General features: G+C 39.4%; 1 protein-coding gene, 1 long non-coding RNA gene and 1 other non-coding gene across 3 annotated transcripts; 1 reads left to right on the plus strand and 2 right to left on the minus strand.

Annotated features, from left to right (window-relative positions):
- Positions 1–18,342: 18,342 nt before the first annotated feature.
- On the minus strand, positions 18,343–75,272 carry RGS5 (regulator of G protein signaling 5). The gene is made up of 5 exons (XM_086393836.1): positions 75,148–75,272; positions 46,135–46,245; positions 38,799–38,860; positions 27,387–27,553; positions 18,343–23,568 (listed from the first exon to the last, which is right to left on the minus strand). Exons 1-5 carry the CDS (start codon positions 75,189–75,191, stop codon positions 23,407–23,409), a joined length of 546 nt encoding a protein of 181 aa, XP_086249962.1. The 5' UTR covers positions 75,192–75,272; the 3' UTR covers positions 18,343–23,406.
- Positions 30,916–30,988, minus strand: TRNAY-AUA (transfer RNA tyrosine (anticodon AUA)). The gene has a single exon. It is a non-coding gene; the product is annotated as a tRNA-Tyr (tRNA).
- Positions 75,273–99,455: 24,183 nt separating the features above from the next.
- LOC147377064 (uncharacterized) lies at positions 99,456–110,937 on the plus strand. The gene is made up of 2 exons (XR_015161308.1): positions 99,456–99,559; positions 110,816–110,937. It is a non-coding gene; the product is annotated as an uncharacterized LOC147377064 (long non-coding RNA).
- Positions 110,938–144,179: the final 33,242 nt, after the last annotated feature.

Here is a 144,179-nt window from a genome sequence, read left to right on the forward strand (position 1 = left end):
AAAAGTGTTACAGATGGACCTATCTGCAGGGCAGGAACAGAGACTCAGATGTAGAGAATTAACATATGAACAATGCAGGGAGCAAAGAGGGTGGGATGAATTAGGAGATTGGGATTAACATATATACATTATCACATGTAAAATAGATAGCTAGTAGGAAGCTGTTGTATAGCACAGAGAGCTCAGCTTGGTGCTCTGTGATGACCTGGACAAGTGGTATGAGAGTTGGGAGGGAGGTCCAAGAAGGAAGGGATATATGTAATCACTGCAGATGGTGACAGCAGCCATGGAATTAAAAGACACTTACTCCTTAGAAGAAAAGTTATGACCAACCTAGATAGCATATTGAAAAGCAGAGATGTTACTTTTCCAACAAAAGTCCTTCTAGTCAAGGCTATGGTTTTCCCAGTGGTCATGTATGGATGTGAGAGTTGGACTGTAAAGAAAGCTGAGCGCTGAAGAATTGATGCTTTTGAACTATGGTGTTGGAAAAGACTCTTGAGAGTCCCTTGGACTGCAAGGAGATCCAACCAGTCCATTCTGAAGGAGATGAGCCCTGGGATTTCTTTGGAAGGAATGATGCTGAAGCTGAAACTCCAGTACTTTGGCCACCTCATGTGAAGAGTTGACTCATTGGAAAAGACTCTGATGCTGGGAGGGATTGGGGGCAGGAGGAGAAGGGGATGACAGAGGATGAGATGGCTGGATGGCATCACCGACTTGATGGACGTGAGTTTGAGTGAACTCTGGGAGATGGTGATGGACAGGGAGGCCTGGCGTGCTGCGATTCATGGGGTCGCAGAGTTGAACATGACTGAGCGACTGATCTGATCTGATCTGATACCTAATTCACCTTCTTGTACAGCAGAAACTAGCATATTATAAAGCAACTCTATCCCAACTAAAATATATACATAAATAAATAAAATAAATCTTTATTGAATTTTAAAAAAAAGGGAAAGTAAGAGAAAGAAAACAAAATGGAAACTTTAATCATAAGAAACCTGGAGTGGATATGATACAAAGTATACTATAAGACACCCACTCCCGAGTTCTTGCCTGGAGAATCCCAGGGACGGGGGAGCCTGGTGGGCTGCCATCTCTGGGGTCTCACAGAGTCAGACACGACTGAAGTGACTTAGCAGCAGCAGCAGCAGCATACTCTAAGGCAAAGAATAATACTGGATATAAATAGAAACATTTTACAATGATAAAAATGTCAATTTTTCTAGAAGACATAGCATTCCTAAATATATGTATACCTAATAATAAAGGTTTAAATCATGAAGCCAGCAATAACAGACTCAAAGTTAGTCTAATACTCATCACTCAATAATTAGAATAAGTATACAAAACAGTAAAGGTATAGAAAGTTTGGACAATATTATCAATAAAATGTCTTCTCAGAAAAATATATTGTCGGTGAAATAAAAGGGCAAGACTATATCCCAGGAGAAAATATTTGAAATAATTATAACTGACAAATAAGTTACATACAAAATATAAAAAGAACTCCTATATTTCAATAATAAAGAGCAAACAGCTCAATAAAAGCAAGCAAATGTTTTGGTACATGGTACCATGTCTGTCACCAAGGAAGATAAGCAAAAGGCTAATAATCATATGAAAAAAGTACCCATCACTATTAGTCATCAGCTAAATAGCTAAAATCACAATTCACCCATTAGAACGGCTAAAATTAAAAAATAGTGATACTAATTATTGATGAGAATCTGGAGCAATGGGATCTCTCATAGGTTGCTGATGCACATCTTGCAACATTTTAGTGAAAGTAAGTGTCATCCTGGGGTTAGATTTTTGCAAGTGGTGGTTTGGTGGCTTAGTCACTAACTTGTGTCCAACTCTTGTGATTCCATGGACTCTAGCCCATCAGGCTCCTCCACCCTCAGCATTTCCCAGGCAAGAATACTGGAGTGGTTTTCCATTTCCTTTTCCAGTCAATCTTCCTGACCCAGGGATTGAACTCAGGTCTCCTGCACTGCAGGCAGATTCTTTACTAACTGAGCTACCAGTGAAGGCCTTAACTGTGCAAAACAATCTGGGAAAAAAAAATGAGCTCAGAATTTTTAACTCCTAACTTAATATTCACATGCAAGATCTAAAAATTATATAACTTCTCAGACTGACTTTTACCTCCTATAATCATAGATCCTAAAATTCTGAAAATCAAACCATATCTAACACTGTAGATGGTTGAATTACAATGCAAACTGAATCTTCAACTTCACAAGTCTTAGCTGTTAAAGCTAAGGCATTTATTGGGAAGGAATGGAATTCTGAAAATTGAGATGGGGATATAAGGGCAGATCCAGATGAAGCCACAGCTCAGTTCAGTTCAGGTGCTCAGCTGTGTCTGAGCCTTTGCAACTGCATGGACCGCAGCACACCAGGCCTCCCTGTCCATCACCAAATTCTGGAGTTTACTCAAACTCATGTCCATTGAGTTGGTGATGCCATCCTCTGTTATCCCCTTCTTCTCCTGCCTACAATCTTTCCAAACATCAGGGTCTTTTCAAATGAGTCAGCTGCTTGCATCAGGTGGCCAAAGTACTAGAGTTTCAGCTTCAACATCAGTCCTTCCAATGAACAGTCAGGACTAATCTCCTTTAGGATGGACTTGTTGGATCTCCTTGCAGGCCAAGGGACTCACAAGAGTCTTCTCCAACACCACAGTTCAAAAGCATCAATTCTTTGGCACTCAGCTTTCTTTATAGTCCAACTCTCACATCCATACATGACTACTGAAAAAACCATAGCTTTGACTAGATGGACATTTGTTGGCAAAGTAATGTCTCTGCTTTTTAATATGCTGTCTAGATAGGTCATAACTTTCCTTCCAAGGAGTAAGCGTCTTTTAATTTCATGGCTGCAGTCACCATCTCCAGAGACTTTGGAACCCCAAAAAATAAAGTCTGCCACTGTTTCCACTGTTTCCCCATCTATTTGCCATGAAGTGATGGGACTGGGTGCCGTGATCTTTGTTTTCTGAACGTTGAGCTTTAAGCCAACTTTTTCACTCTCCTCTTTCACTTTCATCAAGAGGCTCTTTAATTCTTCTTCACTTTCTGAAATAATGGTGGTGTCAGCAGCATATCTGAAGTTATTGATATTTCTTCCAGCAATCTTGATTCTAGCTTCTGCTTCATCCAGCCCAGCGTCTCTCATGATGTACTCTGCATTTAAGTTAAATAAGCAGGGTGACAATACACAGCCTTGATGTACTCTTTTTCCTATTTGGAACCAGTCTATTGTCCCATGTCCAGTTCTAACTGTTGCTTCCTGACCTGCACACAAGTCTCTCAAAAAGCAGGTCAGGTGGTCTGGTATTCCCATCTCCTGAAGAATTATCCACAGTTTATTGTGATCCACACAGTCAAAGGCTTTGGCATAGTCAATAAAGCAGAAGTAAATGCTTTTCTGAAACTCTCTTGCTTTTTTAATGATCCAGCGGATGTTGGCAATTTGATCATTGGTTCTTCTGCCTTTTGTAAAACCAGCTTGAATATCTGGAAGTTCATGGTTTACGTACGGTTGAAGCCTGGCTTGGAGAATTTTGAGCATTACTTTACTAGTGTGTGCGATGAGTGCAATTGTGCAGTAGTTTGAGCATTCTTTTGCATTGCCTTTCTTTGGGATTGGAATGCAAACTGACCTTTTCCAGTCCTGTGTCCACTGCTGAATTTTCCAAATTTTCTGGCATATTGAGTGCAGCACTTTCACAGCATCATCTTTTAGGATTTGAAATAGCTCAGCTGGAATTCCATCATCTCCACTAGTTTTTTTTCTAGTTATGCTTCCGAAGCCCCACTTGACTTCATATTCCAGGATGTCTGGCTCTAAGTGAGTGATAACACCATTGTGATTATCTGGGTCATGAAGATATTTTTGTACAGTTCTTCTGTGTATTCTTACCATCTCTTCTTAATATCTTCTGTTTCTGTTAGGTCCATCCCATTTCTGTTCTTTATTGAGCCCATCTTTGCATGAAATGTTCCCTTGGTATCTCTAATTTTCTTGAAGAGATTGCTCATCTTTCCCATTCTATTGTTTTCCTCTATTTCTTTTTTTTTTTTTTAAGATTTATTTTATTTTATTGTTTAACTTTACAATATTGTATTGGTTTTGCCATATATCAAAATGAATCTGCCACAGGTATACATGTGTTCCCCATCCCGAACCCTCCTCCCTCCCCATACCATCCCTCTGGGTCGTCCCAGTGCACCAGCCCCAAGCATCCAGTATTGTGCATCAAACCTGGACTGGCGACTCGTTTCATATATGATATTATACATGATTCAACGCCATTCTCCCAAATCATCCCACCCTCTCTGAGGAAGGCTTTCTTATCTATCCTTGCTATTCTTTGGAATTCTGCATTCAAATGGGTATACCTTTCCTTTTCTCCTTTGCTTTTCACCTCTCTTTTTTTCTCAGCTATTTGTAAGGCCTCCTCAGACAGCCATTTTGCTTTTTTGCATTTCTTTTTCCTGGGGATGGTCTTGATCCCTGTCTCCTGTACAATGTCATGAACCTCTGTCCATAGTTCATCAGGCACTCTGTCTATCAGATCTAGTCCCTTAAATCACTTCCATTGTATAGTTGTTAGGAATTTGATTTAGGTCATACCTGAATGGTCTAGTGGTTTTCCCTACTTTCTTCAATTTAAGTGTGAATTTGGCAATAAGGAGTTCATGATCTGAGCCACAGTCAGCTCCCGGTCTTGTTTTTGCTGACTGTAAAGAGTTTCTCCATCTTTGGCTGCAAAGGATATAATCAATCTGATTTTGGTGTTGGCCATCTAGTGATGTCCATGGGTAGAGACTTCTTCGAGGCATGTAATTTCAAGTACTGTGTATCTTCCATTTTCTCTTCCTACCACACCCAATTTTTGTTAATATCCCACACCCCTGTAGAATCTTACTGACTTCTACTCCCCTCCAGTTTTCTTTATCAACCACAGACTATCACCTATGCGTCCCTGGGTAGTTTACATATTCTCTTTAAAAACACTTTTTTTTTTTTTTAAATTTGAGGGTAATTGCTTTACAGTGTTGTGTTGGTTTCTGCTGTAGAGCAATGTGAATCAGCTATACGTATACATATATCCCCTTCCTCTTGAACGTCCCTTGTACCCCCGTATCCCACCCCTCTAGGTCATCACAGAGCAGCAAGCCGAGCTCCCTAGTTTCATAAACACAAAGAAGTCATAGGCTATGCGTATTAGGCAACCAGAGGTTACAGAGATTTTCCAAGACAGTTGCCATTTCAAGTATCCTATTCTATTTCCCAAAGTACACTTGTCAGACTACGTGTTCTGGTTTAGGGGTTAGAAAGTACATTTAGTCCAGCTAAGATGTAATTCAGCCCAGACAGACCAGGTTTGTATAACCTTGGTAATGTTAACAAATCAGCAGCTGTAGAACCTTTCATTCCTAAGCTTCAGAGGACAAACTGCTGATCCGGAGGCATCATGGATCAAATCACACACTGCCTAAGAAAACTTCTCTGAAAATGGTGGCCTAGTAGGATAAAAACAAAAATCCTGGTCTGATCCTTATGGACATTTCAGCTTATGAAGCCTTTGACAGCACTCCCAGCAGTGACTGTGGTTCCCTGCCTCTCTGCACGTTAACATTGTTCTGAATGAGATTATAGCACTTACTGCAGATGTTTTAGCTCAGTTCAGTTGCTCAGTTGTGTCCAACTCTTTGCAGCCCCATGGACCATAACACACCAGGCTTCCCTGTCCATCACCAACTCCCAGAGCTGCAGTTGTTTAATATACACTTATTTACTGAATTCTACGTGCCAGGTCCTATGCTAGTTAGGAATACAGATATGGGTTAAACCTAGCCCCTGTTCTCCTAAGGGCCTGGGATCTAGACGGGGGGTATATGCATTAATAGAGTTCCCAAAGGTAACAAGTGACATGGTAGAGATCATGAATGTAGAATCCTAGAAGAAGGAGCCCCCAGCTTGGCATGGTAGAGCACAGTGGGTGAATTTGATCATATATCCATACCACATGGTCACTATCTTTTATCTTCTACGTGAATGAGCTCATCAAAGAGGTCTACACTGCACACAACCACATCCATCCTCTTCATTCCTAATGCCTTCTCCCCAGCTTTACCCAACTGAGCCATTTTTAAAAGACTCAGCTTGAGGGCCACTTACGAGTGGTGTTATTCTGACCACACCTTCTACAAAATAAGACTAATTCCCTTTGCTTAATATTTTCTCTCTAAAACAGTGATATTGATAATAAAATATTTTTTGATAGGCATTTTGCCTGGCTCTTTCTGTCCATTATCATAATAGCCTCAAGAAATAAACAAGAGATATCTGTTAGCATTCCAGTTTTGAAAATGAGACAAGAGACTTAGTAACTTGCCCAAGATTGTAGTGTTTCTTATATTCATATAAACTATGAACTCTATGACTTATTTAATTGTGTAACCCAAGGAACGTAGGACTGTGCCTATGATAAATTATAATCGTAACAGATTTTTGTGGAAAGAAATTAATGATTGGATGCTAGACAAAAGTGAAGCTCAATTCACCTTCATGGTAACTTTGTGAGGTGGGTGTGGGGAAATTGACAGGATGGTGCCAGTCAGGTTCTCTCACCCCATGCTCTCATGTCCTCTTGCCCCATGGTCTGTAAACAGTGATTCTGCACAGTGATGTAATGACTGAGATCATCTGGAGCCCTAGGCATGTGCATCACAAGGTACTCGCTTGGCCGTGGACTGCTGTGTGCAGTTCACCCTTGTGAGCTTCACCATGAAAGCCCTGGCTGCTGCTGCTTTGGGGCTACATTGAAGTGACATCATGTTTATGTTATATGAAGTTATGTTATGGCTCCATCATGATTATGTTGTGACTGCTGCTATGGTTGCTGAGTCAGCCAGGAGAGATACTGTGTTATGGCTGCCATGCCAGCCAGGAGAGAATAAATGTGTCTGCAGTTGCTATTGCTCCTTGAGTCTCCTTCCAGTCTCTTAGCTCATGCTTTGCTTACCCTGGGTTCAGGGAAGAGTGCGGACAGCAAGAACAGGGAGACAATTGGTCCTGTGAGCAGGATCAGCAGTGCAGTAGGGAAAGCACATGCCATTATCCCCACTTTACAGTTGAGGGAGATTAAGTAATCTGCCCAAGTCCCACAAGCAGAAAAGGCCAGACGTCCATCTCAGGACTCCTAGCCCAAGACCTGTATCCCACCATTCCTTCATCCTGTTAAAGCAGCAGATGCCTTTTCATTATGTCTTCACATGTCCAAAAGCAGAGTAAAGTTATGCCAACACTAAAAAATCAAGCTGAGTTCCAGGGTTTCATTATCTGTGATCTCCTACCCCCAGAATATTGAATGCTATATTAATTAATCACAAATATTCATCAGTCACTCACTGCTCTCAGTTTGGGCTGTTAAGAAATAGTCCTGGCTGAAAAAGATTTCCCTGGTGTAGAGCAAATGGCATCTGACCAAAACTCCTTTTGGTCCCTATATGTGTGAGTCTGCTTCTTTTTCGTTATATTCACTAGTTGTATTTTTTAGATTCTACATATAAATGATATCATACAGCATTTGTCTTTGTTTGACTTATTTCTCTTAATGCAAGGTCCATCAAGTCTGTTCATGTTGCTGAAAATGGCAAAGTTTCATTGATTTTTATGGCTGAATAGTATTCCATTGTCTATAACACATCTTTATTCCTTTACCTGTTGATAAACACTAAAAATACTGTAAACTAGTGAGTAACAAAAAAGAAGCAGAGTCACAGATATAGAGAGCAAACTAGTTGTCACCAGGGGGGAGGGGGGGAGGGGAAGAGAGGTAGGGGGAGGGGCAATATAAGAACAGAGGATTTAGAAGGTACAAGCTATTTGGTGTAAAATAAGCTACAAGGATATATTGTACACCATAGGGAATGTAACAAGTATTTTATAATAACTATAATTGGAGTATTTCCTTTAAAAATTGTGAATCACTGTATTGTACACCTGTAATATATTATACATCAACTCCATTTCAGTGTAAAAAAACTCATTTTGGGTTTTTCAGTTCTTGATAGGTCATCACTAAAGGATTCTTTAGAAAATAAGTTTTTACCACTTTTAATAGACTTTTAATAAGTAATAATTGATTACTGCTTCCTTAAGTTAGAGAGATCAAACTCTTCAAGCAGGGGTGGAAGAACATTTTTTACTAGCGAAAAAGATCAAGCAAATTTTGATATTCAAGGTCTGTGACTTCATCATTCGTGATGATGGGGAAACAGTGGAAACAGTGACAGACTTTATTTGGGGGGGCTCCAAAATCACTGGAGATGGTGACTGCAGCCATGAAATTAAAAGACGCTTACTCCATGGAAGAAAAGTTATGACCAACCTAGACAGCATATTAAAAAGCATAGAAATTATTTTGCCAACAAAAGTCCATCTAGTTAAGGCTATGGTTTTTCCAGTAGTCATGTAAGGATGCGAGAGTTGGACTATAAAGAAAGTTGAGCGCCGAAGAATTGATGCTTTTGAACTGTGGTGTTGGAGAAGACTTGAGAGTCTCTTGGCCTGCAAGGAGATCCAACCAGTCCATCCTAAAGGAAATCAGTCCTGACTGTTCATTGGAAGGACTGATGTTGAAGCTGAAACTCCAATAATTTGGCCACCTGATGCGAAGAGCTGACTCATTTGAAAAGACCCTTATGCTGAGAAAGATTGAAGTGGGGAGGAGAAGGGGACAACAGAGGGTGAGGTTGTTGGATGGCATCACCAACTCAATGGACAAGAGTTTGAGTAAACTCTGGGAGTTGGTGATGGACAGGGAGGCCTGGCATGCTGTAGTTCATGGGGTCGCAAAGAGTCGGACATGACTGAGCAACTAAACTGAAGAAGGCAAAGAGAAAATCTAGGCATTCTTCAGGATAAATCAACCTGATTTGAAGTTAAAAGGAGGGAGAATAAAACTAAAGAAGAAAGGAAAAGGGAAACACCAAGCTTGGTATTGACAGCTATCATCTATCCCAGTGTAGTCCCTTTCTAGCTGTGTGACCACAAACTTTTCACTGACTCGCCTTGAGTATTACTAGTTCCTCAGAGAAAAAAGTGGAGTAAAAGTTCTGATATCATAAAATCATATATATATTCACCAAGAATATAAGCAAATTAAATTTGAATTAAGATGAAAGTTGTATTCTATTGTATTTTTCAAACATTTTATTTAAATATAGTTTATTTACAAAGGTGTGTTAGTTTTAGGTGTATAGCAAAGTGATTTATTATATTCTTTTCCCTTATGGGATATTACAAAATATTGAGTATAGTTCCTTGTGCTATACAATAATTCCTGTTGGTGATCTACCTTATACATAGTAGCGTCAACCTTCTAATTTCTCCTTGCCCACCCCTTTCCCCTTTGGTAACCATAAGTTTGGTTTCTATGTCTATGGGTCTATTTATGCTTTGTAAATAAGTTCAGTTGTATCATTTTTTTTTTAACAATTCCACATATAAGTGATATCATATGATATTTGTCTTTCTCTGTCTGGCTTACTTCACATAGTATGATAATCTCTAGGTCCATCCATGTAGCTGCAAATGGCATTCTTTCATTTGTTTCATGGCTGAGTAATATTCCATTATGTGTGTGTATATATATATCACACACAATGAAATATGTATATTAACATATATATCATATGCTCTGTATACATTCATCTGTTGATGGACATTTAGTTTGGAAAGCTGCGTGATAGAAATTAAAAAGTAGAAAGGAGTCAAAGAAGAGGGAAAAAAGAGCAAGGTCAAAAAAGACAAGAAGAAATTAATCCCAAGAATGATGTAATCTGACCTCAAATGATATAATCTGACCTCAAAACAGAATTGCTCATGCCAGAGATACCTACAAAGACTCTAAGGAAGGAGAAATTGGAAGTAGGAAGCTATGTAATCTCATATGTAGAAATGATTTGAGAAGTTAAAGAATACATCCAGATGTGAGCAGTGACTACACACTAAAGCAATATAACCCATCACTCAATATCAGGTTTATGCAAATGGTCATAAAAGTATAATATCAGATATCAGTCTAGAGGTCCAGGTTTAGGGAAATTTGACAGATGGCCCAGCTGGCTGAAATCTAAGAACACCTTTTAAAAAAAAGGGACCAGGCAGAGGCATTATAAATAAACCTGACCACAGACTACAGAAAAATATTCACTCCTGTATCCTTCTCTTTTTCTTATCCACTTACACAAACTATGACTTTATTAATGTTAACCTCCAAAGAGGAAGATTGAAAACGAAAAATTGTATTTTTTACATGCATACACATTCACCCATGAATCTTCAATAAAGATCACAAAGACATTATTCAAGATTTTCATTCTATTACCAAACCCCAAAATATGCTTTAATGCTGAGTTTGTTAACTCCACCCTATGGAGTCTGGCATAAAAAATGAGCTCCAAAATAGAACCAGAAGATTCCTACTCTAGGCTCAGCTATGCTGATGCTAACTGTGTGACCTTGCTAAGCCCTTTAGATTTTATGAGCCTCAGATATCTCATATGTAATGTGACCATTTAAATTTTACCTACTTTAACCACTTCATAGAGTTATGATGACAATCCAGTGAAATAAGGTTGAGAAAATCTGTACAACAGCATTTATTATTAGGTCGTTGAGTAGAATATTGAGTAGAATATAGTACTGAAGAGGCTAAAGTATCTCATGTATTTGGTGGGCCTGATTAAATTATATTCTAGACTCTCAAGACACACAGATGCTAAGGAATAAGATATGGCCCCAGCCTTTATTCAGGTCACAGGAATTGGCTGGAAGAAGGGAGTAATGCGGCTGAGATAAGGACATATTCTTGATTTTTCTTCTGGCTATCCTACAGAACTGCTTACTTTCTCTGCTCATGCCTCTGATGATTGGCATTAGCGAGACATATCAAGGAGCCAACTAACCCGAATGAGACCAGGAGAAAAGAGCCTTAGTTTACAGATTTCAAAATCTTTTCATGCATAATATTTTATTTACTCCTCACCACCTCTTTGTGTTATAGAAAATCTAGGTAGTCCTGCTTTTGCACACAAGAGCCTCAGGGAGTTACTTCTGCTGCCCAAGATGGTGTAAAGGAAGAACCTAGCCTACAGCTCAAATTTCCTGATTCTAAACCATATATATTGAGCCAACAAGAAAGAAATGATGGTTGTAACTAGAAAAGCCATTTTTTTTCATTTCTAAAACCTAATACTATCTACACAAAATTTTCTGAAGTTTGCACTCATAGTTCAAAAAGGCATTGATTTAGTTTTTACCAAAATACGCCATCTGTATCTTTAAAAACCTCTTGAAGTCTATTGCCTATCTTGAGGAGCTAAGATCAGAGTAAACACTTTCATTTGAATTTCAGATGCCTTTATCTTCACCATGCAGACACTCAAGAGGTAGCCAATAAATAAAACAGAAGGTCCCTCACACAAGCTAAAAATATATACTCTTTTGCTTCTTCTACCTATTTTTGTTCATTCTCAAAGGACTCAGTTGAGAATATTTGTCAAGATAAGACACATGCAACCCTCAAATGCCAAAAGGGTGAAATTAGCCTGCTCTTCCAGTTTCTCTCTTAAAGTGAAATAGAAATGTTATTAGAATGAAAAGTCGCAATAGCTATCCACCATTAAAAACTCAATAATTACCCATTTCTTTTCTCTGTTTTTATTTTTTTAACTGTTAGCAAATTGTCTGGGATTGTGCAGGAATAAAGAACCTAAGAGATGTCTGACCTGCTTACATGGAAAATGAGCAAAGCCAGAGAGCCAAGGAAATTCAGTGCATAGCTGCCTTGAAAGAGATGAGTAGGTGGCCACCTATCTGGAAGGGTCTAAGGCAACAGGTCCCAGAGACTTCCTGTCTGTCTTGGTGCCAGCCTCCCTTCCTCTCAGACTTGGTGTTTATCACATTGGACACCAAATGTGATGGGTTGTGGGAGGAATACTGTTTCTGGAGGGCATAATTAAAAGCCAAATCATTTCCTTTCATGGATTGTCCAAGGAATTTGGGGAGAAAGGGGCATCAGAAGTTTTCATGTCCATACTTTTTCAGAAGTTAAAATACGAGACCTTTGCTTTTCCAACACTTGTCAAAGAAGAGAACCTCCTAACTGTTCCACATAATTATCCTATCCAGTCTTTAGGGACATGTCTTTGATGGGTGTAAAGGAAGTTTCCCAGGGAAGATGGTATCTCTACTCTAATTCTTTAAAAACATGTAGGAGTTAACTAGGTGATACAGAGAGAATCTGAGGAACGTACTGTCCCATAAGCCTACAGCATATGGAAGCATGATGAACTGGAGTTCTGCAAGATGTCACCCAAGAGTGACTAGTCTAGAGAATTTTGTGTATTAGGCTAAGGATTCAGGATACTCTTCTCTAAGGCAGTGGCAAGCCAAATTTTAGAGTTACAACACATTTTTAAGAGTAAAAGCAATGTGTAAGGCATCCATATGAGAGAGGATGTAATACCATTACCTATTAATTTAAAATATTTGAAATGACAAGTTAGGAAACTCAGGTGTGTTTCTAACTGAACTTGTATTTGCTTTTAAAACTTGAGTATTTGAAACAGCTCAGCAGATAAAGAATCTGACTATAATACAAGACACATAGGAAACATGGGTTCAATCCTTGGGTCAGGAAGATTCCCCTAGAAGAGGAAATAATAATCTACTCCAATATTCTTGCCTGAAAAATCTCATAGACAGAGGAGTCTGGCGGACTCCCTTAAGGGTAGTGTCATCTGCATTTCTGAGATTACTGGTATTTCTCTCCCAGCAATCTTGACTCCAGCTTGTGCTTCATTCAGCCTGGCATTTCACATGATGTGCTCTGCATATAAGTTAAATAAGCAGGTGACAACATATAGCCTTGATGCACTCCTTTCTCATTTTGGAACCAGTCTGTTGTTCCATGTCCAGTTCTAACTGTTGCTTCTTGACCTGCATGCAGGTTTCTCAGGAGGCAGGTCAGGTGGTCTGGTAGTCCCATCTCTTGAATAATTTTCCACAGTTTGTTGTGGTCCACACAGTCAAAGTCTTTAGTGTAGTCAGTGAAGCAGATGTAGATGTTTTTCTGGAACTCTCTTGCATTTTCTATGATCCAACAGATGTTGGCAATTTGATCTCTGGTTCTTCCCTCTTTTCTAAATCAAAATGAAACATCTGGAAGTTTTCAGTTCACATACTGTTGAAGCCTAACGTGGAGAATTTTGAGCATTACTTTGTTAGTGTGTGAAATGACTGCAATTGTGTGGTAGCTTGAACATTCTTTGGCATTGCTTTTCTTTGGGATTGGAATGAAAACTGACCTTTTCCAGTGCTGAGTTTTCCACATTTGCTGGCATATTGAGTACAGCAGTTTAACAGCATCATCTTTAGGATTTGAAATACCTCAGCTGTAATTCCACCACTTCCACTAGTTTTGTTCATAGTGATGTCTCCTAAGGCCCAGTTAACATCACACTACAGGATGTCTGTCTGTAGGTGAGTGATCACCCCATAGTGATTATCTGAATCATGAAGATCTTTTTTTGTATAGTTTTCTGTGTATTCTTGTGATCTCTTCTCAATATCTTCTGCTTCTCTTAGGTCCATACCATTTCTGTCCTTTATTGTGCCCATCTTTGCATGAAATGTTCCCTTTGTATCTCTCATTTTCTTGAAGAGTTCTTTAGTCTTTCCCATTCTGTTGTTTTCCTCTATTTTTTTGCATTGATCACTTAGGAAGGCTTTCTTATCTCTCCTTGCTATTCTTTGGAACTCTGCATTCAGATGCTAAAGGAGTAATTGTTAAGCATGAAGGATATCTGTTTGGGAAAATTATTATAGGGATAATGGAAAGGAGTATAGTGGCTCATATGATAAAGAATCCGCCTGCAATGCATGAGACCCAGGTTCAGTCCCTGGATTGGGAAGATCCCCTGGAGAAGGGAATGGCTGCCACTCCAGTATTCTTGTCTGGAGAATCCCATGGACAAAGGAGCCTTACAGTCTATAGGCCCATAGGGTCACAAGAGTCAGACATGATGGAGCAATTAACATTTTCACTCTTTATACTTTTGAGAAGTTTTTCTGGACTAACCCTACCCTACCATTTCTCTAGTATCTTGCAGTTCTTTGATAGTAACTTTAAGAACACCTATTATTATAGACATGTGAATAAGGCATAACATGAATATTGTTCCAAAGGAAAAACACCACAGGATGCGAACCAGATCCTCCGTAAGTAGTATGTCGTTATCCAGACACATAACTTTGGACTAATCATTTCAGCTTAATGGGCCTCAGTTTTCTCATCTTTAACACAAACATGGAGAAGAATAATTTCTGAGGACAGCAGAGTGGCTTTTAGTGTGTGTGACCTATGTTACTGGACTGGTTATCCCAGGCAGTTCATCGATCTGACTGACCAGGCAAGAGGATGCCCCCTCTGTTCCCAGAGCTTCAAGTGCTTTTGCTCCCAGCCCCCTAGCTGCTGGTATCTCTGCTGAAGAGAAGCTTTGTGGAGAGAGGAGGACTGGACATTTATAAATTAATTTATTTTAATTGGAGGATAATTGCCTTACAATATTATGATGGTGTTTGCCATGCATCAACATGAGTCAGCCATAGGTATAAGGTGTCCCCTCCATCCTGAACACCTCTCCCATCTCCCAGCCCACCTTATTCCTCCAGGTTGTCACAGAGCACCAGCTGTGTGTGCACTGCATCATACATGGAACTCACACTGGCTTTCTATTTTACATATGGTAATGCACATGTTTCAATGTTACTCTCTCAAATCATCCCACCCTCTTCTCCCACTGAGTCCAAAATCTGTTCTTTACATCTGTGTCTCCTTTGCTGCCCTGCACATAGGACTGTTGGCACTATCCTTCTAGATTCCATATATATACATTAATATATGGTATTTGTCTTCTTCTCTCTGACTTACTTCACTCTGGATAATAGGCTCTAGGTTCATCCACCTCCTTAGAACTGACTCAAATGTGTTCCTTTTTATGGGGACTGGACTTTCATCCTGAGCATAAGAGAAGATTTGTAATGTCTGTTCCAGTTCTGACATTTTCTGAACCTGAATTTTTCTTGTCACCCTGAAACCATGCCTCATAGACATGACAGAAGCTGATGGATAACAGGCATTCTTGAGCTGGTCTTGCAGAGCAACTGATACTTGTTAAAATTCCTCTGTGTGAGGTGGATGAATCTAGAGCCTGTTATACAGAGTGAAGTTAAGAAAGAAAAAGACAAATATTGTGTATTAATGTTTATATACCAGCTTCCCAAATGGCTCAGCAGGTAAAGAATTTGCCTGCCAGTTCAGGAGATACAAAAGAGGCGGATTTGCTCCCTACATCAGGAAGATCCCTAGAGTAGGAAATGGCAATCCGCTCCAGTTTTCTTACCTGGAAAATTCCAAGGACAGAGGAGCCTGGTGGTCTATAGTCCATGGGGTCAGAAAGAGTCCAAAACTCATATATAGAAATCTAGAAAAATAATACTGATGAATCTGCTTGCAGGGAAGGAATGAAAATGCAGAATGAATGTGTGGACCCAGTGGGGGAAGGAGAGGGAGTGATAAATGGAGAAAGTAGCACTGACGTATGTACACTATCGAGTGTAAAACAGGTGACTGGTGGGAAGTTGCTATAACACAGGGAGCCCAGCCTAGTGTTCTGTGATGACCTAGAGGGATGGGATTGGGAGAGGGGAGGGAGACCCATGAGGGAGGGATGTATGTATAATGATGACTGATTCACGGTGTTGTATTGCAGAAACCAACACAATATTGTAAACCAATTTTCCTCCAATTAAAAAATTAAAAAAAAATCCTTCTGCTTGTAAACTGCCTTTAAGCTCACCTTAGGTTATTTTTTCCTTCTTTTGCTTCCCCTGCACCCTGTCTTTTTTTTTTTTTAAGTTTATTTTTAGCCACACCAAGAAGCATGTGGGATCTTAGTTCCGCAACCAAGGATGGAACCCATGCCCCCTGCAGTGGAAGGGCCAAGACTTAACCATTGGACTACCAGGGAGTGGAAGTCCCACCATCCCACCCCAGTCACCACAGCCTTTAAATTGTATGCTTTCACAGCTTCATATAGCCTCAGGAATTTGGAGTCAGCTCTTGTCCAGTGCAACTCAGTTAGGGGTAGTTGGGGGCCACTGACCCTAAAACTGGGCCTGTGCAGTTGTCTGATGAATGTCACTGTGACATCAGAGGGCTGGAAAACTCCAGCCTCAGATCATGAGAAGCACCTCCATCTTGAACATGCAGAAGTACATAAATAAGATATGCTGTGCAGAACACTGATTACTTCATCTTTTCCCTAGGTCCAGCCACCTTTCCCCATGCCTAAGATCACCCTGCTTATCCCATAAATATCCCAACTCTCTCCCTTTCAAGGAGATAGATCTGCAACTTCTTTTCTCATTTCATCGCTTAGTTGCCTTGAGAATAAACTCCTTGGCCACAAACTTTGGAATCCAATGTTTGGCTTGCAGAGTGTTTGATAAAGAGAACTAGTTCGGTAACAACCCCTGTTCTTGTGGTCAGTAGAATTGTGAATGAAGCTCAAGTAGATACTATGGCTTTCACTGCTAAATTAAAAAGTAATAAAAATATATTCAGTTAAAAGAAATAAGTGAATATCAACCTCTGTTCATCTTTATTCATTGAATCCCCTAGGCTCTAATTCCTCTTTAAGTGTCTGTGATGTTTTCAATAGTACAATCTGAGGTAGGAATCTATTTCTCATAGGTCACAGACAGGTCCTTCCTGTGGCAGACAAGGCACCACTTCTTCAAAATATAATGAAGTCTTCCAAAGTCACCTGCAGGAGGTGACTGCCTGTCTCACCCCTGCCTATCTGTCTCACACCGAGGATTCTCTCAAGGTGAGAGTACTTTGAAAATGTGACCTCGTTAAATAAGAGACCTGGCAGCCTGGCCATGTGGGGCTGGCTGCCAAGAACTGAGCAAAGACTGCCTCCTCAGAAGCTTGATGTTTTAATACAATTTCAATCCATGTTTTTAATTGTTTCAATACATTTAAACACTTGAGAAAGTAGAAATTGACTGAAAAGTGGAAAAGCATGGAATTTGAACTAGGAATTTGCCAAATAAAAACTAATTTAAGTGTAGAATGCACTGAGGCACTGGGGAGCCATCTGAAGAGTTAAAGGTGTTTGGAAAGTGGTTTGTGAGCAAAATAATTTTCAAGATACTCCTGATTCAGAAAATGTAAACTTAGCAAAAGATTTTGGAGACCACATAGCTTGGGGAATATGGCTTACATCACTAATAGGTGATAGAATGGACTACCACTAGGGCAGGGGTGAATTTATCCAATTTTATTCAAATTAGAATCAGCGATCTTAATGTTCTGAGGGGTCACATGTGGGTCCTTTGGTCTAGTGAACTGACAGGTATCTGAGAGGCAATCTGACCTCTAAACTTTATTCTGCCACTGATTCACATACTGACCTGAGACATCACTTAATCTTTGTGGGGGAGACTAAAGTATTAGTGATCTTTGCTCTAATAATGCTTCTCAGAAAATCATCCAAGATAATGACAATAAAAAAAGGAGAATAGATGGTACTGAAATGATTCAGAGTGATAATATTTACATTCAAGCATCTACATTAAATATACCTGCTATATTGGAATTGTTAATGAGAACTTACCAAGCAGGCATTCTCTAACCTCTCAACTCCTCTCTCCCACTCTCCCTTCACATGAATTCTCATCAGTTTCTTTCTGTAAACTCATTTTATTTATGCCCCTTTTCTGCATACAAATTTCCCCTTTCACCCAGTCCAGTCCCACTAGTTGTATAATCTGAACCCATTACCTAAACTATCTGAGCACCAAATCTAAGGTCATAGAATTGAGCTGTTTGCAGTGGCTCATGGATTTTAGATCTTTCACAAGTTCAGGAAGAGAAAGGAATAAATATACTCACTATTTCAGGATCCAAATGATATAATGAGCTGAGTCAGTGCTAACAGAGAATACTTACATCAGTAAGTTGTTGCCATCTGAATCCAAGGGAATGTAGTGAACAGTTAATGAATATCAGACACTTTGCTATCTCTCTTTCTGAGTTTTGCATGTCAAGCTGTATTACAGTTGATGTTTATTAGGAGAGGGATATTCCCACCTGTTGTTGTAAGGAGCATAGTGAATAAAGCAGCCCATCTTAAGGGAGAGTTTCACATCCAGAATGTTCAGGAGTCAAGAAGGAATCAGAGATTGTTATATAGATACATATTTAATATAATAAATGTGATTGTGGTTACAGATACATATTTGGTGCTTTATCAAGTAGTATGAGTTACAGAGTACACAACACGTTGGATACAAAATTTGAAGATAAACACAATTGTTCCTAAATGAAAAACATGGGATACATGCTGATGAATGGATTTCCAAACTTTCATTTCCACTCTTTTCTCCAGGCTGGTCTCCTGAAGATGAGTTGCAAGTTGTAGCAGTCTTAAAAAAAAACTCAGTCCCCCAAATTCTAATAACATGTAATATGAAAAGAACTTTTGGCAAAAATTATCCAGATTACTCCTCTCCATTGGAAAAATTTGCAACATTTCCCACTGTTTTGTTTATGCCTTAGCTTATACATGTTTCTAGATAGGGAGTTAAATGCTTTAATTGTATTCGTTATTAGATAAATGTGGTTAGACTCAATTATTTTAAATGTATCCTCATGCCAGAGGAGAAGAGAAATGGAGACATAGGTGTGAAAGAGAAAGGAAAATTTTCTCAGGTGAGAAAACAAGAGACTTATCAAACTAGATATAAATGTTGAGTGAATTTTTATCTTCTCTACTAGAAGATAAAATTATTGTTAAACTGTGAGGTGAGGATAATATTCCAAAGTTTGGTTATCTGTCTTTTTCCCTTTACTGTCTGCTGTGAGTTTCCATTCAAAGCTAATAGTGTCTTAGTTGGAAGACTTGATCTTTTCCGTTACAGGATGTTGGGGGAAGCCTTTCTTTTAATATCTATTGCTCTGATCTGCCACATGACCTGTTTGGGTGAAAATACATTTAACACAGGGAGTGGTTGCTAAATTGTTAAGGAGCCTTGTCCAAAGCAACTATTAAACACACACTTGTCTAATAGAATGGAGAGACTGGAAAACCCATAAACCGAGATTTAATAAGACCTCATGTCCAGAACCTACAGAGAGCTGTCTGGCCCTTGGGTTTGGACATTCAGATATTAGAAACTGAGTTCTCCATGCTCTGTTCTCTGGCACATGCAAACCCACCGGGGAAAGGATGGCTTCCGTGTTTCTTCTTTTATCTAATCCAAACTCCCTAGGATTTTAAAATGGAGTTTCACATCTAGCTTCATTGTTACTCAAGAAATGCCTTCCTGCAAATCTTGGTGGTGACACCAAAAAGTTATTTGATTTTCAATCAAGTGGAGTTGCTCTTAAATGTTTCCTAGTGAATGGACTCACCTTGTAAGTAAGTCTAGGCACTTACTTCTTCACCACTTCTCACTCCTCCTTTCCCCCCTTTCTTTTCTCATGACCCTATTTGTACCAAACTTGCTAAATTACTGGGAAACAAAGAAAATGACTACAAGAAGGAATGATTTCAAGGGTAAAAATCATTTCCCTGAAATATAAATAGCCTTTGAAATGATTCTCAAATTATCAAATTTGTGATGGGACAGATAGATTGAAAAATCCCTGACAAAGAATGTTTATTAGTTTACCAATTGATTTGTTATACTTTGTGAAATAATAACAACTCCACTCTGTTGAAAGGGGGTGTATACAGAGAACAACAACCAAGCAAAATTGATAGCTCTATAGAAGGCAAAAATAAAAACAATTTCTTTAACAAATTCTTCTCTTTACGCACTAAAACCTGAAATATGCTTAAAGCGTAATTTGTACAGTAGAGAATGAGCACATGGGTGGTTTTGAGAGTGGGGCACAAAATGTGTTTATAAATTTGCTTCTACTGATTTGAAAGCAAAATTACTGAAACACATCAGTTCTACATTTCAGAAGGTGTCTGTGTGTATGTTGGTGGTTGCTCATATGAACAAGCACTGAGTTAGCAGATAAACATGGAACACAGTCTCCTAACTTATTCCAGAATAGATAGTCTTCCTCTTTGTTCTGGTCAAATTTGGATACTAATCTGATGCCAAGCTCAAACTATATCAAACACAAGCAGAGAGACAGGGCGTGGGGGTTACCCGGCCTCCCTAACCTTGGGTTTCTCTCAAAGATGAGAAGCATGTACTCCTGTTCCCATCGACCACCTCTCTACATCCCAGATCTACACAGGACTGTGTTACATTTTCTCCAGGGAGGAACATATCAGCACCAAGGGCTCCTCCACTGAGCTTCATACTTTACCGGGCAATTTACTATAGGGAGATTGCGGAGGAGGGAAAGGAAGTGATAAACAGACATTACACATTCTTTTCCTGGAAAGATCACCCCAGTTTTCCCAACTTCCCAAAATTTAAAAGAATGCTATTTTGTTTGTTTTACCATGGAAATTTTTGGTAGTTCAGTTTTTTCTCTTCTAAGTTTAAAAACACTCTCAAAATATGTCAAAGAACTTTCTAGGGCGACGTTTACATGCTTGCTCTTTCATTTGGGGCTGTGATATTTATATTCCTTTTAATTTTTTACTTAGAAGAGTGTCTGATGTGTGTGTTTATCCTGCTTTAAATTTAAAATCATGTTTACATTTATATTACATGTCACCAGTTGACTGCAAGGCATTCGTGCTTCTTGTAGCCTTCACAGCTCTGCCCTCCTGGTGCTTTTCCTGCTTTTTCTGCCTCCTGTGTTTTCAGCTTATGAAAAGGCAAGGCCCTTTTTATCCTCCACTGACAAGTCTACCCACTTACATAGGATGTGCAGTCAATTTGTGAATACGGTAAGCTTGAGTCTTTGTAACATCAACCATCTTGGTGAACTTTCTAGTCTCTAGTCAGTTCTCTGGGTGTTTGTAAACATTTGGTTACTTCAAATAATATGAATAAAAGATTTGAAATTTTAATGACATCAGAGTTTGATGCACGATACTGGATGCTTGGGGCTGGTGCACTGGGATGACCCAGAGGGATGGTATGGGGAGGGAGGAGGGAGGAGGGTTCAGGATGGGGAACACATGTATACCTGTAGCGGATTCATTTCAATATTTGGCAAAACTAACACAATACTGTCAAGTTTAAAAGTAAAATAAAATTAAAAAAAAATGTTTAAGCATTTCAGAAAAAACCTAGATTCTTTGGTTCTTACATTTTCTAGCTGCTTGAGCAAGTATAGGATTGGTGGTTTTATACCCCTTTGGGGCAGCATAGACAGATGCTGGAAAAGGTCGTGCTGGGAATTCTTGTGAATTGCTTGTCACTCACACAAATAGACATGGTGAGAACTTATCTTTCATGCTCTCAATGTTGACTGGGCCTGTCAACCTCTTGACAATGGAGTTTCTTTGAAGTGAGCAATATTGACACATATGAATGAACTCATACCAGACTAGCAATTATTGGCACTAGACCCAGTCACTCCAACCCATTTTCAGAGTTTGAAATGGCAAGTATTCAGAAAGGGCACATTAGTCTTTGAAATAACAAAAATAAGAAAAACCCAACAAATGTAGTCAGTGTTTACTCCAAGAATACAGTCATATAGTTGCTTTACTTTCAATATTCTTAGTGAATAACTGAATTAATAGGTTACAGATGTGTGAAACTAGGAGTTTTGTAAATGAAAGAAAGAAACGAAAGGAGGAAATACAAGACTAAACAATGTAATCTTCTACTTAAACATTTAAGATGTTTATTAATCCCTTAAAAATCACTTTTTTAATTAACTCACTATCCTCACTTAGTTACCCTCATACACAGTTGGTCTCTTTATTACTAGATTATGTATTGCTTAGTCAAATCTACTAAAGATAATAAAAAATGCTAGTAAGACTTATAATAATGAAATACAGCATTAAAAGTTTAAACCTACTAAAAATTGGCTATATGTAAGGCATGTACTGGTGATGGACAGGGAGGCCTGGCGTGCTGCAATTCATGGGGTTGCAAAGAGTCGGACATGACTGAGTGACTGAACTGAACTGAAGGCATGTTAGGGGTATAAATGTGTGTTTTGACTATAATACAATTCACTACTATGGTGAGCAAAATAAGGAGGGGAATGAGCAGTTGCTAGAAGATCAGATCATTTTGCAAAATGCAGGGTACTGTAAAACTCTATCTCACTTAGAAAGTCTCTGCATTTAGTCAAATTAAGTTTTCTGAAGATAATTAGCTATTTTGAAGATAATCATCATGTACTTAACAAACCGATGGCACCATCGGACAACTACCCCTTTTAGGTTTGACAAGATTTCTCCCTTTTAGTATACAGCCCTCTTGATATTGAGGAGGAAGACCACTGCAATGAGCAGCATGTTTGTGTTTTACATGATTGGAGTAAGCAATTTTGGAATTTTGCACTCACACAAATTTTAACTAATTTGAAAATGGAAACCTTGGGCCTACTTTTAGAGGCATAGATACGTTTATAAAGCAGTCCATTGGCAATCTCAGGTCACTGATTTAGTACAGAATTTGGTAACTTTATGTGTGGGAAGGTCTGAGGGAATTATAAGAAGCCCCATGGATTGTGTTCAGATTGATTTTATATAAACACAATATATTCTTGGCTGTATCTCTTGTTTATAATCTCTAGTTAACACAAAGATGGTCTCAAAGGAAGACCAATGTTTTGAACGATGTATTTGCTTAAAAAAATCAAATAGTGGTTGCCTCATAAAATGCCTACCACATTTTACTAACCAAATTCAGAAAATAATGAGTGGCCTTCCTGGATCAGAATTAAGACAACAAATGAGATCAATTAATCTCACTTGAAATTGGTTTTTCCATGTCCATATTCTTTTTCATCCCAATTTAGATGGCAATCCATTACCAAGTGGAACCACATTCAATGATATCATATTTCTGCTTTATGTTTCCCTAAGTAGAGTTTGTCTGTTGTTCTGACTGAGTTTCACAACAACCTACAAGAGTAGAGCTTAATTGAGAACAGGGGCAGGAAGGGGAAACTGGAAAAGGAAGACATTGGGGCAATAGATAATATCCAAAACAATGTGGGCAAAAGAGTAAGCAACCCTCCCTGGGGCTTTCCATCTAAGACTCTCTGAGCAAGCTGCTATAGAAAGATATGTGGGTTGCTGGAAAGTGCAGGGTGATTATGGATGAAATAACTCTCAGGATGATTCTCACAGCCTGACTGCATTGCTACTTGATGAACTCCTGATAAAATTCAGAGCGCACAAAGCGAGGCAGCGAATCCTTCTCCATCAGAGCATGGATTCTTTTCTGGGCCACGTCAAAGCTACTTGGGGAAGGCTCCACCAAATTCTTCACTGTGATTTCCTTCGTGAAGTGATCAATATTCACCTGTGAGCCAGAAAACAGGGATCACTGAGTCAGCCCAGGTTGTGGGATTTGAGGAGGGGTAGGGAGAAAAGTGTTTCTCACATAACACATGAGGGGAAGAGAGGCATAGGAAATTAGAATAGCTTATCACTTCTATTTTATATACAGTAGGGTAAGGCAGCTGGTGCTTCAACAAATGCATGACTCAGATTACGATCTAACCAGTATTAGGCACCCAGTGTTAGAAATAAACAACTCATTCAGGCAGACCTCGTATAAGCTTCTCAATAACCCTAAAAAATGAGTCTTTCCTTTTCTAGGAGAAAGACAGATAGATAGGGACTTCAAGATCACAGAGCTAATAAATGTATTTGAAGGCAGAGACTCAGAATTTGAATCTAGGTATCCTGCTGCCTAATCCCATAGTCTTCCTACCACAGCATTTGGTTTGACCCCTAATGGGGAGAATGAAGAGAGAGAAATCAGGGATCCAAGACTTTATGCGTGTCTCTAGAAGAATAAGGAAACTTGGTTTTTTCCTGAAACAAACAAAGACATGTGGTTTTAGCACAACATTCATAACAATAGCAACTGATATTTATTGAGTGCTGAGAACTTTACTTTCACCAGCACTGCACTGTGAACTCCTTGAGTCTTACAACTCTGAGAGGCAATACTGACATCCACATCTTACAACTGAGGAGCAGAAGAGTTAAAGCGATTTGCCCAAGATCATAAGGGGTAGTTAGAAGATTCAAAAGCCCAGCAATGTTGCTTTTGCCCAGGAGACTGGAGTGTTGGGAGGCATCATGGCTTATTTGGCCTGAATGCAGGGCCATTCTACACTGTGTCACTCCCAGGGACATCATTCATGCTAGGGTCCATGTGAATGGTCCCCTGGGCTTGTGCAATGTACAGCCTGCCTGGGCTTGCCTGAGTATGATTTGAGAGAAATCATTGTTTATCATGTTGTTATTCCAATGACTCTTTTACCTGAGTGTACAGAAGAAAGAAACAAAACCCAAATCAACCAATGGTTCTGAACTGAAACATTAGGAAGTGTTTGGGTCTCTCCTGGGCTGCTAAAGTTTCTTGATACTGAGAAAAGCTATCTGGGCTCAAAGAATTATGGAGTGTCTTTAGGTCAGAGTCAGGGACAAAGGTGTGACTGGAGACAGCCAGGCCAGAACAGACATGAGTGTCTGTGATCGAAGGTCCAGGACGAAGTGAGTTGAGGCTGTGACGTGCTTTCCACAGGTGAGAGCAACCTGTGTGTTTTATGCAGGAATGGCGGAAGACATCACAGACTGCGCTGGAAACGGCCTCCAAGGTGAGGTAGTCAGATGTCTGTCTTCAAAGGTGAAGACTCCGAGATCCAAAGAGGTCAATTTATATGCCTACAAACAGCTAATGAGGAACAGTCTGTTATTCTTCCTGCCACACTAAAGCAATGCTTCTTCCTTCTCTTTAATATATACTGAACTAGATGAGCAGCCAGACTGCTCATCAGCCAAAATAGTTGAAAATTTTAAAGCTAAAAATGATAAAATCTCTAACAATTATAAAGCTATCTGTTAATCCTATTTTTTAAAGAATTGATATGTTTTTTAAAGAAGTGATACATATTTTAACCTCTCTAACACATAAATGGGAGAAGACAATGGCACCCCACTCCAGTACTCTTGCCTGGAAAATCCCATGGATGGAGGAGCCTGGTGGGCTGCAGTCTATGGGGTCGCTAAGAGTCGGACACGACTGAGCGACTTCACTTTCACTTTTCCCTTTCATGCATTGGAGAAGGAAATGGCAACCCACTCCAGTGTTCTTGCCTGGAGAATCTCAGGGACAGCGGAGCCTGGTGGGCTGCCGTCTATGGGGTCGCACAGAGTCGGACACGACTGAAGCGACTTAGCAGCAGCAGCAGGTATTTATACACATACCACACACATACATGAAATTATTACAATTAAAGAGAATTGAGAATTAAAAAGCTTTAGTTAGAAACTTGCCCAAAGTCATACATCAAGATAGGTCTGGAGTTGGTATATCTGCATCCATTCATCTCATAAACATTCACAGAGTATTTATTATGTAACAGGAGTGGGATTTACATCCCTCTGATGCTCAACTCAGAGAATGGAGGCCAAAATTATTTTAATTAGAGCCCAACGTCCTTATAATGAAGGCCATCATTTGTGTGTTCTAGTAACTCAGCAAGGGTTTTATTTATTTTGAAACTCCATTCTTAATTTCTCATATTTTCATGATACCTATGAGTGTTCTAGTAAGGAACTTTGAGAACAATGTTTTCCTAGAGCTCAGAGCAGCTAGCAATAGCCTGGATGCATCTCCATCATTTGCATATACTCAAATCCTAGACTTCTGTGAAGAGGAATGAAGGTGGTAAGAAGATAGGTTGGAAATGGGAAATCAGTCAAAGTCAGGAAATTGTGTCAAATTTAATACTAACAGTACATTAATGTCCTTGGTAACATCACAAATAGAGGTTCCATGCTGACAGAACAGGCCAGCACAAAGGCCATCAGAAGTAGGGGAAAGCCAATACATACGCATGGGGTGTGAGACTGAGAGGTAGAAGAGGGGATCTAGGGAGGATTCCAAAATAATTCCCTAAGACTAAACCCAGATGCGTGCTAGGATTCTCATTTTCTCAACTTGACCAGTAGTACTCTATACCCTCTGCTCCTCACCTCCACCTCCTATGTCATGGAGGTGGCTCATTTGTTGGCATTAGGTATATAATCTAATTTGATTATTAGATTATAATAATCCATTCAGATAAAGTTGCCCTTTAAAAAGGATCAGTGATGAGTAATGCATTACCAAAGGAATAAGTCTCAAATGATAGAACCTCAAGAGTCTAGAACACCTGTGAGACAAAAAAGATATTAGGGTTTCCCTCTCTCAAATCATCTTAAGTTAATTACTACCTGCCTAAAGGGTTTGCTCAGATCATCTCTGTACCTGACCCCAAATTTTGATGAAATGTTTGATGTCCAGATTGGATTACAGTGTGCAATGTGAAATCAGTGACCTGACCAAAACACGATGAATGGGTCTTGCTGAGGCCATCCTGAATTCCACAAAAAATCTTTTCAATTCAGTTTTACAAATAGGAAAGGGCAGATAAACTGCCCTAAAGCCTCTTTGAAATCAACACACATCTTTAAGAGTTAATTAATATTGTATTGTCCTCCAACATCTGTAGCATTGTTACCGTGTGATTATTTGGTTTTCATGAGTAGAAACCTTGTCCAGATCAGAGAGTAAATGAAAAAGCCCTAGGGGAGACCAGAGGGTGGTGGAGAATGGGATGGAAAAGAGAGAATTTTCACCAAAAAAGAAAAGGAAGGAGGAAAGGAGAAAGGGGAAAAGGTGAAGTAATAGAAACATTCATCAGACATTAATTTGTTCAAATGCTGAGATATGTATTTTCACATCCACTGTTTAATTTCATCCTCACAACAATCCTGCAAAATAGTCTTCATTATCCTCACTCTCCCAAAGAAAGAAACTAAGTTCAGAGAGACTGAGTACTTCACCCAAGATCATACAACCTGTATTATCCTCATTTGTGATTACATGCTACTAAGAGAGACCCATACTGCTTAGAAAGTGGTCTAAACAGAGTTCAAGTTCACATCTGCTTGATTGTATTGCTCTCCCTTTGCGTTCAGTAGGTGTTTAAGAAAGGTGGCCCACTTTCAAATAGGAATTACCTTTAGCTGCACAATGTATTGTAGATGGAAATCCTTCCTGGGAAGTGGTTGAGCTGACCCCCATTGACCACTCTCACCCACCTTCCAGTCAGGACCAACCTCTTTAGGAGCCTCCACTTGGATGAATTCTTCATAAATTTTCTTTGCCGTCTCAGCCATCTTGACAGGGGACTTGATCTTCTTGTAATCTTCACAGGCCATCCAGAACTCAAGATTCTCCTCACTGAATTCAGACTTCAGGAAACTTTTGAAGCTGGCAAGTCCATCTAGCAAGGAAAAAGGTTATTTGAGGAAATGTATTCTATCTGATCTGTATCTATATCTGTATCTATCTGTATATCTGTATATATCTATATGTATATCTGTATCATTCTGTATATCTGTATATATCTATATGTATATCTGTATCAATCTGTATATCTGTATATATCTATATGTATATCTGTATCAATCTGTATATCTGTATATATCTATATGTATATCTGTATCTATCTGTATATCTGTATATATCTATATGTATATCTGTATCTATCATCTGTCTATCACTATATCCCATGTTATAGCCTAGGTTTATTTGTAACACATTTCTGTTATTTGCGTAAGAACTTTACTAAAGTTAACTCATTTGTTAACCATTACAAACCTAAGAGGCAGAGGCTGCTATATCCTATTTTACAAATGAGGTCAGACAGATCAAGTAACTTTCTATTAGTTAACCAGCTGGTAAGTGGCAGAGCTGGGATTCAAATACAGACAGTCCATATTTGGGTGATGAAAGTTTAACTGTACATAGCATTGAGGAACATTGTGAGCACTAACGCCATTCTGGATACTTACCAGTTACCAAAAAGAAAAAAATACACTGAAAACTTGATTTGGTAGTGTAAGGAATATTAATGTTTACTCTCATGTATCAACTACTCAGTTTTTTTCTTTCTAAAGTTGATTTTTGGAGCAAATACTATGTTCCAGGAATTATGGTAAGTAAAATAGACACGCTACTTGCCCCAGTGAAGATTCTGGGGAGGTAGAAAAGAAAATGATGAAACACATACAAAAATTGTGTACACAACAAAAGAAAGCAATATGAAAGATAGTAAGAGTAATAAAAGGGTCCTAACCTGATTTTACATTTAGAGAAGGCCTATATGAGAAAGTGAGACAGGAGACCTGAAGGAGGAGTGGTAGGGCCCTGATGAAGGGGGCCTACGTGTAGAGCAGTTACTACACCCATCAGTGAAACATCAGTCTTTAACACATATTAAATTAAGTGTGACTGTTGTGGTTCTGTTTTCAGAGTACTGTCGCTCATGTAGAATATATTGCAGCTTGTAAACCCAGGTCTCCTGCATTGAGGGCAGATTCTTTACTGTCTGAGCCACCAAGGAAGCCTATTTATATATATATATATATATATATATATATATATATATATAATACAAATATGTATATTAGAGATTCTTGGGTCTGATCCTTTTGTTTTCTTTTTCTTTCTTCTAATCTTGTTCTGCCGGAGGAGGCAATGGCACCCCACTCCAGTACTCTTGCCTGGAAAATCCTATGGATAGAGGAGCCTGGTAGGCTGTAGTCCATGGGGTCGCTAAGAGTCGGACACTACTGAGCAACTTCCTTTTCACTTTTCACTTTCATGCATTGGAGAAGGAAATGGCAACCCACTCCAGTGTTCTTGCCTGGAGAATCCTAGGGGTGGGGGAGGCTGGTGGGCTTCCATCTATGGGATCGCACAGAGTCGGACACAACTGAAGCGACTTAGCAGCAGCAACCTTGTTCTGCAGCTCTAAGCTCCAAAGTGGTAGATAAGTTGAAGGCAAGGTCAGGAATTAGGAAGGCAATGAAGAGGAACAAAGGAAAAATCATTTTATACCTTCAATATTTTCCTCCTTTTAAAGGTGACATATAGATAGATAGTTAGATATATATGTAGCTAGATAGAGAGATATAGATAGGTAATTCATAAATAGATAGATACTTTTTTTAACCCCAATTCTAACAAATCTGTATGTACTGAGAGAGAATCCACACACATTTATTATGTAAGGTAAGTGGACTTCTAAAGGAAGGAGAGAAAATTTTAGCTCCCCACAGACTATATCAGAGTTACAGGCATGCCTGGCCTGGCGTTTGCCTCCCAGGCTGAAGGCTGGACTGACTGGAACCTCAAGGTCTACATTTCCTCTAACTTGTCCCTCATCAGAAGACACTTCTACAATTCATTAGTTTTACTTGGAGAACATAGTCATGTACTGAATTCACTTCCTTTGACCTAATTTCTATTTCCATTCTTCTTGAATATTTCTCCCTACTTCTTTTTATAGATTCTAACTTTCATTCATTAGTCATTGCCCAATACATCAATTTCAAACAATATGCACAAAATATCATGATTAAGCCAGAAATATAGCATTGTCAGTTTTCAATTTTCCTTCTATACATTTTGTCTTTATATCCTTCACAGTTCCCAGCAATTGCACTCAGTTTTAAAGAAACAGAATTGCTGAATTATAAATAACTTGGATTAGGGTCACTGATAATTCTGGATCCAAACAAGAAACTTTGCATTTTAATCCCTTCTCCCTGTACTTAATATAAAAACATTTCTTTTTAAATTGGGCAACACCTAAAAATACATTGGGGAGTGATGGTAGGTATGATAAACAAATTTCTCTAATAACTGACCTAGAAGAATTGCTTTAAAACCACTTAATAACGTTCACCAGAATAAGATCAGATATATTTTCCCTCACTCCTGCCCATATTTCCAGGACTATGTGATTTCATAAGCCTTTCAGGTATGACCTAAATCAAATCCTTTATAATTATACAGTGGAAGTGACAAATAGATTCAAAGGACCAGATCTGATACACAGAGTGCCTGAAGAACTACGGACAGAGGTTCGTGACTTTGTACAGGAGGCAATGATCAAAACCATCTCCAAGAAAAGGAAATGCAAAAAGGCAAAATTGTTGTCCAAGGAGGCCTTACAAATAGCTGAGAAAAGACAAGATAGGAAAGGCAAAGGAGAAAAGGAAAGATATACCCATTTGAATGCAGAGTTCCAAAGAATAGCAAGGAGAGATAAGAAAGCTTTTCTCAGTGATCAGTGAAAAGAAATAGAGGAAAACAATAGAATGGGAAAGAGTAGAGATATCCTCAAGAAAATTAGAGATACCAAGGGAATATTTCATGCAAAGATGGGCTCAATAAAGTACAGAAATGGTATGGACCTAACAGAAGCAGAAGATACTGAGAAAAGGTAGCAAGAATACACAGAAAACCTATACAAAAAAGATCTTCATGACCCAGATAACCATGATGGTGTGATCACTCACCTAGAGCCAGACATCCAGGAATGTGAAGTCAAGTGGGCCCTAGGAAGCATCACTGTGAACAAAGCTAGTGGAGGTGCTGGATTCCAGTTGAGCTATTTCAAATCCTAAAAGATGATGCTGTGAAAGTGCTGCACTCAAAGTGGAAGTGAAAGTGATGTTGCTCAGTCGTGTCCAACTCTTTGCGACCCCATGGACTGTAGCCCACCAGTCTCCTCCATCCATTGGATTTTCCAGGCAAGAATACTGGAGTGGGTTGCCATTTCCTTCTCCAGGGGATCTTCCTGACCCAGGGATCGAACCTGGGTCTCCTGCATTATAGGCAGATGCTTTACCATTTGAGCCACCAGGGAAGTCCATATGCACTCAGTAATTTGCTGCACTCAATATGCCAGCAAATTTGGAAAACTCAGCAGTGGCCACAGGACTGGAAACAGTCAGTTTTCATTCCAATCCCAAAGAAAGGCAGTGCCAAAGAATGTTCAAACTACCACACAATTGCACTCATCTCACACACTAGAAAAGTAATGCTCAAAATTCTCCAAGCCAGGCTTCAACAGTACATGAACCATGAACTTCCAGATGTTCAGATTTAGAAAAGGCAGAGGAACCAGTGATCCAATTGCCAACATCCATTGGATCATCAAAAATGCAACACAGTTTCAGAAATATATCTACTTCTCCTTCATTGACTACATTAAAGCCTTTCACTGTGTGGATCATAACAAACTGTGGAAAATTCTGAAAGCGATGGGAATACCAGACCACCTGACCTGCCTCCTGAGAAATCTGTATGCAGGTCAAGAAGCAACAGTTAGAACTGGACATGGAACAACAGACTGGTTCCAAATCGGGAAAGGAGTATGTTTATTGCTTATTTAACTTATATGCAGAGCACATCATGAGAAACGTTGGGCTGGATGAAGCACAAGCTGGAATCAAGATTGCCGGGAGAAATATCAATAACCTCAGATATGCAGATGACACCAACCTTATGGCAGAAAGTGAAGAAGAACTAAAGAGCCTCTTGATGAAAGTGAAAGAGGAGAGTGAAAAAGTTGGCTTAAAACTCAACATCAGAAAACTAGATCATGGCTTCTGGTCCCATCACTTCATGGCAAATAGATGGGGAAGAAATGGAAATAGTGACAGACTTTATTTTGGCGGCTCCAAAATCACTGCAGATGGTGACTGCAGCCATGAAATTAAAAGACGTTTGCTCCTTGGAAGAAAAGTTATGACCAACCTAGACAGCATGTTAAAAAGCAGTGACATTACTTTTCCAGCAAAGGCCCGTCTAGTCAAGGCTATGGTTCTTCCAGCGGTCATGTATGGATGTGAGAGTTGGACCTTAAAGAAAGCTGAGCGCTGAAGAATTGATGCTCTTGAACTGTGGTGTTGGAGAAGAGTCTTGAGAGTCCCTTGGACTGCAAGGATATCCAACCAGTTCATACTAAAGGAGATCAGTCCTGAATATTCACTGGAAGAATTGATGCTGAAGCTGAAACTCCAATACTTTGCCCACCTGATACAAAGAACTAACTCATTGGAAAAGACCCTGATTCTGGGAAAGATTGAAGGCAGGACGAGGAGGGGACAACAGAGGATGAGATAGTTGGATGTCATCACCAACTCGATGGACATGAGTTTGAGTAAGCTCCAGGAGTTGGTGATGAGCAGGGAAGCCTGTTGTGCTGCAGTCTATGGGGTCACAAAGAGTCGGACACAACTGAGTGACTGAGCTGAATGAACTGAACTGATGTGTTATCATTTAGTGAGACATGAATCAATAGTACATGCTGAAAGAAGAAATAAAGACTGAGTTTTCTCTCTGTCATCCTTAAAGTTTTTATTGTTCCCTGAATAAAAGGTGTCAGTTAGTCTCTGCCTAAATGAGAAAATTCCCAGGCACTTTCCAGCTGCTGGGAAATGACAATATGAATGAAGTCTTATGAGCTCCCACACTATCAGGTCTAAGACTGCAGAGGAAGCAATAACTTCACAGAATAAGTGTAGGGCAAATTAACTCTCATTAGCCTCATGTCCCCATAACATAGTGATTCAGGCGTTCTGAATCACCCTTTCCACATCTTTGAAAAAGGTAGGGCTAAAATTCTAGTCCTCCAAAACATTGTTATTTATGACCTGAGGATACATTCCAGGATGCCACAACAGTAACATTTACCACATTACCAAGACATCCTAGACACGGAATGAGCTCAAAAAATAACATTTCCTGGATTCACGTAAGAGAAGTGATCACTTTTTTTTTGTTTTCCCATGGGATTATTTGCTACTATGACTCTTTCTCCCAGAATGCTGTTGATTATCTGAGTTCAAGATTCGAGTTTCACTTATCTTTGCCCCTCTTTCAAAAGTATCCCACCTCTTAGTGTAAATCTGTGGATCTAATATTTAATAAAGGTTCAAACTGAATAAAATAAGACTCACTGAGATAAAAATTTCCTCCTATGTCTCAAAACTGAAGAGAACAAACATTAAGGAAAAATAAATTTACTGATTTTGCTATTGCTGCAGTATTTTATTTCATGGGCAAGTTACCTAAACTCTCTCTGTCTTGGTTGCTTCTTCTGAAAAATACAAATTGTTTGCATATCTAAGTGCTAAAATTATTGAAATCATTAGATAACCTAGTATATGCAAAATGTATAGAACAGTGACTGAATAATGAATGTAAGCTATTGCTTTTTTATAACTATTGCTTTAAAGAAAGTTGTGACTACTAGTGAGTAAGATGATGATAAAGAACAGCCAGACAAAAGAAGGGAGAAAATTGGAAATCAAAGAAGAGAAGTAGAGGAGAATGCAAAGACAGAAACAAAAAGAGGAGCCAGATCCAGGCTATTCCATTCCCCATGCAAGAGTCCAAATCTCAAAGATGTTTCAAGAAAATGTTCTGACCTTTTGGAATTCCTGGGGCAAAGAGATTCACATAAAAGTTGTGTGGCTACTGGGCTATGTTTCATTCTTTCTCTGCTCTTAAAAATAGTCACATGGAAGAGTTTAATGTCACTGTCTCATTTAAACTCCCACATGCAATCTGTTTTTGTATTTAAAAAGCAGTGCATCAGTTATGTGCCCCATGGACCTTCAAAAAGAAAACAGATGGTTCTGTATATAAAACTGAAGACGAAAACATAAGAAATTGGTGTTTTCTCAGAACAGAGTCAAATATACTTGGCAATTAAAAAAGATTTTGAATAGGTTATTAGGTAAGGCCTATTAGGTTTTAATAGGCTTAATATAATCAGTAAAAAATAAATAATTATTCTGTACACAACACAGTATTGTAAGTCAATTATATATCAGTAAAGAATATTTTCTTAAATAAAAAAATAATCTTGTGGAACAGATTGAGTAGCAGCTTAACGGTCTTACTTTTTTTAAAGGTTTGGTACCAATTGATTTCATTTTCACTCAAAAAATTTTAGTAAAACATGGATTTAAGGAAGGCTTGAGGGACTGTATCAATGATGAGAATCAATATCCTATATCAGCACAAGAGAATGTCAAATGTTCCTCATAAGTCAACAAACATGACACTCTCTGAGGTTAAATGATTTAATTTATCAAACAAACATGCAAAAAGAATCATGTTTCTAGTGCATGTTTTTCAAATGTATCTTTCTTTATTACCTACTCTGAATCAATCATAGCTAATGTCAGAACCATAATAGTTCTGGTTATAGACCATTGGTTTTTGCAGATGCAAAGAATATCTCATAAGAACTGAATTGCCAAAGTTTGGCTTAGTTATTCACAATGCATGAAAGTTAGTGTCTGGGGAAATATGTCAAAAACTGTCTCTTTTAGGCTAATGGTGTTGGGGTAGAATTACTTGGGCATGCCTATCATTTCACTGGTCCTTCTTTAGAAATAGACAGAGAGAAGCAGAGACAAAGGAGCAAGAGAGATAGTGTCATAGAAGCAGAGATGGATGGGAAAAGGGAAAGACAGAAAGGAAGAGGGAGACAGAAATGTGTAACAGAGAAACAGAGGCGGGGAGGGAGAGGCTGTCCTGCGTGCCCAGGGCACCACCTCCTGTAGGGTCTGGCTCTTTTTCATTTCTCTGAGACCTCTGTATCCACACCAGAAACGCTTTTTATTATTTGTGCTGGTTTGAATGAATAAATACCCTTTCAAGGAAAGACTTTCGACTGGAACAGTTATCAAATGTTTTCCCAATTATTACTTGGGGAAATTATCCAAATCTTAAAAGTATTAATTACTTAAGAAGATAATGATGTGGAACTTAAGATTATACACACACACATATATACTCAAGACCCATACATAGTATATATAATTTTAAAATATTATATCAAATTAAAATGTGAATATTACATATATATTTGCACACACATATATATGCATATACATATTTCCCCTTTAGACGCAAAAAACATTACTGCAAGAATGTCGGATCTCAAGCTCACACCATGGAAATCAACTATTTGCAAGCTGAAAAACTTCAGTCCCAAAATGCTAGGTGTTAACACTAAGTGCCTCTGGCTTAACTTATTCTATTAATTCTCTATCTCCTAAAAGCCTGAAATATATAAACATGTGGCCCTAAGGATTAGTGTGGCTGAAAGGATTGTGAATGGGCATATAAATTTATATCTTTCTCCTTAATAGCTTTAAAAACATGACAACAGTTTTTCTAATTTTGTTTATTGATAGTAGCAATAAATACCTGTACCCAGGGTATGCATAATTCATTTGTCAGGTATTGGCCCTAAGCCACAGGTAACACAATTAATAAGTCAACTGATAAACATAAATATTTTTTTCCTAGTTGACTTCATGAAATTTCTGTGTGCCAGAAGGATAATGAAGTCAACATTAACCCAGTTACTCAATAAATGTTTGTTGAACACTTTATATGCACAAAGGAGAAAAGGAAAGATATAAGCATCTGAATGCAGATTCCAAAGAATAGCAAGAAGATGAGAAAGCCTTCCCCAGCAATCAATGCAAAGAAATAGAGGAAAACAACAGATTGGGAAAGACTAGAGACCTCTTCAATAAAATTAGAGATACCAAGGGAACATGTCATGCAAAGATGGGCTCGGTAAAGGACAGAAATGGTATGGACCTAACAGAAGCAGACGATATTAAGAAGAGGTGGCAAGAATACATAGAACTGTACAAAAAATAGCTTCATGACCCAGATAATCATGATGGTGTGATCACTCACCTAGAGCCAGACATCCTGGAATGTGAAGTCAAGTGGGCCTTAGAAAGCATCTCTACAAACAAATCTAGTGGAGGTGATAGAACTTCAGTTGAGCTATTTCAAATCCTGAAAGATAATGCTGTGAAAGTGCTGCACTCAATATGCCAGCAAATTTGGAAAACTCAGCAATGGCCATAGGACTGGAAAAGGTCAGTTTTCATTCCAACCCCAAAGAAAGGCAATGCCAAAGAATGCTCAAACTACCGCACAATTGCACTCATCTCACACGCTAGTAAAGTAATGCTCAAAATTCTCCAAGCCAGGCTTCAGCAGTACGGGAACCATGAACTTCCAGATGTTCAGGATGGTTTTAGAAAAGCCAGAGGAACCAGAGATCAAATAGCCAACATCTGCTGGATCATGGAAAAAGCAAGAGAGTTCCAGAAAAACATCGATTTCTGCTTTATTGACTATGCCAAAGCCTTTGACTGTGTGGATCACAATAAACTGCGGAAAATTCTGAAAGAGATGGGAATCCCAGACCACCTGACCTGCCTCTTGAGAAACCTATATGCAGGTCAGGAGGCAAAAGTTAGAACTGGACATGGAACAACAGACTGGTTCCAAATAGGAAAAGGAGTATGTCAAGACTGTATATTGTCACTCTGCTTATTTAACTCATATGCAGAGTACATCATGAGAAACGCTGGGCTGGAAGAAGCACAAGCTGGAATCAAGATTGCCAGGAGAAATGTCAATAACCTCAGATATGCAGATGATGCCACCCTTATGGCAGAAAGAGAAGAGGAACTCAAAAACCTCTTCATGAAAGTGAAAGAGGAGAGTGAAAAGTTGGCTTAAAGCTCAACATTCAGAAAACTAAGATCATGGCATCCCATCCTATCACTTCATGGGAAATAGATGGGGAAACAGTGGAAACAGTGTCAGACTTTATTTTTTTGGGCTCCAAAATCATCCAGTTGGTGACTGCAGCCATGAAATTAAAAGACACTTACTCCTTGGAAGAAAAGTTATGACCAACCTAGATAGCATATTGAAAAGCAGAGACAGTACTTTGCCAACAAAAGTCCGTCTAGTCAAGGCTATGGTTTTTCCTGTGGTCATGTATGGATGTGAGAGTTGGACTGTGAAGAAGGCTGAGCACCAAAGAATTGATGCTTTTGAACTGTGGTGTTGGAGAAGACTCCTGAGAGTCCCTTGGACTGCAAGGAGATACAACCAGTCCATTCTGAAGGAGATCACACCTAGGATTTCTTTGGAAGGAATGATGCTAAAGCTGAAACTCCAGTACTTTGGCCACCTCACGCGAAGAGTTGACTCATTGGAAAAGACTCTGATGCTGGGAGGGATTGGGGGCAGGAGGAGAAGGGGATGACAGAGGATTAGATGACTGGATGGCATCACTGACTCGATGGACATGAGTCTGAGTGAACTCCGGGAGTTGGTGACTGACAGGAAGGCCTGGCGTCCTGCAATTCATGGGGTCGCAAAGAGCTGGACACGACTGAGTGACTGAACTGAACTGAACTGAATCACTTTGTAGTACAGAAGTAACACAACATTATAAATGAACTATACTTCAATAATGTAAAATTTTTTAAAAGTCAGAAGTTGATAATATTGAGAAAGTTTCAAATTAATGACTTTGGTGCTCTGCCTCCAGATATTAGATATTGATTCTATCACAGGTAAGCAGAAGATGACCTCGCCAAAAACAAGACAAAAAATGTTGTTTGTATACATTTCCTCATACATTCTTTGCCACCTATTCTATGTCTATGAATCTTGATGGTCCTGTGGGAAATATTTTTTAAATCCTTATTTTCGCAAAGCATTGAACAAAGTTTCATATTCAATTTTTATAGTGAGAATGGAAAAATGTGAGTTAGATAATTTACATAAATACTAGTTTTAGGGAGAATGATTCAAGATTTTTGTATTACCGTGCACTTCCTGTTGTGAAATTATCCAGATGAAAAAGACTAACTCCTGGATGTCAATGAGTTTATAATCTGTTATAGGAGGAAGATGCTGTGATCAGAGCACGATGCAGTGAATAACAAGTAGCGGAAAAATGTGCAAACTAACTGTGCTGTAAACTCAGAGGGAGCATAAATCATTCTGGATGGTCAAGGAAAACTAGGCATTTAGTACTTAGATTCGCTCTAGTGGGAGAGGAGAATTTCAACTGATAGAGATATGAATACAAAATCTTCTCATCAAAGGGATGACACATAGAAATGGAGGGGAGAACAGAGCAGTTTGACTGCAGACCAGCAATAATAGTTACTATGGAGAATTCTAAGAACTAGAAATTTAAACTCGATACTTCCGACCTTGGGAGTCAGTAAGGATTTTGCATTGAGAAAAGGCAAATAGTGCTCAGGTGTATTGGTATTAACTTGGAGAGGAGATCTTGCTTTCGCTTTTGTCATGTCTTGAATGAAGATACAAAAGGCATGCTGCCAGAAGAGGAAAATAAGGTTCAGAGAGGTTAACAACCTGTGGCTGGTTCCAAAAGCAATTAATAGCAATTTGAAATACCACCCAACCCATGCCTCAGAGTTTAGTGATATGTACACTGATACACCCAATCCATATCAAGCCATTCTGAGCCCAAGCTGGAAGATGAAGTGTCTCTATTTTACTGATGAAAATTTTAAGACGAACAGAGGTCAAACTACTGGCTCTGCTCATTCAAGTAAGCAGGACAGATGGGAATACAACTTGTACTCAGGAGCCCTCCAGACAACTCATTTTCACATTCTCCCAAGGTGAGCTAGATAATCATACTCCCTTGGCATCCTTCCAAAGTTGAAGAAATATCATAATTTGAGAAGAAGGCAGTGGCAACCTAAAGCTGCCCATTTTTTTGGCCTCTTTCCCCTGACCTTTATAAAAATAATTCAAATTTACGGTTGTTCTTTTTTCCCCAAACTTACAATTGTTCTGCAGGAGCTTGTCCAGGGAATCACGCCACTGCAGGGCCTCGTCCAGCGAGGGTCTAAATTAAGCATTAGGAAAGAAAAAAGGAGACAGAAAAAGCTGCATTAGAAGAAAGTTAACCACATACACCAACAATGACTTGGACCTGCTTTTCTTTGAAATGTTATAGTTAATGACATTCTCAGAAAAAGAGAGTTACAGTTGTTTTATTCTGATCAAGTGAGTTTGATGAGCTGGGTTTGATTTCCTACATCTATCTTGCATATTTTCATCTTTGTTGAACAATGTGGTTAGGGCTGTCCCTTTTCAGAATCAGAGTGTATTTGTCATGAAGCTGTGTCTTGATATTCTTGGGTATCCCATGACAGGGTCTCCAATTGTGGTCTTTTCTTTCCAAATGTAGCTGAATAAAATCCAATTTTCCTACTATGGGTCTTGAACTCATGTTCCCTGCTTCATCAGGGCTACACTTTAAACGCCAATTTAATCCACATAGAGCATTTTTTTTCTGATCTTTGCAGGATTTATTCATTTTAAACATGCCTTTTCTCCCTAGCTTACAAGGAAATCTGCTTATTAAAGCTACAGAACTCCCAGTGGGAGATTATATGCTGACAACCAAGATTTTAGAATCCAATAAAAAATAGATAAAACTGAATCTCAAATAATACAAACAAATCATCGGTACAAACTAAAGCATGCATTTAGGAAGAAGTTTGTACTGCACATTTATAACCAGGGGCCCATGAGGCTCAGCCCTAGCCTGAGGTCACTCAAAGAGCATTTCTTTCACATTGACAGCCAATTGCCATCTCACTGGGGCTGACGGAAGATGCAAGGTGTGAAGCTGCCTCCTGGTGGAAATATTACCATAGCACGTCTACATTGAAAAAAATCTGGAATCAAAAAAAATGTGGGGGGTACTTCTCTGGTGGTCCAGTGGTTAAGACTCCGTGCTTCCAGTGCAGGGAATGCGGTTCGATCCCTAGCCCGGGGATGTGGTTCGATCCCTACTAAGGTCTCATATGCTGCATATCATGGCCAAAAAGTTTTTTTTTAATGCAGGTGCATTTTCCTGCCCAAACAGAACAGGATAATTTTTTTTTTTTTTTTAAGATTTACTCTTTCTGAAAAGAAAAGTGAGACTGTGAATCAGTTCAGTTCAGTTGCTCAGTCATGTCCGACTCTTTGTGACCCCATGAACCACAGCACACCAGGCTTCCCTGTCCATCATAACTCCCAGAGTCCACCCAAACTCATGTCCATTGAATCGGTGGTGCCATCCAGCCATCTCATCCTCTGTCGTCCCCTTCTCCTCCTGCCCTCAATCCCTCCCAGCATCAGAGTCTTTTCCAATGAGTCAACTCTTCGCATCAGGTGGCCAAAGTACTGGAGTTTCAGCTTCAGTATCAGTCCTTCCAGTGAATGTTGAGGATTGATTTCCTTTAGGATTGACTGGTTGGATCTCCTTGCAGTCCAAGGGACTCTCAAGAGTCTTCTCCAACACCACAGTTCAAAAGCATCAATTCTTTGGTGCTCAGCTTTCTTCACAGTCCAAATCTCACATCCATACATGACCACAGGAAAAACCATAGCCTTGACTAGACGGACCTTTGTTGGCAAAGTAATGTCTCTGCTTTTCAATATGCTATCTAGGTTGGTCATAACTTTCCTTCCAAGGAGTAAGCGTCATTTAATTTCATGGGTTCAGTCACCATCTGCAGTGATTTTGGAGCCCCAAAAAATAAAGTCTGACACTGTTTCCACTGTTTCCCCATCTATTTCCCCAAAAGTGATGGGACCAGATGCCATGATCTTTGTTTTCTGAATGTTGAGCTTTAAGCCAACTTTTTCACTCTCCTCTTTCACTTTCATCAAGAGGCTTTTTAGTTCCTCTTCACTTTTTGCCATAAGGCTGGTGTAATCTGCATATCTGAGGTTATTGATATTTCTCCTGGCAATCTTGATTCCAGCTTGTGCTTCTTCCAGCCCAGCGTTTCTCAAGATGTCCTCTGCATATAAGTTAAATAAGCAAGGTGACAATATACAGCCTTGATGTACTCCTTTTCCTATTTGGAACCAGTCTGTTGTTTCATGTCCAGTTCTAACTGTTGCTTCCTGACCTGCATATAGGTTTCTCAAGAGGTCGGTTAAAATAAGCCAAAAATGGGAGTAACAGATCTGATTAAGTAATCTTTAGTGGTTTAATTTTCCTGACTAGAAACACAGATGTAATGAATCAAAAACTCAACAAGAATTCCTTGGAAATTTATATTTAACAAGAAACTACCTTCTCACCTCCCTTTTTCTTCTGATTAGTATAAAGGAACACAGGGAGGAGAGAGGAGAAATGACATGAGGAAGGAATTACAAGCATGCCCCTATATTTTTCTGCCTCATTTTATTTCTAACCAGAAAAGGAGCTATTTTCTACAAGTCAATAACTCCTCTGGGCTCTTCTATATTACCTCATACTGAGAATTTTTCCTTTGCATATACTAGTTTGTACCTACATCTTTTTCACAAATGGCCTTATCCATCTTAATTTTTTCACTACAGTGGGTTTAGTATTATGCATATGACACCCACCAAGTGTTTATTGATTGCTGACAGAAACAAGAAGACATTAAATAATTGAACAAAAGAAACAGAGCAAAGGAAAGACTGAATTGGCTTCTGATTTTATAAATACCTTTGTAAAATGAAGTCGCCTTCCTGTCCTCCATCTCCTCAGGCTAGTGTGGAGGGGCACAGGGAGAAGAAATGGCAAGAGCAGGCGCACCAAACTCAGGCACATTACCACATCCAATTTGTCTCAAATGGTCTTGCTAGAATGAGGCTAATGGTCACTATCAACAGCACATCACAGCCAAGATTAAATTCCTGAAAACGATGTGTGCAGAACTTGCTTGGGGGTAATATTAGTCCAAATTGATTCAAGAACACAGTCAAGCAGAACACATCCCCCACAGCATGAAGCCCAGTACTCTGATTATCAGCCTAGGAGGTGCCACAGGTTCATCCTGTCCTGATTCTTAGAATTTGCCATTAAGTCTGACTTCTTTGAAACGAGATAGGTGCAGATCTAAATGACCAGTAAGTATCCTGGTTTACAAGGTCATTGCTGACCACAGAGAGTGGGCACAGAGTTTCTGTCTGTGGATTTGGAGGAGAGGAGGAAACCAGTCCAAATGAAAGGCAAGATAAACATTTATAGAGATGCTTAACTGTTTTATAATAGCCAGTGTAAATACCACTTGGTCCAGGAAGTGATGATCTCAACTGGAAGAGCTCTCTTCCTCTACTGAACTCTTATCACGTTTACTTTTTGAATCTTCTACAAGGCAATGATACTCACTGCCTAGATGAGCATACTCACTGCCTAGATGCCATAGCTTGTCAGTCACAGAGAGATTTTTCCATTCTACTTGCTGATGGTGCATTCCCTGCAGTATTAATCTACCCTGCAATATGCATGTCAGATTAATGCATAAATTAATAATGGTTCAGTTTGCCCAAGTTTAGTCTAATTGATGAAAGCTACAAATTACCCAAAAACTTAGAGTACAAATATTTTAGCCCCATGAACTGTGACTATAGTTATAAGCAACTCTGGCACTTCCTTAACTAGAACCATGGGAGAATATTTTATTCTCTCTAAGCACTGGTGGTTTTCTTTTTTATTTTCTTCATTAAAAAAAAAAAAAAAACTACATAGTCTCTGGCACATATTTAAAGTTGCTTTATGGTGTTCTCGCTCTTGACAAGAAAAATGAAATCCAGGTTATTTATTGGCATTTAAGTGCCTGTTCAGCTCTCCCTTCTTTCCTGCAATATGTCTGCTCATGTCCAGCCTCAAGTTCATAGACATTTATTGAGGTTTCACCCCAAGACCAACAGTGACCTGAGCACCGTGGATGGGGATACATATAAACACACCTGCCACTTTTTGATGTCTATTCACTTGTCAGACATTGTGCATCCATCTTTAATCCTCACAACAGAGCTCACTCTGCAGTTTACCAGGCTGGAGTATGTGTAGGACACCACTTTCTAATTGTTCTCTCCTATGCAATCAGTCCATTCTGAAGAAGATCAGCCCTGGGATTTCTTTGGAAGGAATGATGCTAGAGCTGAAACTCCAGTACTTTGGCTACCTCATGCGAAGGTGAGGTGACTCATTGACTCATTGGAAAAGACTCTGGTGCTGGGAGGGATCGGGAGCAGGAGGAGAAGGGGACAACAGAGGATGAGATGGCTGGATGGCATCACTGACTCAATGGACGTGAGTCTGAGTGAACTCCGGGAGTTGGTGATGGACAGGGAGGCCTGGTGTGCTGTGATTCATGGGGTTGCAAAGAGTCGGACACGAATGAGCCACTGAACTGAACTGGACTGATGCACAGGCTAGGGACTTTTACATGTACAGGTCATTCTAGAGTTATAAAGTGGTAAAACAATAACAAAAACGCAGGTAAAAATTAGTGACCTTGACAGAGAGAAAAGGAACATCTAGAATATAAAATAAACTATAAAAATATCTACATCATCTCCTGAGCATTTTGCAATTGATTATTTCATGAGCCATGATAACAGTTATTGTAAGCTATATATTCATGGTTTCATGACACGTTTATTGTTCATTATGAGGACCTGTAGTGGAGTCTTAGGGAATGCTCACATATAGAGGGAGGGCAAAAGTGGGAGCCCTTAGAGAGAGAGAGGGCAGGGGGAGAATTTAAAGTTAGAAGTTAAGGAGGAGAGATTTAAGACGGCCAACTGGTGAGCAGAGTCAAATTCGGCCCACAAGTCAGGAGTTAGCCCTTAATGATAACAGTTTCAGTGAAGTAGTAAGGTTTCGACCTGATAAAGGGAGTTAAAGAAGAAATGGAAAGCAGTGATTTTCCATTCCTAGAGTTACCCAATGAAAGCAAAAGGAATGGATAGGAATAGAAGAGATGACGTGCTTGTGGCTGGGGGTGGCAGGGTGCACGTTTTTCAGACTGGAGCATGGTACTTGTTTGCTTTATTGGAAAACAGTCCAGAGGGGGGAAAAAGCAGTCAAGAGCACTAAAATGGTAACAGAAGCTGGCCTTGGGCAGGAGGGATATAGGCAACTTTTTTCTATTTTTTCCAATGGTTCAATTTTTTTTTTCTAATGAGAGGAATGAAATTATATTTAAAATAGAGAAAATGCTTTTTTAAAAGGGATTGCTTTTTTTAAAAGATGAGAGGAGTTAAAAATACCTTCCATCCGGAGAAAGTCTATTTTTTCCTCTGAGGTTTATTTTCTTCTCCTTGAGAACAACGTGGGTAAAAGGAAAAAAATACAGAGAATCTTGAAAGTGAGGGGAACAGAGATCAGTTGAGCTCATGCAGAACACAGTCTTCTCCTGCTAGTAAAAAGGCATGGAAATGTGCCAAATATAAGGTGGTGAAAGGGGTTTAGGAGTTTGGCAGAAGATGGGAAAGCTTTGTAGTGGTCACTGTTAAAAATGCAGTAAGAGACACACAAATATTCTCTAAGGATAAGAAGGATTTTTCCAAAACAATTCAAACTTCTGGAAGAAAAAGGGGGCTGGAAGACAAGAGAAGAAAATAATCCAGTAAACGTGAGCCTCAGGTTTTCTTCCAAAACTGCTTCTCCCTGAATCCCTGTTCAGCCAAATATTTCAAGTATCTATGTGGGATATTAAAGCCGAGAATCAAAGCAGGAAATGTAGCACTATATTTATTTTTTAAAAGTTAATTCCAACAGATCAATAACCTCCACATTGTTTATTTCGAAACAGACTTTTTGATCTTCTGCTATAATGAAATATGGTTCTTATTCTCTCCCAGTGCTTGGTTCCTGCTCTCTACATTAAATTAACTTCCCTTTTTCTAAATGCAGAAAACTCAATTATGCCTCACTTCCGGTTTGGGATCACTTTGAAGTAATAAAAGGAGGAGAGTGGAAATATCCACTTAGACTGATGAAAAAAAAAAATTTGAAAGGAATAACCCATCTCTCTAGCTCCCAACCAATCCAGCTACATTAGTGGAAAGGTCATTTGGAGAAAAGATTGTCCAATTTATACAAATGTTAAATTTTAAAAGAAATGGAGGTTCAAAGGCATTCCTCTATTTTTACCACACTTCTGTGATCTCTGCAAAGCTTTTAGGTAGTAGAGTGAATGGTCTTGAATACATTTAGCTCTTCTTCTCACTTTCCTTTCTTGATTTTAGGGGTGTCATTGTTTTAAAGAGAAGATGGAGTGCATTTGTCTAGTCGGTCATCGGCCGTGTATTTAGTGGACCAACAGTAAACACCGAGAATTCTGTGAGTAGTGATGTTGCTGCTGCTGCTGCTAAGTCACTTCAGTCGTGTCCGACTCTGTGCGACCCCATAGACAGCAGCCCACCAGGCTCCCCCGTCCCTGGGATTCTCCAGGCAAGAACACTGGAGTGGGTTGCCATTTCCTTCTCCAATGCATGAAAGGGAAAAGTGAAAGTGAATTCGCTCAGTTGTGCCCGACTCTTAGCGACCCCATGGACTGCAGCCTACCAGGCTCCTCTCTCCATGGGATTTTCCAGGCAAGAGTGCTGGAGTGGGTTGCCATTGCCTTCTCCGGAGTAGTGATGTTAAGTTACAGTAATATCAATGAAATTGTGGATTAGGTTCACTGCTGTAACATCTTGAATCTTTGGAATTATAGTTTCCCTCCATGCCTAAATATGTGGGGTGGTGGCGGAGGACTGCAGAAGTCCTATAGAAATATTAATTTATGGACTAGGGAAGAGCTGTTTGATGTGCTTTAAATAGAAGCATCTGGTCAAGTATTCATTCCTGCACCAAGCAACAGTCTTCGTTTCCTCTGTGGGACCTTGAAGGGACAATGGGTTGGAGAAGAAACTATTAGACTTGTTTCTCTTGATGCCAGCCTCTTCTTGAGTGAACTGTTCCCACTTATATCTCCCTGCTGAGGAAGCAGTCTTGCATATTTCCTGAGCAGGTGAGCATCCGGTCATCGTAATTAATTGGATCAAGAATGCTCACCTCACCCAAGGACAGCAAGTGAACAGGTATTTTAAAACATACTTACGATGTCCCAAGATGAGGTCTTATCGTTTTTGTTTAAGCATCCTGCCAGTAAGCAATATTATGCTCCATATACAGGAGAGTGTAAAAAAAAAAAAAATCCTGCTTATCAATACAAACCAACTCTCTGAGGACTCTTATAATTCTTGATGAGTCACTGAAGGGAGTAGTTCTACAGAGGGATGGTTCTCTCCACTTGAAGAATAGCCATCCTCCAGAAGTAGAGAGTGGAATCCATAATCATGACTCACTTCTGGGTCTTGGCTGGCTTCTCCGGCTTCTCATTGTATGGAATGACAAGGTCAATGGCAGATTCCGGCTTTTGGAGGAGAATTCCCAACTTGATCTTAATCTCCTTGGCCCTGAAAAATGAGACATATGAGGGGAAAAGAACACTGCATCAGCATAGAGATCTAAAAAAGATTTCTTTGCATGTCAGAGAAACAAAAATGAAGAAAAAACCATTTCACTGTGGTGGTGGAAAGAATACTAAAATAGAAATTGGGTTACATAAATTCTAATAACATTTATCAAGCTCTTAATACATCCCTGGATAATACGTGTTATCTCATTTTAATCTCAATTGTTTCATATGTATTTTTTCACATTATATGTAGCAGATAGTATAGTATTCCCACTTTACAGATGAAGAAACTAATGACAGAGAATTCAAATAACTTAAGATAACCCAGCCAGTATGTGATAGAAATGGACCTCACCCCAAGCTGTCTGATTTTAAATTCACAAGTGCAACTCACTGTATTGCCTACCAGGGCTCTGGTCCTAGCTCTGCCACTAATTAAACACGTAACATTTGGGAAAAGGTAATCATTTTTTTTTTTTATTGCCAGACCTCAGTTCCCTCATCTGTAAAATAACAGTTAACCTAGATGTTTCCTTTAGCCATTTCCAGCTATAAAGTTAAATTATTCTGCTTTATGATTAATTCTCTATAAAATGTTCTTTTATATGCATTTGATTTTCTGCACCCCCTTGCCCATTGTTCCACAGTGGCTCTTGTAGCAGCATCGTCTATGCAGAAAGCCTTCAGTAGATGAGTATTAATTATCAATGGACTGACTGTAACAGCATTATACTACTCCTTTCTGTCTTCAACATTTTAGTGAATACATGTGGTCCGAAGTCTGGGTACTTCTCCATCCTAGGATACAACTCTTTTTATGCCCAGTTTCAAAACTAACTTCCTAAATTACTCATTATTTTCTCACAAGTCTGAATTTATAAAGCACCAAGCAGATCTTAAAAATGAATCCATATGACAAGCCATTGTATATTGAGAGAGACCCAAAAAGCTGTCCTCTCACTGCCACCTTAGCACTTCACTCATGCTTTTAAGATATGGTTTATCATATTGCAGGACTTCCTGGTGGCTCATCGGTGAAGAATCTACCTGCGGGCATAGGAAATGCAGACTTGATCTCTGTCTGGGAAGATCCCCTGGAGAAGGAAATGGCAAGCCACTTCAGTATTCTTGTCTGGGAAAATCCTATGGACAAGAGGAGCATGGCAGGCTACAGTACACGAGATTGCAAAGAGATAGGCGTGACTTAGCGACTGAACAATTATCATATTGCATTATGGTTACTGACTTATGTGTCTGTTTCCCAAGCTGGATATAAGACCTCTTTGCAGGAGGGAATTGAGTCTTAAATACCTTTTAACTCCAGTGTATAGCATGAAGCTTGGCAGCATAGTCAACTTTCAAAAATATTTGCCAAAGTGAACTAAACATATCTTGATTTTTGTTCCTTACAAATCTGCTAACATTTATCTCCCAGTCAATGCTGATCATAATCAAAGTCTCAGAGGGCTGTAATGGGATTGTGAAGTCATGTTGTGGTCTGATAGAATTGTGTTACTATAAACACACTTTCTTCATCCATTCACGTGAAGATGGTACTGAGGCAATTAAAAAATATAAAATACATGAGATTAGCAATTATGGCCACTAGGGAGAAAAAGGAAATATACTGTATAACTTTATAAAATCATAGATAATCAATCATATCATAGGTTCCTTTAGTACAGTAAATGTGATTTTGGAATTATTGGTCACTCTCACAGTGTCTTTTCCTTTTCAGTTCTTCCTGCTTCTCTTCTTTCCCTGGGACCCACTGTCTGACATAAACCAACTCAGGTACCACACTATAGCAGCCTGAACTCAGCTGTGTACAACATTATGGCTGAACTGAGAATGTTCTGCTAAGCGAGCTTATATAAAACATGAGAAGAAGAATAAGCATCAGTTTGATTCCAGACTTTATAAGTTGCTTAAATTATCTAATGTTTAGTTTTTTGCCTAGAAACTGGGACTAATAAAATAGTACATACTCATAGAATTTTGTGATGATTTAATACACTAATGCATGTGAATCCCTTAGAGCAGCATTTGGCATGTAATACTGCTGCTTCAAAGTTAGTCCTAACTACACAATCATTCTTTTCCAGCCAAATTCAAGCCATGTTCCCTAGCTTTGAGTACCAAAGTAAAATATTCAAAAACTTCCCACATGTTACTAAGAATTAATACATCCACTTCCTCCCATATTCTACCTCTAGAGACAAGAACTGCCAATTTTATATTTATCTGAAGGAAGAAAACAGTATTTGGCTGTGAAAATGCTGGCCGTGTGTGTGGCTGCCCTCTGCTGGCCAGTGTGTAGAACTACAACCAGAAACACTAGGCTCACCTTTTCATCAAAACAGGATAATCTACTTAGACCTTGAAGAGTTCCATCCAGGATACCTCTCCTCCTGGTCCCATAAGCCCCTCACTTCCTGACCATAGGAGAAGGCATGAAGCAATTGTTTCACTTGACCCAATAGTTCACTCACCAATATTTAGATAAAGATTATCTGTGCTGTGCTTATTTGTGTCCGACTCTCTGCGACCTCATGGACTACAGCCCAACCAGGCTTCTCTGTCCATGGGAATTCTCCAGGCAAGAATGCTGGAGTGGGTTGCCATGCCCTCCTCCAGGGGATCTTCCCAATCGAACCAAGGTCTCCTGCATTGCAGGCAGCTTCGTTGCCATCTGAACCACCAGGGAATGGTTCTCATGTTTTGCTTTTTCCCCCTCTCAACTTCTATATCTTTTCCTCTTTTGCTCCACTTGCCTTTGTAAAAAGGCAGAGAGATATTTGTGTTTGATTGCCTAGTGAAAGAGTAAGCTGGACACAAAGAGGTTATTAGAATGAAGGTGTTGAACATTTTCAGATTTCGTTTATTCATTCCTACTTTGCTCCTTGATCGTGTTTACTGTGGCATCAGTATGCAGAAAACAAACACTCAGAGAGTTTTGCCTTTACCTGCAAGGTGCTGACAGCCTATTGACGTCTCAAGCTTGTGAACAAGAACAGTGGTTGTTCAAGAAGAAGGCAGCAGAGCATGGTGGAGGAGCCCAGCGCTCACGAGGAGGAGCCAGGAGGGCTTCTCAGAAAAGGCAAGGGTGGAATAGCAGTCAGCAAGGTCGGCGAGAAAAGGCTGGGACCTCCGGGGTAAGAAGAGAATGTTCATATCATTTGAAAGCATTAGTCGCTCAGTCGTGTTCGACTCTTTGTGACCCCATGAACTGTAGCCCTCCAGGCTCCTCTGTCCATGGAATTCTCCAGGCAAGAATACTGGAGTGGGTTGCCATTCCCTTCTCCAGGGGATCTTCCTGACCCAGGGACTGAGCCTGACTCTCCCACGCTGCAGGCCGATTCTTTACCGAGCCACTAGGGAAGTCCATTTGAAGGTATGCAAAAAGTGCTTCTCCATTGCCTGAGTGTAAAGTAATTGGAGAGAGCAGAAAGCAATATTGATGAAGTCTGTTCACTCTGTCTCCCCTTCCTGATAGAAGGATGGATGAGAGAGGAACCTCTGTATAGTATGCAGCCTTCAGCAAATTCTGTATGAGAGACCGAAAAGAGGTAAAATTATTGAAAGTTGCCTTCAAAGAGGTGGCATCCTATCTTATAAACCTGTTTCAAATTTTTGTTTGCTAACTCTTTCAGATGCATTTACTCATTTAAAAATACTGTCTATAAACAGTGGTTAAATTCTCCAAGACATCCTACAAAAGCCTTTTAAAACCAGAGTGAATCAGAACCCTTGTACAATTTTATCTATATCATTATTTAAACTTGTCTTTTTGAAAGATAGTCTGGAAATCAACTGCAATTTATAATATTGCCTATAGAAAATCATATTTCACTTCCTCAAAGTAGAGAAACACACGAGAACATACGATTCCTCTTTTCCTCATACTTGCCCTGGGGGTGTAAGGGAGAAAGGAGATGCAGTGCTTCAGAAAATACTTCTTTCTATGTTTAGTGTAGGTTCCAATGTATGATGTTAAAATGTCAGCGCACTTGAGAAGTCTGTTTGATTGAATTAGGGTTTTGAGAGAATACAGAGAGTGAATAATATTACTGTTTTTCTTATAAAACAATAAAAGTTTAAAAGCTGAACAGTTCGACTGATGCTGAGGTATAAACCACTTGAAATACCTTACTCTTTTTGGAAGAATAAACAGCGTTACTACATTTGTTTTTCTCAAGATTCCTGGATTACTTTCCCTCCACTTTCACCCCTTCCTCCCCACCATAGTGACACACACAGATATGGGAATGAAACAACAACAACTGGAAAATCAAGCAGAACAAAAGCTCAAACCTTTCTATTTATTTTCCCCTTTAAAACACAAGGCTTCCCTGTGGCTCAGCTGAATCTGCCTGCAATGTGGGAGACCTGGGTTGGATCCCTGGGTTGAGAAGATCCCCTAGAGAAGGGAAAGGCTACCCACTCCAGTATTCTGGCCTGGAGAATTCATAGACTGGATAGTTCATGGGTTTGCAAAGATTCAGACACGACTGAGCAACTTTCACTTCACTTTAAAGGCAAGCTTGAATGTATCTGACATTCATTTAATGTCAAAACAACTCCATCCAGAGGAGGAAACTTTCTAATGTGACTTCACCTCAGTCCTTGGCTCTATTTGACCGCCCACCAGGCAGTTTTCCTAGCTTTATTACATTAAGGCTTGTTAACAGGAATCGAATCATATCGCCTCTTGTCTCACCCCCAACCTTGCTATCTTTGGTTTTACAAAGAAAAACTTGTTTTGAAATAAAATCATTGGAAATGCCTGGGTGAAAATTTTAATTAAGGGTTCAGAGGAAGATAATCTTTTCCCTAGATTACTCACATTACTGATTTCAAACTGAAAAGAGTTTGAATAATTGTATGGTTGTGAAATTTTAAATCCGTCCCTTGTGTGGGTATGTTTTCAGAAGGCCCTGGGCTGCTTCAGTCCTTCCGACTAATTGGTGAATTGAGGGAAAGCTGTTACCTTAAAAGGTGAGTAAGTGTGGAAAACAGTACAAGCAATCACTAAAACAAAAATGTAGCAGAATAAAAATGCATATTTTAATTATGTTCAAATAAACTTTGTCAATAACCAACTATATATAAAGTCCTGTGCTGGGTGTTTCAAGGGTTACAAAGACGTCCCTTGTCTAAGAGATACGTGGGACAGGTGAGTGTAAGACACATACGTGTAAATTATTTGCTACATACTTTGCTAATCATGGATAAAAGTGGAGGGGATATATTAAAAAAAAAAAAAAAAAGTAGGCCCTAGCCTCAAGGAGCTCCAATGTGATAACATGAAAACCATATAATGGCAGGCACGTGCTCCAACAGCTGCTCCTACTGTATTCTCTAGAGCCCTCTGTATTGTTCATTTGTGGTCTTTGTCAATTTACATTATATCTCTGCATATTTATTTGAGTACCATCTGTCCCTCTCCCACTAGAATGTCAGGTCCCAAGAGGGTTAATATCTGTTTTGTTCACAACTTCAGGTTCAGTACTTAGCCCAGGGCCAGGCACTTAACAGGCATGTAATAAGGATTTACTATGTAAAGCGATGAATCAGTAAATGAATGAATAAATTGCTAGGTTATAGTAAAACTGCATTTTGGAGTGGGTGGGTGAAATCCTGGGATGAAGCACAGAAGAAGTCATCAAGGACTAAGCTGTCTCTGCTTTGGTTAACTGGGGAGAGGTTAGAGTCATTAAATGACTAGAAGGACTCTCACTGAATTCAATTTCTGTCTGAGAAGTTGGAAACAGACAAGTGAGGGCTCAAACTGAGTCTGCTCTTCAGTCCCTCACACCAGGTAGAAAAGGCAGGCAGAGTAATTACAGTCATTAACAGTCTGACTAGAATCCATTATGAGGCCACAGTTTATCAGGTTTTACTTAAACAGAAGTAGCCGCGAGGCACAGACTAGTTCTGAGGTTGGATGTATGTTTTAAACAGCCAGGAAAGAAGACAGGATGGAAGAAAACCAGGAAGTATAGGACAGGATTTTACAATACATTTCCAAAAGAAGTGTTCTAACCTGTCCCCTATCAAGGACAATCCAATTTTAAGCCAATCCAATTTAGATCTGTGTTGCAGACTTAAATCTGTGTTGCCGGACACAGGAAGGTGAGCTCATCAGTGAAGCACGTCTGTTCCCTGCTGCTGCCTCCTGAAGAAACACTACAAACCTTGTTTCTACAGGGGCAAAAAGGACATGACCTTTCTTGGCTCCAAAAAGAAATGTAATAAATACCCATGAAAGATAAATAAAAGTTCCTAAAGCACTGATTTGCAATAAGACCACAGCTGGAGAGTACTGGCAACCGGATCTGAAAGCAGAGGAATAAAGGAGCTCTCTGAGTTCTTGCTGCCGAGATCCGAGTCATGTAGACAGAACCCCCGCAGAGGCTGATGGAGAGAAGGGGGCCCAGGGTGTGTGTTCACTGTGCTGAACCCACCCAGAGAGATTCATTTGGTTCAAGACTGGACAAGCCCTTGTTTCAATGAACAAGCTGTTCATTGAAAACTTGTTATCAGTAGAGTTTGTCTCTCATGAGAGACAAGGGTGATCTTGAAAAACCTCAGAAGAACATAAGGAAATATCACTGGAAAATCAGGTCAATTCTCAAACTCCACAGGATCCCCCTTAAAATCAAGATTGATTCTCACGTCCAGGGAGAAGGCCCTCCAGGGTCATTTTGGTGGAAAGAGAATGTATAATTTTGGCATCTACCATTTTCCTGAAATAACCTTCTTCTATCTGAACTAAAGAAAATCCACTCGTTGCTCATCAGAAAGTGGAAGAGTAATTTACTAATGCACTGAGATACCATGTTAAAATATGCATTTTTTTTTTTACCTGACATATATTATTAATATGATACATTGTGGAAAATGACTCTGGGTTACTCAATATGAAATACCCCTTAGTGGTCCAAATGATAGAATGATGAAGAAAATGCTAAAGCATACACAGTATTATTATTACTTATGCATTAGGATATAACTCCAAAGTGACAGCTCCGTTTCCAGACACAATTGAATCATCCTTGGTAGCGCTTTAAGTTCTCACTTATATTAAATCAGTTAAATAGCCAGCACTGTCACACTATAAGATGGCTAAAAAAAATTGAATTGACGTCAGTTGTGCTCAATGGATGCATAATACATTTGTCTATTGTAACCTCTCAACATTTAATGTTTTCTGATCTCTTCATTGGGCTTCCCAAGTGGCTCAAGCGGTAAAGAATCCACCTGCTAATGCAGGGGACCCAAGACATTGGTTTGATCCCTGGGTGGGGAAGATCCCCTGGAGAAGGAAATAGCAATCCACTCCAGTAACTGTTGCCTGGAAAATCCCAGGGACAGAGGAGCCTGGTGGGCTACAGTCCATGGGGTCACAAAGAGTCGGACATGACTGAGCACACACACATGCACACATGCACACACGCACATACTTTCAGTAAGTTCTCGTAATAACAGCTACTTTCATTCTAATGCTCAAGTTCTTAACTGCTCCAGATTAACTCAGCATCAGGGCCCTAGACAGGCAACTGCAGTAACCGACTATGGACCTCGTCTACAAGCTGACTGACTTTATTTCATAGATTCACATTGAGATAGAAAAGACTGGCCTTAGTAGCTTCTCCTTTTGCTCACTTATTTATTCAACAAATTAAAAGTATGTTTATTAAATGCTTGCCATGTGCCATAGACTATTACAGGTTTTGAAATTCTTGTGAAACATAAAGACAAGATCTTCTCACAGAGTTTACGTTTCGGTGGGGTGAGACAAACACAAAATCAGGAATCCAAACAGTGAAATGAAAACTTTCAGCTGCTTGTAATTGCTACCGTGTGACACTGTGTAAGCATTAGCTTCAACTATTTGTCCTAATCACAGTGGTCAGCAGGCTTTTGAAAAAGCCCACGGGGTGGCTGCTGTAGGTGCCTTAGTTGTCCTTACAGAGGGCAGACCCCATCAGATGCCTTGTCAATTACCAGAGCACGTTAGAAGTGAGTTTTTACTCGTAGATTTGTTCATTAGAGAATGGGCTCTCTACAGTCACAATGATAGTCAAGTCATTTGTACTGGTGATACTATTGTGGAAACTCACATCCACCCCACAGAAAGGTTGCTGCTGCTGCTGCTAAGTCGCTTCAGTCGTGTCCGACTCTGTACGACCCCATAGACGGCAGCTCACCAGGCTCCCCCGTCCCTGGGATTCTCCAGGCAAGAGCACTGGAGTGGGTTGCCATTTCCTTCTCCAATGCATGAAAGTGAAAGTGAAGTTGCTCAGTCGTGGCCGACTCTTAGCAACCCCATGGACTGCAGCCTACCAGGCTCCTCCATCCATGGGATTTTCCGGGCAAGAGTACTGGAGTTGGGTGCCATTGCCTTCTCCCATAGAAAGGTTATAAGGATGTAAATAGCTCTTCCCTCTTATAGATGGCAGCTGTGACTTCATTCCTAAATAGTTCTATATCCCCTTGATTCAGAGGTTTCTTGTTGACTGATACCAGCTACAAAGGTATTAGAATCCCACCTCAGGGGCCTCCCTGGTAGCTCAGGGATAAAGAATACACCAGCCAATGCAGGAGACAGAGGTTCTATCCCTGGTCTGGGAGATCCCATATGCTGAGGAGCAACTAAGCCCATGTGCTACAAATACTGAGCCTGTGCTCTAGAGACGTGGAGCCCCTGTGCCACAAGTACTGAAGCCTGCGCACCCCAGAGCCCATGCTCCACCGTAGGAGAAACCACTGCGATGAGAAGCCTACGTGCCAAACTAAAGAAAAGCCTGCAGCAATGAAGGCCCAGCACAGCCAAAAAAAAAAAAAAAGGATCCCAGCTCAGAATTTTATTGTCAGGGTGAAATTTTCCTGCAAGTTATAGTCAGAGCACAAAGAAGAAGCCTTTATTAAAAGTACAGAACAAGTTGTGTACATATTTTGCACCAATGTTAACAATTATATGCCTAAGTAAGTATGGAACGTTGGGTTTCATTATACATATGGTGATCTTGCTTTTATAAGCTGGTAGTGAAGCTGTGCAGAAAGAACTAAGCATCATCCACCACTAACCAGTAATAGCTAGCTACAGTTATCTACAAGAAGAACCTAAGAGTGACAGGAATAAGTTGATTTAGGCTAGTTTTCAACAGCCACTTAGAATCTATGGCACCTTAGACAAGTTATATAATGTCTCTTGGCCTCAGTTACATCATCTGTAAAATGAGGAAAACATTACTACGTATGTGCTGTGAAAAGTTTCCATGTGGTATGTATGAGATGATGCATGCAAAAGTTAGCTCAGTGCCTAGCACATACATGGCATGCAATGCATGGCAACCATCATCATTATCTCTACTTATTTAACACCCATCTTGTTTCGCCTAGTATTACAGTTTATAGCAGTTACTTTTAACTTCTGGGATATTAGTATTTGATTTCATTAAGCTCCTTTTCTCTTCATGGGATGAGTGAATTATATGCCCTAAACACTACTTTCCTGGTGAAATCACAAAGATACTAAAGCCTGAGAACTGGGAAAAGTCAGAAGCAATTTCTGGTGACTCTATACTGGGGAAGATAGAGGGAAAGCTCCACATTGAAAGCCAGGAAGATATTTGGGCTGCAAAGCAATGATGAAAACAGAAAGTGAGGCCCTCACTCACTTAGAGGCAGTTGGGGAAAGTCTTCGTTTGTTTGTTCCCTGTCGGTCAAATGCAGGCTGGGCATGGGAAGATCCATAGAGCCTGATGATGCGTTCTCTTCCTCGGTCACTTGAGGGAGAAACACATTCTGTCTCTCCACACCCCTGATATTTCCACGTGTCACTGGACTTTCATTCTAATCACATGATCCCTGAATCTAGGTGCAAGGACTCTAGCTGTGGGCAAGAGTTCCCTCCTCACGGTACGCAGGCAGAGAACAAGTGGTCTGCAGCAACTCTTAAAGATAATCATGATAACATATAAAATGTTAATGAACTGAGGTGTCAGTTCATGCTTTTCTATACTAATAGTTTTTCTTCTGACCTTCAAGAATGTAGGTGCTTCTTGAAAGGATTTGTGCTTTCTTACTTCTGAAGGAATTGTGCTGTAAGGCCCAAAGCAGATATTGATTGAAGATAATATCTCATTTCTAGCTTTTGTTTTCCAAGACCCTAAACTCGCTGGGGAGATACACAGGCTTGATCCTCAAGAGAAATGTTGCTTTTGATGAGTGATAAAGAAAGAGGCAGAGAAACAGAGGGGAAAAGACGGAATCTTTGAGACAAGTTTACAGGACTCTGGTTTAGGGTTCTTTAGCTGATCAACACCCCCACTCTCCCCTGCCACACACACACATTTGTGGGACTCCAGGGAAATGCCAGGATCACAGACAGGGACAGCTATATGGTGCTCATAATGAGACGACCTTTTTAGTCCTGGAGCTCCCGGCTTCACTCAAGCTAATACCCAGACACAAACAAGGTTCTTGGAATGACTTCAAGGCATTATGATGCTTCAAAAAAGAACATTGAAACATGTAAAATATCATGTAAGAAACGAGTTGCCAGCCCAGGTTCGATGCACGATACTGGATGCTTGGGGCTAGTGCACTGGGACGACCCAGAGGGATGGTATGGGGAGGGAGGAGGGAGGAGGGTTCAGGATGGGGAACACATGTATACCTGTGGCAGATTCATTTTGATATTTGGCAAAACTAATACAATTATGTAAAGTTTAAAAATAAAATAAAATTTAAAAAAAAAGATAAATAACGATGTTGTTGTTGTTCAGCCACTAAATTGTGTCTGACTCTTTTCAACCCTATGGACTGTAGCATGCCAGACAGACTCCTCTGTCCTCCACTGTCTCCTGGAGTTTGCTCAAATTCATGTCCATTGAGTCATAAATAATGATATCTGCCTTTTGAAAATTGTTCAAAAGTCATCCTTCTATAAGTGTGAAAAAAAAACCCCTTAAAAAAAACAGGAAGCATTCAAGAGAACTTACTAACCATATGGTTGATGAAACCATGGAAACTGAGCTAAATGTGGCCAACTTTCCATTGCTGAAGAAAATTCACCAAGAAAAGACAAAACCAGCTGTTGTGGATAAGCTCTAAGTCATATGACATCTGGATCAGTCCAGATGATTTCATAAGATACTTTCCAGATCTCGAGTTCCTTATTGCAGTCACAAGCAACATGTTGGATTGTGTTCAATCTTTCCCCTGCCCTTGGCAGAGAAAATACCCAACTCCTAACTGTGGCAAAACTCCCATCTCAAGTTATATAACTGAAAGAATTTGCCAAGCAAGTAGGCTACAGGTCAAAGAGGCTGTTATGAGAGAGAAAGTGAAGTGGAACTCTTCCCAGTAGAATCTGGCTAATGCCAAAATTAAGCAATTTTTTTCCTAAAAGGCATTAGCCAGTATAGCACAGTGGTTAAGGGAATGAAGGCTGAAGTCAAACTGACCAGATTTATCTTACTATGTGTATGACTTTTGGCAGATTTCTAAACCTTACCTTGCTTCAGTTTTCTCATCTATAAACTAGAGATACTAATGACACCTACCTCAAAAGTTTTTCATGGTGAAGAAATTAGTTCTTTTATATGAGATGCTTATAGTATTGCCTAGCACAGACAATGGAATCCATAAATGACAGGGACTATTATTATTATTTACTAACTCCTGTGCTAATGAAGGAACATGTCTAGCTTATTTACACACAAAAAAGACAACTGTCAACATACAACAGTAGGAAGGAAACTTAGGAAAGAGTGAACAGTAACATTTGCCATTGACTAAACCCTGTTTTCAACTCTGTCACTAATTTGCTGGGTGAGCTTAAGAAATTTGGGTTCTCTTGTCTTCAGTCAAAAATAAGGAGAGAGGAAGGAAACAAGTTTAGTGAGAAAACCTGTAATATCTTCTTTAGCTATTATAAATTAAGACTTCAAGATTATCATACTCAACATCTTGAGAATATAAATGAGAAAGCCAGGACTTGAGATGTGAAATGACTTGTGAATGGTACCATGGATTCCTTTTCTCTTCCATCCTCCTTCCCAACATCTCATCAGTTCAGTTCAGTTCAGTCACTCAGTCGTGTCCGACTCTTTGACACCCCACAGACTGCAGCGCACCAGGCCTCCCTGTCCATCACCAGCTCCCAGAGTTTACTCAGACTCATGTCCACCAAGTCACTGATGCCATCCAACCATCTGATCCTCTGTCATCCCCTTCTCCTCCTGCCTTCAATCTTTCCCAGCATCAAAGTCTTTTCAAATGAGTCAGTTCTTTGCGTGGCCAAAGTATTGGAGTTTCAGCTTCAGCATAAGTCCTTCCAATGAATATTATCCCAACATCCCATGTTTATCTATAATTAGAATGTTCTCCTTCTCATAATTTACAAAATCTGTGATTCACATTTGACTGTCTTCTTCATTTCCAATAGCTAATCTGTCACAAATGTTGTTCAATCTTCCTAGAAAATTCTTTTACGTGTGCTTTTTCTTCTCCATATCTAAATTTAGCACCTTTCTCCAGGCCTGAACTAGGATTCCCACCTCACCATTTCCATCTTTCTACTTGAATGTATCCTACACTCACTACCAGAGTACAATTTTCTCCTTGTTTGTAATGGCTTTCTAGTATTTACGATGATTCTCAAACTTGAATATGCACCCCAGTCACCAGCATGTCTGGTTAAAACACAGATTTCTCAGACTCATCCCAGAATTTCTCATTCAAGAGGTCTGAAGTGGGGCCAAATATATAAATTCTCTGCTCCCAGGACCACACTTTGGAGTATCTCTGATCAACTGTATCAATTTCAAACATCACTTTCTAAGCTTCTTTCCCTTAGTTCCCCAAAACTATTTGTGCACCTAATCCCAATGGCCAACTGTTTAACCCCCAAGCACACAATCTCTGCCTTCTTCCACTCATGTGATGATTAAAACTCTTCTAATGCTCGAAGACCAAAACGATCTCATTTTTTAAATCCTGAAACCTCCGTAACTACTCCAGTCTGTAATGATTTATCTCTTCTCTAACATCAGATCACAAAACAGAGGCATATTTGATGGAGCTTACAGAGCTTTTAATTTGCTCCTCCCTTGTTTTAAAAGTAAAAAACTAAGGTTTGTATAAGATCTTATCCTTAGATCTCCAGTAAGTTATGGAGCAAAGGATAGAATGCTTTTCTTCGGCTGAACTTATGGACAGAACATTTTCACCCAATTACTCTAGTTTCTCATCAATGCATATCTAAGAGTTCCATGTATATGTACTCCCAGTGAGATAATAAGCTCATTGATGGTGGGGGCCATTTTTTACTTCCTTGGTTTCCCAAAGCATCTTGAAAATAATTAAGTACTTTAAAGTTGCTTTAACTCCTAGGATGGTGTAAAGGATAAAAGTACAAGTATATACTAGTTTGTTTATATTATCTTACTTACTAGCTAAGTGACTTTGGGCAAGTTACTTAAATTCTAAGCTTCCAATTTTCTACATAAAATTGATAATATAGTTGATAATATAGTTGATTAATATATTGATAATATAATATAGTGATAATATAGTTCCTACCTCATTTATGTGTATATACGTATGTCTATATATGTTGATCATTTGCTCAGTCGTGTCCTATTCCTTGCAACCCCATAGACTCCAGCATGCCAGGCTTGTATTTTACACTATCTCCTGAAGTTTGTTCAAAGTCCTCTTGGTTGAGTCGGTGATGCCATCCAACCATGTCATCCTCTGTCCCCCCCTTCTCCTCTAGCCCTCAATCATATATATCATTCCCAAGCATCATATATATATATATATAGAAAGAGAGAGAGAGACACACACACACACACACACACACACAGACATATATATATATATATGTGTGTGTGTGTGTATATATAATGGAGCTAAATATGTCAAGGCATTAACATGTTTAGGAAAGAAATTTGTGTGCTAAGTTGCTTCAGTCATGTCTGACTCTTTGTGACTCTATGGACATGTAGGCCACCAGCCTCCTCTGTCCGTGGAATGCCCCAGGCAAGAGTAGGTTGCCATGCCCTCCCCTAGGGGATCTTCCCGACGTCTCCTGCATCAGCAGGAGGGTTCTTTACCATTAGGGCCAACTGGGGAGCACCTAGGGGAGCTCTTACCACATATTAAATATTCCTTAAATATTTCTTATTACTATTACTGTTCTACCATGTTTGTTCTACTATCCTATCACAGAAACTTGCACCTGGCTTTTGGAAAACAAATGCTTATTAAATAAATAGACTAGAATAGAATTCAACAAAGATCCTTCTGACTGACATACAAGATATGCTCCTTTCAGAAGGTTTCCACCTTGAAATAATGCAACTCATTCTGAAAGCACAGAGAATATACATTTCTGGGCAACGATCCCACAGAAAGACAAAGAAAGCAAATTGGAAGACCTTTGCTGCTGCCTCCCACAGCTCAGAGTTATATTAGAATATCACCAGCCTTGTGCTGCTATTTTAAAATGAAAAAAATAATAGTATTGTTTTTCCCAAGAACTGGTTACACCCTACCCAAGGATTCCCATGGAAATTGAGGAAATTCCCATGGTTTTATGGCCTGTCTCTGACATAGTCATCGCTCAGAGTAGGTTATTAAGGGTAATGAGATAGTGGAGAGACAAGACAGACAGAGTAGAGGGCTTTTTTTCCCTCTTTGACCTTCAATTTTCTGTCTTATTCGAAATATTGTTGGCAGGATTTCTGGACTTTTTGTAATTCATTTTGGAAGCCAGATAATAAACAGTGGGAAAATGGTCTTCAAGTTGAGGAAGACAGAAATTTGTGGTTTATTTTGAGTTCCAAAGGTGGAGGGGTCAGAAGCCATTCCCACGAGAGCCTCTCTGAACACTGGTGTGACCGTGGCTTTTGAACATCTCCATCTCATTCTGCTTTAAATTATAAAGAAGGACTTTCTAGAATGAAATTTTCTAGCTGTCCATGGACTCTAGTGGTTTTATATCTTACAAAAGCAGGAAATAAAGGTGGCAAAAAGGGGTACTGGAAAAGAAGGGAAAGAAAGAGGAGTAAGTAAAATTTACTTAAAACTTAATGAACATAAACATATAAATAACATCACTTAGTAAAACTATGATTCTCAGAATTAATGTGTCTGGTAATGAATTTATACAATAGACACAAATTCATTAGCTCAGATGATAAGAACACTTGGTCATTTGTCTTTGCCAAATTATTATGTGTGCAGTATAGCAATGACATAACCATGAGGAGTAAGAGGACTGTTACTTGTCTGAAGTATAGAAGTACATTTCAGACCATTTCTTCTCTCCTTCCCTCAATATATTGTAATAATACCCTATTATCTCAAGATTTCTATTTTTAAGAGTTATCTATTTATTGCTTCACAAATTCATTTATCCATTCACTTATCATACTCTAATAGAGTAACTACTGTGTGTCAGGCACCATACCAGACAGTAAGGAGAACGCTTTACAAAATTAATAAGAGATTGTTCCAGACCTTAAGCAGTTCCCATTTTACAAAGAAGATGTGTGTACGGTTGCCCCTGGTATGCATGGAAGACTGGTTCCAGGGCCATCCCCACTTCCCATGGATATCAAAATCTGCAAATGCTCAAGTTTCATATAAAATGGTGTGGTACTCACATATAACCTATACATAATCTCCTATATACTTTAAATCATCTCTAGATTACTTATATTACCCAATACAAAATACATGTCATGTAAATAGTTGTGAATACAATGCAAATGCTATGAAAACAGTTTGCCAGCATGCAGTAGATCCAAGTTTTGCTTTTTAGAGCTTCCTGGATTTTTTTCAAATACTTAAAAAAAAATTATTGGAGTACAGTTGATTTAAAATGTTGGGTTAGTTTCAGCTGTACAGCAAAGTGAATCAGTGATATGTATACACATATCCACTCTTTTTAATATTCTTTTCCCATATAGGCCATTAGAAAGTATTGAGTAGAATTCCCTGTGCTATACAGTAGGTCCTTACTAGTTATCTCTTTTATATATATAACTGTGTCTATGTCAATCTCAATCTCCCAATTTATCCCTCGCCATAGTAACCATGACTTTGTTTCTTACATCTGCAACTCTATTTCTGTTTTGTAGATAGGTTCATCTGTACTTTTTTTTTTTGATTCCACATATAAGTGATACCAAATGATATTTATCCTTCTTTGTCTGACTTACTTATTACTTTCTCTGTCTGACTTACTTTCTCTGTCTGATTCCCTGATTGGTTGAATCTGTAGAAGCTCCAGGGACTATGGGCCAGCTATATACATAGATTTATTTGGGTGCAGCTATGACATGGTGTGGAGAAGGTAATGGCAAGCCACTCCAGTACTCTTGCTTGGAAAATCCCATGGATGGAGGAGCCTGGTGGGCTGCAGTCCATGGGGTCGCTACTAGTCGGACATGACTGAGCGACTTCACTTTCACTTTTCACTTTCATGCATTGGAGAAGGAAATGGCAACCCACTCCAGTGTTCTTGCCTGGAGAATCCCAGGGACGGGGGAGCCTGGTGGGCTGCTGTCTCTGGGGTCGCACAGAGTCGGACATGACTGAAGCGACTTAGCAGTAGCAGCATGACATGGTGGAATGGTCCCAGGTTTGAAACTGGCACACCAGAACTCAGTGTATCAGTGTATGGAGTGTATCATCTGACCTTGGGCCAAACATTTAATTCATCTGTGTTTCTTTGTTGGCAAAATAGTGGTGTTGATAATATCTACCTTGCAGGGTTCGAATAAGAATTAATTTAGGTCACTTCAAATACCCAACCAAATTTGAATCTGAGGAAAGCTGCTTAGGAAGTGATATAAAATACAAGGAAGATGAAAAAGCTCTGAGAGTTCAGTGGATGGAGAATCAGTTTCTCTTTGAGGGAGAAAAGAGAAGGCTTCTCAGAGGGTTGAGGTTTGAGGACATATGATTTAGCTGGACTCCTGTGTGACCAGGGAGGAGAGGTTATTTGTTTGGATCCCAAAAGCAGGTGCTCTTCCCCTGTCCTTCTCCCAGGTCCCCCAGAGATCCTTCCCAAAGTTTAATATGGAAGTCTCCATCTTCCTCATATATTTTCTAAATGTTCCAAAGAAACTTTTGAGGTCCATGCATATATCACAGGGGCATAATCTTGGAAACTTCTTTCCAGCATCCTTAGAGCATTCCCTCATTTTTCTCCCAATGAGCAATGAATTCTGATCTGAGGTATTCATGCATCGTGACTTGGTGAATAGGGATTCCTCCAACTGTGTGTTTATTGAGTTAGGAGTTACTAAGTTAGAAGTCTATATGTCAACATTTAGTTATCTAAATTTCCTCCCTGGACAAGTTATTCTTCTCTAATCTTGCTCCTTCTCTCCTAGACCCCAAAGCTCAAACTAGACATAGTGTCCTGTTGGCTTCATTATTATGGTGTAACTCTCTAGGAGTTATTATCTAGGGTCTTTTTTTTTTTCCTCTAGAGTCTTGCATATAGCATTTACAGTTAGTTTTTTTTTTTAATCAAATTAACTTGGTAACTATAAAACTATCAGGAAAGTCAGGATAAGGTGTTCTGACTTGACATCATCTGAGATTTCCCAAAGGAGAAGACCAGGTAAGACCAGATAAAGAGGAATAACCTCATTACCTACCCTAGGCAAACATATTCTGTCCGTAGTCCATTTGCTCCATCAACCCCAGGCTCAGAGGTGTTACCCGTGATCCTCCTTCTCTCCTGCTCCCTCTTACCTGCTGTCTCATTTGCTGTCATTTTTTTTTTTTTTTTTTGCAATGTGTCTTTCCATTTGTGTCCCTTTTCCATACTTCTTGTTTAACTCTGTAGGGAGATGAAGGTAGTTTGTGGATGCAGACTCTTCTGATTTGGCTGCAAGGGTCTCTCAACATAAAAATAACTAAGAGAAATCACACACTTAGAGAAAGCACATGTTCCCCAGGTAACTAAATGTTTTACTGAATCCATATAATATATAACCCTATTTAGTGTTTATAACAATCCTGAGGGAAGTATAAATATTGTTTCCATCTTGCACTGACAAAACGGAGTCACAGAGAGATTAAATGATCTGCCCCAAAATCGCCCAGTAAATGAATCAAACCCATCTCACTTCAACTCCTGAGCTCTTAATTACTATGCAATATCACCTCTCTTGTGAGTTCAGATGTTGTCATTGGCAGCTATAGGCATAGTTTTGTTAAATCATTTTTTTCTTAAAGACTACAGTTTGTTTCCTAATCAACACCCTTTTGAAAGATGATGATGGCTTGTGTAAGAATAGATATTTTAAAAGTGTAGAAACAAAATTCATAAATTAAAGTTCATCAGACCAAATGAAATGAAGATGATAGGTAAATCCAGAGACCTTGAAGTATCTGCAACTGTAACTAGCTATGTGGTCTTGGACAAGTCACCAAAAAGTCTGGTAACATCGCATCGCATCTCAAGGGGCAGAATCTATGAATCTGGATCACTCAGACTTTATTATGCGTATACACATAATCAAAATTGTGCTAGATTCTCAATTCTACAACTGTCACAATTGTTGGTTGTCTTTGCTCATCTTGTCTTTTTCATTCTCTTAAGCTGGTATCCATCTGACAAAATATATTCCTTAAGTAGCTAATGAAAGCTACATATTCCTTTCCTTCAGCTGCAGTCCAGCCATCTGCACTCACGTGTCAGCATAATTGCAAACAACAAGACCCTGTCTGAACCAGGAAGGGAGGCAAAGGTTAAGCTATTCTTAGAGGATCTGGAAGATAAAAACTAGAAGGCAATTGGAAAAAAAGTAATTTAAGGCTTTTCAAATGGTCAAATTTGAATTTTAAGACAATCCCAAGTTACAGAAAGTGTTTTTCTTCACTGTTGCCAGCTAAAGGAAAAAGTGTAAAATTCAACCTGTGAAGAGAAGAAAAAATCCCCATTGATCTACAATGAATCCATATGAAAGAAAAAATTGCTTCCTCCTAGACAATACAGACACTTTCAAGCTGTCTACATGGATCTCTGATTTCAACCAAGTTATCTTTTCTCCAAGTCATAAAAAAATCAGGTGTGTGTGGGTGTGCACATGTGCACAAGCATGCGTGTGTGTGTCCAAGTGATATACTATTTGGTCTTGGGGGATTCAGAAACAAAGTCCAAGACTCTGGAAACTTGTAATCAGAAAGCACCAGACCTTAGACAGTGGGCTCTTCTGGGAAAGTCTGCAAGTCTTGGGACGCATTGTTGACCTTGTCCCAAAGTGCACAGGTCATTCAGTCCCATGCTCCTGTCGACCCAGATATCTCTTGAAAACTATTACTTAAAATAAGTTGCCAAATATAACAAACTACTTTGTTAATGAAACATCTTGATTCTTTCTAAACTTCCTGAATTCTCACAGACAAGTGCCTCATCAAGAAATATATGGTCTTCACAAAATTTGTCAAACAGTAGTAGCTTGACGAAACAACTCCACTCAGTTCACTAGCAATGCTGAGCACTTACGCAGTTTATCACGTCACGTTTTTCAAGTATCATATTTTGTCTCTTCTCTTCTTCTGAGTCTAATATGATAGTTCTAACATCTTTCTAGAATGTAGAGTTTAAGAATCTGAACACTATTTTATCTAAAGGGTTAGGTATTGTTTTAAGAAGTGTCTGGAGGAGCAGTTGGAAAAGAGAAAGGAAAGCATGCAGAATATAGAATAATGGTCTTAGCCTTATTTGCTGTTTATAAAGCCTGCTGATTATCAGGTATCTATGACCAAAGCATTAGCTGAATCTTTTCAATCTTGCAATATTTCCTTTTTGAAAGAGAAGAAATGTCCGGACAAGGTATTTTATCTCAGCATGCCAACTGAATAGTATGCTTTGCAAGGAAATACTTCATCTGGACTTTCCAAGAGAACGATGGTCAGGGTGATTAAGCCCAAAGTCACATGTGCCTTAGCTGTGTTGGTGATGCATGCATGCTATGATTCAGCTGGCCTCATCTATATATTTTCCAAGAAAGGCCCACTTTCTAATGCCTGGCCTACAGGCAAGGTATATGTCCTCATTCTAGTCAGAAATTGCAGTCCCTGTGCATTCACGTGCCTGACCTGGATTCATGCCGTCAGAAGCAGTATTCATGCCACTTTGAGAACTGCCTGTACTCCATGATCTACTCAACTGGTAGATGAGAACTGGCTCGTTATATAAAAGCCAAGAAACCCCGATTCACCCTTCTGATTGCAGCCTTCCTAGTGGCTCAGATGCTAAAGAATCTACATACAATGCAGAAGACCCAGGTTCGATTCCCTGGTCAGGAAGTTCCCCTGGAGAAGAGAATGGCTACCCACACCAGTATTCTTGCCTGGAAAATCCCATGGACAGAGGAACCTGTTGGACTACAGTCCACGAGTTTGCAAAGAGTAGGACACAACTGAGCAACTAACACTTGATTAACACTTGAATTTCACTTGATGGCAGCCTCAGGATGGAAACTCACTGTTAAGTCAAAGGATGAGTATCTTTCTGGGCAGCTTTCAGAAGAGCCTGAGTGGGCCACCAATTCCACTCCCTGGAGAAACACGTGACACAGTGTGAAGGCAGTCAGGAGCACCGTGCACCAAAGGTGAGGTGTGTTTGTGTCTTTATTTCACTTTCCTCCCCGATCTTGAGGAACTTGTACTCCAGAGATAAGAGAGAACTAAATTAACTGTAAGCAAAATACCTTTGAACGACAAGGATTTGAACTGCACAGGTCCACTTAGACGTGGATTTTTTTCAGTAGTAAATACTACAGAACCGCACCATCAGCACTTGGTTGAGTCAGCAAAGAGGCAGAACCATGGATCCAGAGGAGCCAGTGGATTTTTCATTCCAAGGAGGTTGGTACCCATAACCCTCGAGTGGTTCAGGGGTCAACTGCACAAGAATTTTAGATTGTTAGAATCCATGATCTCTGATCCTAATTCACCCTTGAATTGTGTAAGAAACCAAAACCATTTGTTTCTTTAGTGGAATTCACCAAAATAAAGACCAAGTCACTTTTCACTACTTATATGTTTTTCATAAACTAGGAGTTTATTCTGAATTTGGTACAAATATTTTTTAAGAAACATAGGGTACTGAACTTAGCCATTGAGATCCAAGTGACTAGAACAAAAATGCATACTTTTAATTGGTGCTTTCAAGCTATAATACATTGAGAAGTTAGTTCCCAGGCCTTTCTGTAGGACCTGAGAAGTGTAGAAAATTAGAATAAAAATACAATCTTTCTTCAGAATATACAGTGTCCAAATCAAGAACAATGAAGTAGTGGAGCTGGAAGGAGTGCGGAGGACTATATAATTGGATTTCTCAGTCTTTTACAAATACAGTAATGAGGAGGAGGAAGGGAGGGACTGATTCATGACTTGCCCTCTGCTATTTAGTAGAACCTAAGGTTACAGCTCAGAATCCCTGGATTCCCCACCCAGTATCATTTCCACATGCTACATAGCCTTTTATATTTAATTGAAAGTAAAAAGAGAAATAAAAGCAGGAAACCAGTTGATCAGGAGAGATTGAAGAGGCTCTGAATCAATCTCGGTGTGTGACCCTGGGGTCTCTGTGGTATTGGTGCCTGGGTGGTGACTTGGGGTTGCTCATTCAGTCTTGAGGGGAGGGTGACTTGTGTCTGAACCTCAGGATTCAACCTCAGTTCAACAGTACCTCAGGGAAGATGGGCTAGTTTCCTCACTGTTCAGGAGTAGAATGGAGAAAGGATTTGTGCCCCAGCAGGCTTGCAGCCCTGGGTGTGGTGTGCTACACACAGTAGGAGCTTAATAAACATGATTTGATGTAGAAGAGTCAATGGGGAGCCCAGGGAGAAGCTTCCTGCAATGACTAATGGAATGTGAGAGGTGGGTGTAAGGGCACCTGAGACAAACCCCTCAGGTCGGCTTGCTTAAGAACCGTGGGTGCCTCACTGCACGCCACTCTATCAAACCACTCCAAACTAAGACAGCTAATGTGTCCCTGACTTCCAGGTGCTGCTAGTGGTCAAGAACCCACCTGCCAATGCAGGAGACATAAGAAATGTGAATTTAATCCCTGGGTCAGGAAGATCCCTGGAGGAGGAAATGGCAACCCACACCCATCAGGTAGAAGACATTTGTCTCGCAGTTTCTAGAGGTCCTTAAAGGACATTTGCAAGAACTGCCTTTCTGCAGTTAGAGCCCAATTAATTGTAGAAAGAACACTAGCCTGAGACTTCCCTGGCAGTCCTGTGGTTAAGACTCCATTCTGTCAGTGAATGAAATTGATTACTAGTGTTTATCAGTCTAATAATAAAATTTAATAGCAGCCCTCCAAAATGTGTGACCCTCATTTAGACTCTGAGGGGTCAAACAATCCAACTACCAAAAGATCATTGAGGATATTGGGATACTTACTGAATATGTAAGGATATTAAAGAATTGTTAATTTGTCAGTATAATCATGGTTTTTAATGCTTTGTTAAGAGCTCTGCAAAGGGATACCTGCTGAAAGAATTATGGGTGAAATGGTAAAAATAGTATACTATTATGCAAACTCATTGTTATTGTTTTTAAAAATGAGATTATGATTTTTTTTCTGACTACACATAAAGAAGGAAGGGCTTCCCTGGTGGCTCAGACCATAAAGAATCTGCCTGCAATGCAGAAAACCAGGGTTTGATCCCTGGGTAAGGAAGATCCCCTGGAGGAGGGCATGACAACCTATTCCAATATTCTTGCCAAGAGAACTCCATAGACAGAGGAGCCCGGCAGCTAAAGTCCATAGGATCTCAAAGAGATGAACACGACTGAGAGACTAATACACATACATATACACACACACAGAGAGCAAGGAGAATGGAAGGAAATTTGATAGTTAATAGTCATCCACCTACAAAAACCTAGTTACCTTGTATTATTTCATTTATTATTTATGGCATCTCTCCTTAACAAGATAAATATCCTCGTTTATGGATAAGGATATGAAGCTCAGAGAGGCTTAGATTTTCAAGTTTATACAACTAAGGAAGTAATAGAGGTGGAGTTACCATGTCCATTTTTTGTACTCCACTACATTGCTGATGTTAAGGCAGGGAATATAGACTGTGAATTTACATCCTTTCTTATGCTGGATTTTCTTTAATATCCCTGAAATGTGTAAACTTAGGAGCTATTTTCTCAGTCAAAAACAATTAGGCTTTCATGGTCTTTATCCTCTGGGTGACTCAGCCTTTAAAACGGAGTGCAGGTTTAATGTTATCTAATGAACTTAAAGGAAGAAAGATATAGGAACCTGTTATCTTCTGGCCTCCAACCACATCCTGTTACTAATGATTGATCCTGACTGAACTAAGTAAAGTTCAGTTCCTTTCCTTTCCGGCCAGCAGGACAGACAAAAGCTATTAACACTGGCCCCAGAAATATAAACTCATTCCCTAGATATCATCTATCCCATAACAGTCTTTGCTAAAGAAGGAGAAACAAATTAGATTATCTTTCAGGGATCCTTCTAAATTTAAGATTCTGGAGTCTAAAAGTGTTGTGTATTGGTGTTTCAACATAGCCCAGGCCAAATGAAAGAAATACTAAGAAGAGGTAACAGTTGGAATACAGATTATAATTCCTTAAAGAAGCTGGGACAGGAACTGCATGAGAAACAACAGTGATACAATTTCATGAGGTTTACCAGTAGCTAAAAGCTATCAATAGAAGCAAAAAAAAAAAAAAAAGATTCATCTCTTTAACAAGGTTTTTCCTGATGAAATTATAGAAAAGCTTTCCCCCCACCACATCCAATCTCATCCAGTGCCCCTTAGCAGGAATCCCTCTTTATTTTACAAGATACTCTCTTTATCCTATTTCAGCCTAAAAGTCACTGCTACTGTCCTCCTCAATCCTTTTGGAAAGAGAGAAAGCACCAAGACGGCCTGCAAGCAGGTTTTTCTCTACTTGCTGTACATTTATATGTGGATTCTTTTGACAAAATATTTGTTAAGTGCCTACTACTTTCCAAATACAGATTATCTTTTTAGTAATTGAAGTCTTTAGGCAAAGGAAGGGAAAATCTTTTTCATGAACAGATCTTTTCAATCTTCAGATTCAGAGTGGATGGGCACTAGGTGAGTCCCAAGGAGACAGTATGAAGGACAAGATGCTCAGGAGGTTAACTGTGATTGGAAATTCATAATTGTCTCCTTACTTGCCTGGGAGAGACAGTACGGATTGCACAAAGATGTTACAACATTAGTAAGACTCTCTGGACCTTCTCACCCCCTGCCTTCGCACATGCAGACCTGTTCCTTAGCCTGGAATGTCTTTCTTCTCTCTCTTCTTCCTTTCTGGACCTAACCAACTCCTTGGTCCTTTCAGGCTTAGCTCTTAAACCTTAGGCATCAGTCCCCTGAGACTTCTTACAGTTTTGCATGACTACCCAAAGCTCTATTAGCTCCCTGCCCACTTTCTCCACTTTTATGCTTCTTGGCACTCAATTCATTTGTTCCTCCATAGTTGGTCTTAGCAGAGAGTTACTTTATTCTTATTCATTTCCCTTGTTATTATTTTGTCACTAAGTTGTGTCTGACTCTTCTGTGATCCCATGGACTGTAGCCTGCCAGGCTGTTCCATACATGGGATTTCCCAGGCAAGAATACTGGAGTGGATTGCCATTTCCTTCTCCAAAGGATCTTTCTGAATCAGGATCAAACCCACATCTGCAGTGGCAGACAGATTCTTTACCCCTGAGCCACTAGAGAAGCCCAGATTTATCTCCCTACCTGAATTGCAATTTCCCAGAGAGATATTTTATCCTTATGCCTATGGCAAGTATGGAGGTTTGAAAAGCAATCCAGAGAAACAGTCAAAATCAGTAAGAATTGAAACAAAGTTTTTCTTAGGGACACCTCCTCCTTATTTTATTATACACTTTATTCACTTCCTTAAGATTACAGAGTTTCTCTGAAATATTTGCCAGTAAGTCACACAACTCTCTATCAGCAACAGCAAGCTTCAAATTCACACTTGTTTCCAAAGAGCATGATCTCAAACTCTACTATCTCTTTAGGCTTCCTTGATGATCCTGTGTCCATTCTGACTCATTTATCATTTATTCAAGTTCATTGCTATGGTGTTTCAATTCTTTATGTACTTATCTTTTCTCTATAATTTGCCCAAGGATTTGCTCATGCCTTTGGAAAAAGCTGTATTTACTTAATTCTGTGAACCCAGGAGTCTTGATCCATTCTATTTGTTGCTTCTGTGTGGCTTGAAAACCTTAAAAGTTACTTGATTAGGCACCTTTCTCCTCTAAATTGTCAATACTTAGATCCACATAATTAAAGAAGATGGGGGAAAACTGGATGTTTAGCAAAATGATAATAAACAACTAGATGAAGCATCACTTCCCCCATTTACTTTCTATAGTGCTGAAATTCCCAGCATTGTCATATACTTGAGATGACCAGAAGCACCTGTGTGAGCCATGGATTAAACACACTCGTCATTAGCAACCCACAAAAATCAGATGTATGTCAAATACGTCAAACTCTTCTATAGAGGAGAGTTTGTGACACTTTATTAACAGTTCGGGAAAATTCTTGGTCAGTAGTTGCTGTCTTCATTACTCTTTTACTCCCCTTTATTTAGTAGAGATTGTAGATTTGGTATCAGGGGTAATCAACACCACCAGACAAAAATAATAATAACCACATTGGTTGCTTTATATAATGGTAATAACTTCTGGGAATCATAATAATACTTTTTATTTCAGAAGACTTTCATTGTTTTCCGAAGAGCAATATTTAAAAATTAAACTTGTTCAGAGACATTCAAGAGACTTAAAATGAATGAATTTTTAAAAGAAGCCTAAAAGTCATAGTTGAATATCACTGGTAAAAATAAATCTTTCAATTGATTCAGCTCTTTCCTTTTCCATTGACTTTCTAATATTCCCACACATACAGCATTAGGTTTCAGTATAACAGAAGGTAAAAGTTGTGGGGTGGTGGTCATTCATTTCTCAAATGTTTATTGTAGGTCTTTTTAAATATATAAAAATATCTGAGGCCAACTTTGAGTTTTAATGAGTAATAGTCTTAAAAATCTAAATAAATAGTAGAAGAATAGTTTCTACAAATACATCAAAGTTGACTCTGGCTTAATGCTTTCTTAAACATTGAGAAAGAACTGTTTTCTAAAGCTTCCCTTACATTAAGTCAATGTTGCTTTTTTTGTAAGTCAGAGTCTCACTGAGTAGATTACTTCTGCCACAGCCATGATTTCAACACAGGGTTGAATTCTTGATGATTTTCACTAATTGACTTCTAAGCTTTCAGAAAGAAATAAATTAAGAAAACCTTCCCTTTAATTGCAACTCTCATTATTCACTGAAATCAGGTGTATCTCACTTTATTTAAGTTATAGAACACCTAATCCAAAGTTCATTTACTAAGAAAGAAAATAGAAATTCCAGGAAAGTGAAATAAATTGCTCATGGACACAAATTAGTTAATGACAAAACTAAGTCTGTTCCTTACTCCCTAACCTTTCCACCATGAGTACAGCCAAGGAAAGCAGATTTGGAAGGATTTATTCAAGTATCATTTTCCCCTTAGAATAAACAATCTTTCCATAAATATTTCCTAACAGCTCCAAATCATGGCTGTGGCAGAAGTGATCTACTCAGCGAGACTCTGACTTACAAGAAAGTAACATTTACTTCATGTAAGGGAAGCTTTAGAAAATAGTTCTTTCTCAATGTTTAGGAAAGCATTAAGCCAGAGTCCACTTTGATGTATTTGTAGAAATATCTCCACAATTCCACTTCTCCAAATCACTCATTACAGGTAGCACTTAATTGGAAATATGACTGCAATGGTAACAGATCATGAAAAAATATACATAATATGACACCATAATTGCAGGATTCTACCATATACCTTAAAAGTTTCAGGTAATCTATGCAAAAAAAGCTTGCTCCTTGGTTGCTCTTTAATATTCAATGTGAACATTAGTTATATCCTGAAGCATGAGAATTTACTTTGACTTACAAAAATTGTAAAGTGAATCAATAACAATTTAGGTAGTAAATTAATGAATCAGATATGAAACAGTTATAGGAATCAATTTAAAAAATGTTGAATCCATGTGTCTCAGTAAACATTATGCATATGTATAAGAACAAATAGGGAAATATTAGTAACACTGCCAAACTTTCAATACAATTTATTGAGTATTCACTAAATGCCAAGCAGTAGATCATACAATCACACAATGACCAGCAGATCAATGATTTAATCCTTCTGAGTACAGAGTCCATCAATTAATAAGGTAAGATTTATCCATTACAGGAAAGTACATGATTTCAAACAATAAATGGGCTAAAGATATATATTAAAATTGTGGTAAAAGTCAGATATGCAATCTCAGAGTTGAAAAAATGGAAAAAGAAAGAATTATGCATCATGTCATGTTCCAGAAAGAGTCTTTCACCCCGGTGTTGTGTTTTGGGCTTTCTATAGAGGGAGAGGTAGTCTGAGATCAGTAAATGGTATCCAGCAATGAAACCTGTCTTCCTCCCCAGGTTTGGTCCAAAGGCCAATATCACCCACCTACTTACCATCTCACTACTAATTACTGAAGTCCTACTTCTCTTTATATGTATATATATATACATACATACATACATCTTAAAAAAAAAAAAATCTGTGCTTTTGACAGTACAAAGTGAGAGTAGGCTTTATTCCCAGTCACTTATCAGTATTGTTGGAGACAAATTACTTTGTTAGGATGTTACCTCTTTAAAATCATTTTGAGATTATTTCTAAGGTTGAAGTCGTCAAAAAGAAAACCTGAGCTCATTAGAGACAGAGTATAGATCTACTGAACAGCACAACCTTCTTAGGCAAACATTGCCACTGCCTTTAGGAATGAAGTTAGGCTGTACAAGGATCATCTTTATTTCCTTTAAATAATGTAGGATCAAACAAAATGTAATCAAATTCATTCTTAAGAAAGGAGAACCCTACTTCTTTACATCAGGTAGGACTGTTGGGTTAAATTCTCTAACAAGTCAGATGCTTCTTCTCCTTAAGTTTACTTAGTCTAGATACTTAGGATTCCCTCTAGAATATTGTCCAGTCTAAGGATAATCACAGAGCCTCAAAGGCATTCCTCTATGTCTAAAAAAAAAAAAAAGGCACAATGTTAGCTGATAAATAATCTCTACATCCCAAGGACTGTCTTCTGTCCAGCAACCCAGCTTCTTCTGATGGTATCCAGCCAGAAGAAAAAGAGCAGTGAGAAGTCCTCTCTGCTTCATTGCAAAGCTGAGTGTTCCTCTCTGAGTTCATGTACATTAATAAAGGTTAACATTTATGCAGTTCTGATATGTGCCAGACAGTGTTCTGAGAGTTTCACACACAGTAATTCATTCAGCCCTCGTAACCAGCTAGTAAGATAGACACACAGACCCATTTTACCAGTAGGGACCCTGAGATACAGAGAGTTCAAATAAGTTGCCCAAGACCACACAAATAGTAAGTAATGGAACCAGGATTCAAACTCAAGCAGTTTGATGTTGGAATCCATGCTCTTAACCATACACTTTTGAGTCTGCACAAGCACCTATAAAATAGGAGGAAATCCTTGGAGGAAGTGATGTTCTGGATACAAACGATGTATGCTATATCTCATATTGCATCAGTCTCCTAGCTCAGATCTTTCAAAACTTTGTCATTTAACAGAGGAGACAATTCCCAGTCTACAATCAACCACCTGTTTTGCCACAAACCACAGTGACCCCTGAGTGAAGATTCTCCTTATCTCCATCTCTTAAACCAAAATAACTCATTCTCACCTTTCCAGGCATGAGTGGGGCAAGGCTGCAAGTCCTTTGCACATTTTGGCAAGTGGCTTAGCTCCTCAGCTTTGAACACAGGTCCTTATCAGCAGAGCAAGTCTTTGAAAACTTCAAAACCGTCTGAGACTGCCTTTTTCTCCGGGGAATATATAGAGGCTCTCTTCCAGCCCTCTGTCACTCTGTGGACCAATCCAGAGCCTTAGAAGAAATTGCAAGCTGGAGAGCAACAGCGCTGTGTGGGAGGTGGAGGCTGGAATCTTTCCTCTGCGGCAGGCACTGCCACATTAGGTTTTCAACTGCTCTTATCAGAACACTGCTTCTGCCAGAGCAGGGGTAGGCCCTAAACTGTGCACAGGTTGTTCATGCTTTAACTCATAAATTTGAACCCATCACAGCAAAGATGTGGTTTTTGTTATGAAGCAGAGTGCTTTGGGCTACTTCGGATGTGTCAGTCACAAGATTGTTAGGACTACAAGGGCCCTCGCAGATCATGTAGCCCAGCTTTGTTCCACAGTACAGGAAACAGTTTTAGAGAACTCTGGGGGACATATATGTGAATCCCTATGACGTGCCAGGCACTGAGCTGGATGCTGGAAATTCAAGTGAAAAGGTACTCTATGCTCTCAAGATCCCAAACGTCATATAAATATGGTATAAGTGAGTGATGGAGGCAGGCCCAGAATGCTGTGAGCTTTTAAGCACCAGAAAAGAAGACTTTTTTGGAGGAAATAACACCTGAGCTGAGTGATGAAAAAGATAAAATACCTTACATGATTCTATGTACTATATTTTATCCTCTGTTCTAATTCTGTAAATGATCTTCTGATTGTCCTTTTACTTTGATGACTAGGTTAGGTTATTCTCTGGAGTAACACCCCCATGGACCCACTCATCCTTGGTTGGGTTTATCATGCTTTCCCCTTCAACATTTTCCTGTTTCCTATCATTCAAGGATTATTTTCACCAAAATTTACCTTCTTTGTGTTTCATCCTGTTAGGATTCAAGGGGCTAATACATTAATAAGTGCATGCCTGCTAAGTTGCTTCAGTTGTGTCCCACTCTTTGCTACCCTGTGGATTGTTGCCTGCCAGGCTCCTCTGTTCCTGGGATTTTCCAGGCAAGAATACTGGAGTGGGTTATCATGCCCTCCTCCAGGGGATCTTCTGGACCCAGGGATTGAACCTGTGTCTTTTATGTCTCCTGCATTTGCAGGCAATTTTTTTTTTTTTTTTGCTACTAACACCACCTGGGAAGCCCTGAATTTATCATTAGTATGTAATGATATTTATTATATCATATTATATCAATAGTGTAATGATATTTATCATTAGCATGTAAATGCAGATGGCTAAGGGATTAGCAAGAGTCTAAGGTAAAAATAAGCAGCATCATATAATCTGTAAGAAAAGCTCTAAACTTGGAATTAAAGGTGATTCTCATAACATTCCACATTATCTGAAATTGTTTTAAACTGTTTTAACTATTGATCAGAACCTGTAAAGTCAATATAGTATATTATAACCTGGTGCTTTAAAGCAAATAAATAGAATATAATACACAAATATTCAACTGCATTGTGTGAAGAAAAGACACTGTTTTCTGAAATTTTTGCTTTAATTAACCATATGTGTGAATAGGATCATTAGTTAAACTGTATCTCTGACTATAAGTAATGATCATAAAGGTTTGAAAGCTATTACTCTATACCGTACATTATTTTAGATTTTTTAAATGTGGACCATTTTTAAAAAAGCCTTTATTGAATTTATTACAATATTGCTTCTTCTTTTTTTTTTCTTTAATGATTTGGTTTTTAGGCCAGGATCCAACCCATACCTCCTGCATTGGAAGGAAAAGTCTTAACCACTGGGCCACCAGGGAAGTCCCTACCATACATTTTTAAAAATAGGGAACCCTATTGTAGTCAATTCTGACTTTGCACAACATCAGGCACATAGACATTTACAAAGATTGCTTCAACTAAATACAGCTGTCCAAGTTCTGCCATTACTGGCCACGCAAACATCAACAAATCAATTAATCTGAGTGATTCAGTGTTCATAGAAATATAAACACTGTTATTGATGACTGAGTCTCGTAATAGGAATATGTGTAAAGCTAGCAGAAGAAACTCCTTAGAGCCAAAGCCTAAATTACTGTTTGATACACAAATGGCCTAGAGGAGAAAATAATATGAAAAAAATTAATGTAGAACATTGGAGAGTGATGCTTTGGCTAGGGCTGAAGTTCAAAGCAGGTTTCTGACTATCCCAGAAGAGTGATGAGTGGAGTTATTCAAAACTAAAAATTATATCTATCATTGTAAATCATGAACTAGAACACAAAATGAAAAAAGCAAACTCAAATAGAAATAAATATTAATCAGCACATATTTGTTTTAAAAACTTCATAAGGAGGGCATGTAAAAGAGTTTGCTCATTGTATTAGGGTTCTGAGGAGATATCCACAGAGATGTGTTATAAGGAATTGACTCACTTGATTCTGGACATTGAGAAGTCCCAAGATCTGCAGTCAGAAAGCTGAAGACCCAGGAGAGCCCAGGTATGTGCTCCTAGTCCAGAGGCCTGAGAAGCAGAAGCAATGGTATAAGTTCCAATCTGAGTCCAAGTCCTAGACTGAAGGCAGGAGATGATCCATGTTCCAACGAAGACAGGAAGAAAGGATGAAATGTCCCTTCCTCTGCTTTATGTTCTATTCAGGCTATCATTGGATTGGATGAGACTCACCCACATTGGGGAAGACGATCAGATTTACTCCATCTTCAGATTCAAATGTTCGTCTCATTCAGAAACACCCTCACAGACACACTCAGGATAACATTTGACCAACTATTTGGGATCCTGGTGGTCCAGTCACCTTGACATATAAATAGAGTCATCAGTTCAGTTCAGTTCAGTCGCTCAGTCATGTCCGACTCTTTGTGACCCCATGTATCGAAGCACGCTAGGCCTCCCAGTCCATCACCAACTCCTGGAGTTCACTCAGACTCACGTCCATCGAGTCAGTGATGCCATCTCATCCTCTGTCATCCCCTTCTTCTCCTGCCCCCAATTCCTCCCAGCATCAGAGTCTTGTCCAATGAGTCAACTCTTTGCATGAGGTGGCCAAAATACTGGAGTTTCACCTTCAGCATCATTCCCTTCAAAGAAATCCCAGGGCTGATATCCTTCAGAATGGACTGGTTGGATCTCCTTGCAGTCCAAGGGACTCTCAAGAGTCTTCTCCAACACCACAGTTCAAAAGCATCAATTCTTTGGCGCTCAGCTTTCTTCACAGTCCAACTCTCACATCCATACATGACAACTGGAAAAACCATAGCCTTGACTAGACAGACCTTTGTTGGCAAAGTAATGTCTCTGCTTTTGAATATGCTATCTAGGTTGGTCATAACTTTCCTTCCAAGGAGTAAACATCTTTTAATTTCATGGCTGCAATCACCATCTGCAGTGATTTTGGAGCCCCAAAAAATAAAGTTTGACACTGTTTCCACTGTTTCCCCATCTATTTCCCATGAAGTGATGGGACCAGATGCCATGATCTTCGTTTTCTGAATATTGAGCTTTAAGCCAACTTTTTCACTCTCCTCTTTCACTTTCATCAAGAGGGTTTTTAGTTCCTCTTCACTTTCTGCCATAAGGGTGGCGTCATCTGCATATCTGAAGTTATTGATATTTCTCACAGCAATCTTGATTCCAGCTTGTGCTACTTCCAGCCCAGCGTTTCTCATGATGTACTCTGCATAGAAGTTAAATAAGCAGGGTGACAGTATACAGCCTTGACATACTCTTTTTCCTATTTGGAACCAGTCTGTTGTTCCATGTCCAATTCTAACTGTTGCTTCCTGACCTGCATATAGGTTTCTCAAGAGGCAGGTCAGGTGGTCTGGGATTCCCATCTCTTTCAGAATTTTCTACAGTTTATTGTGATCCACACACTCAAAGGCTTTGGCATAGTCAATAAAGCAGAAATCAATGTTTTTCTGGAACTCTCTTGCTTTTTCCATGATCCAGTGGATGTTGGCAATTTGATCTCTGGTTCCTCTGTCTTTTCTAAAACCAGCTTGAACATCTGGAAGTTGATGGTTGATGTATTGCTGAAGCCTGGCTTGGAGAATTTTGAGCATTATTTTACTAGCGTGTGAGATGAGTGCAATTGGGAGGTAGTTTGAGCATTCTTTGGCATTGCCTTTCTTTGGGATTAGAATTAAAACTGACCTTTTCCAGTCCTGTGGCCACTGCTGAGTTTTCCAAATTTGCTGGCATATTAAGTGCAGCATTTTCACAGCATCATCTTTCAGGATTTGAAACAGCTCAACTGGAGTTCCATCACCTCCACTAGCCTTGTTCATAGTGATGCTTTCTAAGGCGCACTTGACTTCACATTCCAGGATGCCTGGCTCTAGGTGAGTGATTACACCATCGTGATTATCGTGGTCATGAAGATCTTTTTTGTACAGTTCCTCTGTGTATACTTGGAGAAGGAAATGGCAACCCACTCCAGTGTTCTTGCTTGGAGAATCCTGTGTATTCTTGCCACCTGTTCTTAATATCTTCTGCTTCTGTTAGGTCCATACCATTTCTGTCCTTTATCGAACCCATCTTTGCATGAAATGTTCCCTTGGTATCTCTAATTTTCTTGAAGAGATCTTTAGTTTTTCTCATTCTGTTGTTTTACTCTATTTCTTTGCATTGATCACTGAGGAAGGCTTTCTTATCTCTCCTTGCTATTCTTTGGAACTTTGCATTCAGATGCTTTTATCTTTCCTTTTCTCCTTTGCTTTTCGCTTCTCTTCTTTTCACAGCTATTTGTAAGGCCTCCCCAGACAGCCATTTCGCTTTTTTGCATTTCTATTCCATGGGGATGGTCTTGATCCCTGTCTCCTGTACAATGTCACAAACCTCCATCCATAGTTCATCAGGCACTCTATCTATCTGATCTAGTCCCTTAAATCTATTTCTCACTTCCACTGTATAATCATAAGTGATTTGATTTAGGTCATACCTGAATGGTCTAGTGGTTTTCCCTACTTTCTTCAATTTCAGTCTGAATTTGGCAATAAGGAGTTTATGATCTGAGCCACAGTCAGCTCCTGGTCTTGTTTTTGATGACTGTATAGAGCTTCTCCACCTTTGGCTGCAAAGAATATAATCAATCCGATTTTGGTATTGACCATCTGGTGATGTCCATGTGTAGAGTCTTCTCTTGTGTTGTTGGAAGATGGTGTTTGCTATATCCAGTGCATTTATGGGGCAAAACTCTATTAGTCTTTGCCCTGCTTTATTCCGTATTCCAAGGCCAAATTTGCCTGTTACTCCAGATGTTTCTTGACTTCCTATTTTTGCATTCCAGTCCCCTATAATGAAAAGGACATCTTTTTTGGGTGTTAGTTCTAAAAGGTCTTGCAGGTCTTCATAGAACTGTTCAACTTCAGCTTCTTCAGCATTACTGGTTGGGGCATAGACTTGGATTACTGTGATACTGAATGGTTTGCCTTGGAAACAAACAAAGATCATTCTGTCGTTTTTGAGATTGTATCCAAGTACTGTATTTTGGACTCTTTTGTTGACCATGATGGCCACTCCATTTCTTCTAAGGGATTCCTGCCCACAGTAGTAGATATAATGGTCATGTGAGTTAAATTCACCCATTCCAGTCCATTTTAGTTCGCTGATTCCTAGAATGTCGATGTTCACTCTTGCCATCTCCCATTTGACCACTTCCAATTTGCCTTGATTCATGGACCTGGCATTCCAGGTTCCTATGCAATATTGCTCTTTGCAGCATCAGACCTTGCTTCCATCACCAGTCACATCCACAACTGGGTGGTGTTTCTGCTTTGGCTCCATTCCTTCATTCTTTCTGGAGTTATTTCTCCACTGATCTCCAGGAGCATATTGGGCACCTACTGACCTGGGGAGTTCCTCTTTCAGTATCCTATCATTTTGCCTTTTCATACTGTTCATGGGGTTCTCAAGGCAAGAATACTGAAGTGGTTTGCCATTCCCTTCTCCAGTGGACCACATTCTGTCAGCCCTCTTCACCACGCCCGCCCATCTTGGGTGGCCCCAAGGGCATTGCTTAGTTTCATTGAGTTAGACAAGGCTGTGGTCCTAGTGTGATTAGATTGACTAGTTTTCTGTGATTATGGTTTAAGTGTGTCTGCCCTCTGATGCCCTCTTGCAACACCCACCATCTTACTTGGGTTTCTCTTACCTTGGACATGGGGTATCTCTTCATGGCTGCTCCAGAAAGCACAGCCGCTGCTCCTTACCTTGGACGAGGGAGGGCAATCATTAGTCCTTGCCAAATCAAGGGGGAGATATAATAAAAACCATCCCACTAATCAGATTAATGTTAGACAAAGTAGATTGTAAGAAACAGAGCAGATGAATGGATAAGAAAGCCATGGTACATATACACCATGGAGTATTACTCAGCCATTAAAAAAAATGCATTTGAATCAGTTCTAATGAGGTGGATGAAACTGGAGCCTATTATACAGAGTGAAGTAAGCCAGAAAGAAAAACACCAATACAGTATACTAACACACATATATGGAATTTAGAAAGATGGTAACAATAACCCTGTATACAAGACAGCAAAAGAGACACTGATGTATAGAATAGTCTTTTGGACTCCGTGGGAGAGGGAGAGGGTGGGATAATTTGGGAGAATGGCATTGAAACATGTAAAATATCATATATGAAATGAGTCACCAGTCCAGGTTTGATGCACGATACTGGATGCTTGGGGCTGGTGCACTGGGACGACCCAGAGGGATGGTATGGGGAGGGAGGAGGGAGGAGGGTTCAGGATGGGGAACACAGGTATACCTGTGGCGGATTCATGTTGATATATGGAAAAACCAATACAATAATGTAAAGTTAAAAAATTAAATTAAAAAAAAAAAAAAGAAACAGGGCACTGATGGAGGCAAAGACAGTCAAGTTTGAATAATCATGCCTTTTGATATTAAATTTGACACAAGTGGACGAAAGTTACTGAGCTTTATTTGCACACAGGTGTTAACTTGCTCAGTGATGAATTCATATGCTGAAACGACGACATTCAACATATTCAGCTCTCTCTCTCCTCTCTCCCTCTATATCTGTCTCTGTCTGTCTCTTTCTCCCTCTCTTCTCTAAAACCACTCCTTGCCACAAACCATATACAAAAATAAAACAGATAAAAAAATCCACATGTAACTGCTAGAAGTATAAGACTTCGAGAGAAAAACAAAATAGAGTCATAGATGTAGGAAAAAAAAAAAAAGACAGCTATTGGGGATGAGGGGAAAAGGGAGGGGAGGGATAAATTGGAAGACTAGGATTCATACACACACATAGTAAAATATATAACTGTGCTATAGAGTAGGTCCTTATTGGCTATCCGTTCTAAATACAGCAGTATGTACCTGTCCATCCCAAACTCCCTAACTATTCCTCCCCCAACCCTCCTCCATTACCATAAATTTGCTCTCTTTGTTACTCTGTTTCTGTTTTGTAAATAAGTTCATTTGTATCTTTTTTGTTTGTTTGTTTAGATTCCACATACAAAGGATATCATACAATATTTCTTTTTCTCTGATGTATCTCATTCAGTGTGACAATATCTAGGTCCATCCATGTTTCAGCAAATGGCTCAGTATTACGTAACAATCTAAATGGGAAAAGAATTTGAAAAAGAGTAGGTACATGTATGTTTGCATGCTAAGTCATTTCAGTCCTGTCCAACTCTTTGTACCCCAAAGGCCTGTAGCCCACCAGGCTCCTCTGCGCATGGGATTCTGCAGGCAAGAATGCTGGAGTGGGTTGTCATGCCCTCTAATACTCAATCTTCCTGACCCAGGGAACAAACACATTCTCATATATCTCAAGCATTGGCAGGCAGATTCTTTACCTGTGTTACTTCAGTTCAGTTCAGTTACTCAGTTGTGTCCGACTCTGCAAAATCATGGACCACAGCACGCCAGGCTTCCCAGTCCATCACCAACTCCTGGAGCTTCCTCAAACTCATGTCCATTGAGTCGGTGATGCCATCCAACCATCTCATCCTCTGTTGTCCCTTTCTCCTCCTGCTTTCTATCTTTCCCAGCATCAGGGTCTTCTCAGTGAGTCAGTTCTTCGCATCACGTGGCCAACGTATTGGAGTTTCAGCTTCAGCATCAGTCCTTCCAATGACTATTCAGGACTGATTTCCTTTAGGATTGACTCGTTGGATCTCATTGCAGTCCAGGGAACTCTCAAGAGTCTTCTGCAACACCACAGTTAAAAAACATCAATTCTTTGGCACTCAGCCTTCTTTATAGTCCAACTCTCACATCCATACATGACTACTGGAAAAATGATAGCTTTGACTAGATGGCCCTTTGTTGGCAAAGAAATGTCTCTGCCTTTTAACATGCTGTCTAGGTTGGTCATAGCTTTTCTTTCAAGGAGCAAGCGTCTTTTAATTTCATGTCTGCAGTCACCATCTGCAGTGATTTTGGAGCCCCAAAAAATAAAGTCTGACACTGTTCTATTGTTTCCCCATTATTTGCCATGAAGTGATGGGGCCAGATGCCATTTTCTTAGTTTTCTTAATGTTGAGTTTTAAGCCAACTTTTTCATTCTCCTCTTTCACTTGCATCAAGAGGCTCTTTAGTTCTTCACATTCTGCCATAAGGGTGGTGTCATCTGCATATCTGAGGTTATTGATACTTCTCGCAGCAATCTTGATTCCAGCTTGTGTTTCTTCCAGCCCAGAGATTCTCATGATGTACTCTGCATATAAGTTAAATAAGCAGGGTGACAATATACAGCCTTGATGTACTCCTTTCCCAATTTGGAACCAGTCTGTTGTTCCATGTCCAGTTCTAACTGTTGCTTCTTGACCTGCATACAGATTTCTCAGGAGGCAGGTCAGATGGTCTGGTATTCCCATCTCTTGAAGAATTTTCCACAGTTTGTTGTGATCCACACAGTCAAAGGCTTTGGGATAGTCAATAAAGCAGAAATAGATGTTTTTCTGGAACTCTCTTGCTTTTTCAATGATCCAATGGATTTTGGCAATTTGCTCTCTGGGTCCTCTGCCTTTTCTAAATCCAGCTTGAACATCTGTAACTTCACAGTTCATGTACTGTTGAAGCCTGTCTTGGAGAGTTTTAAGCATTACTTTAGTAGCATGTGAGATGAGTGCAATTGCGCAGTAGTTTGAGCATTCTTTGGCATTGCCTTTCTTTGGGATTGGGATGAAAACTGACCTTTTCCAGTCCTGTGGCCACTGCTGAGTTTTCCAAATTTGCTGGCATATTGAGTGCAGCACTTTCACAGCATCATCTTTTAAGGTTTGAAATAGCTCTGCTGGAATTCCATCACCTCCACTAGCCTTGTTCATTGTGATGCTTCCTAAGGCCCACTTGACCCCACATTCCTGGATGTCTGGCTCTAGGTTGGTGAAGAACTATGGACAGAGGTTCGTGACATTGTACAGGAGGCAGGGATCAAGACCATCCCCAAGGAAAAGAAAAGCAAAAAAGCAAAATGATTGTCTGAGGAGGCCTTGCAAATAACTGTAGATAAAAGAGAAGTGAAAAGCAAAGGAGAAAAGGAAAGTTATACCCATTTGAATGCAGAACTCCCAAGAATAGCAAGGAGAAATAAGAAAGCCTTCCTCAGCAACCAATGCAAAGAAATAGAGGAAAGGAACAGTAAAGGAAGCAAAACACCCAAAAAGAAATAATAAAGATAAAAGTTGAAGAAGAGGTGGTGAAAGAAAAATAGTAAATCCAATCTGTAAACAAATCCTTGCTTGAAAAAAAAAATGAACAAAAAGGAGAAATAACTAGCAAAATCTTAAACAGGAAAAAGGAAGCAATCAGAACAATTAAAAATTGACAAAAAGGAAAGAACTAATGAAAAAGAAGAAAAAATTTTAATAAGATTTTTAGACTGTACAAATATAATCTAGATGAAATGGATAATTTTCAATGGAACACTGATTATTAAAATGGATCTCATGTAAATTAGAAATCCTAAACAGTCCAATTTCCATTAAAAAAAGTGTCATAAGTTTTTAAGCAAAGGGTCCAAGTAATTTCACATGGCAATTCAACTAAATCTTCAAAAACCAGGTAGCCCCAATGCTCTATAAATTGTTCTAGCACATTGAAAATGAAGGAAAACTTTCTACTTCCTTATATGAGGTATGTTTAATATTAATATCTAAATGTGATAAAGACAAAAAATATATAGACATGTATCACTCAAAAATATTAGATAAAATACTTACAAACAGAATCAACATGAGAAAATAATATGCTGTATCAAAGCACAACTTATTCTAGGATGCAAGGTTGGTTCAATATTAGTAAACCCAGTAATATCATATGTCATGTTAATAAATCTGAGTGACAAAATTCATAATTATCTCCATAGATGCTGAGGTGTCATTTGCAAAATTGGAACACTCAATAAAAACTGAGCAATAAATGACATTTCCTTGCAAGAATAATTGTATATTTACATATTTTATATATTTATATTATCTAAATATATATACATATTTAATAAATACATATTCCCCAAAGTACATTACCAATCTGATTAATTGGAAATTGAGGATTTACTCAATGAGGAAACAACGGGAAATTTTCACTAATATCACAAATAAAGCAAAAGATGCCCTTCTTAATATTGTACAGGTATACTACATAAAATAATCAAGGGAACTCATTTGGAGGCATAAAAGTTGTTAAAGAAAAAGTGAAAAGCATCTCTTTTGTGGAAGACATGGTAGTAGCCCTCAAATACCCTGAAGAATCAATGACAAAATTAACTCAAACAGTAAAGAATTCAGTAAGTTATCATAATATACAATTAACAAAAAATTGATTAGAAGGCACAGTGTTACAGAGGAAATCCACTTATAAACTAAGAAAATTAAATACTTAGGAACAAACTTAAGAAACATATAAAACTAACACAAGGAAAATTTTAAATATTTCTAGCAGACACGAAAGTTAAGTCAATCAAATGAAAAGATATTCTTCTTTTTGATCAGCATGACTCAACATTATAAAGGTGTCAGTTCTCCCTAAATTAACTTCTAAATTTAACACAATCCTCATAACAATTCCAGAAGGTTTTTTTTTTTTTTTTAATGGAGTTAGCCAACTAGATACTAAAGTTCAACTTGGAAAAAATAAATATGTATAAATATCAGGACATTAACATACTATGTAGAGCCTCTATAATTAAAACAGTGTAGCATGGGTATATGAATAGACAAATATACAGGAAAAACAAAATAGCTCAGAAATAGATCCAAGTATGCTTGAAAATTAAGTATGAAACAAAGATATATCAAAACACTGGGACCAAAATAGACATAATAAATGGTGCCAGACAGTTGGTTTGCCATTTGGAAAAAGATGAAATTAGATCCATACCTCATATTCAAGAGTATAGGTCAAATGGATTAAAGATCTAAAGGTACAAAATGAAGCCCTGAACACTAGAGGAAAACATGGGTGGATTGTTCTTTAACCTCAGTATAGGGAATGGCTTTACTAGTCAGTCAGTCAGTTCAGTCGCTCAGTCGTGTCCTACTCCTTGCGACCCCATGAATTGCAGCACGCCAGGCCTCCCTGTCCATCACCAACTCCCAGAGTTCACTCAGACTCACGTCCATTGAGTCGGTGATGCTATCCAGCCATCTTGTCCTCTGTCGTCCCCTTCTCCTCCTGCCCCCAATCCCTCCCAGCATCACAGTCTTTTCCAATGAGTCAACTCTTCGCATGAGGTGGCCAAAGTATTGGAGTTTCAGCTTTAGCATCATTCCTTCCAAAGAAATCCCAGGGCTGATCTCCTTCAGAATGGACTGGTTGGATCTCCTTCTAACCAGTGTTCAAAATTCAAAGACAATAAAGAAACAAAATTGGTAAATTTTATACACTAAATAATAATAATGCTGCTGCTGCTGCTAAGTCACTTCAGTTGTGTCCAACTCTGTGCAACCCCATAGACGGCAGCCCACCAGGCACTCCTGTCCCTGGGATTCTCCAGGCAAGAACCTAGAGTGGGTTGCCATTTCCTTCTCCAATGCATGAAAGTGAAAAGCAAAAGTGAAGTGGCTCAGTCATGTCCAACTCTTCGAGACCCCATGGACTGCAGCCTACCAGGCTCCTCCGTCCATGGGATTTTCCAGGCAAGAGTACTGGAGTGGGGTGCCATGGCCTTCTCCGAAATAAAAATAATAAGTCAAGATAAAAATCTCAAAACTAAAATCAAAAGAAAGTACAAACTGGGAGAAAATTTGTAGCACAATTCCCAAAGGGCTGATATTCCTAACCCCTATCATAAACTTTAAAATTGAGGACCAAAGAACCAAAACAAAATAGAAAAAAGAGGAAAAGACATATTGGCCTTTATTTTTCAAAAGTATTAAAGTCATGAAAAGAAAGAAAACTGACTACCATCACATACTAAAAGAGACAGGCCATGTGGGGTCCTGGCTTAGATCCTAGATAAGAAAAACAGCATTAGTAGGACAACTGGGAAAACTCAAATAAGCTAATAGTATTTTTTCAATGTTTAAGTCCTGGTTTTGAACATTTTACTTGGGTTATGTAAGTTTTAACATTAAGAAAAGTTGGGTGGAATGTATATAGGAATACCACAATTTTGCAACTTTTTCATAAGACTGAGAGTATTTCAAAATTTAAAAAGTAGGTTATTACGTATATATTCTAATCTTAATCCATTGCTTTACAAATATATTTTCCTCTTTTGTAGCTTATCATTTTGTCTGTAGTATATTTTGATTTTGTTGTTTACCTAATTTTTTCTCTACTTACAAGATTTTTAGTCATGTAAAAAGGCTTTCACTACAAAAAGTTCATAAAGATAATCTCCTATATTTTTGCTTATTTTTATTTTTGTTGTTTACAAATTTACTCCCTTATTAGCCTTATCAGAGAACTAATTTTAGTTAGTGGTGACCGTCTCTTTTGCTTTGTATTCTATTACTTTGTTTTTGTATTTTATTGCTTTGTATTTTCTATATTTTAAAGTTTGTTTTCTTGTGTGTATTTTTAAAACTGGTTTATAATTTAAATACTTGGATAATTCATATTTAATTTTTCTTTTGTTTGAAGCCATAAATTATTTTCTAAATACTTGCATTATTTTCATTATATGTGTTAGTATGTTATTTGTCTAAATATAGTTTTCATTATAGTATCCTTTTAATCCATGATTACGGAGAAATGTGAGTTTTAGTTTTAGTATTTTACTTTCTAGAAGCATAATTTTGAAAGAAAAACTATTTTGGGCTTTAATTTAACTCCATTATCAGTTCAGTTCAGTCGCTCAGTCATGTCCGACTCTTTGCGACCCCATGAATCGCAGCACGCCAGGCCTCCCTGTCCATCACCAACTCCCAGAGTTCACTCAGACTCCCATCCATCGAGTCAGTGATGCCATCCAGCCGTCTCATCCTCTGTCGTCCCCTTCTCCTCCTGCCCCCAATCCCTCCCAGCATCAGAGTCTTTTCCAATGAGTCACCTCTTCGCATGAGGTGGCCAAAGTATTGGAGTTTCAGCTTTAGCATCAGTCCTTCCAAAGAAATCCCAGGGCTGATCTCCTTCAGAATGGACTGGTTGGATCTCCTTGCAATCCAAGGGACTCTCAAGAGTCTTCTTTAATGCCACAGTTCAAAAGCATCAATTCTTCGGCGCTCAGCCTTCTTCACAGTCCAACTCTCACATCCATACATTATAGTCAAGATAAATTCCTTATCTGTTTGGAAAAATGTTTATTTTCTTTTTGTTGGGTATAGGCAAGGTTCAGTACCTCTCAATTTATTGTAATTATTCATTGTATTAATTCTTTGCTCTGTTTACTTATTATGTCTATCAGTTCCTCGGGGGAGATATTTTAATACTTCCCAGTATAACAAGGATTTTTCAGTTTCGTCTAGTAACTGAGACAGTATTTGCTTTGTATATTATGAAACTATATTTTCAGAAGCCTGAAAAGTCATGATTGCTATACCTTTTGAGTGGTTTAAAAAAAATCTGTATGTAATATCTGTCACTGTTTCTTTTAATAAATTTTGCTCCAAAATCTATGTTATATAGTATTAACATTTCTATGTCACCTTTGCTTTGGTAAGTATTTGCCTATGCTCATAATTTTTGAGTATTTCTTTTAAATTAAAAAAAAAGCATATCTCTGAGTTTCAAATTCAATAGTCTATGTTCCTTAATAATTGGCAGGTATAGTTTTTTTCCTATTGTGCTCAACAGTATATTTGAATGCATTTTTGCAATCCTATTTTATATTAACATTTCCTTCCCTTTTTAATCTTCTCTTTGAGACACAATTTCTTTTGTTTTTCATTTCTATTATACTTTACCTATTTAACATTTGTAGATTCCATTATTTTAATGGTCACTAACAGATGTTTAATATATATATTAAATAAATTTTAACAGTCTAAACATTACTTAGTATTTCTCTCTTCCCCCTCAAAGAAAATTCTTAGCTTCTATACACTATCTCCTTCTCTCATGTTATTATTTTATTGCTGAAAGAAGACAAAAAACCCACAAAACAGTAAGCTATTGTTTCCCTTAAAAGTATTTCATCTTCCCTATATATGAAAGTTTATTCTCAGGTCATGCTGATTTTTTTGGTCTATTGCTTTTCATCTCCTATTTTTTTTTCTTTATAATTCATTTTTCTCCTTTTTGTAGTTGTTTCAGCAAGGATCTGTGAGAGTATATGTTGAGATCCTCGTATTTCTAGGGAAAAAATGTTAGGCTGCTTGCAGAATTTTAGTTCACAATCTTTTGTACTGAGCACTTTGAAGATATTTACTGAAGTGTTTTCCAGATTCTATTTGGTGCTGATGCAAATTATCCTGTCAATGTGCTTACTCTGTTGTGAGCAGTCTCTGAGAGCCTTTAGGATTTTCTTCCATTTCAGTACAAAGGGTGTACTGTAGCTTTATTTATTTTTTTAAACTTTTTTTATTATTTATTTTTTACTTTACAATATTGTATTGGTTTTGCCATACATCAACATGCATCCACCACGGGTGTACACGTGTTCCCCATCCTGAACCCCCCTCCCACCTCCCTGCCCGTACCATCCCTCTTTCTGCTTGATAGCAAGGACTTTTTAAACTGACGTTCCATCTCAGTTCTAGAAATTCTCAGCCATTCTCTACATATTACTTCTTTTCTCAGTAGTCTCTATTCTTTCTTGAAGCTTCCTACAAACAGTGTTGAGCATCACATTCTATCATCCCTTTCTTTACTTCACTTTTATATTCTCCATCACTTTAAATTTCTGAGTAACTTTCTGAAGTACTTTCTCAAATTTATCTTCCTAGTTCACTAAATCTGAATTTAGCTGTGATAATTCTACTACTTAACCTTAAAATGAGATGTTTTCTTTCTTAAAGTTGTAACAGTCATAAATTTAATTTCTATGATTTCTATTTGATCCATTTCAGTAACTATCTTAGTTCTAGTTTTATAGATACAATGTCCTATTCTATTGCCTTGCAATTTTAAAAACATCTTATTTTAAAGTATTTCAGTGGCCTTTCAGGGAAGCAGTATAACATAATGATTAAGAGCATACCTCCATGGAGGAGGAAATGGCAACCCACTCCAGTATTCTTGCCTGGAAAATTCCATGGACAGAGGAGCCTGGTGAGCTACAGTCCACAGGGTCGCACAGAGTTGGACACGACCGAATGCACACAGTAAGAGCATGTACTGCAGAGACAGAAGTGAAGTCAAAGTGAAAGTCGCTCAGTCGTGTCCGACTCTGTGCGACCCCATGGACTATACAGTCCATGGAATTCTCCAGGCCAGAATACTGCAGTGGGTAGCCTTTTCCCCAAGAGTTTCCTGGGGTTCAGATACTGCATTATGGTCAGGGTTTTATGTTGTCTGCCATGTTATGCTAGATGGACTGGTTTTATTTTTCCTTTATTTTTTACATGTGTCTATTTTTTAAAAATTGGAGTATAATTGCTTTACCATGCTGTGTTACTTTCTGATATACAAGGAAGTGAACCAGCTATATGTATACACAGATACCCCCTCTCTCAGAACCCCCGTCTTACCCACCTAGGTCAGCAGAGGGCACCAAGCTGAGCTCCTGTGCTATATGCCACAGTCCCTTATCTATTTCACACAGGATAGTGTGTTTATATCAAACCTAATCACCCAGTTTAAACCAGGTCTTGTCTTAATTTGGTAAGCCTGGAGGATGGAGTGGGGAGATGAACACTTTCTATCTGTATCACATTTATGAAAGATCTACACTAAAACGGCAGTGTTCCTGAACTCAGCCAGCAGCAAACAGAAGTGAGAGCTGTGTCTGCTTGTTTCAGGTTTTAGTTTAGTTGGTTGACTGAGAAAATAAATTGAAGCTCACCATTTCTGAGAAGTTGTGGGTGCAGAATGTTAAGAAATTTTCTAGTGAATAGGAGTTGAAGGGGTTTCCCAGGTGGCTCAAACAGTGAAGAATCTGCCTGCAATGCAGGAGACCTGAATTCGATCCCTGGGTCGGAAAGATCCCCTGGAGAAGATAATTGCTACCCACTCCAGTATTCTTCCCTGGAGAATTCCTTGAGCAGAGGAGTCTAGCAGGCTACAGTCAATGGGGTCTCAAAGAATCAGACACAAATGAGTGACTCACACACACACACACACACACACACACGCACACAGGAGTTGAAGATGTTGAAGCAATTAGTAGACTATTCTTTCAATATGTTGAGGGTGATTGGAAGGGAGACAAATGATATGGTAACCTGAGCAACAATCAGTAAGAATTACTTTTCAAAGTATGAATGAGATATGAGCATGTCTACAAGGCGGCTAGTGGACAAGTTGAGGTTTGGAAAGAAAGTAGATCCATCTGAGATTAAATAGAAGGAAAATGAAAGAATGGTACTTCTGAGGATACTGATGGCAAAGGGAACAGAAGATAGTGAGCCTTCTTTGTTAACCCCAATCTATCCACTGAGGAAGAAGCGAAGGCATAGAAGCTGTGAAAAGATTCTCACTCACACTTTCCATTAGGTTCATGGAAGAATTAGAAGCAGAAATGCAGTATTTTGTTAAATTATTAAATATTTTTGTAAATTGAATTGTCTTTTAAGGATGGCCTCACTGTATCTAAACACAAGATAATTCACATGGAAACCCTACGAAGCTCTTATTATGTATGTTGAATCAGAGGTAGAATGGAGTTGGGTGCAGACTCCAAACTTTTTTGCCTCTAGAAGGCATTAAAAACAAGGAGTCCTACTTTGCTTCTAAAGGGAACAAACAGCATAGTTCTGTGAAAGCTGATCTTCTGATATTAAACTTATGTAGTATTTTTCTTCAAGGTCAGTAGTGGCTGTTAAAATGGTTGTCCCTTTCCCTGGAGAACAGCATCTTCCCCTGACATATAATTTCTGTTGGAAGAACATTCTGTAAGTCCATGTTCTCACTACAAATATTATCCAACTTAGCAATGAAGGACATTAAAAAAAAAAAAGCCTTTCCTGACCTTTCTGAGACAAAACAGACCTAATTCTCTTTACACGAAATAAGCAGCATCTTCTAGATGGAGCACTAATCTTTCAATCCTTAATCTCTTCTTCTATACAAGTGGGTGTGTTTTGTATTTTGCCTTTGGTTACCACATCTGAATGAGGGATTTGGATAGATGACTTCTAAGTTCCCTTCCATTTCTAACATGCTCAGTTCAGTTCAGTTCAGTTCAATTGCTCAGTCGTGTCTGACTCTTTGCGACCCCATGAATTGCAGCACGCCAGGCCTCCCTGTCCATCACCAACTCCCGGGGTTCACTCAAACTCACATCCATCAAGTCAGTGATGCCATCCAGACATCTCATCCTCTGTCATCCCCTTCTCCTCCTGCCTCCAATCCCTCCCAGAATCAGAGTCTTTTCCAATGAGTCAGCTCTTCACATGAGGTGCCCAAAGTATTGGAGTTTCAGCTTTAGCATCATTCCTTCCAAACACCCAGGACTGATCTCCTTCAGAATGGACTGGTTGGATCTCCTTGCAGTCCAAGGGACTCTCAAGAGTCTTCTCCAACACCACAGTTCAAAAGCATCAATTCTTCGGCACTCAGCTTTCTTCACAGTACAACTCTCACATCCATACATGACCACTGGAAAAACCATAGCCTTGACTAGATGGACCTTTGTTGGCAAAGTAATGTCTCTGCTTTTGAATATGTTATCTAGGTTGGTCATAACTTTCCTTCCAAGGAGTAAGCATCTTTTAATTTCATGGCTGCAATCACCATCCAAGTGATTTTGGAGCCCCAAAAAATAAAGTCTGACACTGTTTCCACTGTTTCCCCATCTACTTCCCATGAAGTGATGGGACCAGATGCCATGATATTCGTTTTCTGAATGTTGAGCTTTAAGCCAATGTTTTCACTCTCCTCTTTCACTTTCATTAAGAGGCTTTTTAGTTCCTCTTCACTTTCTGCCATAAGGGTGGTGTCATCTGCATATCTGAGGTTATTGATGTTTCTCCCGGCAATCTTGATTCCAGCTTGGGCTTCTTCCAGCCCAGCTTTTCTCATGATATACTCTGCATAGAAGTTAAATAAGCAGGGTGACAATATACAGCCTTGATGTACTCCTTTTCCTATTTGGAACCAGTCTGTTGTTTCATGTCCAGTTCTAACTGTTGCTTCCTGACCTGCATATAGGTTTCTCAAGAGGCAGGTCAGGTGGTCTGGGATTCCCATCTCTTTCAGAATTTTCCACAGTTTATTGTGATCCACACAGTCAAAGGCTTTGGCATAGTCAATAAAGCAGAAATAGATGCTAGAGCTCTTTGAAAGTGAAGTGAAGTCGCTCAGTCGTGTCTGACTCTTTGTGATCCCATGGACTGTAGCCCAGCAGGCTCCTCCGTCCATGGGATTCTCCAGGCAAGAATACAGGAGTGGGTTGCCATTTCCTTCTCCAGAGCTCTGGGCAATTACAGCAATCTGTGTCTCATATCCATACTACAGTCAAGGATACTTGAGGCTCAATAGGGAACACACTTTGTCTTTGGGTTCCCCAAAACACATAGGATGGAGTGCTTCTATCAGTAAATCTGTTACTGAAAATATAAATGAATTAATTAAATAATGATAATACTTCTAAATAGCACAGCTTTGACCAAGGATAGCCTACATAGAATTAGAGAAAGAAAGGCCATTCTGGGTGGACAAAACACCTAACCACATGGCTTCATTGATGGAGCATGAGTTGGGGCTCATCTCAGCCTCCTTTATTGGTCATGTGCTCTTGGGCAGAATACAAGCTCTATGACTGCATTGGGTGGCCCCGCTGCTCCCTACATCATCTTACCTCTCATGAAGCCAGAGGCGCAGGCCCCCTCATAACTCCTTTGTAGGCCTGCATGTAACCGAGGGGACAACTGTCCTGGGAACCATCATGCCACTAACATAAGTATCTAATCCACAACCGAAAGGAAATACACAACCTTGTCTGAGTTGCTGCTAGGGATCAATATCATCATGCCTCCTATCCCTCTGTACCTCAAGAACCTCCAGAAATAAAACCTTGCCCTTCATCACTATTAACTTCATACTTTTCTGAACCAACCCCTTTTTCCCTTACAGTCACATCACTGGAACTTCCATAGCTCTGAATTTATAAATTGGCTTATTTTCCTTAAGCTTCTCTTACCATTAACTGTAATTTAACTTCTCAAAATCGAGGATTTTTATTTTTGCTATTGTAGTTTTATTGTGTATCTTGTAGTTTTGTTTTGTATCTTCATATCCTTCATATCCATGTTTCATTTCCTATTTCTGACTTCAGGATCAGGAGATATCTACATTTTCTCCCTTACCATGTGTTGTTATTTCAAGATTCATATGCTTATGTGCTCTCACAATATCATCTGTCCTTTAAGACTCACATCTCCTGCATATAATACATTGCAGATGCTGCAAGTTGCCTATATATTACCTGTTCTTTATTTTTTTTCTCCAAAGCAGAAAACTGATTTCATATGGAGTATACCCAGATTTTTAAAAAATAATTTAAAAATTCCCTTGAAGCTAGATTAGCCAAGTCACATGGTTTTATCTAATGTGGTGAAAACAGAAATCAATGGATAGAATTTGCAGGAACTCACTCAAGAAGGAAGCAGACTCAGCTAGATCTCTACTTTTGTGCCCCTTCTTTCCCTTCTTGCTGACTGTTGTGACAACTTCTGTCTACATGTAGCATTTAGTTGGCATTTCATCCTGATAACCATGAGGCAGCAGGCATGAGGGCAATAGTCAGAAGCTAAAAATTGCTTAAAGAGAAAAAAAAAATCCTGTTGGTATCAGCTTAGAGAGCCTATATCCAGACTTCTTGTTATGAAACCAAAAAAAGCTCTTCATTTATTTGACCCACGTCTGAAGTTAAATAAACATCTAACTTCTCTGGCTACTCATTCTCCGAGGACTTTGACAGAGGGATCACAGTCTTTCTCTAACATTCTGTGCCTTAATTCTAACCATCATTCATTGTGGTATCAATATCCAAGTGGTGGTGGTGGTGGTAGTGGGGCAATCAACATTTACACCTAAAGATTTTTTTAAACACATTTCTTATTAGCTGTCTCACTCCACCAAGTACTCACTCAGGATTTTGTCATGAGCCAAAACAGCACCACCCAAAAATCTAAAATCCCAAACTTCTTGTAGAACATTCCTATCCTATAAGATTAATTGATCAAGCCATCCCATTAAAATAATCTTCTGACTTTGTCAGATCACCAAGCCATTGAACTCGTCACTGTATCACCAACCGTAAAATCCTTCCTCTCTTTACTTCCTTACTTTCCCAGGTTAGACTCTGTGAACCTGAAGTGTGACCACTCTTTGCAAACATTCTCAACACTATTGACTCCTGCTCCCTCCAGTGAATTCACAGGGTGAAACCTACATCAAGTGTTACCATGCACTTCAACATTCTTGAAGAGAATTCACAGATTTTCAAACAACGGAGGTAGGTTCCACGCTAATTTTGTGATCAACTTCAAATGGGTCCTCAGCTGTCCCCAGCAATTCCAGTAGGTTGTTCATTTCCCTACTTGCTGAAATAATTAAAGAATTGTCTTATATCTTCTCTTCAGGGTCTTGCATCTTATTTCATTATGGGGGGAGAGGAAGAACTTCAAGACTCCAGAAACTAACACCTTCATATTTCCCTCACCATAAGATGGTATGAAAAAATCCAAATAAGCTTATGGCCAACCCGATTCTTCCTCCTCATTTAAAGCTCCCAGGGACCTTCCTCCTTCAAATAATCCCCCTTTGTCCTCCTCACCATCAGCCTCTCCCTTCCTACTGGTTCTGTCGCCTTTATCATATAACCAAGCTTCAGTCTCTCTCTCATCTTCACAAACCTTAAGTGAAGTGACAGTCGCTCAAACATGTTCAACTCTGCAATCCCATGGACTGGAGCCCACCAGACTTCTCTGTCCATGGAATTCTCCAGGCAAGTGGAGTGGGTTGCCATTCCCTTCTCCAGGGGATCTTCCTGACCGAGGGATGAAACCTGGGTCTCCCATGATGCAGGAAGATTCTTTACCATCTGAGCCATAGGGGAACCTATCCTTGATCTCAACTCCTGCCCACAGCTGCCTCTAACTCTCTCCTTCCCTTTTGGGTCAAAGTCCTTTAAAACAATTTTCTCCACACCCAATCTTCATACTTTCACCTCCTATTTTCTATTCACATGTACAGTTCTTTTAATGCTTTGTCATTGTTTTTTTTTTTTTTTTTTGAAAATGGGCTTAAATTTTTTAAAGGCAACATAATATAGCAAACACTCATGATCTAGAATCAACAATTGCTAACACTTTTGTCTTTTTTCCTTTTTTCCAGAGTATTTCAAGTTTTGTTTTGTTTTGTTTTGTTTGCTTTGTTCTTTACTTTTTATTGATATACAATTGACATATAATATTCTATTGGTTTCAAATGTAGAACATAAGTATCTGATAAATATATATTGTGTGTGTGTGTGTGTGTATATATGTATATATATATATATATATATATATATATATATATATAAAATATCCTCTAAAGAAGGAAATGGCTACCAATCCAGTAGTCTTGCCCAGAGAATTCCATGGACAGAGGATACATACACAAACCGGAATATTATTCAGTCATAAAAAAGAAGGGAATCTTGTTATTTTGTGACAGCAAAGATGGACCTTGAGCACATTATGTTAAGTAAATAAGTCAGAAAAAGAAAGACAAAGACCATATGATCTCCATTATGCATAAAATCTAAAACAAAAATCAAACCAAAATAAAACAAAATCAGGAACTTATAGATACAGAGAAGAAATTAGTGCTTGTCAGAGACAAGGGATGTGGGTAGGCAAATGGGTAAAAGTACAAATTTCCAGTCATAAAATAAGTAAGACCTGGGAATATAATGTAATGTACTATAGCTAATAACACTGTATTGTATATTTGAAAGTAGTTAGGAGAGTGGATTGTAAGGGTTCTTTCTCATCATAGAAACAGAAAGGATAACTGCATAGTGATGGATGTTAATTAGATTTTATTGCATGTTTTGTTGTTTTAAGTGAATAAACCATCACAGGTAAAGTGGAAATCCCCTTTACTCTCTTCCCTAGACATTTTTTATTACCTAAAAGGTCATTATGATGTATTTAGTTTACACCCAAATCATTTTTTACTATGTATAAATATGTGTGTGCTAAGTGACTTCAGTCCTGTCTGAATCTTTATGACTCCATAGATTATGCTCCACCTTTGTTCACAGGATTCTCCAGGCAAAAATACTAGAGTGGGTTGTCATGCCCTCCTCCAGGGATCTTCCTGACCCAGGAATCAAACTCACTTCTCTTAAGTCTCCTGCATTGGCAGGTGGATTCTTTGCCACTAGCGCCACCTGGAAAGCCTACTACATATATATATATATCTTTTAATTTTTATTTTATATACTATAAAAATAAATATCTCTATCTATACAAATATACAGAGAAGGCAATGGCACCCCACTCCAGTACTCTTGCCTGGAAAATCCCATGGACGGAGGAGCCTGGAAGGCTGCAGTCCATGGGGTCGCTAAGGGTCGGGCACGACTGAGTGACTTCACTTTCACTTTTCAACTTTCATGCATTGGAGAAGGAAATGGCAACCCACTCCAGTGTTCTTGCCTGGAGAATCTCAGGGACGGCGGAGCCTGGTGGGCGGCCCTCTATGGTGTTGCACAGAGCCGGACACGACTGAAGTGACTTAGCAGCAGTAGCATACAAATATATATCCATAAATAATCTAAATCTAGTTTTATGTATTTATTTTAAAATATACATAAAATGGAATGATTCTGAAACTTTTTTTTATCAGATTTAGACTTTTGAGGTTTCTCATGTTGATTCATATTTATTTACATCATTCACTGTAAATATTCCATCATGTGTGTTCAAAATTCACTTATTTGAGAGGCTGCATTGTATGGTAATTAGGATCAGGGGCTCTGGAACTAGGCTGCCTGGGTTTATTCCATGCACCTGTCAAATCCTAAGTGTGTGACTTTAGGCAAGTTACTTTAACTCTCTGACATCAGTCACTCCATCTCTAAGATGTTGGCAGTACACACAGCTGCATTCTTTAATCAGATGAGGGTTAAATGAGTTACCTATGTGAAGCGCCTAGATCCTCCATGGCTTACGACAAGCACGCAATGCTGGTGTGACTGTAGGAAAGCAGATGGCACTCTCAAATTAGGATAATTGGACAAGGGCTCCCTTATGCAAGGGCTAATTATAGAAGTGTAGGCAGAGAAGGGAAGGGGTAAGGAACAGGACAGTCAGCCACTGGCAGCAGGAGGGCCTGTTAGTACTGCTAGGCCAGAACAAAAATAAATGTATCGTTAAGAAACAGATTGTTACAAATGAATTGAAATCTGGCTCTGCTCCCTTCTCAGTCTTCTTCCTTCCCCTGTTTCAAGGGAACTGCTGATAGACCTTTGGTTTGTATCCAAACAATATTTAAAAACTTTTATATAGACATATACGCAGATACCTAAACCTGCTCAAAGAAAGAGGTCCCCAGAACCCAGGGTAGAGTTGTGTGATAGAGGTTTCCTTCTAAGAGGAGCCGGGTCCTTCCATTGGAGGACACAGCTTGGACTGCCTTCAAAGGGAGGGAACCGCAGAACTGTTTACTCTGACGTCTTTCTTGTCTCTTCCATCAGTCTCTTTCCAGGGTTCTCTATTGGCCAAACCCAACCAGGAGCCAAAGGGCAAGGAAGTCTCTTCTTTAAGGGCCAGTCTCCCAGGGCAGATTACATTTGGAAGGTGAGTAGAGTAAGCAAACGGCTTACTGGATTTGTCCTTCCTTCCCTTCCTCCTGTTTGTAAGGACAACCTGATACTGGAAGCAGAGCAACCATCATGCAACCTTGAAACAACCAAGGTGAGAACAGAAAAGAAAGTGAAAGTGAAGTCGCTCAGTCGTGTCCAACCCCTTGCGACCCCACGGACTGTAGCCTACCAGGCTCCTCCATTCATGGGATTTTCCAGGCAAGAGTACTGGAGTGGGGTGCCATTTAGTGAAAAGGAAAAGAGTCTGTGTCACTGTTGACATCGCATGGTCATTATATCAGCCTGGATAGCCTACACCAAACTTTCTGCTATTTAAGAAAAACAAAACCCTTAATTAATTAATTGTAGAACTGGGATATTTATTTCTTTTCTCCAAAATTTAAATTCACAGTCTGTTCAACAGGGTTTTTTGTTTTTTTTTTTAATTTTTGTGCTTTTTAAAGATAGTATGTTATTGAAGTATAGTTGATTTACAGTGTTAAATTCTGCTATACAGCAGAGTGATTCAGTGATACCTATATACACATTCTTTTAAAATCCTTAATTTATTTAAGTTACTGTTTGAGGTTAAATGGAACAACTACCCTTAACCCTGCTTCCTTGGTGGATCAGTGGTAAAGAATCCATCTGCTGTGCAAGAGACACAGGAGACACCAGTTCCATCTCTGGGTCAGGAAGATCCCTTGGAGGAGAGCATAGCAACCCACTCCAGTATTCTTGCCTGGAAAATCCCATTGACAGAGGAGATTGGCTGACTATAGCCCATGGAGTCACAAAGAGTCAGACACAATTTAGCAATTAAAAAATAACACTTACCCTCGCCTTCCTGGTGCGGTGCTGTGCTTAGTTGCTCAGGCATGTCCAACTCTTTGTGACCTCATGGATGGTAGCCCACCAGGCTTCTTTGCCCATGGGATTCTCCAGGCAAGAATATTGGAGTGGGTTGCCGTGACCTCCTCCAGGGGATTTCCCCAATCCAGGGATAGAACTCAGGTCTCCTGCATTTCAGGTGGATTCTTTACAGTCTGAGCCACCCAGGAAGCCCAAGAATACTGGAGTGGGTAGCCTATCTCTTCTTCAGGGGATCTTCTCAACCCAGGAATCAAACCCAGGTCTCCTGCATTGCAGGCAGATTCTTTACCAGCTGAGCTACCATGGAAGTCCCACCCTTCTGGCATCTCCTTCTTAATCTCAGTGTCTTTTAACTCTTAGCTCACAATTTCCTTAACAACACTGTAATTGGTTCTTGTTATCATTCATTATGACCTCAATATTCATGTGACATTTCCAGACAACATTCTGTATTTTTTGAGAAGGGTGGAAAGAGGTTCTGGAGGGAAGGATCTAAGATATCAAGCACTGTCCACCCTTCTTACTCGTCTACATTCACTCTTGTCCTTAATCTAGGAGAAAAGTTTGTGAGCTGAACACAGGGTACAAAGTCATATCAGCTGCCATATTATCATGGGAAGAGGTCAATTCGTTATACTCTGACATAAGACATAAAATGTTATTTGGCATTTACATGTTTTTACATTAGAAACCAGTGTATTGCATGAATATGCACCATTATCACACACCACCTTTGATATACAAGGTAATCTTGGATGAACGGGCAATGCCGTATGGCATGTTACAGTGATTAATAGGGCATTTTGTAAGACTTTCAGTGACAGTGCTGGAAGAAATGCTGCAGCAGTAAAGGTAAACCCATACCGGAATATTGGTCTGTCTCTGTGAATCAAAATGCCGCCCTCTCTCCCTTCTACTAGTTACAGTAAATGATCATTTCAGAGGATCAGCGCTGGCCTCTAACTTTGACAAACTGAATATTTTCCCTCTGGGTTTGGAGAAGATAGTATGCTTCAACGTGCATATTCAAAAATGCCATCTTTACCACCTATATTCATTTGAACTGTAAACTTACTGTAGACACATTTTTAAAAAGAAACCTGTGGGATTATGCCATTTGCATTATCTGACTGAAGAAAGCATAAATAATCTTTGAAAAGGTCTTAGGTTCCCTTCTTTCTACCTGGAGGTTCATCTTTTTCCTTTTTTTTCCCATTAGCTTATTCATCAGTGGAGCAGTGGATACAAATCTGATTGGCTAGATTCCTAGGCACAGATCAGACCCATAAGGGCAAGAGATCTCATATGTGGTCCCTGCCTCCACGTGATAAGCCAACCTAAGCAAGACATGATCTTTTAGTGTATGCCGGCCTTCACCTTTCATCTCTCTTTTTGATCCCAGGCTTGTTTGCAGGGTCTATTGAGTTAGGACATCTCTTGGGGCTGAGGTTTCTTCACATCCTTATTCTCCATTTTGTTCTTTTCTCTTTCTTCTCATCTCTTCTTTCTACTATCCTGTCTCCTCTCTCATACTTTCCTCCTGTTATCTCTCATATTTCCTTCTCTTGATGGGATTCAGGACATGATAACACAAAATATGGCTCCTTGGCATACTGAATAAGCTGAAGGTGTTTGAGAAACTGGCAGAAGGAAGACAGTCTCTTTGACTTTCCTTCTCCCTTTCTCCCCTGAAGTAGGTCATAGGACCCTCATATGAAAAGTGCCCTGCCTGTTCATGAGGAAAGGAGTTTCCTATTTCTAAGATGGAGGGACACCAATCAGAACCCAAAGGAATGGGCCTTGCGAATTTCTCCCAATTTACAACACTTGGCTCATGCTATTTGACCTATCATATTTCCCTGTGCCTTTCCACTCTTCATCAAGTCTAACATAAAAATACTCAAGTTTAGTCGATTCTTCAGATCTTCATTTCCTTAGGAAGGATCCCTTGTCACATAAACATGTGTTAAATAAATTTGTAGGTTTTCCCCCATTAATCTGTTTTTGTTTAAAATCAGTTCAATTTTCAGACCTAGTCAGAGACTCTAAGGGAGTCAAGGAAAACTTCTTCTTCCTCTACACTAGTCATTCTTGCCTCTGCCTTTCCTCTTTCTAGCTCCATTTGACCTCATGATAAGATGGTGTTACCCTCAAAAATCAAGTCCACAGGATACCTTACCAGCTTCTTCTCTTCCTGTTCTTTCCTCTCTGGTGTATATCTGTGTGGATAGGAGTTTTAAAAATCCAACTCTTTCTTCTTAACTTACTTTCTTTATATGGCCAGCCAAAGAATGGTAAAATCCAATATTTAAAATGTTCTTAACCAGGTCTTTAACAAAGTTTTTATTGATGAATCAGAGCTCGTTAAGTTATGTTGATGTATGGCAAAACCAATACAATATTATAATTAGCCTCCAATTAAAATAAATAAATTTTAATAAATAAATAAATAAATAAATAATAAAGTTATTAACAGAATAGTAATCCTGGTGTCCTTTCTGCTAATGATTTTGAAAAGGCTAGCAAATACAATACTATTTGCCAGAGTATTTTTTTGACAACCCTCAGTCTTTTGCTCATAATAGTCCTAAATCTCCATTCTGCTGCTGCTGCTAAGTCGCTTCAGTCGTGTCCAACTCTCCGCGACCCCATAGACGGCAGCCCACCAGGCTCCCCTATCCCTGGGATTCTCCAGGCAAGAACACTGGAGTGGGTTGCCATTTCCTCCTCCAATGCATGAAAGTGAAAAGTGAAAGTGAAGTCGCTCAGTCGTGTCTGACTCTTAGCGACCCCATGAACTGCAGCCTACCAGGCTCCTCCATCCATGGGATTTTCCAGGCAAGAGTACTGGAGTAGGGTGCCATTGCCTTCTCTGAAATCTCCATTCTAATCAAACACAATTTTGACATGAATAAATACCAATAATTTATACCTTAAAAAGGTATAAGTACAGGTTTCCTGTTTCATAGTGTCTATATTTTAAACCCATTCTCTAATTGCTTTCTGAAAGAATTTTTTTTTCTAATAGTTCATGCATTAGTGAACAATCAGGAAAATTTCTGGTGATGATATTATAAGAAAATTAAGTAGGGTCACCCATTTCATCACTGATGGATGTCAGGCAAATTCTTCACTGTCATCACCTGTACTAAAACAGAAGGGAAAATCTCTCTCTAACAAAAACCTCCCCCTGCATTTCTTCAGCAATACTACCACCTCATACACAACCCACTGAACTCAGAATATACTACAGTTTTGAGGAAACAAATTTGTTTTTACTATAACGTAAGAGCATTTCAAAATCCAAACTGAATACGGGTGAGGTAAATCATGTATGTGGATTTACCTGGTTTAGTTCTATTAGGTCAGTTGGGAGCACTGTACTCTCATCAGATGACCCTGAAATCATGCCAGGTGAGTCACTGTCCAGAGGTCTCTGTGAAGCTAATCAGTTCTTCAAATGGCCAGACACAATTCAGGTAAGAAAGGACAGATAATTCAAGCCCTAAAGGAAGATTCACTCTCAGAAAGGCAGGAAGTTTACATCCAATTCAGGGCTGTTCCTGAAATAACTGTGTTCTTCATAAAAGCGAGACATCACAGTTGGTTAAGGCATATAGGCTCTACTGCTGGTTCCCGAATGAAAAGTTTAGGATATTTACAGTTCCCATTTCACAAAGTTATTCTAAGGCTTTGTTGTTTTTCAGTGACTCAATCGTGTATGACTCTTTGTGACCCCATGGACTGCAGCACTCCAGGCTTCCCTGTCCAACACTATCTCCCAAAGCTTGCTCAGACTCATGTCCACTGAGTTGGTGATGCCATCTAACCTTTTCATTGCCCTCTTGTCCTCCTGCCCTCATTCTTTGCAGCATCAGGATCTTTTCCAATGATTCTGTTGTTCCCACCAGGTGGCCAAAGTGTTGGAGTTTCAGCTTCAGCATCAGTCCTTCTAATGAATATTCAGGGATGATTTCCTTTAGGATTGACTGATTTGATCTCCTTGCAATCCATGAGACTCTTAAAAAGTCTTCTCCAGTACCATGGCTCAAAAGCATCAATTCTTTGGTGCTCAGCTTCCTTATGAACCAACTCTCACATCCACACATGACTACTGAAAAAACCATAGCTTCGACTATATGGACCTTTGTAGACAAAGTGATGTCTCTGCTTCTTAATATACTCTCTAGGTTCATCACAGCTTTTCTTTCAAGGGTCAAGCATCTTTTAATTTCATGGCTGCAGTCACTATCTGCAGTGATTTTGGAACCCAAGTAAATAAAGTATGTCACTGTTTCCATTTTTTCCCTATCTATTGCTGTGAAGTGATGGGACCAGATGCCATGATCTTGGTTTTTTGAATGTTGAGTTTTAAACCAAAATTTTTACTCTCCTCTTTCACTTTCATCGAAAGGCTCTTTAATTTCTCTTCATTTTCTGCCATAAGGATGGTGTCATCTGCATATCTGAGGGTATTGATATTTCTCCCAGCAATCTTGGTGCCAGTTTGTGCTTCATCCCACCCAACATTTCTCATGATGTTCTTCGCCTTGTTGTTGTTGTTCGGTCTCTCTGTAATGTCTAGCTCTTTGTGACCCCATGGACTGCAGCACGCCAGGCTTCCCTGCCCTTTACCATCACCCAGAGCTTGCTCAAACTAATGGCCATTGAGTCGGTGATGCCATCCAACCATCTCATCCTCTGACATCCCCTTTTCCTCCTGCCTTCAATCTTTCCCAGCTTCAGGGTCTTTTCCAATGAATTGGCTCTTCGCATCAGGTAGCCAAAGTATTGAAGCTTCAGCTGTAGCATCAGTCCTTCTAATGAATATTTAGGATTGATTTCCTTTAGGAATGACTGATTTGATCCCTTTGCTGTCCAAGGGACTCTCAAGAGTCTTCTCAAGCACCACAGTTCAAAGGCATCAGTTCTTCAGCACACAGCCTTTTTTTATTGTCCAGCTTTCACATCCATACATGACTACTGGAAAAACCATAGCTTTGGCTATAGGGATCTTTGTTGGCAAAGTAATGTCTCTGCTTTTAATTTTTTTTCAAAAACTGAATAAGTAGTTATTGTCCCAGAAGGTACATTGCTTTTTATACATATTTTATAAATAATACAGGATTTTTACACATCTTCAATATTTTGCTATTTGTTTAAAGGACATTTCTTCTAGGTTTGTCATTACTTTTCCTCCGAGGAGCAAGCATCTTTTAATTTCATGGCTGCAGTCACCATCCACAGTGATTTTGGAGTCCAAGAAAATAAAGTCTCACTTTTCCAATGTTTCTCCCATCTATTTGCCATGAAGTGATGGGATCAGATTTCATGATCTTAGTTTTTTGAATGCTGAGTTTTAAGCCAGCTTTTTCACTCTCCTCTTCACTTTCATTAAGTGGCTCTTTAAGTCCTCTTCACTTTCTGCCTTATGGGTTGTGACATCTGCGTGTCTGAGGTTGTTGATATTTCTCCCAGCAGCAGAGAATGATTCCAGCTTGTGCTTCATCCAGCCTGGCATTTCTCGTGATGTTCTCTGTAGAAAAGTTAAATAAACAAGGTGACAGTACATACTTGACCTACTCCTCTACCAATTTTGAAACAGTTCATTGTTCCATGTCCAGTTCTAACTTTTGCTTCTTGACCTGCATACAGATTTCTCAGGAGGCAGGAAAGGTGATCTGATATCCCCATTTCTTGAGGAATTTTCCACAGCTTGTTGTGATCCACATGGTCAAAGTCTTTGGGGGTAGTCAATGAAGCAGAATTAGATGTTTTTCTGGAAAACCCTTCTTTTTTCTATGATCCAATGGATGTTGGCAATTTGATCTCGGGTTCCTCTGCCTTTTCTAAATCCAGTTTGTACATCTGGAATTTCTCAACTCGCACAGTATTGAAGCCCAGCTTAAAGGATTTTGAGCATTACCTTGCTAGCATGTGAAATGAGGGCAATTGTGCAGTAGTTTGAACATTGTTTGGCATTTCCCTTTTTTGGGACTGGAATGAAAACTGATCTTTCCAGTCCTGTGGCCACTGTTTTCCAAATTTGCTGGCATATTGAAAAGAAGCACTTTCACAGCATCATCCTTTAAGATTTGAAATAGCTCAGCTGAAATTCCATAGTCTCCATTAGCCATGTTCGTAGTAATGTTCCCCAAGGCCCACTTAACTTCACACCCTAAGATGTCTGGCTCTAGGTGAGTGATCACACCATCATGGTTATCAGGGTCATTAAGTTCTTTTGTGTATAGCTCTTCTGTGTAGAATTAATTACAGTAATACAAGTTAAATATAACATCATGCCTGGCACAAAATAATGGCTTATTAAACGTTAGTGATTGTTATTCACAACTTTGTGAAAACAGAAGTAAGTGCATTAGTTGCCAATAAAACCAAAATATTATAGAAAAGCCTTGTTTCAATATCTTATAGGCATCTGTACACACTTATACGTACACTGAAAAATTTTGGAAATATACAAAGTATTGAACCCTAACAAGCATTTGGCTCTTTATTTTCCTCTGTCTCATTTAGCAAACAATTTAATAAAATGAGAGAAACATTAAGACAGAAATGCCATGCTGTTTACCTTTTTCTGCTTTGGCAGTTCATCCTGTGTTTTTTTTTTTTTTTTTCCCCACTTACTTTTTCCACTCCCAAATCTCTTACTCCAGATTCTGCTAATATATTTTGATTCTCTAGATTTTCTGAGAACATTTTAAAGATTTATTTATATGTCTTACATTCTTTGTCGGATAAAATCAGTCACAATTTCAGTTCAGTTCAGTTGCTCAGTCATGTCCGACTCTTTGCAACCCCATGGACTGCAGCACACCAAGTCTCTCTGTCCATCACCAACTCCTGGAGCTTGCTCAAACTCATGTCCATCGAGTTGGTGATGCCATCCAACCATCTCTCCTCTGTCATCCCCTTCTCTTCCTGCCTTCAATCTTTCCCAGCATCAGGGTCTTTTCCAATGAGTCAGTTCTTCGCATCAGGTGGCCAAGATATTGAAGCATTAGCTTCAGCATCAGTCCTTTCAATGAATATTCAGGACTGATTTCCTTTAGGATGGACTGGTTGGCTCTCCTTGCAGTCCAAGGGACTATCAAGAGTCTTCTCCACAGTTCAAAAGCATCAATTCTTTGGCACTCAGCTGTCTTTATAGTCCAACTCACATCCATACATGACCACGGGAAAAACCATAGCTTTGACTAGACAGACCTTTGTTGGCAAAGTAATGTCTCTGCTTTTTATTATGCTGTCTAGGTTGGTCATAGCTTTTAGTCAAATTTATGATCCAATAAATGCCAAGATTGTTATGGGAATGACAGAACAACAACATTTATGACAGAGCCAACTAACACAAAAGAAGACATCTCCTCTTTTTCTCCTGAAAAGACCAAGAATACAGTGGTCAGGTGATCTTTTCTCTTTCTTTGATTCTATAAAGATTTAATGAGTCTTTATTGCATGCCTACCCATTCTCTTGGTTGCTTAAAATTTTATGTGTTAAAAAAATTTGAAAAAAATTTGGGTGACAAAACAAACTTTACTTAACACTTCATGAAGCAGGCAGTCTGTGTTCTCAAGAGTCCAGACAACTCTGAGGCAGGGGAAAATTGGCACATTTTTAGAGAAAATGGAAAAGAGAAAGATGAAAAATGAGCAGGGAACAAGGAAAACTTTGGAAGTAGTAGGTGATTAGGGATTGGTTACCTGAATGGGGTGACTTCCAGGAAGATGGAATCTCTACAAGAATATGGAACATTAAATGTTAGGTTTTGGTTTGCTGATGTAATCTCACAGTTTACTGAGGAAAGGCCACTCACTGTTAGGTTGATTAAATATTTCAACATAAGGCATAAAATGCTTGCAAAGCAAACAGAAGGCAGAATTTAATGTCTGCTTTCCACCAGTGTTTCCCAGAGTTTGTTCAGTGGAGCCCTAGCATGTCAGTGGGCTTATTCTCAAACAATTTTAAAAACAGTTACACAATTCTTTACACAGAGATGTCTTAGAATGTTAGTTGTGTTAGAGTGGGAGTCAAGGACAAGTCCAAAAATTCACATGGGGATAGATGGACTGGTTAGATGAAGTACTAGAATTAGAGACAGTGTTTTCAGATGGAACATGGCCCAGGATTTCATACCAGTTCTTGAAACTACTTTGACCACTGTACCCATTATCAACTACATGGACATAGTTTGCTTGGCCTAGAGATGTCTGAATTCCACATCAAAGACCAACTCCTTGAAGAGTAAAAACAGAACAGACAGAAAATGAAGCTCATTACATCTGCTCTATTATTATATTTTTAATCTCAAAAATCTATGCAAACAAACAAAAAAAACTATTAAAACTTAACAATAAGAAAATAAAGAACCCAATTTAAAAATGGGCTAAAGATCTGAACGGGCTCCTCACCAAAGAGGATATACATGAGAGATAAATGTAGATAAAGATAATCCACATCATACAAAGCAGTGAGACATCATTGCACCTTGATTAGAATGGCAAAAATCCAAAACACTGACAATATCAATGCTGGTGAAGTTTCACAGCAACAAGAATTCTGTTTCATTGTTGGTGGAGATGCAAAAAGATAAAACCACTTTGGGAGACAGTTTGGCAGTTTCTTTTAAAACTAGACCTACTCTTACCACATGATACAGCAATCATGCTATTAAATATCTACCCAGTTAAGTTGAAAACTTGTCTCCACATAAAAACATGAATATTTATATTTATACAAGTTTATTCATAATTACCTAAACTTAGAGAAACCAAGATATCCTGGGTGAATGGATAAACGCATAAACTGTGGTACACATCCAGGCAGTGAAATATTATTCAGTGCTAAACAGCAAGGGACTATCAAATCACAAAAATGATATGAAGAAATCTTAAATGCATAATACTAAATAAAAGAAGCCAATCTGAAAAGACAACATACTGTATGATTCCAACTATAGGACATACGGGAAAAGGCAGAACTATAGAGACAGGGAAAGGATTAGTGGTTGCCAGAGGGTTGGGGAGAGAGGGATGTATAGACAGAGTACACAGGATTTTTAGGGCAGTGAAACTACTTGAGATTTTATATATATATATATATATATATATATATATATATATCTGCCAATATACATTTGTCAAGGTGCTTCCCTGGTGGCTCAGTGGTAAAGAATCCATCTGCCAATGCAGGAGATGTGGGTTCAGTCTCTGGTTTGGGAAGATCCCCTGAAGAAGGAAATGGCAATCCACTCCAGTATTCCTGTCTGGAAAATCCCATGGACAGAGGAGCCTTGTGGGCTCTAACCCATACAAAGAGTCGGACATGACTTAGCAACTGAGCACAAGCAGGATACACGTGTCAAGACATGGAGAGATGCGAGAACTCTGCTTTTGTCTCAATTTTGCTCCAAACCTAAAACTTCTCTATAAAATCTATGCTAATTAAATAAAATATGTACAGCATTTGAAAAATTGTATTTATCAGTCATGTGTACTATCATAAAGAAGTTTATGTGACTATAAAATATTTCACATATTGTGTGAATTTTATTATAGGCCACTTCATAGGTAAGCACTTATCTGGAATAGATGTAACTGATAAGATTATTAGAATAAAAATATGTTGATTAAAAAATAAACACAAAAGACAATCATCTGTGTCAGGCACCCTGCTAGGTAGCATGCAAAAAACTTTAATTAAAACAAATACCACCCCTACACTTGAGAATCAAGTTAAAGAACCTTACTTTAAAAAGAAAATTCACTGGTACTTTGTCTTCAAGGAATAAAATGTACACCTGTAGCTTATTCTACTGACATCTCCATTTACCTTCATAAATTATCAAGTGTAAAAGGTGAATCCTAAAAGTCATTGATTAAACCAAGCTTATGTTTGTCATTTTTTAATTTAAACAATGTCTGGTTATTCATATTTATACTGATTTTTAGATATTCTTTAATATCAACACTTTGACATGGATTTCAACTATATTTCTACCTTTATCACTTGATTTTCACCTTGTTTATGGCATCTTTTCCCAAATATTATATGAGTAACAGTTTTTAGTCTTCCGGTTAAAGTTTCTATCTTGTGCAATGCTTTATTTTTTTGTCCTTATATGTCTTCCTTTTTGTAACTTTACTTCATCTGGAATTAATTTTTTGGATGATATTTTTAAATGTTTTGTCCATTATCTCTACTACAGAGCTTTTATTAAAAAAAAAATCTGTATGCACCATTTTTTTCTGTAACAATGACAAGTTGCTGCCTCTTTCAGATGAAAAGTTTCAACTAGTCAATCCACCTTCCCTGTGGAACAGAATAAAACCACTCATACCTTTACATTTACATCTTTTTTAGATGAAGAAACACTGGTTGGTATAGAATGCCCCCAGGAAGACATCATCGTTTGGAATTAATTTCATTGCAGAGAGAAGAAATTTGGAGCCTACACCAGAGTACAATAAATATATTTCCACAAATTCTTTCCTATAAATATAATATTAAATTAAATCATTTAAGACTAATATTTGTACATACATATATATGTTAATTAGCATTGTGAATCTATAAAATGAGAATACTCTATGAAATATTTCCTAAGCATATATGTTCACTGGACTTTTGTTTCTTCCTTTGTTTTACCAGACATCCCTTTCCTGGGATTAATATCATCCTGTAGAATCATTTTAGAAAATAATGCTGGGAGAGGTACAGAGAATAGTGACATTGCTGAGCTACTGATGAAAATAATTCTGAACCTGAATTCTACTATTATTTGAGACTTATGTGTGATTAATTAATTCTTATTGCTTAAAACTGCTTGAATCAGAGCTTAAATTATTTACAATGCAAACTAGCATGTAAAAAAGTTGGTACTCAGAGTATGGTGCTGTAAATAACAAAATCTAAAATGCAGAATCAAGTATAAGAAATTGGACATGGAACAATGAGGAACCGACTATTTATAATGTTGGTTTGTGTTGACCGTTTGTTGTAGATCTGTACAAGATAAAGAAAAGCTAACTCTAAAAGGGGCCAACCTAAAAAGAGAAGGGGGAAATGTGACTTAACTACAGTCTGTAGAACAGATGGACAGAGAGTCTGGTAATTTCAGTTCAGTTCAGTTCAGTCACTCAGTCGTGTCTGACTCTTTGTGACTCCATGGACTGCTGGGAGCCAGCGTGAGGAACTCTGCCCATGGCAAAGATCATGAGGAAGGAGGCTCGGCATACGCAAAGGCGGGATCGAGCCTCAGGAGTCCCCCTGGAAATTCTCGAGCATCTACCCCCAAAACCAGAGTCTGCCTACTTTACTGCTTTGTGCTCTCACCTACGCCTCTGACTTTACGGGGGGCCGTTCCCCACCACCTCTATCTGAAAAAGAGTTAACTTACAGCTCCAGTTAATAAAGTTCCTGGGTGTGACAAGAGTGTTTCAACCTACAAACTCCTTTGGAAGTCCTCTGCTGCTGCTGTTGCTGCTAAGTCGCTTCAGTCGTGTCAGACTCTGCGCGACCCCACAGACGGCAGTCCACCAGGCTCTGCCATCCCTGGGATTCTCCAGGCAAGAACACTGGAGTGGGTTGCCATTGCCTTCTCCATTGTGTGAAAGTGAAAAGTGAAAGTGAAGTCGCTCAGTCGTGTCTGACTCGTAGCGACCCCATGGACTGCAGCCTACCAGGCTCCTCCATCCATGGGATTTTCTAGGCAAGAGTACTGGAGTGGCTTGCCATTGCCTTCTCCGTTGGAAGGCCTCTAGCCTGCCTGAACAGGTTCTTCCGGCCACATGTGATTGTTCACAGCCTCCCAACCATGAGAGGCATGAGATGTTCTAAACTGTCTAAATACAGATTCCTTTGAGCAGTTAAAAGATTGATTAGAAATTGTATTGGTGAAGGGTTTTTTCACTTGTTGGGCCAATGTTTGCTGCTAAGTTTCCATATCCCTTACCTACTGTGTCCCTGGGAGTGTATTGATTAATATTATTGATGTATAGGAATGTAAATAGTAGCTTTAATGTTTGTAACCTTGGACCCTTGAGTTAATTATTTTCTTGTTATAGTCCACCACACCTTTGCCCTATAGGAATGCAACTTTATCTAATGCTTTTGGAGGGTGGAGCCTGACTTTAGAATAATCACCTTTAGAGAAAAATAAGTTTTCTGAAGAAAGGATCATAAAATGTTAACAGGCCTCCTGGCCAGAAGATGATGTAAATCACCTAAACTTTTGCATATAGTAAGTTTGAAGGAAGAAAGCCTGGCTTACTGCTGACTCTACCCCTTCCCCCATTATCCTCTATGCACAACTTAAGGTAAAAAACTACTTTGGAAAATAAAGTGCGGGCCTTGCTCACCAAGCTTGGTCTCCCCATGTTGTTCTTTCTCTCACCTTCTGGCTGAATTCCCATCTGGACCATGGAGGCTCTGCAAGCCTACTAATTTTGCCTGGGCTTCTAAGATCTGACCGGGGAGGCCTTAGTGTCTCCTCTCCTTCGGAAGAACGGGAGGACGCCTGCGGCCTACATAGGTGACGCAAATTCCTTGTCTTGGAATTTTATTGGCTTTCCACATAAACCAAGTTATTCAGCCTCTTTTCTCCACTGAATTTTCTCACTGAGCTATCCTTATTTAACCACTCTTTATATCTTTAATTCTATCGTATCCTGATCGCTGAAGCCATCTCCCCTTCAAATTCCCTGGATCCACCGGGGCTGGACCTCGGTAATGGACTGCAGCACACCAGGTCTCCCTGTCCATCACCAACTCCTGGAGTTTACTCAAACATGTACACTGAGTCATTGATGACATCCAACCATCTCATCCTGTGTCGTCCCCTTCTCCTCTCATCTTCAGTCTTTCCCAGCATCGGCGTTTTTCCAGTGAGTTAGCTCTTTGCACCAGGTGGCCAGAGTATTGGAGTTTCAGCTACAAATTCAGTCTTTCCACTGTAAAACCATAGCCTTGACTAGACAGACTTTGTTGGCAAATTACTGACTCTACTTTTGAATATGCTATCTAGGTTGGTAATAACTTTCCTTCCAAGGAGTAAGAATCTTTTAATTTCATGGCTGCAATCACCATCTGCAGTGATTTTGGAGCCCCCCAAAAATGAAGTTTGACACTGTTTCCACTGTTCCCCCATCTATTTCTCATAAAGTGAAGGGACCAGATGCCATAATCTTAGTTTTCTTAATGTTGAGCTTGAAGCCAACGTTTTCACTCTCCTCTTTCACTTTCATCAAGAGGCTTTTTAGTTCCTCTTCACTTTCTGCCACAAGGGTGGTGTCATCTGCATATCTGAGGTTATTGATATTTCTCCCGGCAATCTTGATTCCAGCTTGGGCTTCTTCCAGCCCTGGGTTTCTCATGATGTACCTTGCATAGAAGTTAAATAAGCAGGGTGACAATATACAGCCTTGACATACTCCTTTTCCTATTTGGAACCAGGCTGTTGTTCCATGTTCAGTTCTAACTGTTGCTTCCTGACCTGCATACAAATTTCTCAAGAGGCAGGTCAGGTGGTGTGATATTCCCATCTCTTTCAGAATTTTCCACAGTTTATTGTGATCCACACAGTCAAAGGCTTTGGCATAGTCAATAAAGCAGAAGTAGATGTTTTTCTGGAACTCTCTTGCTTTTTCCATGACCCATCGGATGTTGGGAATTTGATCTCTGGTTCCTCTGCCTTTTCTAAAACCAGCTTGAGCATCTGGAAGTTCACAATTCACGTATTGCTGAAGCCTGGCTTGGAGAATTTTGAGCATTACTTTACTAGCGTGTGAGATGACTGCAATTGTGCGGTAGTTTGAGCATTCTTTGGCATCGCCTTTCTTTGGGATTGGAATGAAAACTGACATTTTTCAGTCCTGTGGCCACTGCTGAATTTTCCAAATTTGCTGGCATATTGAGTGCAGCCCTTTCACAGCATCATCTTTCAGGATTTGAAATAGCTCAACTGGAATTCCATCACCTCCACTAGCTTTGTTCATAGTGATGCTTCCTAAGGCCCACCTGACTTCACATTCCAGGATGTCCGGGTTTTGGTGTGTGTGAGTGATCACACCTTTGTGATTATCTGGGTTGTGAAGATCTTTTTTGTACAGTTCTTCTGTGTATTCTTGCCACCTCTTCTTAATATCTTCTGCTTCTGTTAGGTCTATGCCATTTCTGTCCTTTATCGAGCCCATCTTTGCATGAAATGTTCCCTTGGTATCTCTAATTTTCTTGAAGAGATCTCTAGTCTTTCTCATTCTATTGTTTTCCTCTATTTCTTTGCATTGATCACTGAAGAAGGCTTTCTTATGTATCCTTGCTATTTTTTGGAACTCTGCATTCAAATGGGTATATGGTTCCTTTTCTCCTTTGCCTTTCACCTCTCTTCTTTTCCCAGCTATTTGTAAGGACTCCCCAGACAGCCATTTTGCTTTTTTTCATTTCTTTTTCTTGGGTATGGTCTTGATTCCTGTCTCCTGTACAATGTCACGAACCTCTGTCCATGGTTCATCAGCCACTCTGTCTATCAGATCTAGTCCCTTAAATCTATTTCTCACTTCCACTGTATAGTCATAAAGGATTTGATTTAGTTCATACCTGAATGATCTAGTGGTTTTCCCCAATTTCTTCAATTTAAGCCTGAATTTGGCAATAAGGAGTTCATGATCTGAGTCACAGTTAGCTCCTGGTCTTGCTTTTTCTGACTGGATAGAGCTTCTCCATCTTTGGCTGCAAAGTATATAATCAATCTGATTTCGGTGTTGACCATCTGGTGATGTCCATGTGTAGAGTATGCTCTTGTGTTGTTGGAAGAGGGTTTTTGCTCTGACCAGTGTGTTCTCTTGGCAGAACTGTATTAGCCTTTTCCCTGCTTCATTCTGTACTCCAAGGCCAAATTTGCCTGTTACTCCAGGTGTTTCTTGACTTCCTACTTTTGCATTCCAGTCCCCTATAATGAAAAGGACATCTTTTTTGTATGTTAGTTCTAGAAGGTCTTGTAGGTCTTCATAGAACAGTTCAACTTCAGCTTCTTCAGCATTACTGGTTGGGGCATAGACTTGGATTACCATGATATTAAATGGTTTGCCTTGGAAAAAAACAGATAAGTCTGTTGTTTTTGAGATTGCATTCAAGTACTGCATTTCGGACTCTTTTGTTTGCTATGAGGGCTACTCCGTATCTTCTAAGGGATTCCTACCCACAGTAGTAGATATAATGGTCATGTGAGTTAAATTCACCCATTTCAGTCCATCTTAGCTCGCTGAATCCTAGAATGTCTATGTTCACTCTTGTCATCTCCTGTTTGACCACTTCCAATTTGCCTTGATTCATGGACCTAACATTCCAGGTTCCTATGCAACATTGCTCTTTACAGCATCAGACCTTGCTTCTATCACCAGTCCCACCCACAACTGGGTGTTTTTTCTTCTTTGGCTCCATCCCTTCATTCTTTCTGGAGTTATTTCTCCACTGATCTCCAGTAGCATATTGGGCATCTACCAATCTGGGGAGTTCCTCTTTCAGTGTCCTATCATTTTGCCTTTTCATACTGTTCATGGGGTTCTCAAGGCAAGAATACTGAAGTGGTTTGCCATTCCCTTCTCCAGTGGACCACATTCTGTCAGACCTCTCCACCATGACTTGTCCATCTTGGGTGACTCCACCTGGCATGGCTTAGTTTCATTGAATGCCTTCTTACTGGTTTACATTTTGCTACCTTCTCATTTATCTTCACTTGGCAGAAAGAGTGAAATAGCTCTATTCCTCTTTTTATAAAGATGATAATATCATGGGGACATGACCTAATTACCTCCCAAATGGCCCATCTCCTGAGACCTTCACAAAAATGCAGTCCATAACAGCAATTACTCTTGATATTTATCACCAGCTGAATTAGTTAGAATATACAAGGTACTATGCATTTAACAGAGTGATATTCTCTAAGTTGGTCCTATTTCATTGTTTTTACATAATTTATCCTGTTTAATTATTATAAATATTCACCTACTTTATAAACAGTTGTTGAATCAACTATAGGAAAATTTTCAAAAAATCCAATATGTTGCTTGGTCAAAGACATACAAATCTACTTGGCAAATTGGAGCTATGTTAAAACTCAGTTAATTCTCCACCATTGAAATCATTAATAGGACATTATAAATTTAATCACAAATTCATTTAATGTTCTTTAACATTTATTGAATGTGCCTCTCTTTTCTCAGCAGACATCTCTAAGTTCATTATCTGATGAATAGACACATCATAAATCAAATCTGTTCAAATGACTGAATCATTGATATACCATCATTATCACTTCCAAAATGTTTTGAGCTTTTTGAAATATAAATTACCATATATGCTTTACAAAATACTCCAGTTCACCTTATGACTGTATCAGGAGATTTTGACTGTATATTATTTCTGGGGGAAAATTTGTATTAATTATCTTAAAAATTAATCCATTTTGACATATATCTTTAGAAATACTCAAAATTGTTTAATAGAGGTTTGTCCTGAAATACCTGTAGTTATTTTCCTAATTAGTAAAAATCTTAAAGGAATATTTAGCACTTAATAAGAATATTAGTTATAATTCCCCATTTTCCTTCTCACAGCCAAAATAACCAAGTATATTTAAATTACTGACATTTTTGAAAATAAAATAGATGTCTTCATGATATAAGTAAAAGTAACGTAATAAAAGGAGAGTGATGGGGGCTTTCCTCGTGGTCCAATGGTTAAGAATCTGTCTGCCAAGGCAGGGGACACAGATTTGATCTCTGGTCCAGGAAGATCCAACATGCCACTCAGCAACTAAGCCTGTGTACCACAACTACTGACCCAGGGCTCTGGAGGCTGCAAGTTGCGACTACTGAAGCCTGTGTGCCTAGAGCCTGTGCTCTAAGCAAGAGAGTAGCCCCCTCACACAGCTAGAGAGAAGCCATGCACAGCAATGAAGACCCAGCACAGACGAAAATAAGTTAAAAAAATTTTTTAAAGACTGATAAATTGAAAATATACTCGCAACACATGACAAAAACATTAATTTTTGTGAGGAGAAGAATTTATAGGGCTCTAAATAAAGAATACAAGTGAACATTAGACATGAAAAACAGCTTTATTTATAAGAAGATTAAATCTTACACTTGGTTTTGTCTAGGAAAATCTGGTGATTCAGGAATAGTAGAAATGGGTGGAGATTGTAGTAGGCGTGGGACGGGCACACAGTCAAAATTATAAGACCCTTAGCCCAGGGGTTAGAGGTTATGCTCTACCATAGGGCAACCTATCAGCAATCCTCTCAAGAGAGTGTGGTGAGAATCGGACAGAGGCCTTCTCCACGTGCTATCCAGGCCCTCAGGCCTCAGGGCAGGTGGGTGAGATGGGGGCTCAGGACAGTCTGAGGACTGTGTCCCACAGAGCTCCAGAGCCCTCACCATGGGTGCCCATTGGCTAGGTCCAGGCCTCAAAGTAGCCTTGACCTCTCCCCCATCCCTACCTCCATGACCTGTAGGCAGTAGCAGTCCACTTGGGTGGTGGTTCCCAGAACCCTTGGCAGCTGGAAGATATGACACTGGCTATTAAGGTAAGAGCTTCATCAGCTTCTGTTTCTCCATTCACGCTTCCACTCTTGGTACAGTATTGACCACTGTACCATTGATCATTGTCCACTCCCAGGAGGTGGCGGGAGGTTAGGGTTGAAGTGCAAAGATCTTATACATCATTACTTCCAGCTCACCTCTGTGGTTGGGACCTCTCTCAAAGAGGGTAATTGTTGTGAACTGGGAATTAACCCAATTGATATTTGCTACAAGAGATTCTCTCCAGTTTAAATGAAAAGCTACCATTAAATGAAAAGTACCAGGCTGGGTTCCGGGCACCAGGCTCCCTCAGTGATAAAGGTTGGGTGGGGTCTGGGGACTTGACTCTGAGGCTGCTGCCTGCTGAGACCTGCCCCCTCAGCCAGGGTTGGGCACTGGCAGAGGACCCAAACTGGGTGCTGGATGGATGCCCTCTGGGCAGGAAAACCAGCCAGCCCAGGACCCTTCCCCTTGGCCTGGGCCTGGACCTCAGAGGTAGAGGGTGGTGCCTTGAGACTTGAACCTTTGTTGTCAGAACTGAGAGTAGCATTTGTTTTGGTGGCGGTTTACAGGAACATCATGACCTGACCTCAAGAACAAAGGCTCTGACACCAGAAGTAACCAGGCCACTCTCTCAGCTTTCCTAGAAAAGGGCTTTTCTGAAAGCTTTCAGGGAACTCAGGTTTGTTTGTCTTTTCTCCTTGTGTGGCCCTGAAATAAGCCTTTCTCTGCTCTAGACTCCTGATGTTTTGGTATTGTTTGGCCTCACTGTGTGTTAGGAACACAAACTTGTGATCAGTACCAAGATGATATTCTAATCAAGAACAGAATCTCTTTTTATTCTCAGTGGGTTAGCACTGTCCCTCCTCACCCTGAAATGTTCACTATGATCTATGTTTGGGAGGAAGGCCATTTTCTCTCATATAAATTATTTTCTTAATCAGAGAGGAATGTGTGAGCCTGAGATTCAATTTTTGAAATAAAATGCTGATTCTGAAAAACCAAGCTTGTCCACAGAAGCACAGTTCTGGACGGTAGCAGTTGGACTCATCCTGCACAGAGTCCAGTTCACTCTGAAAGTTCTGTGATGTATCTTCACCGTGCTAATGTGATAATACACATTCTGCATTTTATATCAATGGCCACTTTTTGAGTTGAGAGGTTCACATATGGCCAAGTGAGAAGGGCTCATCTTCAACCTTGAGAACTTGAAAATGGGCAACTTGAACTGTTGTTCTGGAGGTAGGGTCCTACTGATCTTCTGACGGGTGTTCCTTCAAATGGGCTGGTTAACTTTTTTTTTAATTTAAATTTATTTATTTTAATTAGAGGCTAATTACTTTACAATATTGTATTGATGTACTTTCCTCATCTTTTTTTTTTTCTTTTCCATCACTCTAATTTATCTACAGGGTTATAAATGTATTTTATAGCTTTGTTTTATCCCTTAAATTATATTTTTGATTCTTCTGTCAGCTGGTTGCCATAAATAACTTCCTAAATTTAGAAAACTGTACAATTTCCCAGTGCCAGTTTTGTACACACTCTACCAGAGAACAGATGGAAAGAACTGAAGCAGGAGAACCATGATGTCTCCCCCAAAATGGACATTACAGGAAAAGGGAATTACAGCTCAACACTTCTAAATGTAGCTGCTCAAATCTACAAGTACTAGCAGTGTAAATCCAGAGACGTTTTCAAAGGAAAGAAACTGGGATTTATTGGTGGGATTTCCATGGGTTGATGTGGACAGGATCACTGTCTGGCTGTTGCCAGGGAGTTTGGTGAGACGGGGCAGTGCTGTCAGGTTAGTAGGATGAACGTTTGGTCACTGAGGGAAGGTCTGCCTACTAACCCTCAAGGAGAATCTTGGGCTGTGATCTCCAAGCTGTGAGTATGGAAATGATTTTCCAAAAGAATACGGGGCTCTGTCGTCTTCCACTACAGAGGCTACAGTGTGATGAGGAGTTGATAGAGTCAGAAGTTGTAGTGAGAAAAGATGAATTCCTGCCCATTCTTAGCTAATGCTTGGTCCAGGCTGTTCAAATCAGTACTCAGATCAGCTGTGAGACTTTGAGCATCACAGATTTAATTAAGCCACCAAAGCCCAGCACGGATGGCCACCTCCCCAGTTAATTCACATTAACTGCTCAGCCAGATTTGGTCAGTTGAAGGGAAGCTAATTCTTGGTAGTCATCATGTGGTGTTTGGTTCTGAGCTCTGAGCCAACTTAGCAGCCAAACAGACCACTGGTCACTCAGCAAGGTGACCTGGGCACTGGGAAGGCTGCTTGTGAGATGGTTGAGCATGGGAAGAGGCTGGGAAGGGTGGACAGAATTGGAATCCTATGATCTTTCTGAGGGGCTTTGCTCAGAAGGAAATTGTATTTTGGATCAGGAATTGAAGAGACAAATGGTAGGAGGGTTTGAGTTCTTTTTTAGGCGTAGGCATCTTCTCCATAACATCAGCTCCCATCCAGAAAACCAGAAAGAAGGAGAATTTGAGTTGTGGCGCATGGGATCTTCATTGCGCCATGCAGATCTTTTGTTGCAGTGCTCTGACTCTCCAGTTGTGGTGCTTGGGCTCGGTAGTTGCAGCATGCGGGCCTAGTTGCTTGAAGGCATGTGGGATCTTAGTTCCCTGACCAGAAATCAAACGCCTATCCCCTGCATTGCAAGCCAATTCTTAACCTCTGACTACCAGGGAAGTTCCTCCTTTATTTTTCTAATACTTTACCTGTATTTAATCATTCTTGACCTCATAATACTAAAAATAGGCCATATTAACATTTCTCCAACTTATGACAGGGAACTGAGGCAAAGGGAGATCCATATGTCTTTCCCAAGTATGTGCTTCTCCTAACGGGATTTGAATCCACTCCATCAGGCACTGTCACTATGCTCTGCTGAGCTTATAGGTCTCAGTTAAATGAGATATTTGCCTGCACAAGCAGTCTGTTGGGTATTTTCAGTGCATATCAAACTGCAGATCTTCCTGAGTCCACCTTGGATTCAGGAGGCCCTGATAGGCATCTGGTGAGGAAGGGAACCAGAGGATTGAATTGTGGATCAATTATTACTGGTTTCCCTGTGGTCTTCTGCCATCAAGATGTCAACAGCTCTCTCCACTGTATTGCATTTCCCAGGATACTGTGCTGGGAAGGCGAGAAGAAGAAACATTAAGAACATCAACCGCCAACTGCGTCAAGAGGGCTGGTAGCAGGCCACACAATAGAGTGCACCCTATAACTGACCCAGTTGACGGTACTGTGGAAATGTTCTCAGTAAGTACGTTCAATAATAATTATTGTAGTATGTTCAGTGCCTCATATTTAAGAAAAAAATAAAATATTAAGTAATGCTCTTCTTTTATTTCATGTGTTCAAATTGAAACTTACTACATCAGTTGGTACTGTTTTAACTATGGAAGGAAAGATGCATTTTAAATTCAACATTTGATTCATGTTTAAGCATGAAGATGGTCTCTAGCTATGGTTTAGGCATTAACTAATTTTTTAACATTAGCTGTGATATGTTCTTCTCTGAAACCATGTTTCAAGATTTCTTTCAATTATTAGATTTTATTTAGAACAGGATTACATTGACCTAAAAGGTGTACAGACAGTTCCTATATCTTATCACTCCAGTTTCATCTAGCATACATTACTAATAGATAACATATGTGTGGTACATTTATTAAAATTAGTGAGATAATAAATTTTTAGTAATTAAAAGTCCATAGTTCACCTGAGATTCAGACTTTGTGTTGTTACATTCAATGATATTTTAAATATGCACAATATTATTTATCACCCTTATGGTACCATACAGAAATCTGTACACTAATGTTCATAGTGTATTCTTAGAGGTCAAAAGATAGAAACAACCCAAAGGCCATCATGTGAAGAAAATGAAATATGATATATAACACAGAATAGAATACTATTCAGGCACAAAAATGAGCTAAGGATTGAAATGTGCACAAAATGGATGGACAAAATAATACAAAAATACATTGTGGTTAGTGAAATAGGGCAGACACAGAAAGATAATATTGTATGATTCCACTGGTTTAAGGCACATAAAAGGCAAACCTGTCTGAGGCAAACTCTTGGAAACTGAAAGTAGAAATTACCAAAGAAGTAGAAATTAGAAATTACCAAAGTAGAAGTAGTAATTACCAAAGCTAGGAGGCAATAGGGAGGGTGGATTATGACTTAATGGATACAGAGGTTATATTGGATCTGATGAAAAAGATTTAGATGTAGATGGTGTTGATAGGTACACATCATTGTGAAAGTTAATGCTACAGAAATTTTTAATTCTTAAAAACTATGAAAAGAATAAATATAATGTATATTTGATCACAACACTCAGTAGCTAAATTGTGGCTGACCCTTTGTGAGCCCGTGGACTGCAGCATACCAGGCTTTGCTGTCCTTCACTATCTCCCAGAATTTACTCAAATTCATGTCAACTGAGTCAGTGATGTCATCCAACCATCTCATCTTCTGTGGCCCCCTGCTTCTCCTCCTGCCCTCAATCTTTCCCAGAATTAGGGTCTTTTCCAATTAGTCTGCTCTTCATATTAGGTGGTCAAAGTATTGGAACTTCAGCATCAGTCCTTCCAATGAATATTCAGGGTTGATTTCTTTTAGTATTAACTGGTTTGATCTCCTTGCTGTCCAAGGGATCTCAAGAGTCTTCAGTACCACAGTTCGAAGTATCAATTCTTTGGCACTTAGCCTTCTTTAGGATCCAAGTCTCACATCCATACATTACTACTGAAACTTAGTGTGATTTTAGTGTTTCCCTTTGTTAGACTGACAATTACAAATTAATCAGGTTCCCCTTAGCTAGAAACCTAAAGATGTCTCATTTTTGAAATGCAGATCTCCTTTGCCTTCCTCCACCCACCAGGAAGGTTGTCCTACAGATCTCGGCCCACACTTGTTAACCACCCACATCCATACACTCCACCCATGTGTCCACATTAACAAGATCTTCCCGATCAGCATCACAGATGTCCTGACAATTCCTGTATGTCCTCCTAGAGCTCCCTGAGGACCAGCTGGAGGTGCTGTTCAATTTAAAGTCATAGGAACATATTCTTCCCACCTTCATGATAAGTGTCCTTATTTATCTGAGACAGAAGTGTTCATTCATGTTTTATTTTTCAGTTGAATTCAGATAAAGGTCATAATATTCAGGACAGCTGATATATACAGTTTTTAATTGGATGGGTGAATGTTGAATCTTTCTGAGCAGATAACTTATTCAAAAATTTTAAAAATGACATCAATTAGAAACTGGAGTTGGAAGGACATTCTTCAGCAGAAAATGTTCTTTCTTGAAATAAAAGTTTGTAGTTGCTGGTCAAAATGGTCTTGAGAGATCTTCCAGGAAAAGCTCCAGCCTTTCCCAGAGGTGCCCTCTCTGTTTTCTTCTGGGGCCATGGACTCAACAACAGTTTGGTTCTCTGAGAAGGAAAACGAGAACGAAAAACCTGCATGCACAGGACCCAAGATGCTGACACCCTCACATTTTTTCCTTCTCTAATGTCAGGTGCATGGAAGAGCCAATGGAAACTGCTCCCATGCAGTTTCCCCCACTCCTCTGCTGAGGAGCAATCTAGTTGATGAAGGTGGTGCTCTCTGTCTGGCTTTGGTTGGAGAAGTGCCCTGACTTAGGGTCCCTACAAGGGGTGAGGGCTGGGAGTGCCGAGCAAGAGACTAATCTCCTGGGTAAGAGCAACGTCTGTGTGCTATGGTCCCTGGAAACAATTACATCATTTTGATGCTGTGGGTTTGTCTGAATCAAGGCTGGGGGCACATGTGTGAGCCCACGTGGTATGATTCTAAAGCTCTGTGTGTGTGTGGCTCAGGAGATATTTCCTTCTTACACAGCCCAAGTCAACTGTCAACTTTCTAAACACTTTTCATCACCACTGGACACTGGCTATCCACCACCTGATTCTTCCCTCAACTCAGCCATTCCCCAGCTTTGGTTAATATTCATTTTCCTCAGATGGAGATGGTGCACAGACAAATGGCCCAAGCTCCTAAGTGGAAATGCCAAACTGAGAACCTAAAGGTGGTCCCAGGGTGGCTGCGCTGGACTGATCACTCAGCCATGAGAACTCGGTCATGGAGTAAGGGTGGGGGGTCCCTGCATTTATGTCCATGCCTGGGGGTACTAGCAGCTCCATAAGTCCAGATCCTGCCCATCGTCATAAGGTAGCCTCAGTGGTCACAGAACCCAGGGCAACTCTAGGTGGATTAACAGTCAACTTTGGCACAGTTATTAGTGTGAAAGACACCTCAGGACTCACGTCCTTCGAGCCAACTCACACATTCTCTCACTTCATATTCTCCCAGTCAAGGGAATTGTCTGTATCTAGAAAGAACACCCTCAACTACTCATAGCTTAATTCTACTGAAAAAGAAATGAACCAATATTTCTATCTCAGACCAGAAAAAACAAGCTTGCCTTGGAGACACAGGAAGTCTCTTCTGTCCTATCACAAGGTGGGTTTACTGTCACATATTCAGTAAAAGCTAGAGGGACACAGAGTAGCTGTCAGAACACTGGTGAGGCTGCTCAGGAATCACTTGGGGTTTTTTTCTTGATGGGGACGTGGGGTGGAGTATATGCACGAGAGAGTTGTGTGGCCTCGTGTAGACAATGTAGGCCATATCTGTTGGTGATAGTGTCATTGCTTAAACAAGGACAAAAGCAGATAAGGATCATGGAGATATTTCATTGCATTGAGTGACATGGTCATAAGCCTTGTATTGATTAAACTCTGCAGCACACTCTCAAGGAAATGTGTCAAATAGATCTCACAGTGGAACTTGATAAATAGCCTAGTGACCATGACTCTTGTAAATCTCCTGCACAGCTGGGTCAGAGGCAGTCCGTATTCACCGCACGGCTCCTCTCCATAATGAACTGTCCCACTAAATGTATGACTTCTGTGAGTGTGGAGAGCCACTGACTCAGTGGACATGCATGCCTTGTCTGGAAAATGAAGACTGGGAAAAAAATTACATGATTGATAATAGCTATTTTGAAAAAGTAGGATTGAATTCAGTCCTCTAACAGAGTTTGCTTTTAATCAAGAACAAAGTCTCATAGAAAGACTTAGTAAGTACAATAGCTGCAACTGTGGATCCTGGGGAGGCAGTGACTGGGGAGAAATCCAGAAGACAGGGGTGATTCAGCAGAAGCTCAAAACAGGCAGGAGGGTCACGTGTCTCTGTCATGGAAAGCTAGCATACATTTTAATGTTTCTTTTTCGCCATTGGTTATGTTCCCATTAGTTAAAATCCTGAGCTGTTTTTAATTTCTTTCCTGTTCCTCTCCTTTGCTCTCTCTCCTTCATCCAGCAAAGAGGATGATTCAATGGCAGCTCGGTCCTTGGCTACTAACTTCTCTCATGCATATACTCCACCCCGTGTCCCATCAAGAAAACCACGCACTCCCCCAGCCAGTGATTCCTGAGCAGCCTCACCAGTGTCTGACAGCTACTCTGTGTCCCTCTAGCTTTCACTAAGTATGTGCTAGTAAACCCACCTTGTGATAGGACAGAAGAGACTTCCTGTATCTTCAAGGCAAGCTTGTTTTTTCTGGTCTGAGATAGATATATTGATTCATTTCTCTTTCAGTAGAATTAAGCTATGAGTAGTTGAGGGTGTTCTTTCCAGATACAGGCGATTCCCTTGACTGGGAGAATATGAAGTGAGAGTCATATTACCAAGTCATGATGCCTCAGTCCACAGAAGAACTCTACAAAAAAGATCTTCATGACCAAGATAATCATGATGGTATGGTCACTCACCTAGAGCCAGACATCCTGGAATGTGAAGTCAAGTGGGCCTTAGAAAGCATCACTACGAACAAAGCTAGTGGAGGTGATGGAATTCCAGTTGAGCTATTTCAAATCCTGAAAGATGAGGCTGTGAAAGTACAACACTCAATATGCCAGCAAATTTGGAAAACTCAGCAGTGGCCACAGGACTGGAAAAGGTCAGTTTTCATTCCAATCCCAAAGAAAGGCAAGGCCAAAGGATGCTCAAACTACCGCACAATTGCACTCATCTCACACACTAGTAGAGTGATGCTCAAAATTCTCCAAGCCAGGCTTCAGCAATACGTGAACCGTGAACTTCCTGATGTTCAAGCTGGTTTTAGAAAAGGCGGAGGAACCAGAGATCAAATTGCCAACATCCGCTGGATCATGAAAAAAGCAAGAGAGTTCCAGAAAAACATCTATTTCTGCTTTATTGACTATGCCAAAGCCTTTGACTGTGTGAATCACAATAAACTGTGGAAAATTCTGAAGAGATGGTAATACCAGACCACCTGACCTGCCTCTTGAGAAATCTGTATGCAGGTCAGGAAGCAACAGTTAAAACTGGACATGGAACAACAGACTGGTTGCAAATAGGAAAAGGAGTTTGTCAAGGCTGTATATTGTCACCCTGCTTATTTAAATTCTATACAGAGTACATCATGAGAAACGCTGGGCTGGAAGAAGCACAAGCTAGAATCAAGACTGCCAAGAGACATATCAATAACCTCAGATATGCAGATGACACCACCCTTATGGCAGAAAGTGAAGAGGAACTAAAAAGCCTCTTGATGAAAGTGAAAGAGGAGAGTGAAAAAGTTGGCTTAAAGCTCAACATTCAGAAAAGGAAGATTATGGCATCTGGTCCCATCACTTCATGAGAAATAGATGGGGAAACAGTGGAAACAGTGTCAGACTATTTTGGGGGGGCTCCAAAATCACTGCAGATGGTGACTGCAGACATGAAATTAAAAGACGCTTACTCCTTAGAAGAAAAGTTATGACCAACCTAGATAGCATATTGAAAAGCAGAGACAGTACTTTGCCAACAAAGGTCCATCTAGTCAAGGCTATGGTTTTTCCAGTGGTCATACATGGATGTGAGAGTTGGACTGTGAAGAAAGCTGAGTGCAGAAGAATTGATGCTTTTGAACTGTGGTGTTGGAGAAGACTCTTGAGAGTCCCTTGGACTGCAAGGAGATCCAACCAGTCCATTCTAAAGGAGATCAGCCCTGGGTGTTCTTTGGAAGGAATGATGCTAAAGCTGAAACTCCAGTATTTTGGCCACCTCATGTGAAGAGTTAACTCATTGGAAAAGACTCTGATGCTGGGAGGGATTGGGGGCAGGAAGAAAAGGGGATGACAGAGGATAAGATGGCTGGATGGCATCACTGACTCGATGGACGAGAGTTTGTGTGAACTCTGAGAGTTGGTGATGGACAGGGAGGCCTGGCGTGCTGCGATTCATGGGGTTGCAAAGAGTCACATGACTGAGCCACTGAACTGACTGACCCATGAAAATGTTTAGAGGATTTTGTTTAAATTTTTATTAATTTTTTTATTGGCTGTGCTGGGTCTTCATTGCTGTGCAGGCTTTTCTCCTCTTGGGGAGAGCAACGCCTACTCTCTAGTTATGGTGCATAGGCGTCTCTCTGTGCTGGCTTCTTTATTGCAGAGCATGGGTTCTAGGGCTCTCGTGCTTGAGTAGTTTTGGCATGTGGACCCAGAAGTTGCTGCCACTGTGGAGAATGTCTCCATGTACTGTGGAGTATGTCTGAGAATGTCTCCCCAGGGCACAGGTCCTCATCCCCAGATACCCCTGAGGTTGCTGGCTGGGTCCTCCAGCAGCTCTACATTTGCAGGGAGGCTGGGGCCCATTGGGGTTCACCATGTGTTGCTGTTCAGGAGCTGCTGTTCCAGCGTGTTCTCTTTGCAGGTCCACACTGGGTGGGGGGTTGGGTCCTTCATCTCGCTCTGCAGGACCAAGCTCTGCCCTTCCAATCTCCCTAAAAGCAAAGGCAGCAGGCACATCCTCAGTTCATCACCAGCTGCAGTGAGAGGTTGGGGTGGCCCCACACTCCCCAGCCCTGTGCTCCTGGGAATGGAGTGCAGGAGATACAGGCAACCAGAGCTCATGCGGGCAGGGAGTCAACTGCCAGCTTTGTATCTCTGTGAGTGCTCCCTGGTCCTGAGGGTCCCAGCCAGCCTGGGAATTGCCTGATACTGGGGTCCCTCAGGTTCTGGAACCCTGGGGGCCTAGGTCACCTCGGGGCACTTTCTTAACCTGAAGTTGGAGGTTCTGTAGATTCTTCTGTATATGTGTCCAACTCCTGCTAAAGAAACACCAGAAAGCAATTCAGTGCACTATATATTTGGAATGGTTGTGCTAGTGGTAAAGAACCTGCCTGCCAATGCAGGGGATGCAAGAGACTCGGGTTCGATCTCTGTGTAAGGAAGACCTCCCGGATAAGGAAATGGCAACCTGTTTTTGCCTGGAGAATCCCAGGGACTGAGGAACCTGGTGGTCTATAATCCACAGGGTTGCATAGACTTGGGCACGACTGAAGCGACTGAGCAGTACATTTGGGATGAGTGGCAGGATTCAAGTTACTTATGTATCTTTTATTTTTTTTTCCCCAATTCAGTCATTTATAACATATCTTGTTCATTACTGTTTAAAAAGCAGTGTCTTCTGTCAAATTTTAATTTTGCAATATGCTAAACAGATAAAATGTGCTTTTGTATTAAAACAACATAATAACAGATTAAAATCATAAGCCTCAGGAGAGTTTGGCTGGGGTTAGAAAGAATTATTAGGGAAGGCAGAGACTCCAGGTGTCTGTCCATGTCCAACATTCAGGTCTCAGCGGTAGTTGTACTGAATGTAGGATGGGTGGGCAGGTTCTCCCACTCCCTGTGTCATCTGACCTCCTGCTCCTCCCAGGGCTTAGAGGGGGTGGGGGATACCCAAGCTTTTAGTCCTTGATCCCAGAGTGCCCTGTTCCTCCACCTGGGTCTCACTGTCCAGGGGACTCATCTGTACATGCTCCTGTGAGACATTTCTAAACACTCCTTGCTAACAGACAATGTGCTCAGCAAAAAGCAGCAAACAGACCCAGTGCGCTGCAAATCTGAGCCCCAAAGCCAAGCCTAGATCCTGGGAAGTTTTCTGGGTCCTGCACAACCTCCCCAGGGAACCCTCTTCTGTCTGACTCTGCACCTCCCCAGGGACTCCATCACTTGTATTGGTGTTGCAGGCTCTGCTCTGAATCCCTGGTGACCTGGACCAGGATGTCATCTTGGACCTCAGAGGGGATGGAGCCCCCATAGCACCAGGAGCCTTGTATGGACCAGCTTGGGGGAGGCCTCACTGCTTCTCTCCTGGGGGTCTTCATTTAGTACACGTTCATTTGTTTTGATGCATAGATTTAATATTAGTTTTATGTACACTTTCATCTGTAGGTTCCATATGCATCTGTATATGTTCAATATTTATATGTAAGGTTTTTCATTAAATTTTTTAATCTGTCTTGTTACTTTAAAAATAATTTTTGTAAAAACATACACATGTATAGAAAAGCAACCTTAACAAAGGCAAAACTTAATGAATTGTAAGATAGTCCACCACCAAGATCTCTCCCCCTTGCCCATAACTCAGTCTTCATTGAGTAAGGAACCGCAAATTTAGTCTTTTCATCTATCCTTATGTCATTGTCTTAAAGGATTCTGTTTCCTCACAAGTGCTCATTCCACTAGTCATAGGAGATCAATATTACCCTAGATCTTCCATGACTTACATGTCAGAGCTTCTGAAACTCAGTCCACTTGGCTGGTAGAAAGTTTATGATTCATCACTTCTCTCCTTATGTAACTTAAATGTGTTTCTCTCTTTTCTTCTAACACAGAGAATTTCTCTCCAAAAAGCCTCTTAAAACTCTAGTTTCTACTCCCTTATATTTCTCCTGCTTTTTTATCCCAGCATCTCAGAGGACTTTTATTTTTAAAACCTAGTAGCCTTACTACAGTATTATTTACTATTAGTCATTGCAAGTATATGCATCAAAGTCTTTTTTTACAGAAAACTTTGCATCATAACATTTAATATTTGCTTTATATCTTTGCTGTAATTTTACTCTTTCAGAGACTCCAATCATTCATATCAGGACAGGAAAGTCTAGTGTGCTGCAGTCCATAGGGTAGCAGAGTTGGACACGACTGAGCAACTGAACAACAGTCATTCATATATCAGATCTCTTGTGATAATCTTTCACTTTTAATATATTCATCAAATATTTTACAGTTTCTTCCTTAACTTATTTGCAATGAGTTTTTTAAAAATAGTTTTTAAGAGAGTCTTCTACGCTTGCTCCTTGGGAGAAAAGCTATGGCCAACCTAGACAGCATATTAAAAATTAGAGACATTACTTTGCAAGCAAAGGTCTGTCTAGTCAAAGCTATGGTTTTTCCAGTAGTCATGTGTAGATGTGAGAGTTGGACCATAAAGAAAGCTGAGTAGTGAAGAATTGACGCTTTTTAATGGTGATGTTGGAGAAGACTCTTGAGAGTCCGTTGGACTGCAAGGAGATCAAATCAGTCCATCCTAAAGGAAATCAGTTCTGAATATTCATTGGAGGGACTGATGCTGATTTGGTCACCTGATGCAAAGAACTGACTCACTGGACGAGACCCTGATGCTGGGAAAGATTGAAGGCAGGAGAAGAAGGGGACAAAAGAGGATGAGATGGTTGGATGGCATCACCAACTTGATAGACATGACTTTAAATAAGCTCCGGGTTTGGTGATGGACAGGGAAGGCTGGTGTGCTGCAGTCCATGCGGTTGCAAAGAGTTGGACATGACTGAGTGACCAAACTGAAATGAACTGAACCAGGCTATTAGCCTACCGAATTCCGATGTGTCTATGATGAGAAAAGTGCTAGAAAACCACACAACACTTGACATCCTTCAGCAGCTCAGGGAGGCTCTTGTGCCATAACCCAACTGAATCCTGTACCTGATGAATCCTCTAACACATTTAATGAATCATATGAGAAATCACATTTCTGCCTTAACTGACCCACTTCCTAGTCTTGACGATCTCTTCAAAAACTGACTTGGCATGGGAAGTTCTTGGCTTAAATATTTAGTTATAACTCTAATTAATGTATTAGCTATATTATTTGTATTTTGCCTGTTTTACAAGATTATTGTTTCTTACATTACCAACTGTGTGACTCAGCTTCCAACAAATATAATGATGACTAGGCAACTTGAAGCAACTGATTGAATATATGGTTCTATATGAGATCAATTACTGTAATAGTGTGATTCTTGATACAGGAAGATGCTACAAGAGGGAAATTTTTCCTGGACTATAACAGACTAGCCAGCATTTCCTTTAGCTATTGATTATAAGACCTAGTCCAGTAATAGCATACTGAATGGCCTTTCAGCAAAATCTCTGCCAGGCCTAGGAATGAGCCTTCCTAGCACCAGTGGACAAAATGGTCATAAAATGCCTCTCAAAGCATGATCAAATTCATTACCATGAGGTGGCCCTGTCAACTACAAACTGGCACCTGCCATGGGCAATTGCCATCCTCCTCTACAAGGATTAAACCATGTGCTGCCACAGCTGCTGATTTCCAACACGCCCTGAAAGGAGCTCAGGGTGGAGAGCAGGAGTGAGGCAGGCTGTTGGCAGGACTGATTTTGAAGCTGAAACTCCAATATTTTGGCCACCCAATGCGAAGAGCTGACTCATTTGAAAAGACCCTGATGCTGGGAAAGATTGAGGGCAGGAGGAGAAGGGGACGACAGAGGATGAGATGGTTGGATGGCATCACTGACTCGACGAACATAGGTTTGAGTGAACTCCAGGAGTTGGTGATGGACAGAGGGGCCTGGCGTGCTGTGGTTCATGGGTTCACAAAAAGTTGGACACGACTGAGCGAATGAACTGAACTGATGCTCTGGGAAAAACTGGAAGAACAGGTCTTCGGGTAGATATTTTCAGGAGCCAATTTTATGAGCCCAATTCTTGTGTCCTCTCATATCTAGAAAAATACTCAAATGGTGACAACTGCTCATGACTAGCAGAAACCTTTTGCAAAAAAAAAAAAAAAATATGTGTTTGTTCCCATATTTCCCCTTCAGCAAAATCACATATATACTGACCTTCACCCTACCTCTTTGGAAGAGTTTCTCAGGGCTATCTGAGATACTGTCTTCCAAGCTATAGTCCTCACATTTTGCCCCAAATAAAACTTCATTCACAACTCTCAAAATATAAATAAAGAAATAAATAAGACAGTCTTCTTTTCATCTACTGTTTCTTATAAGGAATTATTTCTCAATATGTTTCTCCTACTTTTACTTTCATTAACAAAGTGATGTTTCAATTTTTTATTATTCTTTTCTGAGTCCCACACACTGATTTCTGAGTTTTCTCAGTTCTGATATATAATGTCCTTTCAAAATTGCATATTTTTTTTCTTTTTCTCTATTTTTTGTTTTTGACAGTGTTTACTCTTTATTGTTGGAGAAGGCAATGGCACCCCACTCCAGTCCTCTTGCCTGGAAAATCCCATGGACGGAGGAGCCTGGTAGGCTGCAGTCCATGTGGTCGCTAAGAGTTGGACACGACTGAGCGACTTCACTTTCACTTTTCACTTTCATGCATTGGAGAAGGAAATGGCAACCCACTCCAGTGTCCTTGCCTGGAGAATCCCAGGGACGGGGGAGCCTGGTGGGCTGCCATCTATGGGGTTGCACAGAGTCGGACACGACTGAGAGCGACTTAGCAGCAGCAGCAGCAGCACTGTTTATTGTTAATCACATCATCATGCATAGAATGAGAATATTTATACCCATGAAGAAGTTGCTAAGCATTTCTGTAAAGTTTATTTATTCCCAAGGTTTTTTCTAATTAAAGTATAATTATAATTTAGTTGAACTACAACACTGAGAGTTTCAGGTGCACAAAATAGTGATTTGATATTTCTATACATTACAAAGTAATCACCACAATAAGTCTAGTTACCATCTGTAACCAAATTATTCTCATTGACTATATTCTCCATGGTCTACATTTTGTACTCCAAATTCATTTATTTTGTAACAGAAGTTTGTAAGTCTTAATCTCTCTCGCCTAGTTCTCTCATCACCACATCCCTCTCCTCTTGGGCAACCACTTCTTTGTTCTCTGTATTACTTCATAATAATATAATAATGTAAACTTCATTACTGTTTGGTTATGTTGATTCATTTGTTCTGGTTTTCATTTTCCATATACAGTGCCATCATACTGTATTTGTCACTCTGACTTATTTTACTTAGCATAATACCCTCTAGGTCCATCCATGTTGTCACAAATGACAAGATTTCATTCTTACTTATGGCTGAGTAATAACCCGTGTGTACCACATCTTATCCATTCATCTCTTGATACATGCTTTGAAAAAATACCCATAAGTGGACTTGCTAGATCATATGGCATTTCTATTTCTAATTTTTTGGGAAAACTCCATACTTGGTGTATATAACTGAAGATATTATCCACTAATGCACCCTAATACCTGAAGTTTATATTTTCTATAACTGAATTATTTAGAGTGACACTCGGACACCTATAAAAACTGTAGAAACAATTTTAATAAAATCATTTTGATTACAAAACAAATTTGTTTCTGTGTTATTGGATCAGTTGGGAAGATAAAGTTCAGAACGCAGAATTATGTATGTGGAAATACATAAAAGTGTGGATTTTGCTACAGTGATCAAGCTCATTCTGCTCACTACACAGCAGAACAATAAATCCAGAGACAAGCTGTTACAGTGAAGAATGGCAACTTTATTCAGAAATCTAGCTGACTGAGAAGGTGATGGACTAGGTTAGCCCCAAAGAACTATCTTACTCAATTTATAATTCAGGCTTCTTTTATACTAAAAGGGGAGGGGAATTGCTGGTTTTTGCAAACTTCTTGGTACCAGAATCCTTTGTTCTTACAGCTGTCCATGTAGATCTGGTCACAATGTTCTTGTAAACCTCCAAAAAGACAAATGTTATTATCTGTTCTGCAACTTTTAAATATGGATATAACTGAAGTATACTTGACTTCAATAGATATTGTACATCTATTTTATAATTAGAAATCTAGCAACAGAGCACAAGTGTTAAAGGAGTACATTCAATATGGAGTCAGGGTTGTTCTTTGTCACAATATCTCTGCAGAATCCCATGGACAGAGGAAACTGGCAGGTCACATTCCATCGGGTTGCAAAGAGTTGGACATCACTGAAGCAGTTTAGTACATCAGTTCAGTTCAGTTTCTCATTTGTGACCTCATGGACTGAAGCACCCAGGCTTCCCTGTCCATCACTAACTCACAGAACCTACTCAAAGTCATGCCCATTGAGTCGGTGATGCCATTTAACCATCTCATCCTCTGGCGTCCCCTTCTCCTCCTGCCTTCAACCTTTCCCAGCCTCAGGGTTTTTTCCAATGAATCAGTTCTTCCCATCAGGTGGCCAAAGTATTGGAGTTTCAACTTCAGCCTTAGTCCTTCCAATGACTATACAGGATTGATCTCCTTTACGATGGACTGGTTGGATTTCCTTGCTGTCTAAGGGACTGGTGCACTGGGATGACCCAGAGGGATGGGATGGGTGAGAAGTGGGAGAGGGGGTTCAGGATGGGGAACACATGTAACCCATGGTGGATTCATGTTGATGTATAGCAAAACAAATACAATATTGTAAAGTAATTAGCCTCCAATTAAAATAAATAAATTTATATTAAAAAAAAAGTCTTCTCCAACACCACAGTTCAAAAGCATCAGTTCTTCTGCACTCAGCTTTCTTTATAGTCCAACTCTCGCATCCATACATGAATACTGGAAAAACAATAGCTTTGACTATAAGGACCTTTGTTGGCAAAGTAATGTCTCTGCTTTTTAACATGCTGTCTAGGTTGGTCATAGCTTTTCTTCGAAGGGGCAAGTGTCTTTTAACTTCATGTCTTCAGTCACCATCTGCAGTGGTATTGGAGCCCCCCAAAAGAAAGTCTGTCACTGTTTCCATTGTTCCCAATCTGTTTGCCATGAAGTGATGGGACTAAATGCCATGATCTTGGTTGTCTGAAAGTTGAATTTTAAGCCAAATTTCCCACTCTTCTTTTTCACTTTCATCAAGAGGCTCTTTACTTCTTCTTCACTTTCTGCCATTAGTGTGGTGTCATCAACATATCTGAAGTTATTGATATTTCTCCCGGAAATCTTGATTCCAACTTGTGCTTCATCGAGCCCAGCATTTAACATGATGTACACTGCATATAAGTGAGATAAGCAGGGTGACAATATACAGCCTTGGCATGCTCCTTTCCCGATTTGGAACCAGTCTGTTGTTCCATGTCCATTTCTAACTGTTGCTTCTTGACCTGCATACAGATTTCTCAGGAAGCAGGTCAAGTGGTCTGGTATTCCCATCTCTTGAAGAATTTTCCACAGTTTGTTGTGATCCACACAGTCAAAGGCTTTGCCATAGTCAATAAAACAGAAATAGATTTTTTTTCTGGAACTCTCTCCCTTTTGCAATGATCCAACAGATGTTGGCAGTTTGATCCCTGGTTCCTCTGCCTTTTCTAAATCCAGCTTGAACATCTAGAAGTTCACAGTTCACGTACTGTTGAAGCCTGGCTTGGAGAATTTTGAGCATTACTTTGCTGGCATGTGAGATGAGTGCAATTCTGCAGTAGTTTGAGCATTCTTTGGCATTACCTTTCTTTGGGATTGGGATGAAAACTGACCTTTTCCAGTCCTGTGGCCACTGCTGAGTTTTCCAAATTTGCTGGCATATTGAGTGTAGCACTTTCACAGCATCATCTTTTAGGATTTGAAACAGCTCAACTGGAATTCCATCACCTCCACTAGCTTTGTTCATAGTGATGCTTTCTAAGGCTCACTTAACTTTACATTGCAGGATGTCTTTCTCTGGGTAAGTGATCACACCATCGTGATTATCTGGATTATGTCAATTTTTTTTTTTTTTGTATAATTCTTCTATGTATTCTTGACACATCTTCTTAATATCTTCTACTTCTGTTAGGTCCATACTATTTCCATCCTTTATTGAGCCCATCTTTGCATGACATGTTCCCTTGGTATCTCCAATTTTCTTGAAGAGATCTCTAGTCTTTCCCATTCTATTGTTTTCCTCTATTTCTTTACACTGATCACTGAGGAAGGCTTTCTTATCTCTCCTTGCTATTCTTTGGAACTCTGCATTCAAATGGGAATATCTTTCCTTTTCTCTTTTGCCTTTCGCTTGTCTTCTTTCCTCAGCTATTTGTAAGGCCTCCTCAGACAACCATTTTGCTTCTCTGCATTTCTTTTTCTTTGCGATGGCCTTGATCACTGCCTCCTGTACAATGTCATGAACCTGCACCCATAGTTCTTCAGGCACTCTATCAGATCTAATCCCTTGAATCTATTTCTCACTTCCACTGTATAATCATAGACATTTGATTTAGGTCATATCTGAATGGTCAATTGATTTTCCCTACTTCATTCAATTTAAATCTGAATTTGGCAATAAGGAGTTCATGATCTGAGCCACAGTCAGCTCCCAGTCTTGTTTTGGCTGACTGTATACAGCTTCTCCATCTTTGGCTGCAAAGAATATAATCAATCTGATTTTGGTATTGACCATCTGGTGATGTGTATGTGTAGAGTTTTCTCTTATGTTGTTGGGAAAGGGTGTTTGCTATGACCAGTGTATTCTCTTGGCTAAACTCTATTAGACTTTACTCTACTTCATTCTGTACTCCAAAGCCAAATTTGCCTGTTACTCTAGGTATTTCTTGACTTCCTACTTTTTCATTCCAGTCCCCTATAATGAAAAGGACATCTTTTTGGGGTATTAGTTCTAAAAGGTCTTGTAGGTCTTCATAGAATCATTGAACTTCAGCTTCTTCAGCATTACTGGTTGGGGCCTATACTTGGATCACCGTAATATTGAATGGTTTGCCTTGGAAACGAACAGAGATCATTCTGTTTTGAGATTGCATCCAAGTACTGCATTTTGGACTCTTTTGTTGACTATGATGGATACTCCATTTCTTCTAAGGGATACTTTCCCACAGTAGTAGATATAATGGTCATGTGAGTTAAATTCACCCATCCCAGTCCATCTTAGTTCACTGATTCCTAAAATGTTGACATTCACTCTTGCCATCTCCTGTTTGACCACTTCCAATTTGCCTTGATTCATGGACCTAACATTCCAGGTTCCTATGCAATATTGCTCTTTATAGCATCAGACTTTACTTCTATCACCAGTCACATCAACAACTGGGTATTGTTTTCACCTTGGCTCTGTCTCTTTATTCTTTCTGTAGTTATTTCTTCACTGATCTCCAGAAGTATATTCCACACTTACCGACCTGGGGAGTTCATCTTTCAGTGTCCTATCTTTTAGCCTTTTCATATTGTTCATGGGGTTCTCAAGGCAAGGATACTGAAGTGGTTTGCCATTCCTTTCTCCAATGGACCACGTTTTGTCTGAGTGTTACTGAGCCCTAAATAAAAATGCGACTGAAACTAAAGGAATAATGTAAAACTCCCCATATGAAATAAGAATGGCCTTTATCTTGAAACTTGAGGAAAAAATTTCAATATAATTTAATGGAAGGGAGTTATTTATGAGGGGGTTCTGGGAAGGAGCAGTCCTAGAAGTTGAAGGATCTCTTACCATCTAAAGGTGTTCGCATGAACACGAAACACAGATGCCACTAAAGTTGCAATGTGTATTCTAACTTCTACACACACACACACACCCATCTCTCCTTTTTTATTCTATGACCGAGATAAATGAATAACTGAGTAGAAATAAGAAAGGACATCTTCCTGTGATCTAGAGGTGGGGTGTATAGGAAAATGTACAGGGCACTTAGGTGCTTGTCTATTTCTCTCTAATAGCTGCAGTCTTAGACTGAACAGACACGCATGTTTTCTAACACAGTAAGAAGCATAGTTCTCATTGCACTGGAAATACCATACTTGTTTCCAAAAGGCTCAAAGAGCTGAAAATTTAGAGTGAAAACTATTCCATCATGGCACAATACTTTTGCAGAGCCTGCAGTTCTGTCCTTTTGCATGGATCTCAACTTCTTCTATATCCACCCCGTCCTTCAAATTTAGAACATCGACGATCTAGTGCCATCCTACCATTGGAGTGGTGGCACAAGGATCCATGGACCCCATATAATGCAAACAATTTATAAACTCAGTTTTTAAAATATCAAAAAATTTTCAGGATGTATAATAGCTGTTCCTAGGACAGGCTTTCCATTCAATTCTTTGCATCCCACTGAAATCATGTTTTAGCCATGAATGTGCAGCAGTGAGAGTTGGTGGTTTCTGAAGCAATCAGCATCCTTTTGCAAAGCTCTGCCTCAGGCCAAGGCATTATAGAGACTGAAGTAAGAGTCCTCTAGGGCTTCCCAGGTGGCTCAGTGGTAAAGAATCAGCCTGCAATGCAAGAGATGCAGTTCAATCCTTGGATTGGGAAGATACTCTAGAGAACGAAATAGCAACCATCCCCAGTATTCTTGCTGGGAAATTCCATAGACAGAGAAAACTGGCGGGGTACAGTCCATGGGGTCTCAAATAAGTTGGACACAACTTAGAGACTATACAACAAACAGAAGAGTCCCAAAGGAGGGAGAAGGGGTGGAAGAGAGATGGGATGTAATTAGGTTAATAGGAGTCTATCAAAGTTACAACTCTAATTCTCAGGGCCTTCTTCTTTCTCAATCAAAACTAGAAATTTCAAACAAAAGAACATTTTAAGTTACATTATAATGTTGCTACTCTAGTGATCAGATTGGAGAACTTCATTTCAGGTAGAAATTTTTTGATTGAACACATTTTTCGTGTGACTTTAGTGTTACTTTTGAGCATTTTAAAATTGGTATTTTTATGTTTTATACTTATGTATTATATTATTTTTATGGTTTTTCATTTAATCATCTCTTTTTTCCAGTTTTTATATTCATAATTTACAGAGAACTAACCTAGCTTGTTTATATAATTTATTTAATATATCTTTTTTATTCCTTATCATAAGCTTTCTATCTATCTATCTACCTACCTACATATATATATCTCTCTCTCTTTTGGCCATGCCACGTGCATGTGGGATCCTAGTTCCCCAACCAGAGATTAAATCTGTGTCCGTTCAGTGGAAGCTCAGAGCCACTGGATCTCCAGGGAAATCCTTAACCTGGCAGGTTTCTAATAAGCTTTATTTGTGGTAAACAAAAGCTATAAAATAATTAATAAAACTTATTCAGAGTCTGCTCTTTTTACAATATTTTGTTAACTTTGATATAATATATTTATATAAATAATGAAGCATAGGTAGAATGTGAACATTTACTAGTAATTTCAAGAACTACAAAAGTATCATTAGTATTGAATCTAGATGTCTATTCTATATAATTTAATTTCACCTTACTTTGCTTCATAGTTTATTGCTCTTTAAAATGTAAGTTATGCTTTCAGATATGATTTTGAACATATTTTTCACACTTTTTTCAAGACTTTGAAATGTTAATATTATTCTTTGAAGATTAATTTTATCAGAAATAAATTTTTAGCTATTAACTTTATTGGCATTTTCAGTATTGCATTTCTTGTTTTGTTTTTAACATTTACTGAGAGTTTGTTTTCAGCAAGAGGTCTTGGATTTTCTCTCTCTTTTCTTCTCTTTAGCATTGTGAAATTATGTACCTCATGAAGAACTATAGCCTAAGATATATAAGCCTTAACTATAGCCTTAAGATGTTTGAGTGAGTGTGTTCGGTCCCTCAGTCAAGTCCGACTATTTGCATCCCCATGGACTGTAGCCCATCAGGCTTTTCTGTCCATGGAACTTTCCAGGCAAAAATACTGGAGTAGGTTGCCATTTCCTACTCCAGGGGATCTTCCCAATCCAGGGAGATATGTTGTATTTAATGTATTTATTTACTCAGTAGAATTTAAAAATTTTTCGCCTTCTTTTATGCACTGAAAGAAGTAGAAATACTGACTTCAAGAACTGAGTTAACCTCAGGTCCCCATAATCATAATCAGTAAATTAGGGCAGAAACCAAGACGGAGATATACTCATGTGAGAGACAAATTTCCTGTTCTCGGAGATTTACCTCATATATGAACACAACTGTCTTTTTTAGTTTCCTTCATATTTATAGTTGTTCTGACTTCACATTCCAGGATGTCTGGTTCTAGATGAGTGATCACACCATCATGGTTATCTGGGTCATGAGGATCTTTTTTGTAGAGTTCTTCTGTGTATTATTGCCATCTCTTCTTAATATCTTCTGCTTCTGTTAGGTCCATACCATTTCTGTCCTTTATTGTGCCCATCTTTACATGACATATTCCCTTGGTGTCTCTAAGTTTCTTGAAGAGATCTCTAGTCTTTCCCATTCTATTGTTTTCCTCTATTTCTTTGCATTGTTCACTGAGGAAGGCTTTCTTATCTCTCCTTGCTATTCTTTGGAACTCTGCATCCAAATGGGAATATCTTTCCTTTTCTCCTCTGTCTTTCACTTCTCTTCTTTTCACAGCTATTTGTAAGCCCTCCTTAGACAACCATTTTGCCTTTTTGCATTTCTTTCTCTTGAGGATGGTCTTGATCGCTGACTCCTGTACAATGTCAAGAACTTCCACCCATAGTGCTTCAGGCACTCTGTCTATCAGATCTCGTCCTTTGAATCTAGCAAAGCTATTGAAGGTGATGGAATTCCTGTTGAGCTATTTTAAACCCTAAACGATGATGCTGTGAAAGTGGTGCACTCAATATGCCAGCAAATTGGAAAACAGCAGTGGCCACAGGACTGGAAAAGGTCAGTTTTCATTCCAATCCCAAAGAAAGGCAATGCCAAAGAATGCTCAAAGTACCACACAATTGCACTCATCTCACATGCCAGCAAAGTAATGCTCAAAATTCTCCAAGCCAGGCTTCAACAGTACGTGAACTGTGAACTTCCAGATGTTCAAGCTGGATTTAGAAAAGGCAAAGGAACCAGAGATCAAATTGCCAACATCTGTTGGATCATTGAAAAAGCAAGAGAGTTCCAGAAAAAAAAATCTATTTCTGTTTTACTGACTACGGCAAAGCCTTTGATTGTGTGGATCACAACAAACTGTGGAAAATTCTTCAAGAGATGAGATTACCAGACTACTTGACCTGCCTCCTGAGAAATCTGTATGCAGGTCAAGAAACAACAGTTAAAAGCGGATATGGAACAACAGACTGGTTCCAAATCGGGAAAGGAGTATGCCAAGGCTGTATATTGTCACCCTACTTATTTCACTAATATGCAGAGTATATCATGAGAAATGCTGGACTGGATGAAGCACAAGTTGGAATCAAGATTGCTGGAGAAATATCAATAACTTCAGAGATGCAGATGACACCACTCTTATGGCAGAAAGTGAAGAAGAACTAAAGAGCCTCTTGATGAAAGTGAAAGAGGACAGTGAAAAAGTCAGCTTAAAACTCAACATTCAGAAAACCAAGATCATGGCATCTGCTCCCATCACTTCATGGCAAACAGATGGGGAAACAATGGAAACAGTGACAGACTTTCTTTTTGGGTGCTCCAAAATCACTGCAGATGGTGACTGAAGACATGAAAGTTAAAGACGCTTGTTCCTTGGAAGACAAGTTGTGACCAACCTAGCATGTTAAAAAGCAGTGACATTACTTTGCTAAAAAAGATCCTTCTAGTCAAAGCTATGGTTTTCCAGTAGTCATGTGTAGATTTGAGAGTTGTACTATGAAGAAAGCTGAGGGTTGAAGAATTGATCTTTTTGAACTGTGGTGTTGGATAGGACTCTGAGAGTCCCTTGGACTGCAAAGAGTTCCAACCAGTCAATCCTAAAGGAAATCAGTCCTGAATATTCATTGAAAGGACTGATGCTAAAGCTGAAACTCCAATAATTTTGCCACCTGATGTGAAGAACTGACTCTTTGGAAAAGACCCTGATGCCGGGAAAGATTGAAAGTGGAAGGAGAAGAGAATGACAGAGAATGAGATGGTTGGATGGCATCACCGACTCAGTGGACCTGAGTTTGAGTAGCTTCTGGGATTTAGTGATGGACAGGGAGGCCTGGTGTGCTGCAGGCCATGGGGTCGCAAAGAGTAGGACACGACTGAGTGACTGAACTGAATCCTGAATCCTGAATAGTTATTCTGAGTTTAAAGCAAAGGGCAACATCAAAGCTGGAATAACTTACTGTACTGTCCCAGTGTTTGGGTGAGTTTCAATATTGCTTCATAATGAGATAGAAAAAACAGTTTTCCATTATTGGGAAAAGTTCAATATATCTTGAGAATATAATAGGTAATCAGGGACTGTATACAAAGGGTCATTCTATGTCATACTGCCTTCAAATTTATGATTTCGAGGAACAATTGAAAATTCTTATGTAGTATTAATAACATTTTAATCTATGCTAATTTGGTTGTTTAGATTTGAAAGCTTTATATTTTCTAGGTTTGTGGATAATTTCTCAATAATATTTGTGTAACGATGTTTACTAGTATATATATTATATCAGCAATTTTTTAGTTCATTTTTTAGTTTGAACTATTTCTGTTACATGTATTTTATTTCCTTTTTTTTTTTTTCTTGGGAAAAGTTGCAGTAAGTGACATAAAAACAAATTTACTTAAACTTACAAAAAGCCCAATAGGAGCCAGAAAATTGGTGTCTCTCATTTTGGCCAATACAGACATCACTGGAGATTGAAATGCTGTGAGAAACCAATATTCTTGGGGGAAGACTCTGCTAATGTTTTTAGCTATCATCATGTTCATGTGACAAGTGTATTCAATTATTCATGAATTCTCATGTTTGTTTAACAGTAAGAACTACTAGTCAAATACCTTACCTTACAACTGAGAAAAACAAGGAGCAGATTTGTGTCATTTGTTTATAAAATTTCACAGCAGGTTGGAATGCATTGTTAAGACAATTAAAATTTATAAGTAAATTGATACAATTCTTTGACATTAGCATTGTAAACTATAAAACTCCTACATTAATATTTAAAAGTTTTATTCAAATTTAAGAACTGTTATAATTTTTTAACCTGACTATTTCTTACATAATACAGTACCCTGGAATTGGATTACTCCCATCAGAATATTCAGCTTTAAGAAAACATAATTTGGTAATGGACTGGAATATATAATGGCTGCTTCTATGTACTTTTTTGTTTGAGTGCATGATCAGTTGTGTCTGATTCTTTGTGACACCAAGGACTGCAGCCCACCAGGCTCCTCTGTCCATGGAAGTGTCCAGCAAGAATACTGGAGTGGGTTGCCATTTCCTCCTCCAAGGAATCTTCCTCACCCAGGGATGGACCCGAGTCTCTTGTTTCTCTTGACACTGGCAGGCAGATTCTTTGCCACTGACCCATGTGGGAGGTCCAATGTACTACTTTACTAAGGCATTTAAATGTCTCTGAGAGGAAAACCTAGTTTATCAAAATGATAATTCGATGGTAGATGAATTTCTTTACTCTTTGTCTGCAATGTCAGTTCTGCTGAATTTGCTATTATAATTTTTCATAACTTACAACAGTGCTGGTCTATGCAAAAAAAATTACATATTCTACTATCCTCATTATCCTAAACTAATGTCAGCCATGAAGTCTCCTGAATAACAACTTTTAACTTTGTTAGAGAAATTAGGTGGGATCGCAATACAGAGCCGACTTACCAGCAATAAGTAATAGCCTGTTTTCTTTTGGTTGGGGCTTTGCGATTTCGAAAAGAAAAAGTTTAAAAACAGCCCACAAAATGGATGTTTTCTGCATTATATAGACGTTCTGAAATAAAGGTTTTAGTCAGTACTTTTTATACGTATCAGAAGATGGAATGTAAACAGAGTTTCCACCTGAAGGTGGAAGAATAACTGTATTAATTTAGTTCCACTATATTTGCTTTCTAAGTGTGAATGCATATTCTCCAACTTTTATGATTCTTTCTATGAAAATGAGATATCTTGTCTTAAAATCTTCTTCTCTTTGATACATGCCTTTCTCCTTTTCAGAGAATTAATGTGGTTTGCATCACTTCTCAATCAGGACTCATGGCGTCTCTTTCTCTCATCTGGACCGGTGTGAGTCCTGACCTTTTATAAGGTCTGTACAGACAAAGGAATCTTACAGAACAATATACTCTTATTAGCTTTGTTGAGAAACACAAGTGATGTTCTGTTC

Source organism: Bos grunniens, chromosome 3 (genome assembly GCF_055505025.1).
Source record: "Bos grunniens cultivar Pamir isolate PY7600 chromosome 3, Bosgru_T2T1.0, whole genome shotgun sequence".
NCBI classification, from domain to species: domain Eukaryota; kingdom Metazoa; phylum Chordata; class Mammalia; order Artiodactyla; family Bovidae; genus Bos; species Bos grunniens.

Coding starts and splice junctions, on each gene's coding strand:
- RGS5 (XM_086393836.1), bottom strand. CDS start 75,191: ATGTGCAAAGGACTTGCAGCCTTGCCCCACTCATGCCTGGAAAG. Junction 46,246..75,147: donor CCCCACTCATGCCTGGAAAG/GTGAGAATGAGT, acceptor CTCATTTTTCAG/GGCCAAGGAGATTAAGATCA. Junction 38,861..46,134: donor AAGCCAGCCAAGACCCAGAA/GTGAGTCATGAT, acceptor TGCTTAATTTAG/ACCCTCGCTGGACGAGGCCC.